Consider the following 116,543-nt stretch of genomic DNA (forward strand, 5'->3'; position numbering starts at 1 on the left):
AAAAAAAAAAAAAAAAAAAAAGTGCAACAGTAACTTGATGCTTCATCCAGAAATGTTACTGAAGCTAGATGGGTTTCCATTAAGAGAAAATGTATCTGTTAACTCCCCATTCTGCAAGCTTGGTGTTACTATGTATTTTTTCTCCTTTGAGTGAAAATCCTTAGGTACTAAAACTTTTACAGATTAATATTTAAAATCTGGTAATCTGGTATTTATTTATAATTATGCCTGTCACTTTTGTTGTCTATTCTCTTTAGTGTTTGTTTTTATATAGATATGACTTCATAAATGATTATTAGGTAATAAGCAGTTTCTGCTGCTGGTCTGCCATTGAATGCCTTGTTTTCACTAAATTGGGAGATTTTGTTGTTTTTTACTGCTCCTTACAGAGCAGGACTAACCCATGGACAGTGTGCCCAGAGTAGGCTGGGTGAATCTTTTTTGTAGTTTTGTTTTTGTTTTTGTTTTTGTTTTTTGTATGAGATGGAGTCTTGCTCTGTCGCCCAGGCTGGAGTGCAGTGGTGCGATCTCAGCTCACTGCAACCTCTGCCTCCCGGGTTCAAGTGATTCTCCTGCCTCAGCCTCCCGAGTAGCTGGGATTACAGGCATGTGCCACCACGTCCGACTAATTTTTGTAAACCTGGGTGAAGTTTTAAGGTACACATATATACTGAATATTAATGTCCATTTTTTAAAAGAAGTAAAAATAAAAATTATCTTGAAAACTAAAACAAACAAAAAAAGATGGGAAAAATAGACACTGGGAACCATTAGATGGGAGAGGGAGAGAGAAGGGCGTGGGCTGAAAAACCACTTGTTGGGTACTATGCTTACTGCCTGGGCGATATGATGATTGGGACCCCAAGCCTCAGTGTCATGCAATTTACCCATGTAACAAATCTGCGCATATATCCTTTGATCTATAATAAAAGTTGGAAAAAAATCCACACTTAAATATCAGGATTTTTTTTTTTTTTTTTTTTTTTTTTTGAGACAGAGTCTCACTGTGTCTCACTGCACACCTAGGCTGGAGTGCAGTGGTGTGATCTCAGCTCACTGCAACCTTCACCTCTTGGGCTCAAGCAATCCTCCCACCTCATCCTCCTGAGTAGCTGGGACTACAGGCGCATGCCACCACGCCTGGCTAATACTTTTTGTAGAATGGGGTTTCGACTTGTTGCCAAGGCTGGTCTCAAACTCCTGAGCTCAAGCAATCCACCTGCCTTGGTCTCCCAAAGTGCTGGGATTACAAGCATGAGCCACCACACCTGACCCTAAAATATCAGGATCTAATTGGGAAAAAAAGAAACAAATACTACATGTTCTCACTTATAAGTGGGAGCTAAACATTGGGTACACACAGACATAAAGATGGGAACAATAGACACTGGGGTCTCCAAAAGAAGAGAGTGAGGGAAGGGGGCAAAGGTTGAAAAACTACCTATTGTGGCTAGGTGCGGTGGCTCACGCCTGAAATCCCAGAACTTTGGGATGCCAAAGCGGGTGGATCACCTGAGGTCAGGAGTTCGAGACCAGCCTGGGCAACAGGTGAAACCCCGTCTCTACTGAAAATACAAAAATGAACCAGGGGTGGTGGCACATGCCTGTAGTCCCAGCTACTTGGGAGGCTAAGGCAGGAGAATCCCTTGAACCCAGGAGGTGGAGGTAACAGAGCTGAGATCACGCCACTGCACTCCAGCCTGGGCAACAGAGCAAGGCCCTGTCAAAATAAAAAAAAAAAAAAAAAGAAAGAAAAGAAAAAGGAAAAAAGAAAAACTACCTATTGGGTGCTATATTCATTATTCAGGTAACAGGTACAATAGAAGCCCAAACCTCAGCATCATGCAATATACATATGTAACAAACCTGTACATATACCCCCTGAATCTAAAAATTTTTTAAGTGCCAACATACTGTCATATGCTGCAGGTAGGAATGCAAAACAGTACATCTACAGAGGACAATTTGGCAACACCTATTTAAATTACAAATGCACATCTACCTACCCCTTAACCCAGCAATTTCATTTCTGGGAATATGCAAAATGGCACATAAACAAGATTATTCATTACAGCATTTTGATAGCCAGAAACTGAAACCAATCCAAGATGAAATCAAGTAGGGTACATGCACACAAAGAAATGCTAATAAGCTGTTAAAAAAATGGGGAAGCTCTCTATGTACTGATTTGTAATGATTTTCAGGATACATTGTTCATAAAAGCAAGGGACAGAAGGTGTAAAGAGTATGCTACCTTTTTAGCACATGCCTGTAATCTGAGGCAGAAGAATTGCTTGAACTCAGTGGGCAGAGGTTGCAGTGAGCCAAATCATGCCACTCCACTCCAGCCTGGGTGACAGAGTGAGACTCCATCTCAAAAAAAAAAAAAAGGAAGAAGAAGAGTATGCTACCTTTTGTGTAAGAAAGGGGGAAATGTGTATGGGTACTTGCTTTCAGATGCATAAAGAAAAATTCTGGATGAATACACATTGAACTAACAAAGGTGATTACAGAAGAAAAGCCAACATCTTGGCCTGGAATACAAGCCCTTCTAGGATATGCCTTGAAAGTCAGACTGCCACTTCGGCATATGACATTGCACAAATTATGTTTCCACAGCTCCAACACAAGGATGATGATAGTACCCATCCTCATAGAGTTGTGAGGATTAAATGGATTAATCTACACTAAGTGAATAGTACACAGTTAACATTCAATACGCCAGGCGAGGTGGCTCATGCCTATAATCCTAGCACTTTGGGAGGCTGAGGCAGGAGGATCATTTGAGCTCAGGAGTTCCAGACCAGCCTAGGCAACATAGTAAGACTCTATCTCTACAAAAAAATTTTTAAAAATTAGCTGGGCATGGTGGCACATGCCTATGGTCCCAGCTACTCAGGAGGCTGAGGTGGGAGGCTCACTTAAGCCCAGCAGGTCAAGGTTGCAGTGAGCTGTGATTGCACCAGTGCACTCTAGCCTGGGCAACAGAGACCAGATCTGAAGAAAAAAAAAATCAATAAACATTAGCTAATTTATAGTCACTGGTATCTGGCTCTAGTCAACCTTTCCATCCATGTCCTCAACAGCTCCCCTACAGCTGTGGCTCTCAAGCCCAGCTGCAGATTATGATTACCTGGGGGACTTTTAAAATATACTGATACCAGGATTCCACTACCAGACCATATAAATTAGAATCATCTTGGAGGATGGGAGGGGAGTAGAGGCCAGGGATTGATATTTAATCCTTTTTTCTTTTTAAAATGTATTTATTTATTTATTGAGACAGGGTCTCACCATATTGCCCAGGCTGGTCTTGAACTCCTGAGCTCAGGCAATCCTCCTGCCTCGGCCTCCACAAAGTGCTGGGATTACAGGCATAAGCCACCGTGCCAGGCTTTTTTTTTTTCCCTTAATTTAAAGTAAGTGTATTAAGAAAGTAAAGAAATAAAAAAAAGATATTTTGCCCAGGCACAGTGGCTCATGCTTGTAATCCCAGCACTCTGGGAGGTCGAGGCAGGTGGATCATTTGAGACCAGGAGTTCAAGACCAGCCTGGCCAATATGGCAAAACCTCATCTCTACTAAAAATACAAAAATTAGCCAGGTGTGGTGGCACATGCCTGTAGTCCCAGTTACTCGGGAGGCTGAGGCAGGAGAATCAATTCAACCCGGTAGGTGGAGGTTGCAGTGAGCTGAGATCACACCACTACACTTCAGCCCGGGTGACAGAGCCAGACTCTGTCTCAAAAAAAAAAAAAAAAAAGATTTTTTAAAAAAGTGCCCCAGATAGGCTGGGTATGGTGGCTCACGCCTGTAATCCCAGCACTTTGGGAGGCCAAGGCGGGTGGATCAGGAGGTCAGGAGATCGAGACCGTCTTGGTTAACACGGTGAAACCTTGTCTCCACTAAAAAATACAAAAAAATTAGCCGGGCGTGGTGGTCCCAGCTACTCAGGAGGCTAAAGCAGGAGAATGGCGTGAACCCGGGAGGCTGAGCTTGCAGTGAGCCGAGATGGTGCCACTGCACTCCAGCCTGGGCGACAGAGCAAGACTCAGTCTCAAAAAAAAAAAGTGCCCCAGATGACTGTGATCACTCCTACCAGAGGATCGATTCCTTCACTGTGTCTGACACATGTCAAACTTATCCTGCCTCCACATCTTTGCTCACACTTTTCTTTCTGCTCCTGCCCCTTCTTGGGAAGCCTTCTTCTCCATCCCACATCCCTGCCTGTTGAAATTCTACTCATCCTCCAAGACTCAGCTTAGATGCCTCCTCTCCATAAGGCTCTCCCTGCTCTCCCTATATTCCTCGCTTTGATGATGCCTGGCTGCCTACAGAGTCGAGCCAGGACTTCTGGGTATGGCACACAAGGCCCCCATCTTTCCAGCCTCATCACCAGCTTCTCCCCTGCCACATATGTGTTCCATGTGCTTCTACCACCCTAAACCTTTGCACATGTTCTTCCTAACTCCCAGCCTCAACCATGCCCTTAACCAACTCCTACTCAACCTTTGAGACTTGGTTCATTCATGCAGCCCTCCTGTGAAGCCTACCCGGAGCCCCTCTGCCAGTCTTTCCAAGGTAGAGTTAGGTGTTCTCTGCTTTCTGTTCCTTGGACTTATCTCTAGCATTTAGCCCATTGAGTTAATTGTCTGTACATATGTCCAGGTTGCCTGTTTGTCTGAGCTTCTTGAGGGCAAGGATTATGATTTTCTCATCTCTGTCTTCCTTCCCTATAGCACAGGCACAGCATAAGGAAGTACTTAGAGTGTTTGCTGAATTCCGTTACTCTGTAGGGGTTTACTGGTATTCATTGTGAAAATTGTTGGTCTCCCCTTCAAGTCAAAGCCCCAATGACTGAACACAATAGTGTAAGACTAGTATGAACAACACTAAGGAAAACGGATTATCACCTCCTTCATTTTAGCCCATTTCTTTTGATAGAATCTAGGCCTAAGATCTCAATACCTTATTTACATCGTATTATCAAGCCAGCCTTCAAGGTGTAAGATCTTATTAATGTTAACAAGCCAGCTTTTGAGTTCCGCCCCCTCAGCCAATTTACTGCCTGACAAATTGCTTTGCTTAGTCAATGACTTGCAACCCCACCTATATATTCAAACCAGCTGGGGAGCTTTTAAACATCCTCCTATTCAGTCCTCCCTCTAGGCCAATTATATTAGAATTTCTGGGGGTGGATGCCAGGCATCACGAGTTGGCAAAGCTCCCCAGGTGATCCCAATGAGTGGCCAAGGTTGAGCATGAGAATCACTGATAGATTTAAAGCTATACAGCTCCTTCAGCTGGTTCTGCCCCCTTTTCTTCCTTCCCTTGTCTACCCTTGCTTTCTACCCTCTTCTCCGTGCTCCTTTCCTCTCCCTCCCACTTGCCTGCCCTCTGGTTACTCACACTTCTTGTCTTAATGATGCAACTCATGGTATTATCCAGATGGCACCCAAGCAGAGGAAGCCACAGTGAGTGAGGAGTCAGAAGCCTGGGGCTCTGCCCCTTTGTGATCTTCACTTCACTCTCTGGGTCTCAGATTCTTCTTAAGTCCTGAGGGGGTCATGATGTTTGTTGTGAGGATCATAGAAAACAATGGACCCTGAAGTCCTTGAATGCTGGAGAGCACCATGTCAATTAAGAGATATATAGAGCTGTGTGTACAAATATAGACAACGTTGAATGATAAAAAGCAACCTGCAGGAGAGGCCCCACAGTGTCAATATGGGTCTAAGGTTTTAAGACACACAAAACAAACCATATCATGTTCTTCAAATTACTGGAAAACATTTATGAATACATTCATATAAAATTGAAGGACAAAACATGCATGGGAATGAAAAACTCCAAATTCAGCACAAGGGAAACTGAGGGCTCACTAGGGGATGCACCTTGGGGACCTGGGGAAGGGAACTGAGGGAGAGTCAACTGGATCTTTCATGCTTTATTTTTAAAAAATTAAATCTAGGCCAGGCGTGGTGGTTCACACCTATAATCCCAGCACTTTGGGAGGCCGAGGTGAGTACATCACCTGAGGTCAGGAGTTTGAGACTAACCTGGCCAACATGGTGAAACCCCGTCTCTACTAAAATTACAAAAATTAGCCAGGCGTGGTGGCAGGAACCTGTAATCCCAGCTACTTGGGAGGCTGAGGCAGGAGAATTGCTTGAACCCGGGAGGTGGAGGTTGCAGGGAGCCGAGATCATGCCATTGCACTCCCGCCTGGGCAACAAGAGTAAAACTCCGTGTCAAAAACAACAAAAAAATTAAATCCAAAGTAAACGTGGCAAAACGTGAAGATCTGAGATAACTGGGAGTGTTTTATTTTCTATCATTCCCTTCTGCACACTTGAAAAGAAGATAAAATAGATACAAAATAAATATAATAATATAAACTTTTTTTTTTTGAGATGGGGTCTTGCTCTGTCACCCAGGCTGGAGTGCGGTGGCACGATCTCAGCTCACTGCAACCTCTGCCTCCCGGGTTCAATTGATTCTCCTGCCTCAGTCTCCCAAGTAGGTGAGATTACAGGCATGCACCATCATGCCTGGCTAATTTTTGTATTTTTCGTAGAGACGATGTTTTGCCATGTTGTCCAGGCTGGTCTCAAACTTCTGAGCTCAAGCAATCCACCTACCTCAGCCTCCCAAAGTGCTGAGATTACGGGTGTGAGCCACCATGCCTGGCCTATAATATAAACATTTTTAAAGCAAAATAAATAAAAGGATTCTTATCATCTTGCCCTAGATTAGTTCTGCTGTCCATCCTGGTATAGTGGCAGGAAAAGATAAATCTTGGAATTGACAGCTGCTCCAAATCCTTTTTGTAAGATAGAGATGCATAAATTGATAACTCAATGAATTTTTTCAAAAACTTGTCTGTTTCCTCTACCTGATTTTGAAGACATCACTGAGGACATTTTTGCATGTGCTGCACATATTAGTGCTTAATAAATGCTCTGTTGAAGAAATAAAAGGAGGCCAGGCATGGCGGCTCACGCTTGTAATCCTAGCACTTTGAGAGTCTGAGGTGGGCGGATCACTTGAGCTCAGGAGTTCGAGACCAGCCTGGCCAACATGGTGAAACCCCATCTCTACTAAAAATACAAAATCTAGCTGGGCATGGTGTGCATGCCTGTAATCCCAGCTATTTGGGAGGCTGAGGCATGAGAATCGCTTGGACCCAGGAGGCAGAGGTTTGCAGTGAGCCGAGATCACACCATTGCACTCCAGCCTGGGTGACAGAGCAAGACTGTCTCAAAAAAAAAAGAAAAAGAAAAAGAAAAGAAAAAGGAATGTGAGAGAGACTGAGGAAGGACTTGAGTGGGGAGAGAGAAGGGAATGCAGGAGGAAGAGGGGAAATAGGGGTTCAATTATCTGGATGAAGTCACTCTCAAATATCAATGAGTACCTGAACATATCATTCTTTCCCTTGTACAGCTGTCACTGCAGTTTCTCCATGGAGGTGCTGAACATGCCCACTGAACAGCCACTATGGGCCATTGTAATAAGGTAAAATAAACTCATTTTTCATGGCTTTCTTTTCTTAAGACAGCTGCCTCAGCTTTTTCAATAACCTCATAACTGGTCTGCTACCCTGGCAACTGCTAGCTCAGCGCCTGGCCCACAAGCCACAGCTAACCCATAGAACACCTTCATGCTATTTATTATTATTATTGGGGTTTTTTTTGAGACAGAGTCTCACTCTGTCACCCAGGCTGAAGTGCAGTGGCAAGATCTTGGCTCACTGCAATTTCTGCCTCCCGAGTTCGAGCAATTCTCCTGCCTCAGCCCCCAGAGCAGCTGGGATTATAGGCGCACATACCACACCCGTCTAATTTTTGTATTTTTAGTAGAGGCAGGGTTTCACCATGTTGGCCAGGCTGGTCTTGAACCCTTGACCTCAGATGATCCTCCCTCCTCGGCCTCCCAAAGTGCTGGGATTACAGGCGTGAGCCACCGTGTCCAGCCCCTTTCATGCTATTTAGACAAAAATGCCTGTCTTAGTCTATTTGGGCTTCTATAACAACAACAACAACAGAAAAAAAACATAAGCTGGGTAGTTTATAAACAACCGAAATTCATTTCTCACAGCTCTGGAGGCTGTAAAGTCCAAGATCAAGGCACTGGCAGATTCAGTATCTGGTGAGGACCCACTTCCTAGTTCATAGATGAGACCTTCTTTCTGTGTCCTCTCCTGGTGGAAGGGGCAATTGAGCTCCTTTGGGCCTGTTTTATAAGAGCACTAATCCCACTCATGAAGGTGGAGCCCAGCTCCCAAGGGGTCCCATCTCCCAATAACATCACCTTGGGGGTTAGGATTTCAACTTATGAATTTGGTGGGGAGGGGGCACAAACATTCAGACCACAGCAGTGCCCCTCTGGGCAGATGCAGCCCCTCTGGCTCACAGTTGGCCTAGCTTGTGGTTATTGGGAAAAGGCACCCTTTTCTGCGGACTGACATAGCCCTGTACCGGGATGCACTGTACAACTTGGTGAACATAGTACAGGTGCAATTTTAGGTCCCTGTCCTCATCCCTTCAGCACAAGCTGCCCTTATACAGTGCAAATTTGCACGAGTTTATGGGGTGGGCCTGCTGGCACATAGTCCTTGTGATCTGGCCTCTGAGTATCTCTAAGATCTCAGACTTCAATTGTCTCACCATCCCCTGCCTTCGTCTCACCCTGTTCACTGCTTTCATTGAGTGCTACCCGTGCTCCAGGAAAACGGGCCTTCCCTCCTGCCCTGGCAAACGACAGGCCTACTCCTGCCTCAGGGCTTTTCACTTGTTCTTCCCAGGCCTTTGTATTTCTGGATTCTCAGTTCACCAAAATAATCAATTCCTTCTCCCAACCTCCCTTGTCTTCAAATATCACTACCTGAAAGTCATTTACATGTTTATTGTTGGTTCCACACTCCCCCTCAAACTGCGCAAACTCTATGCAGGAACACTGCATTCAAACCCCTGCACCAAGACACTCGACTAAACTTTGTCATAGCTTCTAGTAGCCTAAGGCTACCGCTTGGGGGCAGCCCAACTCCCTTTTGAGTTCCAGTCTGAAAAAGCTCAGGGCTGTCAAAAGAGTGTTATCATTTGTCCTAGCCAACACCTGACAAGGATGGGTCCTGGCCACCTTCTTCCTTAGCTCTAAGAAAAGTTTACCATTATGAGGCCGGGGCGGCTCACGCCTGTAATCCCAGCACTTTGGGAGGCCGAGGGGGGCGGATCACGAGGTCAGGAGATGAAGACCATCCTGGCTAATACAGTGAAATCCTGTCTCTACTAAAAATACAAAAAAAATTAGCTGGGCGTGTGGCGGGCACCTGTAATCCCAGCTACTCGGGAGGCTGAGGCAGGAGAATGGAGTGAGCCCGGAGGCGGAGTTTGCAGTGAGCCAAGATCGCGCCACGGCACTCCAGCCTGGGCGACAGAGCGAGATCTCAAAAAACAAAAATAAGAAATAAAACTCCTAGTCATGGACCGGGTGCAATGGCTCACACCTGTAATCCCAGCATTTTGGGAGGCCGAAGTGGGCAGATGACCTGAGGTCAGGAGTTCAAGACCAGCCTGGCCAACATGGTGAAACCCCATCTCTACTAAAAATACAAAAATGAGCCATGTGTGGTTGCGCATGCCTGTAATCCCAGCTACCTGGGAGGCTGATGCAGGAGAATCGCTTGAACCTGGGAGGATGCAGTGAGCCAATATCGTGTCACTGCACTGCAGCCTGGGCAACAGAGTGAGACTCCATCTCAAAAAACAAAACAAAACAAAACAAAACTCCTAGTCACCTCTGTGCAAATAAGAATGAAACTCAGCTCTTTCCTCTATTGTCAGTAGTTACTGAATAAAATCGGTTTTTACCACTAACTAATGTTGGCTGTGTTTCTTTACCTTCACTCTCCTTCCAAGAGTTGCAGAAAGGGACCACATCTGTTTTGTTCACTGCTGAGTCCTCAGTGCCTCCAAGAACACTCAGCATAATAAACATCTGAATTATCAAATAAATGTTTGTTAAAATGCATGTAGTGGGCCAGGCGCAGTGGCTCACGCCTCTAACCCCAGTACTTTGGGAGGCCGAGGCGGGTGGATCACCTGAGGTCAGGAGTTCAAGACCAGCTTGGCCAACATGGTGAAACCTCGTCTCTACTAAAAATAAAAAAAAAAAGTTAGCTGGGCGTGGTGACCCACGCCTGTAATCCCAGCTACTTGGGAGGCTGAGGCAGTAGAATTGCTGGAACCCGGGAGACAGAGGTTGCAGTGAGCTGAGATGGCGCCACTGCACTCCAATCTGGGCGACAGAGCGCAACTCCGTCTCAGAAAAAAAAAAAAAAAAAATGCATGTAGTGAAAGGCCCCAAGGCTGGAAGAGACCTTGGATCTTAGTCTCACCTTTTGTCTTGGTTAACTAATGTGTTGCCTGAGTCAGGCTGCTTCATCAACTTGGTCCAACTACTACTTGTGTGACCTAGGGCAAGATTTAAAAAAAAAAAAAAAAAAATTGTAGCCGGATGCAGTGGCTCACTCCTGTAATCCCAGCACTTTGGGAGGCCTAGGTGGGTGGATTGCTTGAGCCTAGGAGTTCAAGACTAGTCTGGAATACATGGTGAGACCCCTTCTTTACCAAAAAGAAAAAAAATTAGCCAGGCGTGGTGGCACACACCTGTGGTCCCAGCTCCTCTGGAAGCTGAGGCAGGAGGATCACTTGAACCTAGGAGGTCAAGGCTGCAAGTGAGGCAAAATTGTGCTACAGTACTCCAGCCTGGGCAACAGATCAAGACCCTGTCTCAAAAAAACCCAAAACATTTTTTGGGGTAGAGATGGGGTCTCGCTATGTCACCCAGGCTGGTCTTGAACTCCTGGTTTCAAGCGATCCTCCCACCTTGGCCTCCCTAAGTGTTGGGATTACAGGCATGTGCCACCTTGCCTGGCTGGGCAAGATATTTGACAAAGACTGTCTCCTTTGACCAAAACCTTAGTCAGGCTCCTTCATGTACTCTGCTTGACTAGGCCTGACCTGTCCCTGTAAGGGTCCTTACAAGGACTCTCTCTATCCTTATTGAATCTAGTTTGAGCAAGATTGCTAGGTCAATTTAGGGGAAATTTCCCACCCTTGGTGTCTGACTACCCTGGATTCTTATCATCCTGGCCTGCCTTCAACAATAATCCTATCAAGTCAGTTTAGCCAGAAACCCCTTGTCCTAGATGTTTCCTCTTAGTAATTTCTCATCCACTGACCCTACCCTGCTCCTTGGTTAGAAATCTCCACTTGTCATTGTTGGACTTACAGTTGAGTCCAATCTTTCTCCCACTGCAAGACCCCATTGCAGTGGTCTGCATACCTGTCACCATGGCCTTGAATAAAGCCTGGCTCTACCATCTTTAACAAGTGTCATGAATAACATATTTCTTTAAAAATATGTAACCTTTCTTTGCCTCAGATTCCTCCCTCACAGGGTCATTTGGAAGACTGAAATAGTGTGAGAGCAGGTGCTTAGGAAATGAGTTTCAATCTTGACCTCTACTGGGTCTCTCTTATCTATACTCTTCCTCAGAGCAGTTTCACTTGTGTTCAAAACAGTGCAGACTCTGGAGCCAGACTGCCTGAGTTTGAAGTCCTGCTTTGCTTCTGACTAGTTGTGAGACCTCGGGAAGTGGCTTAACTTTTCAGTACTCACTTTCTTCATCTGTAAAACGAGGAAGATGGTAAAGCCTACCTCATAGGGTTGTTGTGAGGATTAAGAGTAAATATGGCCGGGCGCGGCAGCTCAGCCCTCTAATCCCAGCACTTTCGGAGGCCAAGGTGGGAGGATCAGAAGGTCAGGAGATCGACTGGCCAACATGGTGAAACCCCGTCTCTACTAAAAATATAAAAACTAGCCGGGTGTAGTGGCACATGCCTGTAATCCCAGCTACTCGGGAGGCTGAGGCAGGAGAATCGCTTGAACCCGGGAGGCGGAGGTTGCAGTGAGCTGAGATCCTGCCACTACACTCCAGCCTGGCAACAGAGTGGGACTCCGTCTCAAAAAACAAAACAAAACAAAAAAGAGTTAATATGGGCCGGGTGCAGTGCCTCATGCCTGTAATCCCAGCACTTTGGGAGGCCGAGGCAGGTGAATCACCTGAGGTCAGGAGTTTGAGACCAGCCTGGCCAACATGATAAAACCCTGCCTCTACTAAAAATACAAAAATTGACTGGGCACAGTGGCTCACACCTGTAATCCCAGCACTTTGGGAGGCCGAGAGGGGTGGATCACCTGAGGTCAGGAGTCCGAGACCAGCTTGGTCAACATGGCGAAACCCCATCTCTACTAAAAAAAAAACAAAAAAAAAAAAAAAAAAATTAGCCAGGTTTGGTGGCACGCACCTGCAACTCCAGCTACTTGGGAGGCTGAGGCAGGAGAATTGCTTGAACCCAGGAAGCAGAGGTTGCAGTGAACTGAGATCATGCCACTGTGCTCCAGCCTGGGTGACAGAGTGAGACTCTGTCTCAAAAAAATAAAATAAAAGAAAAGAATAAATAAATAAATAAGTAAATAAGAGTTAATATGCTCACAACAGATCCTGAGACATGGTATGTGAGTTAAACAGTACCACTGGGTATGAATGTTTCTCATTCATAAGAACCATTAGGTTTTAAGGTCCTTGAAGCCTCTTCAACTTCACATCTGCAGAAGGAGCAGCCAGAGGCTCCCTTTCCTTTCCTTACATGGGTCTGGGGTCAAGGTCATTAACTCAATCTCCCACTGTCTTAACTTCCTGAATGGTGGTCTGGAGTTATTCTTCTGGGTGCTTGCCAAAGCCCATCTGCGGGTCTTCCTCGGTCTCAGTGGTAGATGAGGAAGCAGTGGTTTCCCCAGGCCAGAGACATCTCCACAGCAGGTCCCTCAACTCCACCCTGCCCAATGGGCCCTCCTTTTCGACTCAGAGGCCCCCAGAATGTGGGGTGGGCCTTTGGAGCTGACTGAAGGACTCCAAGGGGATGGGGTAGGGCGTGGTTACCGTCCAAATTTAGCCTTTAGTCAGGGAAGGGGGTGGTGGGGGAGTGGATGGTTTGGGGACGACTGGACCTCAGACTGGGTCCCTTGTAAGGATGTGAGGGCAGGCTCAAGAGGGGTTTCCTCCGAGCCAAACACATTCACTCCCCTCCGTCTTCTGGTTTTTAGTCCCCGCCAGGGGACCACACAGGTGAGTCCAGGCGAAAGGAGCAACCACAACTGCCAGGCCACCTCTACTCCGCGCCAAACGAAACCGCCCCAGGGGCGCCGCACGTTACCGCCCTCTGTGACCTGTCGCTGTCACACACCGAGTGAGTGTGAGAAGACGAGACCTCGAGACCTCGGGAGAAGGAGGGCGACAGCGGGCACCAACATACACAAGTCCTTCATCCACAGCTCCTAACAGCCACCCGCTATGGGCCGGGCCTCCGGCCTCCCAACTGCCAGCTCCACTGGAGACACTCCAGTCGCACTGGGAGCGCCGTGTGAGCAAGACACGCATGCGCGGGCAGTACCTCCACTGGCGAGCCGTCTGACCCCGCTGGGGACCTGGCAGGGGTGGGGAGCGCATGCGCAGATGCCGCGCACCGCTCCCAAAACACTGGGTATGGGTGGCAGCTAGACTCTGGACCTGTGGATCTCGGTGCCCGCTGTCGCCCTCCTTCTTCTCCCGGGTCTCATCTTCTTACGCTCACTCGGTCAGGTCTATAGTATAGCCTGGTACTGGAGTCTTAGTGTTAAGTCCTTCCGTTTAATCAGCAGTCCCTCTAATATAGAAAATGAATGAGTGAATAGCAAACATGGTAAATCTAAGGTGACTTTGCTTAAAGCGGGTGAGGCCAGTACATCGCCACCCTACCCTTGGTTCCGGAGCAGGCGTCTTCTCTTCCTCACCTGGAAGTGGCGGAAAAAAAAGAACTTGTCTTCTGCCCGTGCCCGATCAGGGGCTCCCCACTGCACCCCACACCCACGCCTTTGGGACAGTCTCACATGGCGAAAGTGGCCTAGGGTGGAGGGCACGGCACTAAGCACGACCGTGACTACTGACTGACCGCTTTTTATAGCCCAGGCACCTTGGAGACATGATTCGTTTCGGATAAGTCAAGTATTCATATTCCCACTTCACAGTGGAGGAAATTGAGGCTGACCCCAAAGCTGCCCCTTTAGTGGGTGCGCGATCAAGACTTATCACATAAACTGCCTTTAAGGGATGGCACCACCACCCCGCGGGTCCCCTACTTCTGGTTGTTGCCCAGGGGTTTCACTGGCAGCTGCAGCCCCGCCCGGCTGACTCATCTTCCCCAATGCCATTTAATTCTGTTCCAAGTCTTTCCTAACTCGACCTTGGCAGGCGCGGAGCGGAAGGGATTATTGTCCTCCCGATTTGGGGCTGGGGGAGTTGGAAAACTAGTCTAACTCCTGGGCTGGAGAGCTAGGAAGCCCAAGAGGGCCAAGCCCTGGGTGTCTGCCTCTGACGACAAGCAGGGTGGAGGCCCTCGGTTAGCAGGATGGATGGTGAGGAGTCTGGGAAGGAGAAGAATGGCTCAGCGCGGCTTGCCTGAGCCTCCCTCCTCCCAGTACCCAGCCCCTGCTGGCGGCGGCTGTCACTCCTCGCTGTGGTGCCAGCTGGCTCCCGCTTCCTCGCCTTCATTCCTACCTGCTTGCTCTCCTGCCTTCCTTCGGGCTTTTCACATCCTCTTCTTTTCCTCTCTTGCTCCCCTCCTGTTTGCCTTTCTCGACTTTCATATCGCCAGAAGATGGTCGTCTCCCTCCCGTTTCTCCCCACTCCGAATAAAAAACAGAAAACCCAACTGGTCCTATACTGGCTTCCCTAAGTCTACAGATGACTCCTGGCTTTCTAGCTCACCTGCCTGGGGGGATGTGTAAACCATGAGGTGATTTTTCCAAGACTGTGAAGGGAAGGTGGATACAAGCGGAACTGACACTGTATACTGATCACAACACTTACTGATTCCACCGGAAGATACAGGTTTATTGCTGTGTCACACATATGCATTCATTCACTCAGCAAACACTGCCATCTGTTCTATGCCAGCCTCTCTGTGTTGCATAGCAAGGATACAGAGATCAGAATAGATCCCCAGTCTCTCAGGTGGGTAAGTGTTGGTTCAGAGCTGTGGGACCCTCAGAAGGGGCATCTCACCATCCTGGGGGTTATCTGTGGGGTAGGATTGCCACATTTAGCAAATAAAAATACAGGGTGCCCACAAGTCTGAATTTCAGATAAATAACAAATAGTTTTACAATATAAGCATGTCCCAAAGATTGCATGGGATTACTTACACGAAAAAATTATTCGGCCGGGCGCAGTGGCTCATACCTGTAATCCCAGTACTTTGGGAGGCCGAGGTGGGTGGATCATCTGAGGTCAACAGTTCGAGACCAGCCTGACCAACATGATGAAACTCTGTTTCTACTAAAAATACAAAAATTAGCCGAGTGTGGTGGTGGGCACCTGTAGTCCCAGCTACTAGGAAGGCTGAGGCAGGAGAATTGCTTGAATCCAGGAGGAGAAGGTTGCAGTGAGCTGAGATCATGCCACTGCACTCCAGCCTGAGTGACAGAGCGGGATTCTGTCTCAAAAAAAAAAAAAAAAAAATTCATCGTTTATCTGAAATTCAAATTTAATTACTGAGCATCCTATACCTCATCTGGCAACACTACTGTGGGGGTATCAAGTAGTGTGTTGTTACTGGAAAGTATCATGTTATAGAGGCCAAAGTTAGCCAGCAGCCATTGGATTATGGAAAGCCTTAAAAGTGAGGAGGTGGGGGCCGGGCGTGGTGGCTCACGCCTGTAATTTCAGCACTTTGGGAGGCCGAGGTGGGCAGATCACTTGAGGTCAGGAGTTCGAAACCAGCCTGGCCAACATGGTGAAACCCTGTCTCTACTAAATTTACAAAAATTAGCCGGGTGTGGTCGTGGGCGCCTGTAGTCCCAGCTACTCCAGAGGCTGAGGTATGAGAATCGCTTGAACCCTGGAGGTGGAGGCTGCAGTGAGTGGAGATTTTGCCACTGCACTCCAGCCTGGATGACAGGGGAAGACTCCCCCCCCGCCAAAAAAAAAAAAAAAAAAAAAAAAAAAAGTGAAGAGGGGGCACTAAAGGAGTTTGAAAGCAAGCGATAACAATAAAAATTGGGTTTTAGGAAGAGGCTTCTGCTGGTTTCTTGGATGATCCTTTTAAGAGCAACAACAGTGGAGTCTGACCAGTTGCAATTGTACAGGCAAGAGATTTTGGATGGTGATAATAGGAAAGTAGGAGGGAGGTGCCAGATTCAAAAAGTATGTAGGAGTTAAATCAGCAGGACTTGGCAGTTGCTTAGATGGGGTGAAGAGGGTGTGAGTCCCAGGATCTGGCTTGGGTATCTAGGAAGTTAGTACGGCAACCAATTGAGATACAGCAGTTTTAGGGGGCAATGATTGAGTTTAATTTAGGACATCTGGTGTAGAAGGCCAGCAAATTATTTGCTATATGATTCTGAAGTTCAGTGGAGAAGATGAGCTCAAAGTAGAGACTGGGAAGTCCTCAGCAGAGAGGGAGTATTGAAACCAGGAGGTGGATAAGCTCCCCAGAGAGGGGGCAGAAGAAAAAGAACCCAGGGAGGAGACAAAAGACTTTGACACTAAGAGAGATCAGATTTTCATTATTATGGTTGTTGCATATCTCTCAAAATAACATCACTATTTCAAAAATCATGGTCATCACTAGACCTGTTGATAGAGCTTGCTATTTAATGTGTCAATAAAGAAGCACATATATTAACTACATTACAAATGCGTTTCTTATTATTTTGAAAATTGTACCCCAATATAATTGGTTTCTTTTGTAATCCTACTTATAAGACTCATGCATCAGGGGAGTATGAGAAACCAGGAGAGTCAGGCTTCCTGGAAGCCAAGTGGGAGTTTCTAGGAAGAGCGAGTGATGAATATGTCAAATGCAGCTAGAAAGGTCTGATTACACAAGGCCTGAAAAGTGGCAGTTGATTTAGGCAACAGTAAAGTCATCATAACCTGAGGCTGTCATCCTTCAGGCTCATTCAGACATCAGCCCCATTTATTCAAGTAGCAAACACTCAGCCAACATGCGTCCTCAGCATCCTCTCAAACGCTCGCCACAGTAATTTTCATGTCCCCTGCAGTCCTTCAGCGTTTAAACCAATCATTCAGATTGTGCCCCTGTTCACTCAGAAATGACAGGCTCTGTATAATCATCACTTGGGGTTCTTTTTTTCCCCTCACATAAATGACGATGTAATTGAGATTCTTTATATTTGTCAATGTCACCTCAGAGCCAGCTGGAACCAGTGCAGCTCTGTCTTTGCAGAGGTAACAGCAGGTGTCCACAAGAGTTAAATGGGTTATCTTGTGGTTTTCATCTCCCAGGAGTGAAGACCACCCAGGAGTAAAGACCACCTTTGTTTTTCTCTGTTCCCTGGAAGGGCTAATTTGACACAATGCTGCGTGTTGCTTGTTCTGGTGTCCTTGTTGGGCCCCTTTGCGCACCTCTGGCCCTCAGGTTCGCATGAGATATGCATCCAAACTGTTGAGTATGTGCATGTAAAGGTTGACATCACTTTATTCCCTATTTGTGTGTGTGTGTGTGTGTGTGTGTGTGTGTGTGTGTGTGTGTGGAGACAGGGTCTTGCTATTTGCCCAGGCTGGTCTCAAACTCCTGGGCTCAAGACATCCTCCTGCTTCAGCCTCCCAAAATGTTAGGATTACAGGTGTAAACCACTGCACTCAGCCCCTATTCCCTATTTTCTAATGGTTTTGAGACAGAGGTGCATGCAATCAAGAGAGAGGATGCTCAATGGCAGAAATCCCCAAGAAAGTGGGAGGGGCTGGGACACAAAACCCAGTGGAAGGGTGAGCCCTAAACAGGACTTCTCTGAGACCCGAGGAAAGGATGGTGTGGGTGGGAGACAATTTTGGAGGTGGCAAGAGAGAAGTATTCACTCATGGCTTCCATTTGCTCTAAAAACAGTTATTTTAATTGTGCAGCCCTCAGAACCAAAAGAAGTTCAGAGAGCTCTCTCTAAACACAGTTCTTAACCCACAATCCAAAGACCCCTGAGGAGTCAGTGAATAGAATTCAAAGAGCCCATGGACTTGGATAGAGGGGAAATTGCATCATTATTTTCACTATTGCTAACAGAAATATAGCATATCTTTCTAGGGGATGTGGGTAACAAACTGCAGTAATACTAGCATCTGTGACTTTGACACTAAGAGAGATCAGATTTTCATTATTATGGTTGTTGCATATCTCTCAAAATAACATCACTATTTCAAAAATCATGGTCGTCACTAGACCTGTTGATAGAGCTTGCTATTTAATGTGTTAATAAAGAAGCACGTATATTAACTACATTACAGATGTGTTTCTCATTATTTTGAAAACTGTACCCCAATATGATTGGTTTCTTTTGTAATCCTACTTATAAGACTCATGCATTATTCTGGGAAGGGTTTCCTCAGACTTCGCCTGCCACAGGTGTCCATAGCATAGAAAAGGATGAGAAACTCTGCTCTGAAGAGTAACCATAGCTAACATTTATATAGCTCTTGCTAAAGACCAAGCACTGTTCCAATACCTTTTTAAATATATAGTTGTTAACTCATTTATTCCTAACAACTCTACGAATAGTCATTTGATTATACTCAGTTTACAGAAGAGGAAACTGAGGCACATCTGTTAAGTAACTTATCCAGGGTCGTTCGGCTAGTAAATAATAGAGCTGAGGCTGGGTGCGATGGCTCATGCCTGTAATCCCAGCACTTTGGGAGGCCGAGGCAGGGCGGATCACCTGAGGTCAGGAGATCGAGACCAGACTGGCCAACATGGTAAAATACCGTCTCTATTAAAAATACAAAAATTAGCCGGGGGTGGTGGTCCATGCCTGTAATCTCAGCTACTCTGGAGGCTGAGGCAGGAGAATCGCTTGAACCCGGGAGGTGGAGGTTGCAGTGAGCCAAGATGCGCCACTGCACTCCAGCCTGGGCAGCAGAGTGAGACTACATCTCAAAAAAATAAATAAATAAATAAATAAATAAATAAATAAATAAATAAATAAAAGTGGTAGAGGGGAAGAGATCCAAGACAACTTGAGAACATGGTCAGAGAGAGAAAAGATGGTGTGTAGATGCTGGGGAGGGCAGGAGGTTATTCCAGGGAATGACAAGTGCAATAATGTGGCCTGGACGTGTGGTTAGAGAGGAGGTGAAGGCTTCCGGAGTTGGGCAGGTGAAAGAATCATGAAACTGGGCCTGGAAATTCTTCCAAGGTTAATTCATTAATTCATTTATTTAACACATTTGTTTTAAGTGTCTTCTACACGCCAAGCAGTGTTCTTGGCATTGGGTGAACCAGCTGAACAAGCCCCTGGTGCCATGGGGCTTACCTTCCAGCAGGGGGAGAACTACACAAACAAGGCCAGGTTAGAGGAGCGTGCAGGCTCACAAGCCTGTAGGCACAATCCTGCAATGCCAAAAGTTCTGAAAGCATAAGGTTGTTTTTTCATACTTTGGAGCCCAAACTCAATAGGTGACAAAACCTGACCTGCAGTAGTGTGAGGCTATTTATAGTCTTTATTCACACTTGGTGTGAATTTTCATATCTTTCACTTCAGAAATATTAATGTTTCATTACCATGCTCCAGGCCTTTCTCAATAAATATATAATATAGACTATATAAAGAGTTATGTTTGACTAGCTTTTTTAAAGAGTTATGTAATATCAGTTACATGTCTTCCTTTCTCAAACTGAAAAAAACTCTGAATTCCACAGCACATCTGGCCCTAAGGCTGGAAAATGGATTATGGATATGCAAGTGCTATGAAGAGAATTCAAATATGCAATGGGATAGTGTCTAGGTGGCTACAGTTTGAATATTTAGGGAGGACCCCTCTGGGAAGGTGATATTTAAGCTTAGTTCTGAATGAAAAAAAAAATAAAGGCAGTCATACAAAGATCAGGGGAGAGCATTCCAAGCAGAGGGAGCAGCTAATGCAAAGATGAACACAAAGGAGGCCACTGTGGCTACAGCATATTAGGCTGGATGAAGAGTGCTATAAATTGATGGAAGTACTTCATGTAGATAGGAAAATTGCGAGTCCGGTGTGCTAAACCCTTTGGTAAATACTGCATAGTGATTATGAGTGTGGTGGCTGTCAACAACTAGAAGGCCTGGAGGGGAATCTTCCTGGGTGAGAAAGCAGGTGGGGGGAGATATTTCAGATAGAGAAAACATAAAGCAGTTATGAGGCTGAAATGGTAGGCTAAGATTTATGGCCTCAAGACCTTGGTTTGAGGAAAAGTATAGAAGGAAGACAGATTAGATATCTGGGGCTCAAGACTCTAATGACATAGCTTCTGGTAGCTGGCTGAAAGATGTTCTAGGATGACCAAGACCTGGGTCTTAAATAATAGTCTCCGGTTGAAGTCCAATCTGCAGTGTGTGATCTGGGCTTTTGGACTTAAAATAAATTAGACAACGATAGAGGACAGTAGCAACGCCTGAACTGATGAAAGATGTTTTTGCCTCTTTAGGTTTGTGCTTCTCAGCAGCTGTCCTAGAATGTCTGTCTCCAAGCGTCTCTCTTAGCGGCTCTCCACATTCATCTCTCTGTGATCCTATCTGGCATCTCTCTTCCTATCTATCTCGGCCTCAACATATTTCTCTTTACATGGCTCTCTCTCTGTAACTCAGATTCCTCATCTTTGGATCTCCTTGTCTGAATGTCCCAGAATCTGGTTCCGTCCATTCGTCTGTGTCTGTACTGTAATTCTCTTTCTCCAACTGGACTGTGCCCTCCTGGAAGGCATGAATCTTTTATTATTCCTCTGGGTATCTCAGGTGCCCCGCACACAGTCTAGCATATAGGAGTCTCAAATACATTCATACTCGAAGGCAGGCTTTTTCAGAGGAGAAAGGCACCCGTTCTCAATATCCACCCCTCTTCCCCCACGCGGAGCGGGCCACTTGCCAAAAGGTCACCTAGAGAGTAGGGCGAGGGGTGTTGTGGTATTGTACTGCTGCTATTGGTCTCTTTCCCCAGCTGAAATAACTCTCTGGGGATACCTTAGCAGGAGGAATTCGCCCTCTGACCAAGGTACTAAGGTACCAGGCCACGCCCCCACGTCTCACGCGGCAGCGGCAGACGCTCCGCTCCATCGCAACCGCCCCTTCCGCCGCTTCGCCTCGGCCAATCAGCGAGCGCCTGCGCCCCCATCCGGTGGAGTGGCCGGCGACAAGATGGCAGCAGCGTGTCGGAGCGTGAAGGTAGGTTCTTTGCCTCTGTTGCTTGCCCTCCTTTACGGGCCGGGTCAGCGCGGCCGTGAAACTAGGAGAAAGAGATCGGTTTCGGGGGAAAGGGTCATGCTTATGTAGGCCTGGTATTGTGGTCGTTGGGCCCAGGAGGTGAAAGTAAACACTCCGCGGCTCATCTGTATGTCTGTCTGTCTATCTATCTATCTATCTATCTATCTATCTATCTATCTATCTATCTATTTAGGGTCACGGGACGGGCTGTCTGGGGATGAGATTCCCCCTGCCCCCGAGGTCCCAACGGTGAGGAGAAGCGGCACACCTGGTTTACCCGCAGGGGTGACCACTACCGCTCCCCTCCCCCCTTCTCCTCAGAAGGCTGGAGAACAGGCAGGTGACAGCGTGGGGATGGTCTGGTCAATGTAACAGCTGACCCTGACCGTGTCGCTTTTGACAGGGCCTGGTGGCGGTAATAACCGGAGGAGCCTCGGGCCTGGGCCTGGTCACGGCGGAGCGACTGGTGGGGCAGGGAGCCTCCGCTGTGCTTCTGGACCTGCCCAACTCGGGTGGGGAGGCCCAGGCCAAGAAGTTAGGAAACAACTGCGTTTTCGCCCCAGCCGACGTAAGTGGGGTCACCTCTCCTCTCCCAGGGTGTGCATGAGGTCACCAATACCGGCCTGGGAACCTGTGGGGGTCCCTCCCATAAGGGTCTCCTCTGTGGGGCCGGTGGACCCATCTCCTTGTCTCTTTTGGCCTGAGCCTTCAAGCACTGTGAGACCACCTGTGATAAGGATTCTCTAAAGCTGGGATTCACAACAATGGGGATGGGGATTGGACATAACAATCTCCTGGAGGAGTTATGTATGATTTGAAAATGCATATTGTGCCTTGTAATTTTATATTTACAAAGTCAAAAAACTTGTTTTCATGAAACAAACTACAGAAAGTAAAACTTGATGAAGCATCTTAGCAGGTAAGGATACAAAAAAGCTAGTTTATCTTCCTATCAATAATTCTCACAACAGGGTTATTTTTTATTTTTATTTTTGAGATGGAGTCTCGCTGTGTCGCCCAGGCTAGAATGCAGTGGCACAATCTCAGCTCCTTGCAACCTCCACCTTCTGAGTTCAAGCGATTTTCCTGCCTCAACCTCCCAAGTAGCTGGGATTACAGGCACCCGCCACCACGCCCAGCTAAGTTTTTTTTGTATTTTTAGAAGAGATGGGGTTTCACCATGTTGGCCAGGCTGGTCTTGAACTGCTGATCTCAGGTGATCTGCCTGCCTTGGCATCCCAAAGTACTGGGATTACAGGTGTGAGCCACTGCACACGGCCTCACAACAGGGTTGTATTAGTGCTCTGATCCACAGCAATTAAGAATCTTCAGGAGCATGTGAATTTATCAAGAGGGTATTGATTTGAAAAATGTTTTGCAACATTGCTCTACATTACCTAACATTTTCACCTTTGACCTACTCTCTCAATTTTTTTTTTTTTTTTTTTTTGAGACAGAGTCTCACTGTTGCCCAGGCTGGAGTGCAATGGCACGATCTCGGCTCACTGCAACCTCTGCCTCCTGGGTTCAAGCAATTCTTCTGCCTCAGCCTTCCAAGTAGCTGGGATTACAGGCATGTGTCACTATGCCGGCTAATTTTGTATTTTTAGTAGAGACGGGGTTTCACCACATTGGCCAGGCTGGTCTCAAACTCCTGATCTCAAGTGATCCACCCGCCTTGGCCTCCCAGTGCTGAGATTACAGGCATGAGCCACTGCACCCAGCCTATCTCTCAAGTTTTACAACCTTTTCTCTTGGCCTATCCCTTCTCACAAATCTCTTCTCACCCAAGTACTGGGCATGCCCTGCCCTCCCTCACGTTTAGTGGTGAGAGTGTGTGCTGGGAGATGAATACCTTCTCCACTTCTCCCTTTGAAGGTGACCTCTGAGAAGGATGTGCAAACAGCTCTGGCTCTAGCAAAAGAAAAGTTTGGCCGTGTGGATGTAGCTGTCAACTGTGCAGGCATCGCGGTGGCTATCAAGACATACAACTTAAAGAAGAACCAGGCCCATACCTTGGAAGACTTCCAGCGAGTTCTTAATGTAAGGCCTTGGAAGTTCTCCAGGGATAGTGGGAGTAAGAGGTGTCTGGCTGTGGAGGACCCCAAAGTTTTTAGGGGACAAAGGCTTCTTCTGCCTCAGGTCCTATACTATGTCTCTACCTGTCCTACAGGTGAATCTCATGGGCACCTTCAATGTGATCCGCCTGGTGGCTGGTGAGATGGGCCAGAATGAACCAGACCAGGGAGGCCAACGTGGGGTCATCATCAACACCGCCAGTGTGGCTGCCTTCGAGGGTCAGGTGTGTGGGCAGGGGCAAGACTTATGCCTCCTAAGTGACTTGTTGGGGCCCTCCCACCTATGACCTCTATTCTTTCTCCAGGTTGGACAAGCTGCGTACTCTGCTTCCAAGGGGGGAATAGTGGGCATGACACTGCCCATTGCTCGGGATCTGGCTCCCATAGGCATCCGGGTGATGACCATTGCTCCAGGTAGACATATCCCCTCTCTCCATCACACCTGGGATTGGGTGGGATCCATGGACAGTTGAGAGGAGAAGGTATTCACCACCTAAGCAACAGCAGCCTTTTATCTTTGGGCCCCAGGGAAGCACCAAGAAGTAGGGCTAAAGTGAGGAAGAACGAGGTAAATATGAAAGCAAGGGTGAGTCTCTGAATTTGGCTATGTTGTTTAGGTCTGTTTGGGACCCCACTGCTGACCAGCCTCCCAGAGAAAGTGCGCAACTTCTTGGCCAGCCAAGTGCCCTTCCCTAGCCGACTGGGTGACCCTGCTGAGTATGCTCACCTGGTACAGGCCATCATCGAGAACCCATTCCTCAATGGAGAGGTCATCCGGCTGGATGGGGCCATTCGTATGCAGCCTTGAAGGGAGAAGGCAGAGAAAACACACGCTCCTCTGCCCTTCCTTCCCCTGGGGTACTACTCTCCAGCTTGGGAGGAAGCCTAGTAGCCATTTTGTAACTGCCTACCAGTTGTCCTCTGTGCCTAATAAAGTCTCTTTTTCTTATAGAGTGTAGGCAGTGTTGTGTGCTAGGGGGCCTGGCATGGGGAAGAAATGTGAAGGCTGTGACAAGGTTGGATGCTCAGAGCTCCAGGGTGGGGTGGGAAAGGCAATACCTTCATAATACTTTTTGTGTCCTGTTACAACACGTGGACTTGATTTTGAGTGAAGAACTTTATTACCTAGGTTAGAAGGTGGGAGTATGCAGCATTTTTCTCTTTGACTCCTAACCGCCTGTGAGCTTGATGGAGGAGAAGGAAGAGATAAACATCTTGAACTTAGCGGCTGCTGGTGTTAAACTGCCGGTGATACTGGGCTGTAGGTTGATTGGTATAGATTACTGAATTCAGGTAATCCTGCCTGTGAAAGAAGTCCAGAGATCTCAGCTGACATGCTTTCCCTCTCTCCCTGGTTCCTCACCATCCCTCTTCTCCCTCCCTTGGCATTTATCTCCACCACCACCACCTAGAACTCACTGGGCTTTTTGCTCATTAGCCAGCTGCTGGTTGAAGGAGCCTAGACCCCTTTGAAATACAGCACACAATTCCCTCTCCTGCTCTTCTAGCTCCAGCAATGCCTGGGCTGAACTCATGGTCTGGCGTTTCCATTCAGTATCCAGTGTTTTCTCAGCCTGACGGTGAGCTTCCTTCTTAGAGCGTTGTACTTCCTGCTCTTTCCTGATGGCAGCTCGCTGCTCTGGAGTCATGCCCTTCCAACAATAGGGCAGGACCCGGTGGGGAGCCGTACGGTGTTGGGCGACCTGGGGGTTTTCAGTCAGTAGGTCACTTGTGCTCTGGTGCCGGATCTCCGCAAGGTTGGCCTTCTGTTCACGCTGACGCTCACAGCGCTGACGCCCAGCCTGCACAGCTGCCTGGTGGAGCCCCCAAATGCAAACATTTGGGTGCCCAACCTCAGGGAACTCTGTCACAGGGGAGGGGAGAACATGGCCCTACTCCTCCATCTCAAGGAAAGAAAGAACACATACTACATGGCCTTTCAATGCCCCTAACGTATGTGTTGGGGATAATGGGCAGGGAACTTCTCTGCCTTCAGGAAACCTTTAGACTGAGAAGCGGAGGATGAGAGGGCAATGTTCTGTTCTCAAGTCATCCTGCTTCTGGAGGTGGGGAGAGGTGACTTGTACCCTAAGAGGGGCCTTTGGTGAAAGGGGAGTACTCAGATGAGAGGGCTGATGCTGATTCAAGAGGGGATGTAAGAGGAAGAATGTGGCTAAGGTTCGCCAGGACTTTGTTCAGCAGTTGGGGAGAGCCCAGGGTACTGGATGGCTCAGGCCATACCTGCGCTTTGTTGGCGTTGGCCATGGCACACATCATGGCCGCACGACAGGACTCCTCCAGCCTGGCCAGATGGGTGGCCTGCGCGTCCATGGCGAGGCGCAGCTGGTTACTGAGCGCATCTACACAGAGAAATATGGCTGGGGTACTGTACTGGCTTGCTCCATTCCTGTTTCACTCATCCAGCCATTTGTTCAGCAAGTTTTGTGTTTGTGTGTGTACGAATGTTTAGGAGGGGGGTAGTGTCTGAGTTGTAGGGATGTGGAAGGAACTACTTCCACATCCCTTGGCTAGGAACAGCCAAGGTGCAGCAACAAGGATTTCTCAAGTGCATAACTAAAAGATGCCTCCAATGGACCTGGGTCCCAATGTCAGCTCTGTTGCTTCTGAGCTGTGTGATTTTGGGTAAATCATTTCATATCTCTGAATCTCAGTCTAAGGGCCATGTGTTGGGTTCTAATGATACCATTGAATTAAATCCTATCCTCAGATAACTCCCTGATCAAACTAGATAGACCACAATCTGGCAAGAGCAATGGCAGGGATGTACACAGGGTATTAAGAGGATTTTGGGTGGTGGAAAAGAGGAAGGTTTCCAGGAAGAGGTGATCCTTGAAATACATTTTGTATACAGGCTAAAAGAGCAAAGGGCATTCCAGGCTGAGGGCATGGCATGAGCAAAGGTACTGACAATTTGTTTCTGCTTCAGCCACACTGAGCTCCTTGCTGTTCCTAAGACCTGTCAGACACTGTATGGGAGATGGGTAGACATGAAAGAGATGGTTCATCTTCAGTAGTCTGACATTTTAGGGAGAAGACAGATATTAAACAAATACTTTAACAATTAGCTACAACTAAAATAAATAGTCCAACAGAACAGAGTGCTGTAACAGGGTTGATGTGAAGGGTGAACAGTGCAAGCAGATTAAGACATGGTCCTTGCCCTTGAAGGGCTTCTTCTAATGGAAGAAAAGGATGTGGCCACAGATAATATCATAATAGTAGCTACTCTAGGTGTTATAGATTATTCTCATTTTAAAGATGAAGAAACTGAAGCACAGAAGGGAAAATTCATTTGCCCAAACCAGCTAGTAAGCGGCAGAGCCATTAGATCTGTCTGCAGTGCGCTGCCTCCAGGTAATAGAGTGCCAAACTAATCAAGAACAATGCTACACTGTCAGTTACTGAAGGAAGTCAGGGAGGTTGGGGTCTGCACAACCTAACATTTCAGCACCAACCCTATGGATAATTGGACCTCCCCACACAGTTCTGGTCCCCTGGGTGCTGTACTCAGCTTAGGACAGATCCCCACTAGGCCTCAGGTCTCGGAGTCTGGAGGGTCGGGCTGCTTACCTGCACAATTCTCATCAACCTTGGCTTGCTGTTGCTCCTGCTGCTGCCTTTCCAAGTTGTACCTGAACTGCCCCTGCTGCATTCTCAGCCGTGTGGCCCTGTCTAGGTCTTCCCCAGAGAAGTACTGCAGGCTGGCTGGACCAGGATAGGTATTACTGTAACTAAGATAGGTTGGAAGCCCCTTCCAGACTTGGTCTGGATCCCAAAGACTAAATTCACGCCCGTTCTTGAGCTGCTGCTTCTGCTCCCGAAACTCCTGGACTTTCTTGGCCAGCCGACGTGTTCGATCTGCCTCTTCCTTCTCTAACATCTGGACTACCACATCATACTGCACCTGGCTGGTACCTGGGGGTGGTGAGCAAGGATATGGAGAAGATACCCCAGGAGGGACAGAGTCCACTTAGCATGGCCTCTACTCTCAAGGTCCATCCGGTTTGTCCCACCACCCCAGGGCCTCAGGCCACACTCAGAGGCAGAACTGCCCTACCTCAGCCCAGTCGAGCTCTTTCTTTACACCCTCGTCTGGCCCCTGGCTTTGGGCTTTTACCATAAGCTGCCTCCTTGCTTCTTTCTGCTGCTTCCCGACGCTTTCGGTCTCCCACCTGGTTGTTCAGGGCCTGGACATCCACCTGATCCCAAAGAAAGGAGCACAGAGTAGGGGCCCAGCAGGGGGCCTTCAATGTCCTACCACAAACTTCTTAGAACTTACCTGTTTCAGAATCCGCCTGTAGCTCCCCAGTACCTACTGGATAAAGTTCTAGCTCCTGAGCATGGTTTGCAAGCCTCTCCATGGTCTAGCCTCTGCTTCCTTCTCTGGCCTCGTCTCTTAGTACCCTCTTCCCCTGTCCCACCTTACCCTTCTGAGCTGTGCTTACAGTTCCCTGAATATCTTAGGCTGTTTTGAACCAATAGCCTTTGCTCAAGCTGCTCCCTCCACTTGAAACATTTTCCTCCCCTCTTTACACAAATCCCAATTCGTCCTTCAAGACCAGCTCAGCCTTCACCTTCCTGACCCCTCAGGCAGGTTCTACTCCCATAGAATCTAGAACCCACTGTCTACATTATATTGAAGTTCGCCTCTCTGTATTCTCTCCTCCACCAGACTGTGAGCCCTTTCAGGGCCTTAGCCATTTCTGTATCCCCACTGCCCAACACAGTGCTAGGCACAGAACAGGCCCCGAGGAAATGCTTGTCAGCTTGTCAGCTGGATCTCAATCAGACCGCTAATACTGTAGCCAACTTCTTAAGGCAGGCACTATGAACTGGTTTTCAAAGCTGCCACTGTGTGTTAATACCCACCTGACTTCCTTCAGCCTCATTTTACAGAAAAGGAGCCTGGGGCTCAGAGAAGATAGGTGATTTATCCAAAGCTACACACACAACAGTCAGCAGACCTGGCCTTAAATAGTTACGGGGTCTTTTCCAGAATACCATGCTGCATCCCCCCTCTATCCACTCACCTAACAATCTTTTGTTTCTTAAACTATCAATATTTTCTCTTTATTTTGATTATAATTCATTTATCACATTTCAAAATCATACAAAAAGGAATACAGTTTAGTGAGGAGTAAGTGTCCCTTCCATCTCTGTCTCTCAGCCTGGTTAACAGTTTCTTAACATAGCCTTGCAGAGATAGTTTAGGTATATGCAGTAATTTTGAGACAGGGTCTCACTCTGCTGCTCAGGCTGGAGTGCAACGTTGTGATCTCGGCTCACTGCAACCTCCTCCTCCTGGATTCAAGTGATTCTTGTGCCTCAGCCTCCCAAGTAGCTGGGATTACAGGCATGCACCACCACGCCCAGCTAATTTTTGTATTTTCAGTAGATACAGGGTTTCACCATGTTGGCCAGGCTGGTCTCAAACTCCTGACCTCATGTGATCTGCTTGCCTCAGCCTCCCAAAGTGCTGGGATTACAGGTGTGAGCCACTGCACCCGGACTCCAAATATTCTTTTTTTTTTTTTTGAGACGGAGTCTCGCTCTGTCGCCCAGGCTGGAGTGCAGTGGCGCGATCTCGGCTCACTGCAAGCTCCACCTCCCGGGTTCACGCCATTCTCCCGCCTCAGCCTCCGAGTAGCTGGGACTACAGGCGCCCGCCACCACGCCCGGCTAGTTTTTTTTTTGTATTTTTTAGTAGAGACGGGGTTTCACCATGTTAGTCAGGATGGTCTCGATCTCCTGACCTCGTGATCCACCCGCCTCGGCCTCCCAAAGTGCTGGGATTACAGGCTTGAGCCACCGCGCCCGGCCTAGGACTCCAAATATTCTTTAGGCCTCTTTTAGCTCCATGTTGCCTGTCCCAAGAACCAGGTCACATGGCCCAGAGCTGACTGGAGAAGGGTCAGCCGTCTCCCCTAGTCTCTTCCCCTGCACTGACCCATCCTTCTTCCCAAGCTCTTTCCAGGCCTGTAGGGGTGGGTGCCTTCTCTCCCTTTCCTTCCTTTCCCACCTTAGGGGCCTGCTTGAATCAGGGGAAGGGCTATCATGGGCACTGCCACACATTCCTCTCCAGGTGTAAGAGTGAGGTGGCCCTGATCCCGAGCAACAGTCCCTACTACCCACTCACCCCTATGACTCGGTTCCGCACATTGAAGAATCGGTTTTGTCGCTCTTTTTCTCGATTTCTTCTGGCCTCGATGGCTGCTGCTTCCTTGGTATCTGTTGACTGGTTTATGTTATACATCTGGAGCAAAAGGGAGGTGGAATGGCCCATCAGTGCCAACCACCATCTTTGACTACACGCCACCCCCATTCCTTTCTCCCTATAATATTTCAGCAGTTATTGATTCCTACTGATTTTACTTCCTGATATATTTCATATCTGTGCCCCCCATCTCTGCTGTCACCAGCTTAATTCAGGCCTCACAATCTGGTGTCAGGAAATATCTCAGGAGCCTCACTGGGCTCTCTTGCTCCAACGTTACCCTCTCTGCACTGGATTTCTCTACACTGGCTACCAGAGTGATCTTTGGGAAGCAAATCTGACCATGGCACTCCTCAGCATAAAGCTTTTGAAAGCACCTTTAAAGCAAATGGCTCCCCAGTGCTTATAAGGCCCAACCCCTTTGCCAGATTTATAAGGTTCTTCATGATCTGACCCCTGCTCACCTTTCTAAGCCTCAAACACATCTACAACACTCCTTTTTCATTATACTGTACTCAGTTTTCCTTATTTCAGTTAAGTGGCACCACCATTCACCAAGTTGCTCAGGCCAAATCTAGGAGAGATCCTTTAATCCTTCATTTCCCTCACTTCCTCTTCTTTCAAAATAACCCTGGTCCAAGCCACCATCGCCACCTTCCTGAATAACCACAACTGTCTCCATGTTGGTATTCCAGCTTCCTCTACTGACTCCTATAGCCCAATCACAGAAACCAGAAGCAGCTTTCTTTTCTGAAATATATGTCCCCCTCTTTTTTTTTTTATTTATTACTTTTGTTACTTATTTTCTGGTCAAATGAACGGCTAGAAAGCTTAAATTTGCCTGTGTTCTTTCATATTTTGGGAAGCTCACTTTTGGCATGTAACCCAGCCAAAGCTGCAGTCAAAAAAACTTTAGCAAACATGAATCTGATCATGTCTCTCACCTGCTTAAATCCTCTACTAGCTTCCCACTGTACTTAGAATCAGATCCAAACTCCTTACGGTGGGCTTTCAAGATCTAGTTCCTGCACACCTCTCCAATTTGTCTCAAACCACCGTCCCCCTTGCTTACAGTGCTCCAGGCACACTGATCAAGTCCTCCAACACAGTAACTGTTCCCACCCCAGGGCCTTTGTATGTGCTGTTCCTTTGTTTGGAGCATGATTCTTTAATTCCTCCTATAGCTATTTGGATCTTTTTGGGGTGTGGGTGTGTGTGTGTGTGTGTGTGTGTTCCATTTTGTAACTGAAGTAGTTGATACATACAGGAGAACATATATAACCCATATATGTAAGTTAGGATGCATGATAACATAGAAATCCATGAACTAACTCCCCAGCTAAGAAACAGAACATTATTGATACCACTGAAGTGTCCTGAGTCTCTTCCCCCTCATCCTTACTCCAAGAGCATTCCACATACTATCCAAAACGTGTTACCATTCCCTCTCTCTCTCACTGTGTTGCCCAGGCTGGTCTTGAACTCCTGGGCTCAAGTGTTCCTCCTGCTTCAGCATCCTAAAGGGCTGAGATTACAGGTGTGAGCCACCTGTAATGCCCGGCCTGACAAGAACATTTTTGATGGAGTTCTGGGGATGAAACTCTGATTGAGGTGGGCTCAAGAGAGACTAGGACTGCAGGACAAACAACTCAGCTAATTTTTTTTTTCCAAGAGAAAAAGACAGAAGGACCTATAAATTTTAAGATTTATATATACAGGGTGGAAGTTTCTCTAGTATATACCTAGGAGTGGAAGTGCTGGATCATAGGGTATATGCATATTTAACTTTACAAGATACTGCTAAAGTTGTTTTTCAAGGAGATTGTAATTTACACTTTCACAATAGTGTATAAAAATTCTAGTCATTACACATTGTCACCAACACTTGGTATACCAGACTTTTACATTTTTGCCAATTTGTGGGTACAAAATTATAATTACTTGTTTTAATTGGAATTTTCCTTAATAAAGTTCTTTTCATGTGGTTTTTTTTTTTTTTTTGACCATTTTTATTTACTTCTCTTTGGAGTGCCCATTCATATCTGTTCATTTAAAAAAAAATCAGGTTGTCCTTTTTTTTTTTTGAGAGTGTCTCACTCTGTTGCCCAGGCTGGAATGCAGTGGCATGATCTTAGCTTGCTGCAATCTCCGCCTCCTGGGCTCAAGTGATCCTCCCACCTCACCCTCCCGAGTAGCTGGGACTACAGGTGTGACTAATTTTTGTATTTTTTGTAGAGACAGGGTTTCTCTATATTACCCAGGCTGGTCTTGAACTCCTGGGCTCAAACAATCCTCCCATCTCAGCCTCCCCAGTTGTTGAGATTACAGGTGTGACCACCATGCCCAGCCAGGTTTTCCTTTTAAAATTAATTGTAGGAGTTCCTTTAATATTCTACACATTAATAATTTCTTTGTTTAAAAGTGGGAAATATCTTCTCCAAATTTGTGACTTGTTTTTTCAATTGATTTTTTTTTTTTTTTTGAGACAGAGTCTTGCTCTGTTGTCCAGGTCGCAGTGGTGCAATTTCGGCTCACTGCAGCCTCTGCCTCTTGGGTTCAAGTGATTCTCCTGCCTCAGCCTCCTGAGTAGCTGGGACTACAGGCGCACACCACCACACCCAGCTAATTTTTGTATTTTTAGTAGAGATGGAGTTTCACCATGTTGGTCAGGCTGGTTTCGAACTCCTGACCTCAAGTGATCTGCCTGCCTCAGCCTCCCAAAGTGTGGGATTATAGGTGTGAGCCACCGCCCTGGCTTTCACTTGATTTTTAAGGTAATAATTGATACATACAAAGCAATGTGGTTAATATACATGTAGGTTCTGAAGCACATTAACAAAATGAACACCTGTGGACTCTACACAAATCTTGGAAAATAGAACATTATCAATATTTTAGAAGCTTTCTGTATGCACTTACCACATCTTTTCACTTTCTTTATGGTGAATTCGAATGTAGTCATACTTACCCATCTTTCCTTTGAGCTTAGTAGTATTAAGAAATCCCTCCCTATCCGGAGGTCATAAAGATATTCTCCTATATTTCTAAAGTTTTGCCTTTCTCATTTAATTTTTTTTTTTTTTTTTTGAGATGGAGTCTCACTCTGTCGCCCAGGGTGGAGTGCAGTGGCGCAATTTCAGCTCACTGCAACCTCCGCCTCCCAGGTTCAAGCGATTCTCCTGCCTCAGCCTCCCAAGTAGCTGGGACTACAGGCACCCACCACCACGCCCGGCTAATTTTTGTACTTTTAGTAGAGACAGGGTTTCACCATGTTGGCCAGGCTGGTCTCAAACTCCTGACCCGCCCGCCTTGGCCTCCCAAAGTGCTGGGATTATAGGCATGAGCCACCACGCCCAGCCTTATTTAATTTTTTATTTTTTAGGCAGAGTCTCGCTCTGTCACCCAGGCTGGAGTGCAATGGTGTGATCTCCGCTCACTGCAAGCTCCACCTCCCAGGTTCACACCATTCTCCTGCCTCAGCCTCCCGAGTAGCTGGGACTACAGGCGCCCGCCACTACGCCCAGCTAATTTTTTGTATTTTTAGTAGAGACGGGGTTTCACCATGTTAGCCAGGATAATCTCCGTCTCCTGATATAGTGATCCGCCCGCCTCGGCCTCCCAAAGTGCTGGGATTACAGGCGTGAGCCACCGTGCCAGGTCCCATTTAATTTTAATATAGATGGGGTCTCACTATATTGCCCAAGCTATTCTTGAACTCAAGAAATTCTCCTGCCTCGACCTCCCAAAGTGCTGGTATTACAGGCATGAGCCACTGTGCCCGGCCTCATTTAGGTTTTTAATCCACTTGGAATAGCATTTTGTGTATGGTGTGAGATAAGAATCCAATTTAATTTTCCCAAGTGCCATCTCATCTTTTTTAATTCAAAAATGTATTTTATTTTTGGCCGGGCACGGTGGCTCACGCCTCAGCACTTTGGGAGGCCAAGGCAGGTGGATCATGAGGTCAGGAGTTCAAGACCAGCCTGGCCAACATGGTGAAACCCTGTCTATACTAAAAATACAAAAAAATTAGCCGGCGTGGTGGCAGGCGCCTGTAATCTTAGCTACCTGGGAGGTTGAGGCAGAGAATAAAATGTTATTTTGGTTTTAGATGGGGTCTCTCTCTGTTGCCCAGGATGGAGTGTAGTGGTGCAATCATGGCTCACTGCAGCCTCGAACTCCTGGGCTCAAAGGATCTTCCTGCCCCAGCCTCCTGAGTAGCTGGACTACAGGTGTGTGCCACCATGCCTGGCTAATTTTTAAAATTTTTTTGTAGAGATGGGGTTTTGCTATGTTACCCAGGGCTCACCATCTCATCTTTTAAAAGGGAACAGTATTTCCCCATGGATTACATGAGATTGCTTTCCTTTAGCCATTTTATCCCCTCAGCCTGATTGTTTCTCCCAACTGAACTTCATTTATGGCTCCCCTACTAGATTCCATCTACCAAGCTTCCTCCCTTTATTTATTTTTGAGACAGGGTATTGCTCTGTCACCTAGGCTGGAGTGAAGTGGTGCAGACACCACTCACTACAGCCTCAGCCTTCCAGGCTCAAGTGATCCTCCTGCTTCGGCCTCCTGGGTAACCACAGGTGAGAGCTGCCACACCCAGCTAATTTTTAAATTTTTAGTAGAGATAGGGTCTCACTATGTTGCCCAGGCTGGTCTTGAACTGCTGGTCTCAAGTGATCCTCCTGCCTTGGCCTGCCTCCCTCACGATGGGATTACAGGTGTCAGCCACCATACCCAGCCACTTCCTCACTTTCCTGGACTTGTCCTAAGTCTTTAGGACTCTTTCTAGCCTTCGGACATAATTTAATAGTTAAAGGAATAATTATGGCAACCACCAGATCCTTTCCGTGTTTAAGTCTGAGAATGGCACCAACTTACCTACTGTTTCCACCTGCCACCACAGTATAAGGTCACTGAAGGGGAAGATTCAGCAGACATTTTAAGCTTCTTGGATTGCTAAGGCCCCTGCCTTATTAATGATAGAGAGCAGAGAGGGAAGAGAGGTAAGGTGGCATAGTGGTATAGAGCTGTGGCAATGGGATGGGGGAGAGGCATGGAGGGAGAGGTAGGTGGAGGTGGAGAGCACCGGCTTAGGGACCCTGACTCCTGGGGGTTCACACAAAATACCTTTCTTAGTAAGGAATCCCGATTTTGAAGCTCTTATGTTGGCTCTGCATGCAACTTTGTTCTTGGCTTACGGCGGCAGTTTCTGAACTCTGCTTGGTAGAACAGGAGGGAGGTAGCGGATAGGGGTAGTATCTCAGGCCATAGCCTTCCCCAGCCTGTATCCCTGTTGCCTGGGAATAGCCTCAGCCCCATTCACACCCCATCCGCCTTGGCATCCTGTCCCGCCTCCAATCCCACCCCACCATTAGCAAAGTCTGAGCTCACCTAACACTGAATCCTCCCGTTGGCCCCTCCTTCTCGTCCAGCCCTCCGCTCCCCCCGGGTCCTTCCAATTCCCGCCCCTGTCCTTGTCCTAGCCGTGAAGGCTGGCCAGGCTAAACCCACAGCCGAGCTCCCACCTTCCTCTTGCCCTGAGGGGCATAATCCTGCTGTGACTTCTGTCTCAGCAAGCGTGAGCTCAGGTCTCCCCCGCCTCCTTGAACCTCAAGGGCTGCTCTGACTCCGCCCAGCACCAACTCCTCCGAGGACCTGGTCCACAGGAGCAAGTGTTTGTTGTTGCCATGCAACAAGAAAGGGGGGCGGAGGCACCACGCCAGTCGTCAGCTCGCTCCTCGTATACGCAACATCAATCCCCGCCCCTGGTCCCACTCCTGCCGGAAGCCGAAAATCCCGTTAGGCCTGGAGGTATTCTCGCGACATTTGCCGGCCGCCCGGCTTGCACTGCGGTGTTTCCCGCGCGGGCTACCTCGGTTCCCGGGCGTACGGCGCGGCCTGTCCTACCGCCGCCGGCGCCGCGGCCGTCATGGGGTTCCTGAAACTGATTGAGATCGAGAACTTTAAGTCGTACAAGGGTCGACAGATTATCGGACCATTTCAGAGGTTCACCGCCATCATTGGACCCAATGGCTCTGGTGAGATAAACCTGGCTGCGGCCCTGCGCACGTCCCGGCCTGGACCCCTTATCCGGTTCCGGAGTAGTACAACCCAGCCCATGTAACCTGAAACGTCGCGGACCCTTACGGGTTCCTTGCCCCTCCAGAGGGGGTTCTGCTCGAACCCACTCTCCCCACGCGGCTGCTCTAACTGGAACCCCTTCCAGGTGTCACTTGCCTCTTCCTGCGCGGCCCCCGCCCCGGCCGAGTGGTACGGGCCGAGCTGCCAGTTACCCCGCCTACTTCCCCCTCCCGCCAAAGTAGGCGCGTCTGGAGCCAGCTTCCCGCCAGCTGCCAGTCCCCCGCCTCGCGGCTCCCCGCCGCGCCGCCCGGAGCCGGCTTCCCAGACTTATTTGACCCCCTCCGGAAAATGTGGGGACGCTGGTAGCTCTCCCGTAGCCTTCGGTCCCAAACGGTGCACTTCTGTTTCAGCCCAGCGTCTCCTCTCGCCTCGCATTGGTACACTCCAACTCTTTCCTTTCTACTCTTCTCCGGAGGCGGCAGTTTTGTATTTCAGACCCAGCCCTCCAGACTTTAGAGTGCTTGAGGTCTCGATCCCCACCCCCAACCGCTATGTCAGAGGTAGTTGCCTCGAACTCGCCCCTTTCTTACCACCGAAACCGTCAAAAGCCGAAATTGATTTACCAAATTTGTTGAATGCTTTTTGTTTATCAGGAGTTATTCCATTGCAAGTTGTGGAAACAGCGGAAGATAGAATAAACCAACTCCATGCTCACAGGGAACTTATATTCCAGAGGGGAAAGAAGATAAGGAGAAAATAAGATGGTTTTAGGCTGTCATAAGTGCTATACAGGAAATGAGACCGGTGGATGTGATAAAGTGACTTGGGTGGTGTCTTTAGAAAGGGTGGTCAGGTAAAGCCTCTAGTTTATATCTTAACTTCCCAACTCTAAACGATATACCGTGGATTCCTCTCACCTCAGATGTGGTTCTTTTGGAATCCTGCTGTATTCTTCCACCCCAGAGATGTTCTAACTGAATCATATCCTAGCCTAAGAGGCTGCCCTTGCTGAAGTAGCACATACGGAGTGCCTTTCCTGGAGACCGAGTGTCTCAACAATGGCACTATTGACGTTTCCAGTGAGATAATCCTTTGCTGTGGGATGTGCCCTGTGCATTCATTGTAGGATGTTTAACATCATCCTTGGCGTCTACCTGCTAGATGACAGTAGCACCCCTACTCCCCAGGCATGACAATCAAAACTGTCTCCAGACATTGCCAGACGTCACAGGGGGTGGGTGTGACTCCCCCAAACACCCAACTTGTTGTGAGAACCACTGGCCTGGAGGGCTAATGCTTGGTGTCCACCCGGTTTCCTAGGGTTTTAGTGTAGTGGCCCCTGTTGAAAGAGCTAGGATGTACCTCTTGGCATTCAGTCCCCTCAGCATTAGTAGATTTGTATTCCCAGCTGTTCTGAAAAGGGCCATGGCACTCCCCCACTTGCCCTCGTTCTTCAAGGCCCACCTCTACAAGCCATTCTTTTAGTCCCTTTGGTGAATTACTCTTCCTCTGTGGCATACTGTAGACACTTGGTACACATTAATGTTTATTAAATCTTATATTGATGGTGCATGTTTTTGTATCTTCATTGGCCTGTGAGTACCCTAAAGCAGACATTCCTTGAAACGTACTGGTGTTCAGTCCATAATATATATTACAAAGATGTTTACCATATTGATTGTGATTAGAGAGGCCTGTGGTTGTGAGATGTTGTTGTCATCCCTGGAAATGATGGGAGAAGCCCAAAGGTTGGATATTGGTTCTTCCTAAAAGGCTGACTCCTGGTCTGCATGATGTGCTAGTCCTGCTGTGATGAGGGAGACAAGAGTTGAGTCCAGACTTAAGATAGGACTAATTAATTGAGTACCTACTCTGTATGTCAAGTACTTTATTTATTGGGACCCTATTTTTTCTTTTTCTTTTTTCTTTTTTTTTGAGACAGTCTTGCTCTGTTGTCCAGGCTGGAGTGCAGTGGCGTGATCTTGGCTCACTGCAACCTCTGCCTCTTGGGTTCAAGTGATTCTTGTGCCTCAGCCTCCCAAGTAGCTGAGACTACAGGCATGCGCCACCCCATCTGGCTAGTTTTTGTATTTTTAGTAGAGATGGTGTTTTGCCCTGTTGGCCAGGCTGGTCTCAAACTCCTGGACTCAAGTGATCTGCCTGCCTCAGCCTCCCAAAGTGCTGGGATTACAGGCATGAGCCACTGCACCCAGCCAAGGGACCCTTTACATTTAAATTCTCAAAATGACCCTAGGAAGGAAATGCCAATAGCTTCTTTTTTTTTTTTTTTTTTTGAGACGGAGTCTGGCTCTGTCGCCCAGGCTGGAGTGCAGTGGCCGGATCTCAGCTCACTGCAAGCTCCGCCTCCCGGGTTTACACCATTCTCCTGCCTCAGCCTCCCGAGTAGCTGGGACTACAGGCGCCCACCACCTCGCCCGGCTAGTTTTTTTGTGTTTTTCAGTAGAAACAGGATTTCATCGTGTTAGCCAGGATGGTCTCGACCTCCTGACCTCATGATCCGCCTGTCTTGGCCTCCCAAAGTGCTGAGATTACAGGCTTGAGCCACCGCGCCTGGCCAATAGCTTCTTTTTATACATGAGACTAAGGCACAGAGGTGTGATGACTTGTCCGTGGTTCTCAGAACCCATGCCTGTGCTCCTGCCACTCCGATAGAGAAGTATGTGCCACACATATTTTTAGACCTGTGAGTTGTGATTTTTTCATCTTTTTCCAGGTGAGGAAATGGAAGGTCACCTAAGAAGTAGTGAAAGAGTAGTGAAAGTAAGATTAGATCCTGGTCTGTTGGTTCTAAGCCGAAGCTTTCAAGCTTTTTTTTTTGAGACTGAGTCTCACTCTGTCACCCACGCTAGAGTGCGGTGGCGTGACTTCGGCTCACTGTAACCTCTGCCTGCTGGGTTCAAGTGATTCCTTTTTTTTTTTTTGAGATGGAGTCTCGCTCTGTCACCCAGGCTGGAGTGCAGTGGTACCATCTCAGCTCACTGCAACCTCTGTCTCCTGGGTTCAAGCGATTCTCCTGCCTCAGCCTCCTGAGGAGCTGGGATTACAGGCTTGCACCACCATGCCTGGCCAATTTTTGTATTGTTAGTAGAGATGGGGTTTCACCACGTTGGTCAGGCTGGTCTCAAACTCCTGACCCTGTGATCTGCCCACCTGGGCCTCCCAAAGTGCTGCAATTACAGGTGTGAGCCACCACTCCTGGCCTTTTTTTTTTTTTTTCCCGCGGAGTCAAGGTCTTGCTCTGTCACTAAGGCTGGCATACAGTGGCACAGTCATGGCTCACTGCAGCCTCAACTTTCTGGGCTCAAGCAACCCTCCCATCTCAGCCTCCCCAGTAGCCAGGACACCTGGAGTGTGCCACCATGCCCAGCTAATTTTTGTATTTTTTGTAGAGATGGGATTTTGCCATGTTGTCCAGGCTGGTCTCAGACTCCTGAGGTCAAGTGATCCACCCACGTCTGCTTCCCAAAGTGCTGGGATTACAGGCGTGAGACGCCATGCCCAACCTAATCATAGTCTTATACCGTCTCCATGGAAGGACTTGGGCTGCTATTTTTATGGCTGAGTAGAAAGGTGTTGGAAATCAGATCTTCAGTTCAAAGTCATATATAAGTTGTTTAGGGACAGTCTTGAGATAGAAATTATAGAGACTAAACTGTTCCTCCTTATGCACCAGCCCGACTAAACTTTTCTTTTTTTTTTTTTGAGACAGAGTCTCTCTCTGTCGCCCAGGTTGGAGTGCAGTGGTGCCATCTCGGCTCACTGTAACCTCCATCTCCTGGGTTTAAGCAATTCTCGTGCCTCAGCCTCCTGAGTAGCTGGGATTACAGGCACACAACCATGCCTGGCTAATTTTTGTATTTTTAGTAGAGACGAGGTTTCACCATGTTGGCCAGGCTGGTCTCAAACTCCTGACCTCAGGTGATCCACCTACCTCGGCCTTTCAAAGTGCTGGGATTACAGGCATGAGCCACTGTACCCGGCCTCAACTTTTAAAACAATATCTATTGTTTTGGCCTGGAATGGTGGCTCATACCTGTAACCCCAGCATTTTGGGAGTCCAAGGTGGAGGATCTCTGGAGCTCAGGAGTTTGAGACCAGCCTAGGCAACATAGGGAGACCCTGCTTCTACAAAAATCCAAAAACTAGCTGGGCATGGTGGCTCATGCCCATGGTTCCAGCTACTTGGGAGGCTGAGACAGGAGGATCACTTGAGCCAAGGAGGTCCAGACTGCAGTGAGCTGTGATACTGCTACTGCACTCCAGCCTGGGCGACAGTCAGACCCTGTCTCAATAAATAAATAAATAACGTCTGGGCGTGGTAGCTTACGTCTGTAATCCCAGCACTTTAAGAGACCGAGGTGGGTGGATCACTTGAGGTCAGGAATTCGAGACCAGCCTGGCTAACATGATGAAACCCCATCTCTACTAAAAATACAAAAATTAACTAGGTGTGGTGGCACACGCTTGTAGTCCCAGCTATTCAGGAGGTTGAGGCAGGAGAATCACTTGAACTTGGTAGATGCGATCTCGGCTCACTGCAAGTGAGCCCAGATTGCACCACTGCACTCTAGCATGGGCAATAGAGCAAGACTCCATCTCAAAAAATAAATAAAATAAAACTTTTTTTGTTTTCAGATTCAAAATAAATAAAATCTTTTTTGTTTTCAGATTCTAAAATGAAGAAAATAAAAGCTGTAACTCCACTACTGAAAAGATAGCCACTGTTAATGTTGAAAACCTTATTTATTTGAATAGCTGATACATGCACATGGTATACAATTTTAAAAATCCTTAAGGATATACAGTAGTAAAAAGAAGACTCCCTTGACCCTAGCTGCTTAGTTTCCTTTTCAGAGGCAATCACTACTGTACTGTTTACATTTTCATATATTTGTTTCCTATGCCTTCTCTTCTCCCAAGTTTTATTAAGAAAATTTGCAAGCATATATGTGCATTACTTAGTCATTTGGAAGTAAATTACAGACTCAATTACATTTCACCCCTAAGTGCTTCAGCATTCACCTCTTAAAATCATCATTCTCGGCCGGGCGCGGTGGCTCAAGCCTGTAATATCAGCACTTTGGGAGGCCGAGGCGGGTGGATCACGAGGTCAGGAGATCAAGACCATCCTGGCTAACATGGTGAAACCCCGTCTCTACTAAAAATACAAAAAACTAGCCGGGCGTGGTGGCGGGCGCCTGTAGTCCCAGCTACTCGGAGGCTGAGGCAGGAGAATGGCGTGAACCTGGGAGGCGGAGCTTGCAGTGAGCCGAGATCGCGCCACTGCACTCCAGCCTGGGTGACACAGCGCGAGACTCCGTCTCAAAAAAAAAAAAAAAAAAAAATCATCATTCTCCTGTACTACCACTATTCAGTGATCACAACTAAGAAAATTTCCTCACGTCATCAATTATCCAGTTTATATTTAAGCTTCCTTGACTTGCTCCCCAAATGTCTTTTTGTTATTTTGGAACCAGAGTCCAGTCAAAGTTTGTGCACTGTTTGCCTATGTCTCAGAAATCTCTCATGTTTTGGAATGGTTTTCTCAACCTTTTTTTGGGGGGCGGGGGTGGGACAGAGTTTTGCTCTTGTTGCCCAGGCTGGAGTGCAATGGCACGATCTTGGCTCACTGCAGCCTCCCGGGTTCAAGTGAGCCTCCTGCCTCAGCCTCCTGAGTAGCTGGGATTACAGGCATGTGCCACCATGCCCAGCTAATTTTGTATTTTTAGTAGAGACGGGGTTTCTCCATGTTAGACTGGTCTGGAACTCCCAACCTCAGGTGATCCGCCTGCCTCAGCCAAGCCACTGTGCCCAGCTCAACCTTTCTTTTTAGACACTGATTTTTTGAAAAGACCAGGCCATTTGTCTTTGAGAACATCCCACATTCTGTGTTTGTGTTAAGATTTCCTCATGGAAACCTTACTGTGTTCCTCTATATTGTATTGCTGTATTTCCTAGAAACTGGAAGATAAGTCTAAAGGCTTGTTTAGATTCAAATTAGGCTGGTTATGGTGGCTCATGCCTGTAATCCCAGCTCTTTGGGAGGCCACAGCAGGAGGATCACTTGAGGCCAGGAGTTAGAGACTAACCTGGGTAACATAGCAAGACCATGTCCTTATTATAACAAAAAATTAAAAAAGAAAAAATAGATTCAGGTTAAATATTTTTGGCAAGATACATCATAAATGATGCTGTGTGCTTCATATTGTATCAAAACAGGAATATGCTCTTTTTTTAGATGGTGGTAAAATACACATAAAATTTCCTAAATTAACCATTTTTTTTTTTTTTTTTTTTTTTTTGAGACGGAGTCTCGCTCTGTCGCCCAGGCTGGAGTGCAGTGACCGGATCTCAGCTCACTGCAAGCTCCGCCTCCCGGGTTTACGCCATTCTCCTGCCTCAGCCTCCCGAGTAGCTGGGACTACAGGCGCCCACCACCTCGCCCGGCTAGTTTTTTGTATTTTTTAGTAGAGACGGGGTTTCACCGGGTTAGCCAGGATGGTCTCGATCTCCTGACCTCGTGATCCGCCCGTCTCGGCCTCCCAAAGTGCTGGGATTACAGGCTTGAGCCACCGCGCCCGGCCAAATTAACCATTTTTAAGTGTACAGTTCAGTAGTGTTAAATATATTCACGTTTTTGTGCAATACAATCTCTAGAACTTTTTCATCTTGCAAAACTGAAAATCTATACCCATTAAAAACCCCCAGGCCAGGCGTGATGGCTCATGCCTGTAATCCCAGCACTTTGGGAGGCCGAGGTGGGCGAATCGCAAGGTCAGAAGATTGAGACCCTCCTGGCCAACATGGTGAAACCCCGTCTCTACTAAAAACACAAAAAATTAGCTGGGCGTGGTGGCGTGTGCCTGTAATCCCAGCTATTTGGGAGGCTGAGGCGGGAGAATCCCTTGAACCGGGGAGTTGGAGGTTGCAGTGAGCTGAGATCATGCCCCTGCACTCCAGCCTGGCGACAGAGCAAGACTCTATCTCAAAAGAAAAAAAAAGACTCCCATTTTCCCCTCCTCCCAGCCTATTTTTAAATTTTACTTTATATTACTATTATTATTATTTTGAGATTGAGTCTCACTCTGTTGCCCTGGCTGGAATGCAATGGCACGATCTTGGCTCACTGCAACCTCCACCTCCCAGGTTCAAGCAATTCTCCTGCCTCAGCCTTCCAAAGTAGCTGGGATTACAGGCGCCCACCACCACGCCCAGCTAAGTTTTGTATTTTTTTTAGTAGAGACAGGGTTTCACCATATTGGTCAGGCTGGTCTCGAACTCCTGACCTCAGGTGATCCACCCACCTCAGCCTCCCAAAGTGCTGGGATTACAGGCATGAGCCACTGTGCCTGGCCCACTTTATATTATTTTAACATCATTGAGTTTTGTGTCTTGTTTGTTTCACCTATTGTAGGCTTTTGTCCATGTCATTAAAGGTTGTAGAACTGTCCATTCTGTGAATATACCATTTCTTTAGATTGGGTTCTAGCTTCTTTTTTTAAATTATTCTTTCCTCTTTTTTTTTTTTCACTTTTTTTTTTAAAGAGAGTCTTGCTATGTCACCCAGGCTGGAGTGCAGTGGTATCATCATAGCTCACTGCAGCCCTGAACTCCTGAGCTCAAGCGATCTTCCCTCCTCAGCTGAGTAGCTGGGACTACAGGCGCATGCCACCATGCCCAGCTAATTTTTAAAGTTTTTGTAGAGACTGGGTTTTGCCTTGTTGTCCAAGCTGGTTTCAAACTCCTGGCCTCAAGCGATCTTCCTGCCTCAGCCTCCCAAAGTGCTGGGATTACAGGTGTGAGTCACTACGCTTGTCCTGGGTTCTAGCTTCTGGCTGCTACATAGTAACTGCAAGAGGACTGTTTTTCCTAAGCCTTTGACCCAGAGCTTTGGTTGTGCTCAGTGTTTGTGGGGACAGAGGAGTAGTCTCTCTTCCCATTAGTCTGAGTACTGAGTGATTAGGGGACATTCTTGTTTGTCTCAATATCTTTATTCCTTTTCCTCTCCTCTTCATCCTGACTTTCCCTCTACTGCCTTGTCCCTCTTCCCTTAGGTAAGTCAAATCTCATGGATGCCATCAGCTTTGTGCTAGGTGAAAAAACCAGCAACCTGCGGGTAAAGACCCTGCGGGACCTGATCCATGGAGCTCCTGTGGGCAAGCCAGCTGCCAACCGGGCCTTTGTCAGCATGGTTTACTCTGAGGAGGGTGCTGAGGACCGTACCTTTGCCCGTGTCATTGTAGGTGGGTGAGGCCAGCCAGAAGGCTCTCCTTGGGTCCTGGGAGGTGGCTAGACTAGTGGACTGGAACAGGAAGGGGGCCTGACCCTTGCCAACTCATGCATTGTCTTGTAGGGGGTTCCTCTGAGTACAAGATCAACAACAAAGTGGTCCAACTACATGAGTACAGTGAGGAATTAGAGAAGTTGGGCATTCTCATCAAAGCTCGTAACTTCCTCGTTTTCCAGGTGGGCGTTTTTAACAGTTATTGGCTATCCCGTTTTTGCCAGACCATGTCCCATCCCCACTGTGCCTGCTCCATCTCAGGCTTTATCATCTCTCCCTTGAACTAATGTAGCACCTTGTTCACTGAGCTTCCCGACTTAAGTCTGGCCCCTAAGCCAGGTTCATCTTATGAGGACACACATTTGTTTTGTTTCCCCTCCCTTTTTTCCTTAAAGCATTTCAGTGATTCCTTATTGCCTTAAAATGGTGGTTCTTAAACTGTAGTCTCCAGACCAGCAGTATCAACATTACCTGGTAACATGTTAGAAAATGCACGTTCTCAGGCCCTATCCTAGACTTCCCGACTTGGAAGAAACTGTGGGGTGGGGCACAGCAATTTGTGTTTTATCAAGCTATCCAGGTTATTATGATGCTGGCTGAAATTTGAGAACTATTGCCTTAGGATGAGATCCAAACGCCTAAGCCTGTCATTTGGGAAACACCATCATCAAAATCCAAATACCATCTGCATGTTCTTCTCCTCCAGCCTGGCACTCCAGCCTACTTAAACCATTTATGGTTCTGCAAATTCACCTGCTTGCTTTGGCCTACAGGTCTTTGCATATTAATTTTCCTCTACATAGAATAACTTTTTCTCTTTATTTTTTTTTTTTCTTTTTGAGACGGAGTTTGGCTTGTCGCCCAGGCTGGAGTGCAGTGGCACGATCTCGGCTCACTGCAACCTCCACCTCCAGGGTTCAAGCGATTCTCCTGCCTCAGCCTCCCAAATAGCTGGGACTACAGGCGCCCGCCACCACGCCTGGCTGATTTTTATATTTTTGGTAGAGATGGGGGTTTTACCCTTTTGGCTAGGCTGGTCTTGAACTCCTGATCTCAGGTGATCTGCCTGCCTCAACCTCCCAAAGTGCTGGGATTACAGGTGTGAGCCACTGCACCCGGCCACCTTTTCTCTTTTATTTTCTTGGTTAGTTTCCCTCCATCTTCCAAACTCAGCACAGATGTCATCTTTGGGAAGCCTTCTGAGATAGATATCCCTATCAGTCTCCTACCCCCAAGCTTCATTTTATCCTTTTCCTGTGCTGCTTCTGTTACTGCACGTAACACTTTCTTGTCTTTGTCCCTTTGGCTCCCTGTGCTCCTCAGAGGGCAAGGAATTTGTCCTTAAAGCCCAGTGTGAAATGTGGCACCAGGGGCGTGGGAGAGAAAGTTGGTAACTTTTTCTGGATGAAGGAGTGGAAATGGGTAAGGTGAACTGGGCTGGCTGGGGTCTGAAGTGGAAGAGTGTTTCAACCTTTACTAGGGTGCTGTGGAATCTATTGCCATGAAGAACCCCAAAGAGAGGACAGCTCTGTTTGAAGAGATTAGTCGTTCTGGGGAGCTGGCACAGGAGTATGACAAGCGAAAGAAGGAAATGGTGAAGGCTGAAGAGGACACACAGTTTAATTACCATCGCAAGAAAAATATTGCGGCTGAACGCAAGGAAGCAAAGCAGGAGAAAGAAGAGGTAGGTGGCCAAGCTACCTCTTGGCTCTGAGGGACCAGGATAGAGCCAGTGCCTTATCGATGCACCCCTGCCACCATTCCCCTGTTTGCACAGGCTGACCGCTACCAGCGCCTGAAGGATGAGGTAGTACGAGCTCAGGTACAGCTGCAGCTCTTTAAGCTTTACCATAATGAAGTGGAAATTGAGAAGCTCAACAAGGAACTGGCCTCTAAGAACAAGGAGATCGAGAAGGACAAGAAGCGTATGGACAAGGTGGAGGATGAGCTGAAGGAGAAGAAGAAGGAGCTGGGCAAAATGATGCGGGAGCAGCAGCAGATTGAGAAGGAGATCAAGTAAGAGGCAGACCTGGGCCTGCGACTTACGGGAAACCAAGAGGCCGTGCTGTTTATTAGGGTTCCTCCGAGCCCAGAGTTCAGTACCCATACTCATTTCTCTGTTATTCTCCTGACTTGCTTTTGTAAGAACCAGACACATTTCTTGACTTGCAGTTTAGACAAATAGAATATTTAAGCACTCAGGCCCTGGGTAGACAGGTGCTTAGATGAGGGAGAACTCAAAAGGGGTGGTGGCCTTGCCAAGAAGGAGGAACCAGTGTGAGGTCTAGCCAGTGGAGTGGCTGAGAAGGCCTTCCTAGAAGAGGAAAACTGAAGCTAGAAGTTTAAAGGATAGGAATTTGAGGGGCCAACTAAGTAAATACAGGATGTTCTTGGGAGTTGTTAATGAGCGTCCTGGCCAGGGTTGAGGCAGAGTTGGTAGCTTTGCCTGATGGAGTGGCTGGCTCATAGATCCTGAAAGTCATACCTTTCAGGGAGTAGTCAGACTGCCCCTTTTTTTCGGGATCTGTGGGGCATCACGCCCTTGTTCTTTTAGGTAATTCCCTGAGGTTGGCTCAGGGGCTCAAGCTCCCCTTTGGGTGAAAAGCTTGGGAACCCTCCCTTCTTCCATAGTGCTCACTGGTTTCCCCCACCCCTCTGGCAAAAGGGAGAAGGACTCAGAATTGAACCAGAAGCGGCCTCAGTACATCAAAGCCAAGGAGAACACCTCCCACAAAATCAAGAAGCTGGAAGCAGCCAAGAAGTCTCTGCAGAATGCTCAGAAGCACTATAAGAAGCGTAAAGGTGACATGGATGAGCTGGAGAAGGAGATGCTGTCAGTGGAGAAGGCCCGGCAGGAGTTTGAAGAACGGATGGAAGAAGAGAGTCAGAGTCAGGGCAGAGATCTGACCTTGGAGGAGAATCAGGTAAGCTCTGGAAGGGGTTGGCAGGGAGGAGATCCCTGGGCTGACATCTGCTGACTTGGTCATCCCTGTTCTCCTTCTCTGTTCCTAATACAGGTGAAGAAATACCACCGGTTGAAAGAAGAAGCCAGCAAGAGAGCAGCTACCCTGGCCCAGGAGCTAGAGAAATTCAATCGAGACCAGAAAGCTGACCAGGACCGTCTGGATCTGGAAGAACGGAAGAAAGTAGAGACAGAGGTGGGCTATAGTTATAAGATTAGGGATGATACACAGAAAAGGATACAGGTTGAGCATCCCCAATCCAAAATAATCCAAAATCTGAAACGTTTCTGGTCTCAAGCATGTTGGATTAGAGTTACCCAAGCTGTAATGATAGTCTTTTTTTTTTTTTTTTTTTTTGAGACAGAGTCTCGCTCCTGCCCAGGCTGGAATGCAGTGGTGCGATCTTGGCTCACCACAACTTTCGCCTCTCGGGTTTAAGCAATTCTCCTGCCTCAGCCTCCCGAGTAGCTGGGACTACAGGCGTGTGCCACCGTATCCGGCTAATTTTTGTATTTTTAGTAGAGATGGGGTTTCACTATGTTGGCCAGGCTGGTCTTGAAATCCTGACCTTGTGATCCGCCCACCTTGGCCTCCCAAAGTGTTGAGATTACAGGCGTGAGCCACTGCACCTAGCCATGATAATCTTAATGATAATGACAATAGCTCACATCTGTTGAGCACTTACTGTATGATAGGCAGTGTTCTTTGCATGTATTCAGTCATTTAATTCTTCATTTATGATTACCTTTATGGAATGGCTACTGTTACCCTATTTTACAAATGAGGAAATTACAACACAGAGTAATTTGCCTAAGGTCACAAGATTATTGTTATTTTTGAGACAGGGTCTCTCTCCGTCACGCAGGCTGAGGTGCAATAGTGCAACCATGGCTCACTGCAGCCTTGACTTCCCAGGCTTAAGCAATCTTCCAACCAGAGCCTCCCGAGTATCCAGCACTACTGGTGCTTGCCACCATGCCTGGCTGCTTTTTTTTTCTTTTTTTTTTTTTTTTTGAGAGACAAAGTCTCATTCTGTTGCCCAGGCTGGAGTACAGTGGCATGATCTCAGCTCACTGCAGCCTCTGCCTGTCGGGTTCAAGTGATTCTTTTTTTTTATTTTTATTGTTTTTTGAGATGCAGTTTCTCTCTTGTTGCCCAGGCTGGAGTGCGGTGGCACCATCTCGGCTCACTGCAACCTCTGCCTCCTGGGTTCAAGCAATTCTCCTGCCTCAGCCTCCCGAGTAGCTGAAATTACAGGCACCAGCCACCATGCCCAGCTAATTGTTTTTTTTTTTTTTTTTTTTGAGACGGAGTCTGGCTCTGTCGCCCAGGCTGGAGTGCAGTGGCGTGATCTCAGCTCACTGCAAGCTCTGCCTCCCGGGTTTACGCCATTCTCCTGCCTCAGCCTCCCGAGTAGCTGGGACTACAGGCGCCCGCCACCTTGCCCGGCTAATTTTTTGTATTTTTTAGTAGAGACGGGGTTTCACCTTGTTAGCCAGGATGGTCTCGATCTCCTGACCTAGTGATCCGCCCGTCTCGGCCTCCCAAAGTGCTGGGATTACAGGCTTGAGCCACCGCGCCTGGCCAATTTTTATATTTTTAGTAGAGACGGGGTTTCACCTTGTTGGTCAGGCTGGTCTCGAACTCCTGACCTCAGGTGATCCACCCGCCTTGGCCTCCCAAAGTGCTGGGATTACAGGTGTGAGCCAACGCACCTGGCCCGGTTCAAGTGATTCTTGTGTCTCAGCCACCCGAGTAGATGGGATGACAGGTGGGTGCCACCACACCTAGCTAAATTTTTTGTATGTTTAGTATAGATGGGATTTCGCCATGTTGACCAGGCTCATCTTGAACTCCTGAACTCAAGTGATCCGCCCGCCTCGGCCTCCTAATTTTTTTATTTTTGTAGAGTCAGGGTTTCTGCTGGTTGCCCAGGCTGGTCTTGAACTCCTGCCTGCCTCTGTGATCAGCCTGCCTCGGCCTCCCAAAGTGTTGGGATTACAGGCGTGAGCCACTGTGCCCGGCCACTCACATAACTGTTAAGTGTCAGAACCAGACCCTGGGCAGTGTAGCTCTAAAGCCCACACTCTTACCAAATATACTTCACTTACTGCCTACCTGGTATCAATATTGTAATAACAACAATGATAGATAGTTGTCATAGTGTCCTAGGAGTGTACAGTGTTCCAGGCATTCTGCTAAGCACTTTTAAATATTTAAAAGAATGTTGGCCAGGCCTGGTGGATCACTTGAGGCCAGGAGTTTGAGATCAGCCTGAGTAACACAGTGAGACCCTGTCTCAAACTTTAAAAAATAATAAACTTTTTAAAAAGAGGAATGTGATAGTCATTAATATTAGTAGCAACCCTATTATTAAGCACTTAATGTGTATTCTATGCAGTGGAGATTACCCACATTTTGCAGATGAGGAAACAGGTACAGAAAGGCCTGTGAAGCTTTTATCTTGATTTGAGCCTCCATGGTTGGTGAAGAAGATGCCTTGGCTGAGTAGAACACCTGTGAGAGGTTCTGGAGATCTGGAAGGCCCCCATCATCAGTTAGTAGATCCAACCGAACACCATCTATGTCTGCTTTTTAGTAGGCCTCCTATATTAGTGACAGATTATCCTGGACTGTTGGGCTCTTGGATGAGTGGGCACATAAGGGGTGTTATCTAGGGCTCCCGTGGTCTTTGCGTAAACTTGTGCAGGCCCTGGTGATAGAATACGTTTGTTTCCCAGGCCAAGATCAAGCAAAAGCTGCGGGAAATTGAAGAGAATCAGAAGCGGATTGAGAAACTGGAGGAATACATCACCACTAGCAAGTATGTAGCTCTGCAACTGTCCCCCTTACTTCCAGGCCTGTTCTTGTGACCCTACCTACCTGCCCATCTTCATGCAGGACCCCCAGAGCCTCTCTGAGCCAGGAGTATTTTTCTCACCAGCAGGAGTAACTCCTGTGTGCCCTCACTTTGTAGGCAGTCCCTAGAAGAGCAGAAGAAGCTAGAGGGGGAGCTGACAGAGGAGGTGGAGATGGCCAAGCGGCGTATTGATGAAATCAATAAGGAGCTGAATCAGGTGATGGAGCAGCTAGGGGATGCCCGCATTGACCGTCAGGAGAGCAGCCGCCAGCAGCGAAAGGCAGAGATAATGGAAAGCATCAAGCGCCTTTACCCTGGCTCTGTGGTAAGAGCAGAGGGGGAACTCATTTCCTGAGTACTTACACTCACTGTCACACGATTTTCCCAGTGCCCTGTGAGGACCGGGTTGCCAATCCCATTTTTATTGTCAGGGGAAATGAGGCTCCGAGAGGTTTAAAAAAGCACCGCTTCTAAGTGGAAGAACTGCAGTTCAAACCCAACTTGTTCTCCTAAGCTCATGTTCTTTTTTTTTTTTTTTTTTTTTTTTTTTTAATTTTTCAACCTGTCATACTAGGCAATCATGTTCTTTTCATCATAACAATTACGTTTTTCTGAAGGGTTTGTCTTGCTGTGTCCATGCCTCTGGGAGGGGAATTGGAAAACCAGGAAAGATTTTGGAGGCAGGTGGGACCATGGGGCTGGAATTACTCTCCCAGGAAGTAGCTCTGTGCAGTCTTCTATATGGGCTCTCTTGGCATGTATTAACTGGCCCAGTAGCTTTTAGGGACACCCTGAGCTTTATCAGACCTCTTGATCTTTTGACCTCTTTCACCCAATCCTGAGTTCCCAGGTTCCTTGAATATTATCCCATACCTGGGTTCAACTTAGTTTGGTTCCACTAATATTTCCCTGTCACTTCTCTAGAGGCTCTGCTGGGGAGGTAGGTATGATTAGAGTCAGTCCCTGCTCTCTTAATCTGATAGTTCTTAGGGAACCAGGCTTGGTTTTGGAGACTGCGGGAAGGGAACTGGTAAAAGAGATTGATTGATTGATTGATTGATTGATTTTGAGATAGAGTCTTGCTCTTTCGCCCAGGCTGGAGTGCAGTGGCACAACCTTGGCTCACTGCAATCTCTGCCTCCTAGGCTCAAGCGATTCTCCTGCCTTAGCCTCCCAAGTAGCTGGGATTACAGGTGCCCACCACCATGCCCAGCTAATTTTTTTGTATTTTTAGTAGAGACAGGGTTTCACCATGTTGGCCAGGCTGGTTTTAAACTCCTGACCTCAAGTGATCTGCCCGCCTCAGCCTCCCAAAGTGGTAGGATTACAGGCGTGAGCCACCACGCCCAGCCAGATTTATTTCACTAAGTACTTGTGAAAATTTGAAATAATATATGTAAGATATTTGGCATAGTGCCTGGGTGGCGGTGGTCTGTAAAATGGTAAATGAGGTTTAGAAAGATGATCCTGGATTCAGACACGACTGCTTGAAGTCATTGCTTGGGAGCCATAATAGTCTTTTTCTTTATAGCATGGGGTCTGTGTTCTTCTGTGAGATAGGAAAAAACCGAAGTGTTTTTTCTACTCTCACACAACCAGCACAACACTTCACTTCTGACACCAGAAGTGTGGGGGTTTTTCCTCACACACCAAGCAATTCTCCAGCAGACACCAGCTGGGTGACCTATAATTCACTTCAACTCTGACACTATTTATCTGGAGATAGCATCAGATCCCATGGGTTAGGGGCTCAGTCCAAGACTTCAGATGCCAATTGCAAGTCTCAGGTTGTGACTTGTGGTTCTGACTGACCTGCTGTAAATTACAGTTCCTGAGAATCCCTCCCTGGGTTCGATTAATTTACTAGTGCAGCTCACAGAACTCAGGAAAATGTTTTACTTATGTTTACCCATTTATTATGAAGGATATTACAAAGGATGCAGAGAACAGCCAGATGGATGCATAAGGCAGGGTATGGGGGAAGAGGTGTGAAGCTTCCATGCCCAATCTGGGCAAGCCACCCTCCAGGTACCCCCACACAGGGGCTTCATTACGTAGGCCTGATTGATCAAATCATCAGCCATCGGTGATCAGTTCAAACTTCAGCCCCTCTCCCCTTCTGAAGGTTGTGGGGGTGGAGCTAGGAGTCACAAATCTCATCCTGCCTTGGTCTTTCTGATAACCAGCCCCTATCCAGAAGCTATCTATGGGCCTCTAGCCATAATCATCTCATTAACATACAAAATGCTCATTCCTGAGATTCTAAGGGTTTTAGGGGTTGTGTGTCGGGAACTCCCGCATAGAAGACTAAATATATATTTCATAAAACACCACAGTCCACTTTGATCTTCAAACACAGATCCCTTACATCAGAACAATCATGTAATAGAAAGAGGCTGGGGGCCAGCAGATCACTGGAGGTCAGGAGTTCGGGACCAGCCTGGCCAACATGGTGAAACCCCATCTACTAAAAGTACAAAAATTAGCTGGGCATGATGGCGGGCACCTGTAATCCCAGCTACTCAGGAGGCTAAGGCAGGAGAATCACTTGAACCTGGGAGGTGGAGGTTGCAGTGAGCCAGTATTACGCCCCTGCACTCCAGCGTGGGCTGCAGAGTGAGACTTCGTCTCCAAAAAAAAGTAGAAAAATAACTGGTACATTACTAGAATCCCATTTAGTCATTAATTAATAATTAGTCTAGTCCATGATCATGTCATGAAAATGTTTCCTAGGGTGAGACCATTCAGGTTTGCAGGCTTTTATTCAATCTTGTTAGGTTCCAAAATGAGGAGTGTTCTCAGCAAACATAGCTTCACACTTTCAGGCATCTGGGATAATTGTGCTAAGAGACAATATCTCATGCTCTGAACCTGTTTTGAGGTGTTAATATAATACTGAGTTTCCCTCATTACATAACTCATTTATTCATTTCTTTACCTCCCTTCTGTTGCCCAAACTTTTCCACCTTTGGAAGGGACATTAGGATTGGCCACCGTGCTGATCTAGAGTGCACACAGCAAGCTAGTCTACAATTGCCTCCTCCTCAGTCCATACAGTTCCATTCAGTTAAGGTAGGGTTACTTGGGTACAGAACTAGTGGGCTGTCTTTTTTGTTTGTTTTGAGACAGGGTCTTATGTTACCCAGGCTGGTCTTGAACTCCTGGACTTAAGCGATCCTCCCACTGCAACCTCCCAAGTAGCTAGGATTACAAGCACACACCACCATGCTTGGTATTGGGTTATCTTAACCACTAGGCAATACAGTTGCGTTCACTTCCTGATATAGATTCTAGTCTGTCCCCCTTTCCACACTGGGAATTAGGATTCCTGAGCCAGCTCCCAAAAGCTTCATACTTCAGTTTTCCCTTCCTACTTTACTCAGTATGGCCGCCTCATTGACCTGTGCCAGCCCACACAAAAGAAGTATCAGATTGCTGTAACCAAGGTTTTGGGCAAGAACATGGATGCCATTATTGTGGACTCGGAGAAGACAGGCCGGGACTGTATTCAGTATATCAAGGAACAGCGTGGGGAGCCTGAGACCTTCTTGCCTCTTGACTACCTGGAGGTGAGGCTTCTTGGGGATTGGGTCAGGCCAGTGTTCAAGGGCCCCTCTTCTAGTACTCCCTGTTTGTGTTCTGCCACTGACTGAGCTTCTCCCCACAGGTGAAGCCTACAGATGAAAAACTCCGGGAGCTGAAGGGGGCCAAGCTAGTGATTGATGTGATTCGCTATGAGCCACCTCACATCAAAAAGGCCCTGCAGTATGCTTGTGGCAATGCCCTTGTCTGTGACAACGTGGAGGATGCCCGCCGCATTGCCTTTGGAGGCCACCAGCGCCACAAGGTGTGGATTCTCTTGCCCAGGTTGAAGCTGGACAGGCTCAGTACTGGAGATTCATTTGTTCAGCTTCTCCCCCTCTTCTCTTTTCCCCCTGCTGTGTGTAGACAGTGGCACTGGATGGAACCCTATTCCAGAAGTCAGGAGTGATCTCTGGTGGGGCCAGTGACCTGAAGGCCAAGGCGCGGCGCTGGGATGAGAAAGCAGTAGACAAGTTGAAAGAGAAGAAGGAGCGCTTGACAGAGGAGCTGAAAGTAAGCCACAGGCAGTGCTGTTTCTAGCAGTGGGAGTCCTAAGCCTAGGTCAACCACCACCTTACCACCTAGCCCTTCTTTCTTGTTCCCTTCAGGAGCAGATGAAGGCAAAACGGAAAGAGGCAGAGTTGCGTCAGGTGCAGTCTCAGGCCCATGGACTGCAGATGCGGCTCAAGTACTCCCAGAGTGACCTAGAACAGACCAAGACACGACATCTAGCCCTGAATCTGCAGGTGGGGCCTGGCCTTCAGCCCTGTTCTCCAAAGGCCATCCACACATTCCTGGCCTAGGTTTCTCTGAGGATGGGGAACTTGTTTCACTTCCCTGTCTCCTCCCAGCCTGCCGCAGGAAGCCAAGTATAGCATAGAGTCAGACAGCCAGGGATTCAGAGCTTGGCTCTGCGTTGAGTATGACATTAGGCAAGTAATTTCACCTCTCAGTGTCAACCTTCACATCTTAATCTGTGAAATGCAAGTTAAGATAATACCTACTCGGCCGGACACGGTGGATCACCTGAGATCAGGAGTTGGAGACCAGCCTGGCCAACATGATGAAACCCTGTCTCTACTACAAATATAAAAAATTAGCCGGGCATGGTGGCAGGCGCCTGTAATCCCAGCTACTTGGGATGCTGAGGGCAGGAGAATTGCTTTAACCTGGGAGGTGGAGGTTGCAGTGAGCCAAGATCGCGCCATTTTACTCCAGCCTGGGTGACAGAGAGAGACTCTGTCTCAAAATAAATAAATAAATGATACCTACTTTATGGGGTCATTATTGAATGAGTTAACATGTAAAGTGCCTAAGACTGCTATGTGTTCAGTTTATGTTAGGTGCTATTGTTAGCATAATTTGTTCATTCAGCAATTTGAATTTTTGAAAGTGAGCTGTGGGCATTTCAGTCCCTGCTTGTGGTAGTAGTGGGGTGGGGGGCAGTACTGTTCTAGGTATATTAATTTTTTTTTTATTATTATTATCGAGTACTTCCCCAGACCACCCTGGAGGTCTTATGTGTAGTGTGTGTATTTATATATCTTTTTCTAAACTCAAAAACCCTAAACTGAATTCTGAAACAACTCTGCCCCCAGGGGTTATAGATCAAAGATTGGGACCTATACCTAATGATGTTTACTGTATGCCCAGCCCTATGGATTGAAGCTGGCTGAACTGGATGCCAGGGAAGAAGCCATGTGATGGCTTCTGTGCAACATCATGGAGACTTGACTAGGGCAGTAGTGCTAAGCCAGGTTCTCTCAGATGTGGAGAGCTAGCCCTTCCTGACTGTGCGACCAATGCAGTCAAGGTAGCTTTTCCTCCAAGGACTCTCGTCTGTTTTGTCCTCTCAACCCATTGCCTGTAGGAAAAATCCAAGCTGGAGAGTGAGCTAGCCAACTTTGGGCCTCGCATTAATGATATCAAGAGGATCATTCAGAGCCGAGAGAGGGAGATGAAAGACTTGAAGGAGAAGATGAACCAGGTTGGTAGGGTGTGGGCCATGCCAGCGTGTGCATCAGGGCAGGACTGGGACTGGAAGCAGGACAGACTAAAAGGGCCGATGCCCTCCCTGGCTTCTCTTCTCAGGTAGAGGATGAGGTGTTTGAAGAGTTTTGTCGGGAGATCGGCGTGCGCAACATCCGGGAGTTTGAGGAAGAGAAGGTGAAACGGCAGAATGAAATCGCCAAGAAGCGGTAGGTGGGAGGATTGGTAGAAGATATTGGGATGCCCTTGAGGCTCTAACCTGACATCCTTGGAAAACCAGATGCTGTCATAGGCAAGGGTCAGCTCTTAGAACTGTGTGAGTTTATGTAGGTAGGCCTTAAAGAACAGAAATCAGGAGGGCAGTATGGCATAGTTATAGTGGTTAAGAGTGCTAACTCTAAACTTGATTTCCTGGATTCCTGGATTACAGCCCCAGCTCCACAACTCGTTATCTTTGGCAGTGACTTGACTTCTGTAAGCTGCAGTATCTGCATAATGGTATAATGATACCTATCTCATGGCATTGTTGGGAGGATCAGGTGAAATAATTTCTTTTTTTAAGATTACCTGTTTTCCTTTTTTTTTTTTTTTTTCCTGAGACAGGGTCTCACCCTGTTGCTGAGACTGGAGTGCAGTGGCAACCTTGACCTTCCCAGGCTCAGGTGGTCCTCCCACCTCAGCCTCCTGAGTAGCTGGGACTACAGATGTTTGCCACCACACCTGGCTAATTTTTGTTTTTCTGGGTTTTTTGTTGTTGTTGTTGTAGAGATGGGGTTTTGCCATGTTGCCCAGACTGGTCTGGAACTCGGGCTCAAGTGATCCTCCTGCCTCAGCCTCCCAAAGTGCTTGGATTACAGGTGTGAGCCATAGTGCCAGCCTTTTTTTTTTCCTCAAGATGGAGTCTTGCTCTGTCGCCCAGGTTGGAGTGCAGTGGCATGATCTCGGTTCACTGCAATCTCCGCCTCCCAGATTCACGCAATTCTCCTGCCTCAGCCTCCCGAGTAGCTGGGACTACAGGTGTACTCCACCATGCCCGGCTAATTTTTTGTATTTTTAGTAGAGATGGGGTTTCACCATGCTGGCCAGACTGGTCTCGAACTCCTGACGTTGTGATCCGCCCACCTTGGCCTCCCAAAGTGCTGGGATTACAGGCATGAGCCACCACACCTGGCCCCAACCCCCACCTGGCCTTTTTTTTTTTTTTTTAACCTTTTTAAAAGGTATTTAGCAGCTCACATAGCATCTACTAAGAGCAAGAAATACTAGCTTCTGTTGTTATTATCATAATGGGCAATGTGAGGTGGAGGGAGGCGGGAGATTAAATTCTTGGTTGAAACAATAGCCAGAAGAAAATAATCTTCTCGTTTTTCCTCACTTTAGTTGATTCATTCATTCAACAAACCTTTGTTGAGTACCTGCCTTGTGCCAGGTTGTCTTGTGCTAGGTATTGGAAGGGAGACGAGGGAGATGGAGGTAAGACAGATGAACACAACACAGTCTTTGCTGAAGGACGTCATCCCTTGTAACCTGGGCTTCAGTTAGCAGTTTAGCGCTTTGCCCATACAGTAAATATTCATTGCTGTCCTACCTTAAGCCAGTCTCAGGGGATACAGAATTGAATCAGACTCTTGTTTCTTTCCTCAGGAAACTATAGAGTACTGGGGGAAACATCAATTTGAGGACAGTGTGATCAATGGTGTAATTATGGTAGATAGAAAATACTGAAGGAATTTTCAAGGAACTGCAAATCAACAACAGGAAAAATAAAATCAATGACAAGAAACCCAGTAGAAATGTGGCAAAGTACTTATGATATCTAATGCAATGAAAAAAGTTAAAAAAACAAAAGTGGCAAAGAATATAGATAGGCTTTCATGGAAAGAGAAGTTCAAGTGGCTAATGACCATAGGAATTGAGGTCTAACCTCTTAATCAGAAATGCAAATTAAAAAGTCTAACAGTATTTGGTGGAAATCTATAGATGTCCTGTGTAGTATGTGGAAAAAAAAAAAAAAAATATATATATATATATAAATCTATGGGTATATATCCCAGAGAGAGTCTTGCCATAGGGTCCCAAAGAGACACACATTCAGTGTTATTCATCTTGGCATAACTTGTAGTAGTGGGACATTGGTGGCAATGTAGACGGCCATTACTGGGGGAAGCATAAGTCAAATGAATATATAGACTGGAGTACCATGTAGGAGTTCACAGCAAGAACTAGATTTGTGGGCAGTAGTGGATAACTTATAAACCGGATATTGACCAGAAAAAAGAATAAAGTTTGTAACACAGTAGATTTGTGTAAATTTTAGGTCTAAGATATTTTACAAGGATATGCATTTTTAAGGAATGCATGTGTGTATGTCACTTGTGGTGTATGTTCACAGTAGGGAAGGTAATGGGAATGGAAATTGGGGATTGAAACAAAGAGGACAAGGGAAGAGTCTTGCCCAGGCAGTGATGATAAGTGTGTTATGAACTGTGGGATATGATTAACTCGCTTCTGCACCTGAAGTCTAAAAACGGAGGAACCCAACAAAGTGTAATAGAAACTAGGAACCTGCTCAGAACCGTCAGGAAAGGTTTTACAAAACAAGGAGTGATGACTGGAGACTGAAGAGTCAGTAGGATTTAGCCAGCCAGGCAGCAACAGAAAAAGGGAATTCCAGGCAGAGAGAACAGCATGCTTGGAGGTATGAGAGAGCATGCCTTGTTCTGGATACTAAGTAGTTTTTAATGTCTGGACCATAAAAGCAGGGTCAGGAAGAAGGCAGGGAGTGGTGGAGAGGTCAGCAGGGGCCGGAACACAGAGGCCTTTATGAGTCATACTTAGGAGATTGGACATAAAATTGCATAGCTCAAAATTATAGTTAGTTACATTTCATTTGGATTATAGTGGTTAATAGGTTTAAGCTGCTAGCATGACATCTGGCAGCATCTGTCACACCATATTGGGAGCTGGAGAGGGCAATTGGAAGTTAGTCCTGCCTGGCCTGCCAGTGCCTGTGTATGCTGGTTGCATACTCTGAGTTTCTGAAGAGATGGAGGGGAGGACAATAGCAGGAATCCAGTATTTTCTCCATGTTTTTGTACTACCCAAGTTCTGCCCTTTAAGAGGTTTTGGGGGCAGAAGTTGGGATGCTGTAATTGAAGCCCTTGGACAAAAGTAAGCTGAGTACAGTCAATATACCTGGTGATAATAGCAACTAAAATTAATTGAGTAGTTATCGTGGACCCGGTGTGGTTCTAAGGACTTAATACGTATTAACTCATTTAAAAATCTCCCAATAACCCTAAGGTAAGTACTATTATTATGTCCATTTTGCAGATGGGGAAACAGGCCTGGAGAGTATAACCAACTTGCCTGAATCACACTACTAGTAAGTGGCAGAGTTGAGATGCCAATCTTATTAATCCACTACATTATATTGCAGTGGTGGTATACTAGAAAGAGCCCGAGTTTTGGTGTTAAATCTGGGTTTCAGTCTTACATGTGCCATTTACTAGCTGTGTGGCCTTAGGCAAGGTCTTTTACCTCTTGGCCTAAGTTTTCCTCATTTGTAAAATTAGGATAATAATGCCTACTTGCAGAGCTGTTGATTAGAGGATTAGAGATAATATATGTAAAGTACATAGAAGCTTAATAAATAGGAATTACCATAGCTGGTGGATTCAGATGGACTCTTATGCCTCCTTGTAGGAACTTGGAGGGCGCTAGGGTCTCCAGTGTTTAAAGGGGAATAAATAAGGTTTGGCCGAATCTTCCCTGCCTTATACCATGTCTACAGGGCTAGGCTGAGGAACTTATTTCTTCAGCTTCAGGGGACCGTTTTATGTGCATATGGATGGATGAAGCAGGTTGTGACTGAAAATCAGTAACTCTTGGTCCCTGAGCCCTGGGTCTAGTTTCCCTTTCTTCCCATAGCCGGATTTTGTGCATTGGTTATCTCTGATGAGATTATGAGTGATTCTCCCCCCACTTTTATACACAGTTTGGAGTTTGAGAATCAGAAGACTCGCTTGGGCATTCAGTTGGATTTTGAAAAGAACCAACTGAAGGAGGACCAGGATAAAGTACACATGTGGGAGCAGACAGTGAAAAAAGATGAAAATGAGATAGAAAAGCTCAAAAAGGTAAGGAAGGAAAGAATTAAAAGACTAACAACTGGGAGGAAAAATGGGAAGAAATATGACAGAAAGATAATGTCCACAACTTAGAAATTTCTCATCTAAACCAATAAGAAAAATATCAAGACCTAAACAGGAAAAATGGATAAGTGTCACAGACAGTTCAAGAAGACTTTCAAATAGTCCCTAAACCCATACAAATAATTTAGTCTTACTAAAGAAATGCAAATTAAAGCAACAGTCAGATGCAATGTATTTTCTAGTACATCATGGAAAATGTAAAAACAAAGGACACAATGCTTAAATACCAGCCATAGTATAGGAGACCAGTATTCTTTTTTTTTTTTTTTTTGAGATGGGGTCTTGCTATGTTGCCCAGGCTGGAGTGCAGTGGCACCATCTCAGCTACTGCAACCTCCGCCTCCCGGGTTCAACCGATTCTCCTGCCTCAGCCTCCCGAGCATTTGGGACTACAGGTGCGTGCCACCAAGCCCAGTTAATTTTTGTATTTTTAGTAGAGATGGGGTTTCACCATATTGGCCAGGCTGGTCTCGAACTCCTGACCTCGTGATCCACCCGCCTCGGCCTCTCAAAGTGCTGGGATTACAAGCATGAGCCACCGTGCCTGGCCAGGAGACCAGTATTCTTAATGTAATGTGGCACCATCCTTCAAGAAGCTTCACAATGCATTTATACCCTGTAACTCAGTAATACCTGAGGAGATCATCCAAAATGCTGGCAAGGCTTTATGCGAACACTTTGATGTTTTTAACAAGCATTATTTATAGTTCCAAATTGGAAACTACTCAGTGCCCCTTGGAAAGTGGGAATTTAGCAAATCATGCAACATTTGTAAAATTATTTATGTAGTGTCTTCAAACTTTAGTAATACACAGACCCTTTTTAAAGGAAAAGTAGTCCCTAAGATTGCCATTGTTGCCTTAAATCCGTGATGTTACTTACGTATATACAAATATATATACTTGGAACACTTAACCAAATGCTAAGACTAAGTTAAAAATTAAATACTAGCAAAATGAGCAAAATTTAGATTGACCATGTAAATTCAGTGCAACAAATGATGGTGTTTTGCTGAAACCTAGTCACTTCACAGTGTGACTGTGCTACTGACTGGTACAGCTCAGTTCTTTTGAGCTTAGCATGCCTGTGCCACCATGTATTGTGTGATGACTCAATTTTCTCACACTCTTTCTCTTTATACTACTATGAAGCCTTTGTTCCTTACATCATTCCCTCCTGAGGTGATTTGGCCTTCACTTGGTTTGAACTTACTGTTTGACTTTCGTCTGCCTATGTTTGTTGCTTGTTTGTGTGTTTTCTTCATTAACCCCTGATGATTAAAGTAGTACTCTTTGGTGTCTGAAATTTTTTTTTTTTTTGAGACGCAGTTTCGATCTTGTTGCCTAGGCTGGAGTGCAATAGCATTTGGCTCACTGCAACCTCTGCTTTCCGGGTTCAAGCAAGACTCCTGCCTCTGCCTCCCGAGTAGCTGGGATTACAGGCGCCCGCCACCACGCCCGGCTAATTTTTTGTAATTTTAATAGAGATGGGGTTTCACGATGTTTGCCAGGCTGGTCCCGAACTCCTGGCCTCAAGTGATCCACTCGCCTCGGCCTCCCAAAGTGCTGAGATTACAGGTGTGAGCCACCGCGCCCAACCTGGTGTCTGAAATCTTAAATGCAGTTGTAGCTTGGGCAGTAAAATCCTGAGGCAAGACAAGTTAGATACCTAGATGATTTGGGATATTACATATACGCAATTTTTTTACTTTTTATTTTGAAATAATTTTCAACTTTGCAAAAAATTGCAAGGAATAGTACAAAGAACTCCTATCTACCCATCACCAAGATTCATTGATCATCAACATGTTGCCACATTATCTTTTGCATTCTCTCGCTCTATATATATGCTTATTATTTTTTATGAGCCATTTGGGAGTAAGTTGCAGATATATCTCCTTTATGTGATTATTATTATTATTATTATTTTTTTGAGACAGGGTCTCACCCTGTCGTCCAGTTTGGAATGCAGTGGCACAATCTCAGCTCACTGCAACCTCCGCCTCCCGGGCTCAAGTGATCCTCCCACCTCAGCCTCTCAAGTAGCTGGGACCACAGGCGTGCACCACCACACCCAGCTAATTTTTTTTTTTTTTGTAGAGATGGGGTTTTGCCTTGTTGTCCAGGCTGGTCTCGAACTCCTGGGCTCAAGCAGTCTGCCTACCTTGGCTTCCCAAAGTGCTGGAATCACAAGTGTAAGCCACTCCACCAGGCCCCCTTTATGTGACTTAAGATCAAAATGAAAACAAAAATTTTCCTTTTTAAAAATCAGAACATTATACATAAGGCTACGATCCCCTTTGGCTGATCCTAGTCCCCTTCCTCTTACCAGAGGTGATTCTTCGAGACCCTTTAAGGATTTACTTAAATACTTGTACATTTACATATGTGTATTCATAGAAAATGCACAGTATTGTTTGTGTGGGTTTTTTTTTTTTAAAAAAAAAAACATGTTACTATACTGCACATGACAGAAAGTTTTGATGTAGAAAAAAATGCTCAAATATAACATTTAGTCAGAATACAGAGTTTTAATTACAATCTAGTCCCAACTATGTAAAGCTGTCTGTAAATAATGCTGAGAGAAAATGTGCTAGAATGTTAATTGATTATCTAACTGATGAGATTGTGAGTGATTCCCCCCTTAATACTTTCTCTATACTTTTAACTTTCGTACATACACTAGATCACTTGTAAAATTGGGGTGTGTGGGAGAGGACAACCAAATTTCAAAAAGATAGGAGGCTGAGGGGTGATGGGGGTGTGAAAGCAAAGCTCATTGATGAGTGACTCCAATAAACTGCCTAGTAGGAAGGGTGGGAGCAGGAGAATATCCCAGGGTAAGATGGGGAAAGTCTTCACCTATTGTCCTGTTCCCACTGCTGGGACCAGGAGGAACAAAGACACATGAAGATCATAGATGAGACCATGGCTCAGCTACAAGACCTGAAGAATCAGCATCTGGCCAAGAAGTCGGAAGTGAATGACAAGAATCACGAGATGGAGGAGATTCGTAAGAAACTGGGGGGCGCCAACAAGTGAGTGGGTTCAGGCCTGGGGTGGGAGGACATAGATAGAGCAGGCAGCCTGCCAGATTTGGGTCTCACCTAGCCCCTGGACCTTTTTTAGGGAAATGACCCATTTACAGAAGGAGGTGACAGCCATTGAGACTAAGCTTGAACAGAAGCGCAGTGACCGTCACAACTTGCTACAGGCCTGTAAGATGCAGGACATTAAGTTGCCACTGTCAAAAGGCACCATGGATGATATTAGTCAGGAAGAGGTGAGTATTGTGGCTGGTGGTGGGAGTGGGCTATGAACATCATTAACCAGGGATGGGGAGTGAAAGTGATCAGGAAGGGCAATGAGAGAGAAACGTGGGCAGATGGTGAAGGGACATGAAAAGGGATGCAGGAGAGATGAGGCAAGGTGCAGTGGTGAACGCAGGTGAGGCGGAAGGTAATAATAGCTTTGATGTGAGAGAGAAGTTGAATTGGGAGTAGAGCTGCAAGCCAGTGAGTGGGTGGTGAAAGAGTTGAGCCAGGAAAGAATGAAGTAATTCATTAACCTTAGGGACCTGAGCTATATTAGCTCCAGCAGGTGACATAAATTGGTAGGAGTGGGAATTGAGGGACATTAGCCAAGAGCAAAGGAAGACAGAAAGCTGGGGGACCTGAGGATGATAGCTTAGCTGCAGTGAGGGAGATTGGCCAGGAGAGGGTTGGGTAAGGGACATCAGCAATGCAGAGGTGAGGAAGTTTAGTTACAGGAAAACCAGAGATACTAGTCAAAGAGGAGCAGTGGAAGCAAACATTTGTAGCAAGGGGATGGGAAATGTTAACTGAGAGGGGATTTGCATATATTAATATCTTGTCTTAGACCTAGTCATATATCTCAGTCCCATGTGTCTTTCTCCCTCCTCACTTTCCAAATGGCATTTCAGTTTAATTCAGTAAAATATTCTGAATACCAGAAATGTTCTGGGCATCATGGTAGCATGTGACATAATTACCCCAATCCTAACCACAGGCCTGCCAGACAGGCATTATCCCCACATTACAGGTGAAGAAACTGAGGATCTGAGAATGTGACTTGCCCAAAATCACAATGTTAGTAAGTGGTAGACCTCAATTTTTTTTTCTTTTTGAGATAGAGTCTTGCTTTGTCACCCAGCCTGAAGTGCAGTGCCGTGATCTTGGCTCACTGCAGCCTCCGCCTCCCAGGTTCAGGTGATTCTTGTGCCTCAGTCTCCCACGTAGCTGCGATTACAGGCATGCACCACCACTCCTGGCTAATTTTTGTATTTTTAGTACAGACAGGGTTTCACCATGTTGGCCAGGCTGGTCTCAAACTCCTGACCTCAAGTGATTCACCTGCCTTGGCCTCCCAAAGTGCTGGGATTATAGGTGCAACCCACTGCGCCTGGCCATAGAGCTCAATTTTGAACTTGAGTCATTCTGCCTGCAAAGCCTCTGTTCCTTCTGCCATGGTGCTTTCTAGCAAGGTGCTTTCTCAAAGATTGAAGGCTGCAAAGGAGCTCCCTATAGAGGTGCACTCTCATGGCCAGTCTGCTCCACTTGACTCTCTGTTGCCATTGCAGGGTAGCTCCCAGGGGGAGGACTCAGTGAGTGGTTCACAGAGAATTTCCAGTATCTATGCACGAGAGGCCCTCATTGAGATTGACTACGGTGATCTGTGTGAGGATCTGAAGGTGAGGATCAGCCACAGGGGTATGTGGAGGTGGGAGTTGGGTGGGAGTGGGACCATCTTCCTAGCTGTCCAGAGAGGGGGTTAGCCCATCGGGGAAAGCTGGCAAGGGAGGGAGTATTGAGTTGTGAGGCAGGATCTCCCCCTCATATATACACAGACATATGCACATTCCCTACCCCACACCCCGAGTTACTCCTGCCCTTTCCTGCTATCAGTCTTCCCCTTACCTGTGTGTATATAACTAAGCTAAGCCTAGGTACACACAGAGAAGAGACTTCAGTACAGTGAACAGATTGACCTCAGGTGTTCCTTAGGGCTCTTTCCTCCTCACTTGGCATTCTTTCATCCTGGGTATCACTTCACTTCCATGGCTTCCACTGCAATCTCTATGCTAGGTCTCACAGGTACCTCAAACCCTAGCCTTCCTCCCCGTATTTACCCATCTCAGTCCCATTCACATGCTCAGCCAGAAATCTGAGCCTCATCCTTGACTTCTCCTTCTTTCACTTTACATAATCAATAAATTACCAAGCCCTGTGGATTCTGCTTCTTAAATAGATTTCTTTCTTTTTCTTTTTTTTTTTTTTTGAGACGGAGTTTCACTCTTGTCGCCCAGGCTGGAGTGCAGTGGCGTGATCTCGGCTTACTGCTACAACCTCTGCCTCCCAGGTTCAAGCGATTCTCCTGCCTCAGCCTCCCGAGTAGCCGAGATTACAGGCACCCACCACCATGCCCTGCTAATTGTTAGTAGAGACGGGGTTTCACCATGTTGGTCAGGCTGGTCTTGGACTCCTGACCTCAGGTGATCCGCCCACCTTGGCCTCCCAAAGTGCTGAGATTACAGGCGTGAGCCAGTGTGCCCGGCCCTAAACATCTATTGAATTCTGGTTTTTGTTTCCACTGTCTCTAATGCAGGCCACTTTCATCTCACATAGCCACCTACAGGAGCCTCCTAAATAGTTTATGATGTGTTTCAATCATTATATTCAGGAGAATTTGATTTTTTTAACTTACGGAAAATTTCAAGCATATGGAAGTAAAGAGAATGGTGATAATGAACCTCAGGCACTCAGCTTCAACAGTTAAGCAATCTTGTTTTTTATACCCCCCATTGGACTATTTTAAAGAAAACTCTAAACATTACTCCATTCATAATTATCCCAGCATGTATCTCTAGAATATGAGAACTTTTAAGAAAAACAACCACAATGTTATACCTGAAAATATTTAACAATAACTCCACAATATCGTCTAATCAGTAAATGTTTAGATTTCCATGAAAGTCCCGTAACTTTTTTTTTTTTTTTTGCAGTTTATGTGTTTAGATCAATATTCCAGTAAGGTCCCTATGTTAAAATTGGTCTCTGCTAGTCTATAACATTTTCTTCTTTGTTTTTATTTTATTTTTTCCTTCCTGTTTATCTGTGGAAGGAACTGGGTCATTGGTAGTATAGAATTGTCTGCATTCTGGATTTGGCTGATTATGTCCTCGTGATGTTACTGAACATGTTTTTCCATTCCTTGTATTTCCTATAAACTGGTAGGTAAATCTAGGGTTTGATTGGATTCAAGTTCTTTTTTTGGCAAGAATATATCATAGGTAGTACTATGTACTTGTGAACTTCCTTCTGCATCACATCAGTAGACGCCTGATGTCGGTTCTCACTTTCTTTGTAATGTTAAAATTGACCAGTGTTCAACATTAGCTATGGTATTCTTGCCAAAAAACAAACGTGAATCTGATCAAGCTTCCGTATCCATCAACTATCAGAAACACTGATGCCAGGGGAATGTTAAAAAAGCACATGAGGGATGGGCGTGGTGGCTCACGCCTGTAATCCCAGCACTTTGAGAGGCCAAGGCACGTGGATCACCTGAGGTCAGGAGTTCGAGACTAGCCTGGCCAACATGGTGAAATCCCATCTCTACTAAAAATACAAAAATTAGCCAGGCATGGTGGTGCACACCTGTAATCCCAGCTACTTGGGAGGCTGAGGCAGAATTGCCTGAACCCTGGAGGTGGAGGTTGCAGTGAGCTGAGATTGTGCCATTGCACTCCAACCTGGGTGACAAGAGCGAAACTCTGTCTCAAAGAAATGCACAGGGGTGTGGTTAGCCAAATCCAGATTGGGAAAATCTTTTTTTTTTTTTTTTTTTTTTTTTTGAGACAGTCTTGCCCTGTCACGCTGGAGTGCAGTGGCGTGGTCTCGGCTCACTGCAAGCTCCACCTCCCGGGTTCACGTGTTTCTCCTGCCTCAGCCTCCCCAAGTAGCTGGGACTACAGGCGCCCACCACCACACCCGGCTAATTTTTTTTGTATTTTTAGTAGAGATGGGGTTTCACTGTGTTAGTCAGGATGGTCTCGATCTTCTGACCTCATGATCCACCCGCCTTGGCCTCCCAAAGTGCTGGGATTACAGGCGGGAGCCACCGCGTCCGGCCTGAGACTGGGAAATTCTAAAGGACAGAAGACCTGATGTCTTTTGTAAATAAATGGGGAGAGTAAAATAGAGAGGGGGGAGCTGTTGCAGACTAAAAGAGACAAATCAACCAAATGAAATGCGTGGGACCTCACTTGAATACATTACATAGAAAAGAAAGGGAGAGGGACCTTATAAAAGTAAATGAGACTTAAGAGACATATCAGCTCATTGCAATGTGTGCACCTTATTTGGAACCTACTTTGAAAAACCCGTAAGAAAAAAAAGGTATAAAACAGAGGAATTTGAACACTAACCAGGTATTTGAATTTTTATTTTTATTTATTTTTTTATTTTTTGAGACGGAGTCTTGCTCTGTCACCCAGGCTGGAGTGCAGTGGCATGATCTCGACTCACTGCAACCTCCCTCTAACTCCTGGGTTCAAGCGATTCTTCTGCCTCAGCCTCCTGAGTAGCTGGGACCACAGGCACGTGCCACCATGCCTGGCTAGTTTTTTGTATTTTTAGTAGAGACGGGGTTTCAATGCATTAGCCAAGATGGTCTCGATCTCCTAACTTCGTGATCCTCCCACCTTGGCCTCCCAAAGTGCTGGGATTACAGGCGTGAGCCACTGTGCCCGGCCGCGGGAATTGTTAAAATTTTTAAGTGTAATAGTGGTATTACTATATTTTTTAAGTCCTTATCTTTTATAGGAGTGATTCTCATTGAGAGGGTAGATATTTTGTTCCCCCAGGGAACATATGACAATGTCTGGAGATACTCTTGTCATGCCTACTTGTCATAACTGGAGTAGAGGGGTTACTACTGGCATCTAATGGGTAGACACCAGGGATGCTGCTAAACATCCTACTGTGCACAGGACAATCCCTACAGCAACAAACTACCTGACCCAAAATGTCAATAGTTCAAGACCCTCTCTCAAAAAATAAAAAATAAATAAATGTCGGCCAGGTGTGGTGACTCATGCCTGTAATCCCAGCACTTTGGGAGTCCGAGGCAGGAGGATTGCTTGAGCCCAAGAGCTAATTTTTAAAAATTAGCTGGGCATGATGGCATGTACCTGTAGTCTCAGCTACTCAGGAGGCTGAGGCAGGAAGATCACTTGATCCTGGGAGGTTGAGGCTGCACTGAACTTAGATCACACCAGTGTGCTATAGCCTGGGTGACAGGGAGACACTGTCTCAAAAAAGAAACTTCAATGTTTAGATGTCTTTTATGTTTCAATTTGTTGGAGTCATTTTTCTTCTTCTTCTTCTTCTCTCTCTCTCTCTTTTTTTTTTTTAATGTAGAGACAGGGTCTCACTATGTTGCCTAGGCTGGTCTCAAACTTCTGGCCTCAAGTGATCCTCCTGTTTCAGCCTCTTGAAGTGTTGAGATTACAGGTGTGAGCCTCTGCACCTGGCCCATTTTTCTTTGTTTTTATTTGAGACAGAGTCTCACTCTGTCACCCAGGCTGGAGTGTAGTGGCACGATCTCAGCTCACTGCAGCCTCTGCCTCCTGGGTTCAAGTGATTCTCCTATCTCAGCATCCTGAGTAGCTGGGATTACAGGCATGCACCACCATGCCCAGAACATTTTTTAAATTTTTAGTAGAGATGGGGTTCTGCCACATTGGGCAGGCTGGTCTTGAACTCCTGACCTCAGGTGATCCCCCTGCCTTGGCCTCCTAAAATGCTAGGCTTACAGGCATGAGACGCCACACCCAGCCCCATTTTTCTTCTTCTTTTTTTTTTTTTTTTTTTTTGAGACAGAGTCTGGCTCTGTTGCCCAGGCTGGAGTGCAGTGACGTGATCTTGGCTCACTGCAAGCTCCGCCTCCCGGGTTTCCGCCATTCTCCCGCCTCAGCCTTCCGAGTAGCTGGGAGTACAGGCGCCCACCATCTCTCCTGGCTAATTTTTTTGTGTTTTTAGTAGAGACAGTATTTCACTGTGTTGGCCAAGCTGGTTTCGAACTCCTGACCTCGTGATCTGCCCGCCTTGGCCTCCCAAAGTGCTGGGATTACAGGTGTAAGCCCCTGGGCTCGGCCCCCCACACACTTTATTATCCCTCCCTACCCCTAGGTTATTTTAAAATTAAATTCTGGGCCGGGCACGGTGGCTCAAGCCTGTAATCCCAGCACTTTGGGAGGCCGAGGCAGGCGGATCATGAGGTCAGGAGATTGATCCTGGCTAACACAGTGAAACCCTGTCTCTACTAAAAATACAAAAAATTAGCCGAGCGTGGTGGCACCTGCCTGTAGTCCCAGCTCCTCGAGAGACTGAGGCAGGAGAATCACTTGAACTCGGGAGTCAGAGGTTGCAGCGAGCAAAGATCATGCCATTGTACTCCAGCCTGGGCGACAGAGCAAGACTCCGTCTCAAAAAAAAAAAAAAAAAGAAATTGTGGACATCATTTCATTTGCAAATATTGCAGGATACATCTCTGAAAGAGATAGGAATTCTTAAAAATAATTAGAACCATTACATACCTAAAAATAATTTTTCTTTTTTTTAGCCAGAGTCTTGAACTATCACAGGGGCTGGTGTACAGTAGCACAATCTCGGCTTTCTGCAACCTCTGCCTCCCGGGTTCAAGAGATTCTCCTGCCTCAGCCTCCTGAGTGGCTAGGATTACAGGCGCCTGCCACCACGCCCAGCTAATTTTTTGTACTTTTAGTAGAGATGGGGTTTCACTATGTTGGCCAGGCTGGTCTTGAACTCCTGACTTCGTGATCCGCCCGCCTTGGCCTCCCAAAGTGTTGGGATTACAGGCGTGAGCCACTGCACCTGGCAGTAATTTCTTAATACAATAATTAGTGTTACACATCCATGATGGTCACACGCAAACACACACTCTACCTGCTTGAATTGGAAGTCAAATAAGATGATTGATCGTTATTGGATGATTGATAAAGCCATTAGTTGATATGTCACTTGAATCTCATTTAATTTATAGGATCTCCCTCCACCTGTTTTTATTTTTCTTTGCACAATTTTTTTGTTGTTGTAGAAATTGACTCATTTCTTCTGAAGGATTGTTCACATTCTATACTTTGCTATTATGTCCTGTGGTGTTTAAAATATTCCCTTCACCCCACCCCCCCTCCAAAAAAAAACCCAAAAATGGTTCTGCTATCCTCTGTAGTTCTTGTAAGTGAGTAGTTAGATGTAGATCAGTGCTGTTCAATAGAGATAAAATGTGATCTACATGTGTAATTTTCGATTTTCTTTCTTTTTTTTTTTTTGGGACGGAGTCTGGCTCTGTCGCCCCGGCTGGAGTGCAGTGGCCGGATCTCAGCTCACTGCAAGCTCCGCCTCCCGGGTTTACGCCATTCTCCTGCCTCAGCCTCCCGAGTAGCTGGGACTAGTGACGGAATCTTGCTTTGTTGCCCAGGCTGGAGTGCAGTGGCATGATCTCGGCTCACTGCAACCTCCGCCTCCCGGGTTCACGCCATTCTCTTGCCTCAGCCTCCCGAGTAGCTGGGACTACAGGCTCCCACCACCACACCCGTCCAATTTTTTTTTTTTGTATTTTTAGTAGAGACAGGGGTTTCATCTTGTTAGCCAGGATGGTCTCGACCTCTTGAACTTGTGATCCACCCACCTTGGTCTCCCAAAGTGCTGGGATTACAGGCATGAGTCACTGCGCCCAACCAATTATCGATTTTCTAGTAGCCACATTTTAAAAATAAAAAGACAAAGGTGAAATTAATTTTAATACTATATTATGTTTAGCCTGGTATCCTCAGGAGTATCATTTCAATGTGTGAACTATATAAAAATTATTGATGAGATATTTGATGATCCTTTTTTTGTACTGTCTGCAAAATCTACTATGTATTTTACACTTACAGCACGTCTCAATTCAGATGCTAAAATTTCCTCAGAAATACTTGATCTGTATTTAGATTTCCTAAAATTTACAATTGAAAAAGGAGACCCACATACTCAAGTTGTTCCAAATATACATCAAAGTTTTCCAGTAACTGAATTGAATATCAGGTTTTCAGTTTAAATGAACTAAAGTTTCATAACATTAAGATTTTATCTCCTCAGTTGTACTAGCCAAATATCACATGCTAAGTAGCCACATGTGACTACTGGCAACCAGATTGGACAGCACAGAGGCTTGGTTAGATTCAAATTTTGGGGTTCGCTTGTTTGTTGTAGCTACAACTCCACAGGTGGTGGTGGTACTTCCATCAGAAGGTACATAATGTCCATTAGTGGCTCTTTTAGTATGGTTTGCAGCCATGCTTCTTATTGCATAGATCCATTAATTACTCAGGGGTTGCAAAATGGTGACCTTACTCAATCATTTCTGTGTTTACTAGCTGTAGTATTATAGATATTTCCTCTCATCATTTATTTGGTTATTCTGAGATACAGTTTGTATAGGAAAGGCAGGATATATATGCTTGATTTCCCCCCCCCCCATCAGTTTATAAAATAAGGAATTGCTTCCTTGGCTTTCTCAAGATTTGTCCACTGAGTTCTCATATCATTATGAATTTAAATATATTTCGTGTCTTTCAGTCTGTTTTGGTTATTATCCTTCTTGGTGCTCAGGTTGTCCCATCTTTGGCCAATGGTAACTCATTCAGTTTGGCTTCTGAATTATTTCAACACAACCCTGGTAGTCTTTGATATCTCCCTTGCTTTCCAATATGTCCAGGCTCATCCTCCCTATTTTCCACCCAGACCTGGAATCAGCTATTTCTCCAGGAAGCTCTGACTTCCTTTAGTGGGAAATACTATTATTTAGCAACTACCATCTGGATATTGGAGTATTCATGATTGCTGGGTTTGTTAGTGCTTCCAGAACTTCTCAATAGATTGGGCTATTAAATGTGTTGTTTTTTTATTATTATTTTGAAGGAAAAATGCATCATGAATTCATATTGATACTTTGAATTGAAATTGTAATTTTTAGTTTAACATCATTGATTTTATTTTTGAGTCTCCCAGTTGTTGTTGCTGAAAATCTCAGTTCCTAGCAACACTAACATAATAACACATTTACTTTATCCTACTATGTATATAATAGTTTGAAAAATCACAATAAGATATTATTAGTAAAAGGGCCGGGTGCAGTGGCTCACGCCTGTAATCCCAGCACTTTGGGAGGCCAAGGCGGGCGGATCACAAGGTCAGGAGATCGAGACCATCCTGGCTAATATGGTGAAACGCCATCTCTACTAAAAATACAAAAAATTAGCTGGGCGTGGTGGCGGGCGCCTGTAGTCCTAGCTACTCAGGAGGCTGAGGCAGGAGAATGGTGTGAACCTGGGAGGTGGAGGTTGCAGTGAGCTGAGATCATGCCGCTGCACTCCAACCTTGGCCACAGAACAAGACTCCGTCTCAAAAAAACAAACAAAAAAGATTTTATTAGTAACAATTTGATTATTGAATGTAATTTTAAATAGTTTAAGATTTTCCGAGATTCTTTTTATTATTAAGCTAAGGAAAGCCTCATTGGGCATGTATAGTCATGTTCCTATGTTTTAAAGTAATTTGAAAGGATTATCTGAGTGTTTAACCAGCTTAATATATAGTTAAGTTTCTTTGCTTTAGTTTGTTTTTCATTTTTAGGGGTTACTCTTTTTAGCATTTTGATTTTTTTTTTCCAGCTTTAATTTCGAAATGTTTCAAACCTATGAAAAACTTGAAAGACTAGAACAGTGAACACTCATATGCCTTTCACCTTAGATTCACCAGTGAATATTTTACCACATTTGCTTTTTCTCTCATCTTTCCCCTCCTTCCCTTTTGCCTCCCATTACATGCAGTTGTTTTGTTTTTGCTGAACCTTTTGAAGGAAGTGTGGCCATGATACTTCAGCCCTAAATACTTCGGCATGCTAAGAGCAAGGAATTGTCCTACCTAACCATAATTTCATATTATACCTAAGAAAATGAAAAATTAGGTTTCTTAATATTTAATCTTCAACCCATATTTGAATTTCCCTAGATGTTCTAAAAGTGTCTTTTGTAGTTGTTTTTTTTTTCTTTTTGGAACTAGTATCCAATCAAAATTTGTGAATTTCTTTTATTTATTATGTCTTTTCAGTTTCTTTTAATATGACCTTTTATTCATGGCATTGATCTTTTTTTTTTTTTTTTTATTTTTTTTTGAGACTGAGTCTGGCTCTGTCGCCCAGGCTGGAGTGCAGTGGCCGGATCTCAGCTCACTGCAAGCTCCGCCTCCCGGGTTTACGCCATTCTCCTGCCTCAGCCTCCCGAGTAGCTGGCACCACAGGCGCCCGCTACTTCGCCCGGCTAGTTTTTTGTATTTTTTAGTAGAGACGGGGTTTCACCGTGTTAGCCAGGATGGTCTCGATATCCTGAACTCGTGATCCGCCCGTCTCGGCCTCCCAAAGTGCTGGGATTACAGGCTTGAGCCACCGCGCCCGGCCTGATCTTTTTTTTTTTTTAATTTTTTTTATTTTTATTTTTATTTTTTTTTGAGATGGAGTCTCGCTCTGTCGCCCAGGCTGGAGTGCAGTGGCCGGATCTCAGCTCACTGCAAGCTCCGCCTCCCGGGTTTACGCCATTCTCCTGCCTCAGCCTCCCGAGTAGCTGGCACCACAGGCGCCCGCTACTTCGCCCGGCTAGTTTTTTGTATTTTTTAGTAGAGACGGGGTTTCACCGTGTTAGCCAGGATGGTCTCAATCTCCTGACCTCGTGATCCACCCGTCTCGGCCTCCCAAAGTGCTGGGATTACAGGCTTGAGCCACCGCGCCCGGCCTGATCTTTTTTTTTTTTTTAATTTTTTTTATTTTTATTTTTATTTTTTTTTGAGATGGAGTCTCGCTCTGTCGCCCAGGCTGGAGTGCAGTGGCATGATCGCGGCTCGCTGCATGCTCCGCCTCCCGGGTTCACGCCATTCTCCTGCCTCAGCCTCCCAAGTAGCTGGGACCAGGCGCCCGCCACCACGCCTGGCTAATTTTTTTGTATTTTTAGTAGAGATGGGGTTTCACAGTGTTAGCCAGGATGGTCTCGATCTCCAGACCTTGTGATCTGCCCGCCTCAGCCTCCCAAAGTGCTGGGATTACAGGCGTGAGCCACCACGCCCAGCCGGCATTGATCTTTTAAAGAGTCTATGAGAGTTTTTGTGGAAAATGTCCCACATTATGAATATGTTCTTTTTTTTTTTTTTTTTTTTTACAATATTATTTAACCTGTTCTTCCAACCCTTGTATCTCCTGTAAATTGGAAATTTCATCCAGTCTGGAGGCTCAATGGATTCATGTTAAGTACTTTTTGGCAAGAACATTTCATTAGTGAACTTTATGTGGCATCCCTCCAGGAGGTACATCATGTCAGGATGTGCCCACTATTAGTGATACTGAGTTTGATCCCTCAGTTAAAGTGTCAGTTGCTAGGTTTTTCAACGCTAAATGTACACTTTTGCCTTTGTCATTAATTAGTAATCTTTAGAGTGATGCTTTGGCATTTTGTGAATATCTTGTTCCCCAAAAATTTTTTACCCAGTGGTTTTCACATTTTGATTAAATTTGTTTTAATAGTTATATATAACATCTTTATGTGTTTCTAAAACCAAAAGTATAAAACAAGGTACATGAAGAGAATTCTTGCTTCCATTCCTGTCCCTTTCACCTCTCTTTCTCGATAGGTAGCCCTTTAATTAGTTTTTGGATTATTCTTTTTGTTGTTGTTATATGTTTAAAATACAAACATATTTGTATTCCCTCTACCTTCACTTAAATAAAAGATAGCGTACACTATTGTGTAGCTTTCATATTTGACTTAAAAACCTATCCTGGGGCGGGGCATGGTGGCCCGTGCCGGTAATCCCAAGCACTTTGGGAGGCCGAGGCGGGCAGATCACGAGGTCAGGAGGTTGAGACCATCCTGGCTAACATGGTGAAACCCTGTCTCTACTAAAAATACAAAAAAAAATTAGCCAGGCTAATTTTTTTAAAATAATTAAAAAAAAAAAATTAGCCTCCCAAAAAAATTGGGAGGCTGAGGCAGGAGAGTGGCGTGAACCTGGGAGGCGGAGCTTGCAATGAGCCGAGATCGCGCCACTGCACTCCAGCCTGGGCGACAGAGTGAGACTCTGTCTCAAAAAAAAAAAAAAAACCTATCCTGGAGACCACTCCAAAGTAGTGTATAGAGTTCTTCATAAGGACTTTTTAAAATGTACCTATGTTTATGTCCTTTTTATTCTTGAAATCATTCACTGGTACCTCACCTTTCTCAGGATAAAGTCTAAACCTTATAAGGCCCTTCGTAATCTGGCTTTTACTTGTCTATCTAGCATCTTTTCTTTCTGTGCCCTCCCCCAACACACTTGTACACATGCATCAATGCACACGCATGTACATACACACACAATTGCTACTACTGCCATATTGTTTTTTGTTTTTGTTTTTGTTTTTGTTTTTAAGACAAGGTCTCACACTGTTATCCAGGTTGGAGTGCAGTGGCACCATCATGGTTCACTGTAGTCTCAATCTCCTGGGCCCAAGCAGTCCTCTCACCTTAGCCTCCCAAGGAGCTGGGACCACAGGCATGTGCCACCATGTCTGGCTAATTTTTTTTATTTTTGTAGAGACAGAGTCTCCCTGTTTTGCCCAGGCTGGTCTCAAATTCCTATTCTCAAGTGATTTTCCTGACAGCTTCCCAAAATGCTGGGATTAAAGACGTGAGCCACCATTCCTGGCTTGATTTCTCTTTTGAATTCTTTTCAATTCGATGAATGGACCATGAGCAACCTCCCCTGGCTACTTTTTGTGATGCTCCCAACTGCATAGAAGTCTGTTCCTGGCCGGGCATGGTGGCTCACACCTGTAATCCCAGCACTTAGGGAGGCTGAGATGGGTGGATCAGTTGAGCCCAGGAATTTGAGACCAACCTGGGCAACATGGCGAAACTCTGTCTCTACAAAAAATACAAAAGTTAGCCAGGCATGGTGGTGTGTGTCCGTAGTCCCAGCTACTTGGGAGGATCACTTGAGCCTGGGAGGTAGAACTTGCAATGACCAGTGATCATGCCATTGCACTCCAGCCTGGGTAATAGAGCGAGACTCTGTCTCCAAAAAAAAAAAAAAAAGTGTATTCCTTTTCTCTGTCTTCACTTGTTCATCCTGTAGTCCTTAGCTTAAACATATTCCTGGAAGCCTACCTTAATTTTTATCACCCGATGAGGTAACCAACCAGAACGCCTCAATGCAGGTCACATATTTCTTATTCTATATACTAGTGGGATCCTTCCCTCTACTTATTATACTTATTTATACCTAAAATACCCTAGGCTCACTAAACATAATAGTACTAACATTCACCACTCAAGAACTATCAATCTCCTGATCTCTGAGTTAGGTGTCTTTCTTGTGAGCTGATTCAACATTGCCTGCTTATCATTGTTTTCACATTCATCCTACAGTATTCTGGTTGTTTACTTATCTGCATTCCTCTGTTAGACCCCTGAGCTCTGTGAGCACAGAAACCAGGACTCACAGGACAGGATGGCCCCAGTGCCTGGCACTTGGTAGGCAATCAGTAAATATTTATTGACTGAAAGTGGCAGAAAGGCACAAGCCCAGACATGCATTGCAATATCCATAAGAACTAAAACTAAACTCAAATGGAATTTGCTCAAATGTAGTGATCTAAGCAGAAAACGTGAATTGCCTTACTTATTGTGGAGCTGTAAGTGGAGTCCAGAGCAGCCAACGTGGGAGCCTCCAGGTCACCCTGGGGTGGTACTGGCTCATGACTTGGGCTGAGAGCCAGAGAGGGGCACCACCAACTGCTCCTCCTGAGAGACAAAGAGGTCGGCAGGGCCTGGGGGAAGGGCTAGAGATTAGAAAGCAGCCTCAGCCTATAATTTCCAGAGATGGTGGGAATGGTTACTATGGGTAGGATCTGATGGAAGGAACCAAGCTGGAGAAGAAGAACCTGCCCTCCATATAGGAGCAGGCACCCAGGCCACACTCAGTCATCTCTCGGTGGGGGCCTGGGCACAGGGGCCAGGCCCTTCTTGATGTTGCTGGGCCTGGGGCTTACAGGATGCCCAGGCTGAGGAAGAGATCAAGCAAGAGATGAACACACTGCAGCAGAAGCTGAATGAGCAGCAGAGTGTGCTTCAGCGTATTGCCGCCCCCAACATGAAGGCCATGGAAAAGCTGGAAAGTGTCCGAGACAAGTTCCAGGAGACCTCAGATGGTAAGATTTACCCTTCTACTTGGGCCTATGATAAGGACAAGAGGCTAAAGGTATGCCACGGGCCTGCTGTACATCACAGCAGTTCCTGTTCTGACATGCTTTCTTACTTAAAACTCCCAGGAGCCCTAAACAGTAGGGGTTATTACACCTGCTTTATAGAACAGAAAATTGCTGAGGTTCCCAGAGGGTAAATGACCTGTTCAAGGTCACGTAGCTGGTTGCTGGTAGAACACAGGGAGGAATCCATATTTGTATGGCTGCAGGCCCCTGTTTCTTCCTCTGCATTGTATCCAGTGGCCAGTCCACTGGATACAGATCCTTCTGGGACCCTCCTCAGGCATTCCTCTCTCTCTTGGTGGGATGTCCCTGCTCTGGATTGTCATTTGCAGGTCCTTCTTGCTAGGGCACTGAGGGGTCACCTGTCTTTCTTTCTGGCAGAGTTTGAAGCAGCCCGAAAGCGAGCAAAGAAGGCCAAGCAGGCATTCGAACAGATCAAGAAGGAGCGCTTTGACCGCTTCAATGCTTGTTTTGAATCTGTGGCCACCAACATTGATGAGATCTATAAAGCCCTGTCCCGCAATAGCAGTGCCCAGGTAGGCTGGAGCCCCTTACCCAACCAGCTGCTACCATCCTCAGTTATCTTTCCCTCTAGGCTTCCTGTCCCTATCTCCATCCAGACTCAGATACAGATCCTGACCCATCTGCCTTCCCCTAGGCATTCCTGGGCCCTGAGAACCCTGAAGAGCCCTACTTGGATGGCATCAACTACAACTGTGTGGCTCCTGGGAAACGCTTCCGGCCTATGGACAACTTATCAGGCGGGGAGAAGACAGTGGCAGCTCTGGCCCTGCTCTTTGCCATCCACAGGTAAGGCTGATCCCCTAGGTCAGTTGACGAAGACTGAACTGAGGCCACCAGAGGCTCTGGGGCCCAAGGATACACAGAGATCTGCAAAGGTGAAGATAGTTTGGTGGAATCTGGATTGCATCCCTGTTTCACTATCTACTGCAGCGTATCTGGCTTTGGTTTTTCTGGACCTGTCTTCCCCATCCACCCTCATCCGCTCAGCATGCCCTCACCGGCCTCTGCATGTATTCAGTCCCACCTCCAGGCTTTTGCTCACAAGGTTGCTGGCTAATAATCCCTTTCCATGTAAATCTAGGTTGATCATCACCTTTCACCCCTTCACCCTTTCTCATTCTCCTCCCCTTCCTTTAGGAAGCCCTCCTTGATCACTGTGTCATACCCTGACCTTCCCCTCCTGAATGCCAGTACTTGAGTCTGACTCCTGCAGCTTATATTGCTTGATTGTACAGCATCAATTTCTTGAGTGCTGCTCTGTACCAGACCCTGCGGAGGGATTAGGGACACAGATGTATCAGACAGGGTCTCCGGCCTCGAGGAGCTCACAGTCTAGCAGAAGCCAGACGCATAAACAGACATGTGCTAAGTGTTGTAACTGGGTGAGCATGGGTGCGATGGATACACAGAGGAGGTACACTTAACCCAGTCTGTGGGGAGGGTGTGGGTAAGCCAGGGAAGACTTTTAAGGACAGGTGCCACTTGAGCAGGAGATGTAAAGGATGAGTAGAAGTTTGCCAGGGAGACCAGCAGGCATTCTAGGCTGAGAATGCAGCATGTGCAGAGGCAAGGAGGCATGACAGAGCATGCTGTGATGGCGTGTGTTTGGAATGGGGTGGACCTCTAGGTAGCTCGATCATTACGACTAAAACCTTGGACAGCTTTAGCTCCCCAGCCAGCCTGGAAGCTCCTGAGGGAACCATGTCTTCTTGTGATTCTGTAGGAACCTGGAACACAGGGCTGAGTGCAGAGGGGAGGGCTTTGTTGATGTGTTGGCTTGTAGGGGCTCAGGCAGCTTTGAGACCTGGGTTTTTTAGTCTCTGAAGAAGTGGAGTGGGAAGCTGGCCTGTTTGATGGGTCCTGGGGCTGTCCCACCCCGCCTTGCCACCCCCTCCCCACCTCAGTGTCAGCTCACCTACTGGTTCCCTCCCAGCTACAAGCCAGCCCCCTTCTTCGTCCTGGATGAGATCGATGCTGCCTTGGATAACACCAACATTGGCAAGGTGGGTGCAAAGAAAGTGGGGCCTGGGAGGGATGCCCCCAGGTCGGGGCTGGGTTTCAGGGAACAACTCCTGAGTGTGCCCTAGCCGTTCCTGCTGCCTGCTCTCTGTGCCTGGGAGGCTGGGCTTAGAGTCATCCATGCTGTCGTAGTCAGTAGTCTCCTTCTCTCAACCTCTCTTTTCCCCACCTTCCTCTCCCTACCCTACCTCTTCTGCCTTCTGGTTGTGGCTGGAAAATACAGGGGACTGTTAAGGTTTGAGCCTTGCTAAGTGCCTGGCGGCCTTTCCCACAGGTGGCAAATTACATCAAGGAGCAGTCGACTTGCAACTTCCAGGCCATCGTCATCTCTCTCAAGGAGGAGTTCTACACCAAGGCCGAGAGCCTTATTGGAGTCTATCCTGAGGTAGGGTGGGCCTGGCTCAGGAGCCAGCCCTACTCCCTGCCTGATTTCCCAGGGCAGGAAAGGAAGGCTGCAGAGGAGGGGAAAGGAGGTGGGGGAGCATAGGGAATCAGGTCCTGAATGGCCAGTTGGGCTTGTTGGAGCCCTGCCTCTGGAGGCTTACCCAGCCCAGCCAGGCAGGGCCATTGCATCTGGGGACAGGTGGAAAGGTAGGCAGAGGCAGCCAGACTGGAGAAAGGAGGAGAGTACAGAAGTAGGCAGGGAGAGAAGGCACATGGGACTGAGCATATCCTCTCACACCCAGAGAGAACCATTGACTGGGTTTTGGGCAGGTATGTAGGGAGGAGGGTTTGAGGCCCCTGATCCTGGGGCACTAGACCCCTCTTAATTCTCTCCTTACAATTTTATTTTTCTTTTTCTCCCTCCTCCTTCAGCAAGGGGACTGTGTGATCAGCAAAGTCCTGACCTTCGACCTCACCAAGTACCCAGATGCCAACCCCAACCCCAATGAGCAGTAGCAGTAGTTCTGCCCTCCCACCCTGTCTGGATCCCTAAGCTGTCCCTCTCCCAATCTCTGGATATTTGACTCCCAACCTTCCCCCTACATCCTGGCCCTTTTTGGTGTAGTCATGGGATTTAGGCACAGCTAATCAAGCATGAAGAGGAACAGAGGTGATGTTAGGTCTGGAGCAAAAATTCCTGAACGACAGGGAGTATTCTGGCCTCTGGAAGGAGGTGCTGAGCTGAACAGGGCCATCTGTTCATCACACACACCCCCTTCCTCCCCCTCATCACCCATAATTGTGGGCCCCTTGAGCCTCTTGCCCACTGTGTGTGTGGGTATGTATGTGTGTATGTATGTATCCGCATGTGTGCATGTGAGTATGTTTGCAAAATAAAGGATATTGGAGACTTGTTTTAGAAGGAGCCTAGGCTGAATTTGATTCCAAGAGAGCTTAGGATGACAGCACCCCTGAGCTGGGCAAAGGTACTCAGGACCTCATAGGAGTCTTAGGCAGTTACCTGAAACTGCCTTCATTCACTCATTTGTGTATTCATTCATTTATGTATTCATCAGACACATACCGAACACCCTCTATTTGCCAGGCTCTGTGCTTATAATACAGAGTTGAATCAGACATGATCTCTACCCTCCTAGTTAAGGAGATACAATGGGTTCATGAATGACTATGGTTAGTTGAATGTCATATGTACTTTGAATTTGAGAAGAGGGTGATCCCCTCTAGGCTTCCTGGAGGTCACATTTAAGCTAGACCTTGACAAATTGGTAGGATTTGGTCAGGCACTAGGAGCAGAGCATGAGTTCTGGGGACAGACAGTTATGGGTTCTGGTCCCACTTTTTATTGCTTACTAGTTGTTTGACCTTGGGCAAGTCATTTGACCTTCTGTGCCTCAGTTTCCTCAACTGTAAAATGGGGCTAACAATATTACCTACCTCATAGGATTTAATGATGTCAAGCTCCTCACTGGAGGCCTTATCCCTTCGTGGAGCCCACTAGGTGCCGACCCCTCAGAATATAACCCTCATGCCTGGACCCCTGAGAGCTTCTGATCCCAGCTATTAGGGACAGAAGAAGCCTTCAAATCTGGAAGGTGCTGAATGCCCTGCTGACTGGGAAAGTTTCAGGGCACTGATGGGGTCTACCTGGTAAGTGGAGGGCCTGAGGAAACCTGTAGCTTCAATCATGTATGGTAACCGGGTGCCTGAGCCCCAATCTGGGTTGTGAGGAAATAGGGGAGAGGTAGCCTGGGCCACATCCCAGCCTAACATGTGTGAGGTTCATTTTAGGAACTAACTTCATTAGCTATAAGGATCATGCAGAGGCAGCAAAGCCGGGTGCGATGAGCTCAGCCTTTACTCATTCACGTACACCATCACACTTCACTTCTAATCTGTGTATTGCTTTTTTGCTTTTTAAAAGTTAAGTCCATTTTAATTACCCAAATAATGCATGAATTCATTCTCCTTTTGAGAAATTAGATTGTTAAAGATAGTCTCATTCAGCTATCAACCACTCCCCCTCTTGATCTTTTCCCTCTTAGTGGCTGTTGTTTGTTGTACTTCCATTTAGACTTTGTTTTAATGCTTGTACGTACATAATATGAACTCATTGGAAATATTGTGTGTTTAATACAAGTGGTATATTGAATTGTTTAGCAATTTGTTTTCTTTGCTTAACGATGTTTTTGAGATCTGTGCATGTTACTTAATGTAGCTCAATACATCTTCTGTAATTGCTGTATAGATTGCCATCATATGATTACCACATTTTACTTACGCATTTCTCTTGTTATGGACATTAAGACTGTTTTCAGGTTTTGCTATTACAAAATGCTACACAGGAGCATCCCTATGCCTGTGTGAAAGTGTATGTGTGAAAGTTTACCTAGGGTTGATTCCTAGAAGTGGAATTGCAAAGTCATAGGATATTTATATATTGGTTTTTAATAATACTTCCAAATTGCCCTCCTGTACTATTTACTTAGTATTTTTCTTGAGGTTGATCTGAGGTCTAACATTGTTATCCTATATCATTTTCATCCCAAGTAGTGATATCTGTGAAATCACAGGTTTGATGTGTGCTAATTATGTATTTTTCTAATACATATTAAAAGACATAACTATCAAAACAAAATAAATTTGTCTGTTTTCAACCAAAGAAGTCACGTACCACTGGTGGTACTGTGTGCCATAATTTGGCAAATGATGGCCTTTATGGAAGAGCCACAATTCGGGGGTCAGACCTGGTTCAAATTCTAGCTGTAGAAACTTGGGCAAGTTACTTCACCTCTGAGCCTAAGTTTCCACATCTGTAAAAGGAGATAATAAACACCTACCTTGCAGTAGTGAAGCAAAGAGAAAATTAAATATATATGAAGCAATTTGACTGGTATCTAGATCATTCACAGCCCTTTAAACGTCACCTTTGCTATTCTCCCCACTTTACAGATAAGGAAACTGAGGCCCAAAAAGATTTGAACCCAGGTCTTCCGAGTCATTCAAGTGCTTTCTCCACTGTACAGGTGGTTATCAACCTTGGCTGCACATCAGAATCGTTTGTAAAGCTTTTTCTTTTTCCTTTTTAAAAAGTAAAGCAATATATACACAGGTAAAAAATAAAATAGTACAGAAGGGCTTATAATGAGAAGCAGCAGTTCCCTGCTTGCACCCCCACATCCAAAGGATGTGGAACTTTTTAAAAATAAATGCTCTGGGCCGGGCGTGGTGGCTCAAGCCTGTAATCCCAGCACTTTGGGAGGCCGAGACGGGCGGATCACGAGGTCAGCAGATCGAGACCATCCTGGCTAACACGGTGAAACCCCGTCTCTACTAAAAAATACAAAAAACTAGCCGGGCGAGGTGGCGGGCGCCTGTAGTCCCAGCTACCTGGGAGGCTGAGCCAGGAGAATGGCGTGAACCCGGGAGGCGGAGCTTGCAGTGAGCTGAGATCTGGCCACTGCACTCCAGCCTGGGCGACAGAGCGAGACTCCACCTCAAAAAATAAATAAATAAATAAAAATAAATGCTCTGGTCCCGCCTCTGGACATCTGATTCAGTAGGCGTGGATAATAACCCAGATAACCCCTACCTCACAGGATAAAAAGTATTACATGAGCTGCCTTAGGCTAAGGCCCTGGCACACACGTGCTGCAAAGGAGCTTTGGGGACTTAAGTCCTGAGGATCCAGGAGGTGAGGTGACTTGTCCGAGATTCCACTGGTTTAGTGGCAGAGCCTAGACTTCCACTTGGATCTATTTAGTGCTTGCCCCCTGCTCTCTCCTGTCGTGCCCCACCACCTCCTGGCATCACAGTGCAACCCTTGTCAGTGAAGGCTGTGCTCGCGGGAGGCCAGGCACCACAGTGTTTCCAAGAGCAGGCTGGATCCGAGTAGATTCCCTAGGGCTTGTTGGAGGAACTAGTTTGACTCCCTTATACTGTGGACGCAGTAGCCTTGCTATAGGGAGTTGAGTACTCCACAACAGTGTCTAAGTTTAATTGGGCACTTCCCTCTGGAAATCACAGTGTTGTGCACCAGGAACACAAAGATGAGTCAAATCTTGATCCTGCCTTTGAGGAGCTCACTGTCTAGTTGGGGAAACAATTTGTAAAACAGCCATTAACCATACAGTGTGATCAACACTGTGACAGGAGCACAGGAGAAACATCTAGCTTATGTGATGATTCAGAGAAGGCATCCTCTAGTCTAGGTGGTGACACCTGAACTGAGTCTTAGGGGCTGGTAGGAATTAGCCAGTTGAGGAAGTATAAAGAATTTCCAGATATTGGAAACAGTACGCATGAAGACATGAAGGCAAGAAACAGCAAAACAAATACTGAAGCATGAAGATTCCTGGGGTGGGGGAAAAGGTAGAGAGGAACCAGATTGGAAGAGGGTCGTAAATGCATGGCTACAGAATTCAGATTTGTCTTGTAGGACTGTGTGGTTCCCAAACTGGCTATATACCACAAACAGGTGGGGCATTCTGAGCCCCAACCTCTAAAAGTTCAGTAAGTCTGGGGTGAGGATTTGGAATCCTGAATGCTTATAAAGGTTACCACATGACTAGGGTACAGCCAGATTTGGAAAGCATAGCTTGAAGGCAGTGAGGGAGCCATGAAATGGTTTTTAATAGGGGGACTCCAGATCAGATGTGAACTTAACCTGTTTCTGGCTGGCTAGCCAAGCAGCATGGAAAACAGATTAGGTTAGATGTTCATGCTATATGTGCCCGTGCTGTAGTTTCCCTGTTAATAAGCTTCTTACACTACTATATTTGCTCATTTTGTCTCTGAATAAGCTTTAGGCACCACAAGGGTGGGCCTGGAGATATTTTGCTTACCAGTATAGCCCCTGCAAAAAGCACAGTGCCTGACACAAAACAGGCACCCAGTAAAGTTTTTGAATGAATGAATGCATGAGTGAATCCATTTGTGAGAGAGCGAATGGAGACAGGGCGATTAGTTAGGAACCTGGAAAAAGACCAGGAGGCCTGCACTAGGGCAAAGGCCAGTGGGAATAGATTGGAGGTGTTAAGGTGTGAACTATTAAGGGAAGATGATAAACTGAACTTAATGACTGATTATTGGATGTGGAGGGTGACTGAGAGGATAGAATGAGTACCCATGAATAGCCAGGATTCCTACCCTATCCCAGTCATCTCTTTCCTTTTCCATCTCTGAAACAGAATCTCCTTACACCCTCCTCAGCAATTGGAATTCCTCAAGTTAGACAGACATTCTGTGTGCTGTGTGGTCTCTCACTGCCCTCCCCACCCCCCCCGCACCCCCCCGCACCCACAAACCATTGATTCATTCATCCAGTTCAATAAATCTTGGCTAAGCACCTCCAGTGTGCAGTAAGGCTCTTCCAAGCCAGGACTCTGACTCCCTCTTTCCTACCTCAAGAGATGTTTTTGAGGGCTTTCCCAGGTAAGAGTCACATCCCTTATACAATAACTTACAGTAAAATACCCAGAATGTCAGACCTGTAAGGGAAGACTGCCCAAACCCCTTCTGAGGTCCTCAGAGGGGAATTAACCTCCTAAGGTCCCACTGCTAGGAAGTGTCAGAGCCAGAAATGGAACCTAGGTTTCCTTTCTATGTCATCTCTAGAGTCTTGATCTCGATATACCCCATTGTAGATCAGGACAGGCAGAGGTGGTCAGGGAGAAGGTGGGACTTAGGTTGAACCTTGAAGGTCGATATATTGGACAGGTCAAACAAGATGCTTGCCAATTACACTGCCCCCTTGTGGAAACGCTTAGCAAACCTGCCATGCTTGCAGTCCCTTCTAAGGGGTTTCTTTAGCATAAGTTGCCATGCTCTGTACCATGTGACCTCACAATCCTGGCCACAGATAGCTAGATGTGGATAGTGTCTGATTCAAGGGCAACCAATCTCTATGTTGGCCAGCGGCCTATTAGCTGGACTGGCATAAGGACTCCACCTTACAGGGATGGCATGTATCAAATGGCAAACGCATGAAACAACCAGATCTTTCAGGGAGGCAGAATGTGAGATAGTCAGAAGAAGTGAACAGTTAATTAGAATTTAATGAGGCATTAGTGGTGGATGAGGGGTGGCCAGAAACTAAACAGCAAAAGCAAAGAGAAAGCTGCAGAAACCATAAGTAAGCAGAGGTCATGAGACATCTGTATAATGAGATCACGGGGCCACAGGGTGGCAGAAGCCATGAAACAGCAAGGCAACAATGGGCTAAAAGGACGCAGAAGCCATGAAGCAATAGGAGCCACGAGGAACAGAAACCATGAGACAAAACTGACTATGAGATCCACAAAGCAGCAGAAGGCTTGAAGAGATAAGATCATGAGACAGTAGAAGCAATGAGACTGCAAGAACCATAAGGTAGCCAGAACCATGTGGCAACATGACAATAGGAATGGAAGAGGCAGCAGGAGCTACAATGCAGAAAAGCCATGGATTAATAGGAACCGAAGCCCCGGGAGCCGTGAAGCTTCAGGACCCATGAGGCAGGAAAAGCCATGGGCTAGCATCGAGGGGGGCAGAAAGAAGTTAGTCAGTAGCAGTAGGAGGAGTATAAATACAGCCAGAAAGGAGTTGAGTCACCAATTTGGGAAGCACTAGAGAAGGGAGCAACAGATGCCTGCAGCTGAGGGGGTGACAAGATAAGCCAGGCTCTAGAGCTGCTTTGGATCATGAACCATTTTCAAGTTTCTGTTCTTCCATGAGGCTGCCTGTGTAGCTGTCGTCTTCCTTATTTCCCTGTGAATGCTTTAATAAATCCCCATCACTAACCTGAATGTGTCTTTGTTCCTTGGAATCTAAAAGAGGTTAACACTGTGGTGTGCAGTTTAGATGGGTGGAAAGCAGGGCAGGAGGTCTTCCTGGTGGGTTTGAAGCAAGACACAGAGGTGGGAATTCACTCATCCTTTCCTGCCTCACTGGCACGGGCACGGGCACCTTTCATTCACTTACTTGGCTTATTTTTATCATTCATTCATCCACTCATTTATTCATTCACTTATATATGCACTAGCTCACAACTTGACTCACTTATTCATTCATGCATTAATGTAAGCGTTTACCAGTTCATTTGCTTTTTCCTGTATTCACTCATGCATCATTTTTCCATCCATTTGTTCAGCAGGATATGTCGAATTCCTGTCATGTGTCAGGCCCTGTGCTAGGTTCTGGGAATAAGATATACATGCCCTCCAGGAATTCTTGGATTAACTGGGAACTCAGATAAGTAAGCAGTTAAGTGCACTAAGTGTGGAAGATGATATAATGGAAGTCTAGGTGAGGCAAAGTGAGCATATAGGAAGTATTAGATGGTTCTCCCCAGAGTGGGAAAGCCTTTATAGAGGGTGGGACACTTGAACTGAGTCTTGAAAGAGGAATTAGTGCTTACCACATGGAAAGGGAGTAAAAAACATTCCAAGCAGAGGAGCTACCTAAGCACAGTTAAAGAGTGTGAAAGTGCATGGATTTCAGGGGGGAACGGGGCATCACCCCATGCAGTGGGAGAAGTGGTGGAATCCAAGCAGTCAAGCTTAGCTTTGAGCAATGGGAAGCTGTAGAAGGGTTTGAAGCAAGGGAGTAACTGGGCCAGATTGGTATTTAGGAGGACCACTCTAGTAGCTGGAGTGAAAGAAGGTTGGGGGCATGAAACACTGACCTAAAGAATGTACTTCAGGCTGGGCGCGGTGGCTCACGCCTGTAATCCCAACACTTTGGAAGGCCACGGTGGGAGGATCACCTGAGGTCAGGAGTTTGAGACCAGTCTGGCCAACATACCGAAACCCCATCTCTACTAAAAATACAAAAATTAGGCCAGGCGCAGTGGCTCATGCCTGTAATCCCAGCACTTTGGGAGGCTGAGGCGGGCGGATCATCTAACGTCTGGAGTTCGAGACCAGCCTGGCCAACATGGTGAAACCCCATCTCTACTAAAAATACAAAAATTAGCGAGGCATGGTGGCAGGTGCCTGTAATCCCAGCTACTTGGGAGGCTGAGGCAGGAGAATCGCTTGAACCCGAGAGGCAGAGCTTGCAGTGAGCCGAGATTGCGCCATTGCACTCCAGCCTGAGGGACAAGAGTGAGACTTCGTCTCAAAAAAAAAAAAAAAAAAAAGTCGGGTGTGGTGGCATGTGCCTGTAATCCTAGCTACTCAGGAGGCTGAGGTGGGAGAATTGCTTGAACCCAGCACTCCAGCCTGGGCAACAGAGTAAGTCTAAAAAAAAAAAAAAAGGTACTTGCAAAAAGTACATTTGCCAGGCGCGGTGGCGGCTCACCCCTATAATCCCAGCACTTTGGGAGGCCAGGGCGGGTGGATCACCTGAGGTCAGGAGTTCGAGACCAGCCTGGCCAACATGGTGAAACTCTGTCTCTACTAAAAATACAAAAATTAGCCAGGCGTGGTACCACATGCCTGTAATTCCAGCTACTAGGGAGGCTGAGGCAGGAGACTTGCTTGAGCTCAGGGTGCAGAGGTTGCCGTGAGCCAAGATCGCGCCACTGCACTCCAGCCTAGGCGACAGAGCAAGGCTCCGTCTCAGAAAAAAAAAAAAAAGAAAAAAGTACATTTAAGTGTCATAATCAGAGGCATAAATGAAGACTCATAGGAACCCCCAAGGGGAGAGAGAGAGTTCTACCAGGGGACAAGGAAGACTTTTGGAGGAGGTGGAATTTGAGCTGAGCCTTAAAAGGGAGGATTCCAACTGGTGGAGATAAGGAAGAAAGGCTTTCCAGGCCTGGGAGACATAAAAATAAGAAGGTGGGAATAAATATTCCCTGTTTGGGCTAACAAATACTCCATTTTGACTAAAGCAAAGAGGCTTCACCTAAGGGAGAAGCAGGAAGAGAGACTGCAAGGTTTCCCAAACTTTATTATATTCTGCTACAGTAGGTCTGGAGAGATAAGGGAATTTGGGGGGAGGAGGGTTGTGGGCAGGAGTATCCTTTTTAAAATTTTTTTCTCGTTTTAAAATAGAAGTAATCCATGTACCTTATTTAGAAAACTCAAATCAGTAAAGTCAAATCACTACAGACGGACTCGTGAAAAGCAAAAGTCTACTGCCCCACACATCCCCACCCCCACCCTCACTTTTCGCAACCACTTTTAGTTATTTATTCTGATTTTTATCTCCATACCTCCATAATATGTGGGCACTTAAAAAATCATTACTTTCAGACATTACCCGTTGATGTCCTGCTATGAGAGATGAGGATTTCTTTCTTTCTTTCTTTTTTTTTTTTAATTTGTGTGTGTGTGTGTGTTTTTGAGACAAGAGTTCCACTCTTGTTGCCCAGGCTGGAGTGCAATGGCTCGATCTCGGCTCACTGCAATCTCTGCCTCCTGGGTTCAAGCGATTCTCCTGCCTCAGCCTCCCCAGTAGCTGGGACTAATGGTGTGCGATACCAAGCCTGGCTAATTTTTGAATCTTTAGTAGAGACGGGGTTTGATGATGTTGGCCAGGCTGGTCTCAAACTCCTGACCTCGTGATCCACCTGCCTCGGCCTCCCAAAGTGCTGGGATTACAAGCGTGAGCCACTGCGCTCGGGCTGAGAGATGAGGATTTAGATAATTTATATCAAGTTCAACTCCTTCCTGCTTCTAGTATAGTTTAGTTTTTCTGTGGGTTATTGAATAATGCCTTTATTTCCTGTTCCATGAACTACAGACAATACTTCTAAACTAGAACTTTGTTAGATGAGAGAATATCCTTTCCTATAGCCCCCTTTCTCACCATTAACCTCCCAGCTTCTGTCATCTGGTCTTTTATATTGTCAAAACATAACGTTAAATTCTGTTCCATAATCATAATTGAGTTTTTTTATGTTTGTCTATAGTTGGGTTCTAAAAGTTGAAAAGCAATAAACAGCTGTTAATATGACTATGTATTCTTCATTGCAGAGCAAAGCAATGTACTTTTTTATACTTTTTCCTTGTAGCAGCTTTCTATTTTTTCTGAAGTTTCTAATTCTGTTTTTCCTCTTTATCATATATTCCTTTTTTTTTTTTCCCTCAAAATCTCCATTAGGAATTCAATCAAGTCTACTTTTTGCCCCTCAGGAGACCTTCCCAGAGCCCTCAATCTCCTTTTCAAATCTTAACTAGTTGCTTTCTAAGGTCTGATGCATAGCTGTCATCTTGTGGCTTCTCTTCACTGCTTTCTGTGGTTATATCCACTGTTTGCTCATTCCCAAGGTTTTTGTTTTGTTTGTTTGCTTGTTCCATTGTTTCGATGGAGCACATCATCAAGTAAGTTTCTCAGAAAGGTTGTATAGGAAGTAGACTTCCTGAGTCTTTGCATGTCTGAAAATATTTTTTGTTTGTTTGTTTGAGACAAAGACTCGCTCTGTCACCCAGGCTGGAGTGCAGTGGCGCGATCTCTGCTCACTGCAATCTCCGACTCCCGGGTTCAAGCGATTCTCCTGCCTCAGCCTCCTGAGTAGCTGGGACTACAGGCGTGTACCACCACGCCTGGCTAATTTTTTGTATTTTTAGTAGAGACAGGGTTTCACTGTGTTAGCCAGGATGGTGAAAATATTTTTATTCCATCCTCACACTTGGCTATAAAGTTTGAAGAGCAATGTCATTTTCCCTCAGAACTTTGAAGGTATTGTTTCACTTTCTTCTAGCATTCAGTTTTGATGATAAGATGCGTGATAGCAGTCTGAGTCTCATTGCTTTATAATTAACTTTCCCCATCACTTTTTCTCTTCTTTTTGGGACCTCAGTGACACAAATGTTAGATCTTTTATAGTAGGCTCACAGGTCCCTGAGGCTCTGTTCATTCCCACCCCCCAACCCCCGGTTTGTTTTCTAGATTGAGTAATTCGTATTGTTCTATCTTCAAGATCGTTGATTTTTTTCCTCTGTCCTCTCCATTTTGCTGTTAGCCTATCTGTTGAGGTTTTTGATTTTTTTGTATTTGTCAGTTCTAAAATTCCCTTTTGGTTCTTCTTCATGTCGTCTATTTTTTTGCTGACAGTTCCTACTTGTTTTAAGCATGTTTAAGCAAATTGTTGAGGCATTTTTATGATAGTTCCTTAAAAGCTCTTGTCAGATAATTTTAACATTTCTGTCATCTCAATGTTGGTGTTTATTGAGCATCTTTTCTCATTCAAGTTGAGATTTTCCTGGTTCTTGGTTTGATGAGTGATTTTTGATTGAAACGGGGCATTTTTGGTATTGCGTTGTGAGACGTTGGAGCTATTTAAATACTCGATTTTAGCTTGCTTCCTCCGATACCACTCTGGCAATGGAGAGGGCACATTGCCTCATTACTGCCAGGTGGGAGTAGAGGTCCAGATTCCCCACTCACTCTCTATTGATACCTCACGGGGAGGGTTTCCTAGTTACTGCTAGGTGGGAGTGGGAGTTCCAGCTGCCTGTGCAACCTTCTCTGACACCACCCCAGCAGAAAGGGAGGGGACAACCAGTTACAGCTAGCAAGGGTGGAAGTCTAAGCTTCCCTCTTGGCCTTTGCTGGTGGATAGGAGTGGGACTACAGCTTTCTTCTGTGGTGTTAGAGCAGTTATTATCTAATTGTTGGCTTCTCTAGCCCTAAGTCTGGGATATATGAGACAAAAAACAAACTCAGGGAACTCACCAGTATGTCACTTCTCTGCTACCAAGTTCCCTACCCGGTTTGTTGCCTTCTGTCCACCTTTCAGATTTTTGTGTTTATACATAATGTCCAAGTTCAATTTTAGCTGTATTTGGTGGGAAGCATAGGGAAAAGTACTTCTACTCCATCCATCCCTTCTCCTGTTTTATTGTTTTTGTTTTTGTTTGTTTGTTTGTTTGTTTTCAGACGAAGTCTCGCTCTTGTTCCCCAGGCTGGAGTGTAATGGTGTGATCTCGGCTCACTGCAACCTCCACCTCCCGGGTTCAAGCGATTCTCCTGCCTCAGCCTCCCGAGTAGCTGGGATTACAGGCGCCTGCCACCACATCCAGCTAATTTTTGTATTTTTAGTAGAGATGAGGTTTCACCATGTAGGCCAGGCTGGTCTTGCACTCCTGACCTGAGGTGATCCACCCGCCTCGGCCTCCCAAAGTGCTGGGATTACAGGCGTGAGCCACCGCGACTGGCCTCCTGTTATTTTTTCAGAATTGTATTCTTGGTATTCTGAAACTTAATAATTATGTGTTTAGGTTTCAGATCTTTTGTCATTCATTGTGCTGGTCATTTGTTACATCCCTTCATTTAGAAGTCTTTTAACTCTGGGAAATTCTCACATAGTATGTCTTTGTAATTAAAGACATATTCCTTTTCTCCATTTCCTTTATTCTCTCTTTCTGGAAATCCTTAATGTTCGATGTTAGATCTCCTGAATTTATCTTTTGTAATTTTTTATCCACTCTCCTATTTTCCATCTCTCGCTCCCTTCCTCTTTCCCTCCCTCCCTCCCTAGCTTTGTCCCTCTCTTCCTTTCGTTTTTGTTTACTTTTTGAGAGAAGACTTAACTGTATCTTTCAACCCTTCTATTGCATGTCTTTTCATGTGGCAATCACATTTTAAATTTCTTAGCATTCACTCTTGTTCTCTTTTCCTTTCTTATTGCATGCTGTTCTTGTTTTATGTTCTTGTTTATGTTTTATCATCTTGAATCTGAAAATGATAGAGAGGGTATTTTTATATTTCTTTCTGTTCTTTGAGATATCTATTTCATTTGGATTATTTTTTCCGTTGTTTACTTATTTTGGTCTCTTTCAAGTTGCAGTCTTTTCTCAAATGCCTAGTGATCCATAGTTGTTTGCTGATATTTAAGAATGTAGCAATAAAAATCTGATCAGAAGCTCTGTGTATGGGGGCAGGATTAGGCAACTGGTGGCCTTCCTTTAGGATGACTAGAGAGCTAACTTGCTATGCTGCAGAGTCCCTGAATGCCAGAATGCTAACGTCTTTTCTCTGAGGTTGTTCAATTGCCTTAGCGAAGAACCCTTTGGTTTTTGCCTAATGGGTAGATACCTGGCTGCTGTGAATTGTGCACAAGGGAGGGGAAGGAGGATTCATGGTTTGATATGCAGCCTTCCCATTAAACTCCCTATTTTCAGCCCCACATTTGACTCCCATCCTTCATCATACCTGGCATTGTCAAGACCAAGACACTCCAGGCTTCTGCAGAGAAAGAGCAACTCCTTCCTCTGAAGCATCACCTCCGTGCATACTCCAGGCTGTGGCTTCCTCCACCATGCTCCATCAGTCACCATTCCTCCATTTACTTCCTATCTTCCAGAAATTTGTTGAAATCTCTCTTTTGCTGATGGACCTGTTCCCACTCTCTTCATCATTGTGTATTTATACCCTTTTTAATCCTTTACAATGATTTTAGCAGGGTCTCAGGAGGAAGTGGAGAAAAACACATGGTAAGTCTATCATCTTGACCTGGAAATCTACTAGTCTACTTTTAACTGTTTGGGGTTTTTTTGGTTTTGTTTTGTTTTGTTTTGTTTTTTCCAGTAATTATCTTTTTATCTCTGAATAATATACAGATTTTTCTTCTTTTTTATTTTTGAAACGGAGTGTTGCTCTGTCACCCAGGCTGGAGTTCAGTGGCATGATCTTGGCTTACTACAACCTCTGCCTCCTGGATTCAAGTGATTCTCCTGCCTCAGCCTCCCGAGTAGCTGGGATTACAGGCATGCACCACCACACTCAGCTAATTTTTGTATTTTTAGTAGAGATGGGGTTTTGCCATGTTGGCCAGGCTGGTCTTGAACTCTTGACCTCTGGTGATCCGTCCGTCTTGGCCTCCCAAAGTGCTGGGATTACAGGCGTGAGCTACCGTGCTCAGCCAATGTACAGATTTTTCTATTTATCAACTTTTATTGTTCAATTTTAGTCATTCTCTATTAACTTCCTGCTATTTATACCACCCAAATGCCTTTCCCATGCCTCCAATATAGCCATGTCACTAATTATATATCCTCTATTCCTTATCTTTCTACCTTTAACTAATAGACTTACTCTCCCTTTTCTCTCTTGTAACTTGTCATCTGCACTTTTATATTAACAAGGTTAATAATATTTACACTCTGTTCTATAACCATAATTAAGTCATCCATACTTTGCCAGTAGGTCATTCTAAAAGTTTAAGGGCAATAAAGTGTTTACATTATGATGATGATGTAAATATTGTTCCAGAAAGATCCAATTAGTATATTAGGATTACATTGCTTTTCTTATACAGCTTTTTTTCATTAGAGTTTCTAATTGTCTTTCTTTTTTTCCTTGCATTGTCTGACTTTATCACCTTCTTAAGTTATTCCAAATTCTCAAGGAAAGTATAAAATCATTTGAATCCCCTTTTTTCCCAGATACCTTCTTCCTGGAGTCCTCCGTCTTCCTGTTCCAATTTGGACTGATTGCTCTGTAGGCCTGCGGTGCAGCTGTCATCCTGGGACGTCCCTTCATTATTCTGGGTTGGACCCAATCTTTCTTGGACCCCATATCTTCCTCTTTCTTAGTTTACTCCCTTGTAGTGGACATTGTAGTTGTTCTGCAGCATCCGTTCCACTCCTCTCCCGCTGTGTAACAACTATGGGATGTGAGTGGGATTCACCCCACCACCAGCTCTAGGTGTAGGCCTTTATTGGTATAAACTGATCTGAGTAATTTCACCCTCCTAGCCACAGTGATGACTGGTTCAGGGATGACCCAATCACAATGAGGCTTAGGACTGTTATTCAGCTTTTGAGGGAGGAGATGACCTATCTTCCCTTGGATAAGAACAAAGAAGCATGTAGCCTGGTTGCTGCTGTTAGCCATCTTGTGAACATGTGGAAGGCCTACCTGAGGATGGAGCTGAAAAATGGAGGAGGCGGAGCCAAGAGAATCACAGAAATGGAACCATATTCCGGATCATGCCATGCCTGAAGTCTCCCTGCCCGTGGACTCTTCAGTTAAGTGAGCCAATGAATTGCATTTACTATTCAAGACGGCTTGAGTTGGGTTTTCTATTGCTTGCCCCTGAAAGCATTCTAATTTATGTTTTCAGTTTTTTCACTCTGGAAAGGGGATGGGTGCATGTTTGGTTTATATGAGGTATATTTGCACTGTATTAGGTGGAAGCTTTTTTTAAAAGCATAAGTACGGGAGGAAGGCTATGTGTGGATGTTGGATGACCAAAGGAGTGAACTTTACTGTTCTCTAGCATCTAATTTCCCATTCTGTTTTTTGGGGGAATCCCTCCCAAATTGGGAGGCATGGCCCTATTTCCCACTATGGAAACTGATGGTGGTCAGGTATTTTCTTTCCCAGCCCGCCAGGCAACAAGGGCTGAATACTCTGTTCATGGCCTTGAATCTGCAACCAGCAACAAAAAGAAGGCAGGAATATACAAAATTAACAAAAGGATGATAGATTAGGAGAATATATAAGGAAGATAGTAAACCCAATAGGAAAATGGGCATAGGATATGAAGAGTAATTTATAGAAGGGGAAACTTGAGTTTATACAAGGGGAAACTTGAATATATTAAGAGCTTTTTCAACTCTGCCAATAATTAGAGAAATGAAATTAAAATAATAATGAGAAGTCACTACAGCAATGGTAACATGTAGAAAGCCAGATATTATCAAGGGCTGATGAGGATGTGAGGAAAAGGGCAATTGTGAGTTGGAATGTAAACTGGTACGGGAATTCCAGAGAGAGTTTGGCAGCACCCATGAAATTAAGTATGTGAATACCCTACAACCCAGCAGTCCTGCTTCTGGGCATATATTCCAGAGAAATTCTCACACAGGTCTTAAGGAAATATAGTTGAGGTTGTTCATGGCAGCACTGTTTGTGGTAGTGAGGAATCAGAAGCAATCAGGTGTTCACCACCATAGGACAGGATAAACAAACTGAATATTCATAGGATGGAAAACTATAAAACAAAAGTAATAAACTAGATTTACATATAGCCACATGGATAGATCTCTAAAATCCCCAGCATTGAGAGAAAAAAGTAAGAAACAGAATAGTATTTATAGCACAATTCCATTTACACAAATGTAAAACAACACTGTGTATTTTCATGGATATGCATATAAATAAACATAAGGAAGATGGATTGAAAGTATACATACATTAATTACACTGGAGAGGCTCACTAAGTTGGGCAGGAGAATGAGAGTGAGGATAGGGACTGATGGGGAAGAAGAAGAATAGAACAAATAAAGTAAAAGAGCAGCCTTCAGTGAACTGGTGATAATGTACCATGAATTGCAGATTATGATTAACTAAACTCTGAAGTCCACAACAAATAAACCAAAACAACACATGTGAGGATGGCTGGAGCTCCTTTGCAGGGGCATGTGCCAGTAGGATAAGGTCCACTGGTAGGAGCGGTGTGGGGAGCAGTGCCAACAGCAGCTTTCTAACCAGGCTGTTTCTACAGTGGACCCTTAGCTGTGGTTCCTGCTGCCTGCCTTCCTTGCTCCCACTCCATGTTCTCAGCCTGATTCTCCAGACTTCTATGAGCTACCTGATAACTTCACAATAAATCTCTTTTCTAGGCTGGGCGCAGTGGCTCACACCTGTAATCCCAGCACTTTGGGAGGCCCAGGCGGGCAGATCACCTGAGGTCGGGAGTTCGAGACCAGCCTGACCAACATTGAGAAACCCTGTCTGTACTAAAAATACAAAAAATTAGCCAGGCGTGGTGGCACATGCCTATAATCCCAGGTACTCGGGAGGCTCAGGCAGGAGAATCGTTTGAACCCAGGAGGCAGAGGTTGCGGTGAGCTGAGATCACACCATTTTGAGATGGAGTCTCACTCTGTCGCCCAGGCTGGAGTACAGTGATGTGATCTCGGCTCACTGCAACCTCCGCCTCCAGGGTTCAAGCGATTGTCCTGCTTCAGCCTCCTGAGTAGCTGGGACTACAGGTGCCCACCACCACGCCTGGCTAATTTTTGTATTTTTAGTAGAGATGGGGTTTCACCATGTTGTCCAGGATGGTCTCCATCTCTTGACCTCCTGATCCGCCTGCCTCAGCCTCCCAAAGTGCTGGGATTACAGGCGTGAGCCACTGCACCTGGCCACATCGTACATTTTGTTGGAGAACATCCTCGAGTAACTTCTTAAGAAAGGTAAATTTTGGGGTCTTTACATATCTGAATATGTAGTCATTATTTTACCTTCATATTTCAATGATAGTTTGGCTTTAGAATGCTATGTTAGAAACAGTTTTTCCTCTGAATTTTGAAGATACTGCTTTAGACTGTAGTGTCGCTGATTAAAAGTCACATGCTAATATTATTGTCATTCCTTTGCTGGCAACCTGTTTTCTCTACATCTGGAAGCTTAATTTTTTTTCTTCATACTTAGTGTTTTGAAATGTCACAATGATGTGCCCAGCAGTGGGGTTTTCCCTCATCTACTTTGCTGGGCACCTGGTGGGTGGGCCCTTTCAATCTGAAGACTCGTGTCCCCCTGCTCTGAGAAGTTGCTGTTTTATTTCTTTGCTTACTTTCTCCGTTCTTTTTAGAACTCCTGTCAGTTGGATATTGGATCTCCTGGATGATTATCTTCTCACATATGTATTTTCCATGTCTTTTGTTTTTTTAAATTCTATATTATGGGATCTTGTTTTGACTTTATCTTCTGCTGGACACCTTTATTTTGGCAGTCATTTTTCATTTCTCAGCATTCTTATTCTCCAAAGATGCCTTTTCATAGCATCCTTTTCTTCTTATTTTTAATGGATGAAGTATCGTCTATGTATGTGTACTTAATAGAACTTTGCTGGCCTCTTACAGATAACAGAAGATAATTATCAGGCCAGACAGGAAACATTTCAAAGGATACCAGATATAACCTCTCCAGGAGAAGGTCACTTATGCCTTTCTGAGGAACACTGCCTACTGGCTGTCCCTCTCCATAACCTCCCAGTTTCATACCATGTGTGGGCAAGATTGTCTTCCACCACCATATGGCTCTCGCCATGTGCTCCCTGCCTGCAATCCAGGTCTCCAGCTCTCACCGTGGCATCAAAGAGAGGAGGCCATTTTCGCATTCTCTACTCCCAGGCCAACTGCATTTCCTGCTCCCAGGTAACACTCGCCATATCAATTTTCTTTCTGGGATTCTAACACACCTGCCTCACAGTGGTGATCTGGGCTCCGTAGCCCATAAGAGGCCATCACAGTACTCAGCAGCACATGTCACAGAGTAGGTTGTTTTAAAGTTAAATAACCATGTATGTAGTAGGGCCAACAATCCAGCCTCATTCCTTTTTACAGTGCTTCCTCCAACAGGAGTCAATAGCAATTCAAATCTGCATGTCTCCTGATGTGGTCCCAATGGGGTATCTTCTGTGAGCAAAGGCCTGAGAAAAAATATGCACACATATCTCTCAAAAACAAACAATTTTCAGTTGGGCATTTTAGTCCCAACATGAATTGGGACTAAACATGAATCTAGTCCCAATTCATGTTTAGGATAAAAAATTAACTCAGTAGAAGCATAGTACTATAAAGGACACCCAGATAATATCAGTACACAGAACATTTAACATTCTAATCATAGTGGATATCTGCTGAGTGCTTACTCTGTGGCAGGCACTTGAGTTACTTTCATTTCATAAACAAGGAAAATGAAGCTCCCGGGTGTCATTTGCCCAGGGTCACAGAGCTAATAAATGGCAGACAGGAAATTGCACCAGGACTGTCTAACCACAGTCAACCAGTGTTAACTGCTACACAGAGCTGTCCTGGTTTCCATCGGCCACATTCAAGTTAATAGTGATAGCACAATTTTCTCTAAGATCAGTAGGTGTATACCTGAGATACCTCAGTCTAAGTAAAGAGCATATTCTGGTAAGTTTGCTTCCAAGGTGAATTGCTATCCTTTGCTCTGGAAATAGAAAACTATTACCAGCATTTATTTTTAAGATTTCTTTTTTCATAGAAACCATAACACTTTATTTTTAAATTTTAATTTAATTTTATTTATTATTTTTGAGACAAGTCTTGTTCTGTCGCCCAGCTAGAGTGCAGTGGCGCAATCTTGGCTCACTGCAACCTTGGCCTCCTGGGTTCAAGCGATTCTCCTGCCTCAGTCTTTGGAGTAGCTGGGATTACAGGCGTGTGTCACCATGCCTGGCTAATTTTTGTATTTTTAATACAGACAGGGTTTCACCATGTTAGCCAGGCTGGTCTCAAACTCCTGACCTCAGGTGATCCGCTCGCCTCGGCCTCCCAAAGTGCTGGGATTACAGGTGTGAGCCACCATACCCAGCCTAATTTTTAATTTTTATCAAAGGAATACATATACATACTTAAAAAAATAAAACAGTGCTAAGATATACCTAATAAAACCCAGCAATATCCTGTCCTACTCCTTCCCACTGCCGGTCCTGCTCCCTAGAGGCAACTACTTCCAAATCCCTTGTTCCTTGCCACCTCCCACTCAGAGGCTGAAGAGCCAGATACTTTCTTAGCCTCCCTTGCAGCTAAGGATGACTACGTGACCTGGCTTTGGCCAGTGAGATGTTTGGCTGAGGGCCTTCTGAAAAAGTATTTGCTTTCCTGAGCAGAGGCACACATAGCTGATGTTGTCTGCTTCTTTCTTTCTGCTTTGAATATAGTCATGCCGTCTGGAGCTGTGATAGCCATCTTGTGACCACGTGGGGATGAGCACGAGGAAGAAGACAACATGTGAAGGGAGCAAGTCAGAAAGAGCCCAATTTCTTGATGGTATCATTGAGCAGCTGAACCCGTGCCACAGTTCCTGTTAACTGAAAAAATAAATAAAGCCGTATGTGTTTAAGCCACTATCAGTTGAGTTTTTTGTTACTTGTAGCTGAAAGGATTTTTAACTGATGGACCACCATGGTTCCTCATCATATCCTCCCTCACTCCCTCCCTCCCTTTCTTCCTTCCTTCCTTCCTTCCTTGTCTCACTGCGACACCCAGGCTGGAGTGCAATGGCGCGATCTCGGCTCACTGCAACCTCCGCCTCCCAGGTTCAAGCATTTCTCCCGCCTCAGCCTCCCAAGCAGCTGGGATTACAGGTGCCTGCCACCACACCCAACTAATTTTTGTATTTTTAGTAGACACAGGGTTTCACCATGTTGGCCAAGCTAGTCTCAAACTCCTGACCTCAAGTGATCCACCCACCTCAGCCTCCCAAAGTTCTGGGATTACAGGCATGAGCCACCGAGCCTGGCCACCATTATTTCCTAATTTAGCAATTTGAGACATTATCTCTTGACATCTTATGGTAGAACAGGATTTACCTCTTTTCTATCTCTTCCACACACACACCTACTTTCCCTCCCTTCATTCTTCCAATATGTTTATATCCCAACTTCTAGTAAATCAGTAGTCACTACAGAGCCAAGAAGTATACTATAATTACCTTTTTTTTCATTTTTTTATATTCCTGATTTTAATAATTGCTTGGTCTTTTCCCACACTTGAAATGTGCCTAGTCTTAGTTTTTCCCATTTGTTTCATCAGTTTGTTCATAAATCTTTTTTCTTCACAAATGTTCAAACCTATCAATCCATTGATTTTTCTTTTTTTTTTAAGACAGAGTCTTGCTCTATCCCCCAGACTGGAGTGTAGTGGCGCACTCTTGGCTCACTGCAACCTCCACCTCCTGGGTTCAAGCGATTCTCATGCCCTAGCCTCCCCCAAGTAGCTGGGATTACAGGTGCCTGCCACCATGCCCAGCTAATTTTTGTATTTTTGGTAGAGACATGGTTTCACAATGTTGGCCAGGCTGCTCTCAAACTCCTGACCTCAGGTGATTCACCTGTCTCGCCCTCCCAAAGTGCTGGTATTATAGGCGTGAGCCACCGCGCCCAGCCTGGCCCATTGATTTAAGAAGAACACAATAAAAAGTTGAGCCGGACATGGTGGCTCACACCTGTAATCATTGCACTTTTGGAGGCCAAGGTGGGAGAATCGCTTGAGCCCAGGAGTCTGAGACCAGCCTGGGCAATACGGAGAAACCTGGTCTCTATTTTAAAAATAAAAAGTTGATTAATTTGGAGCCCTGTGTAAGGGCAGGTGTTTGTCAAGTCCCTTTAAAGTGACTGAGTAAGGACCTGTACAATCTGCTGGAGGACCCCTAAGTATGGAAAATAGAGGCCTTTGCTTTGGGACTGTTTGGTTTCTTTGGAGAACCCGCTGATATTTTGCTGGAGTGTAGATACTTGTTGGCTGGTGTGATTTCTACCCATGAGCATGGGGGAGATAAGGGGGAAATTAACTGTTCCAACATGAGTTGGGGGAGATTAACTGTTCCAACAGACACTTTTGCACACTTTCAATTATGTTTGAGGCTTTATGTCTTGCTCCCACCATCAGGATACCTTTACTGCACCTCTCCAGGATTTGGCAGGGTAGATGAGCTCTCTCCCAGTGGATCTCTTCCCACATGTGAACTCTGCTCATGCCTTTCCCTGCCCTGCTTTCTCAGTTACCATCCCTCCCACCCCCTTTCTGCTTGCCAGAAAGTTGTTGAAATCTCTCTCCCATTGATAGGAGCTCCTCCAGTTTTCTTTGGAGTTGTGAGTTTATACCCTTGATCCTTTTATTTTGTGGAGTCTTAGGAATTAGAGGAGACAAATGCATTCCACCTTCTTGAATGGCAGTACTATCTGAATTTCAACTGCTCCAGATTTTCTGGAAACACCAAGTCTGTAGACCAACATTTGCGAACCACTGGCAATAGAAAAAGCCTGGGTTTGGAAATCTGACGGGTTTGGGTTTGAATTCCGACTCCTTTTTTTTTTTTTTTTTTTTTGAGATGGAGTTTTGCTCTTGTCGCCCAGGCTAGAGTGCGATGGCGTGATCTCGGCTCACTGCAACCTCCGCCTCCCAGGTTCATGCGATTCTCCTGCCTCAGCCTCCCAAGTAACTGGGATTACAGGCAACCACCACTGCGCCCAACTAATATTTTTTGTATCTTTAGTAGAGATGGGGTTTCACCATGTTGGCCAGGCTGGTCTCAAACTCCTGACCTCAGGTGATCCACCTGCCTCGGCCTCCCAAAGTGCTGGGATTACAGGTGTGAACCACTGCACCCGTTCGAATTCTGACTCTTTGGACCTCCTTGCTCAATTCATATCCATGGGCCTCAATTTTCTTCTCTATAAAATAATGTTCCAGGTAAAATATAGTCCCAGGTAGAATAGTCAGGTCTACCTGATAGGGTTCTGGGAAGATTTCCTTAGATACTGTATGTAAAGCATCCAACACAGGGCTTGGTATACAGTAGGTGTCAAAAAAAATAGGAGTGATCATTTTTTTTTTGAGATGGAGTCTCACTCTGTTACCCAGGCTGTAGTGCAGTGGCACGATCTCAGCTCCCTGTACCTCTGCCTCCCGGGTTCAAGCGATTCTCCTGCCTCAGCCTCCTGAGTAGCTGGGACTACAGGCGCGTGCCACCATGCCTGGCTAATTTTTTTGGAGTGATCGCTTTTTAATGGAAGCAAGCGGCAAATGTGATTGGAAAGATTTGAATCAGGGTTTTGGAGGGCCTGGAATGCCAGGACTTCTTCTTGTGACACTGAGAAACCTTGACCATCTTGTGAGAATCTATGAGATTGTTCCCTCAGTCTGGTCTGAGGAGGGAGCAAGAAGCCCTTGGCCCAGCAGCTCTTGGGTTAAAATCTTCGTCTGCATCTGAGTTATTTGTAACCCGTTGTCATGGCAACAAGTTTGGCAAGCAAGCCAGTGCTGCAAGCTCCTGACAGTGCGGAGGGGAGGGCGGTGGGAGAAGACAGAAGATTTGGAAGGGGGGTGGTCTGTGACCAGCGCCTCACTTTCCTCTGATTTGTCTGAAGCTTTCAGCTGGAGATGAGAGTGACCGTCCTCTAGGGAGAATCATTGGACGTTGGAGACTCTCCTCCCCAATCTCCTGATATTTCAGATATGAAAAGAGGGCCAGAGAGGTCCAGCAGCTGGCTCAACACCACACAGCAAGTCAGAGACAGGACTAGACTTTTCTAAAAAGGACTTAGGGCCATGGAACTGAAGCATAACAAACCAGGAGGGGACCTTTGGAAATGTTTCGTCCACCTCCCCACCAACACACACATGCCTTTTTGTGTTGTTCATATGACGAACCTGGACCCAGAGTAGTTCAGAACAGACTCAGCTTCACACAGCAATTCTGGTGGTGACTTGGGATCAAAACCCAGAGGACTCGGGCCTCACAGACCTGGGTATTTCCTGAGGAAGTGGCAGTCTAGGAGTCACGGTCCAGAGAAGCCCCTCTCTGCTGACTGCCAAGACAGGGCCTCCCAGGGTAACATTGATTTGACTGCCTTGGCCTTTGAGTTCCTCAAATCCAACACGCATGTGTCCAGGTCACATTTCCCCTCCCCTGCGCCCTCTTTTTTCTGCATGTATGTGTGTCCTCCTGCCTGTGGCATTGCTGTTGCCCAAATGGCAACCCAGCGCCACCCCACCCTGGACCAAACACACCTGTCACATGCTTCCCATCCATATTGCCTACAGGGCTAGGCATTTCTTGAACATTCTCTTATGTAATTCATTCCTCCCAATTATCATTCTCCATCTCCCAGTTTAGCAGGTGGAAACCTAAAGGACCAGAGAAAAATAGTGACTGGCCCAAAGTCACACAGTGAGTCTTAGCCCGAATCCCTCCTCCTCATTTTACATGTTTCTGCCCATTCTATCCCACACTGATTTCTCAGCGCTCAGAGTTCCTCTGGCACTTATCTTTGTCTTAATCACCCCCTTAAACTTGTGCAATTTCCTCTGTGTTCTCTGCCTTATGTGCAGCCTAAAATTCTCCTGTCTCCTCATAGCTGATTCCTCACCAAGTCCAGTTGAGTCTCTCCTTTTTGTATGTCAAATCTACCTTCTTTCCTCATCTTCTGCCACTATCCTGTTCCAGTCTCAACATCCCTCACATGAATGACCCCAAATCTACTCCCTAGCTTCCAGACTGGCCATTTTCAACCTAATATTCGGCACACCACCAGTGAGAGGGCATTGATGCGAGTCAACACAACCTTTCCTTCTATGACACTCCATACCCCACAGGGTAAAGTCTAGCTGCTTGATTGATAATTAAGGTCACATAAGTTCTGGCCCCTGCCAGACCTCTTGAGTCTCATCACCTGCCACTCTCGGCCTCACACCCTGTGCTCTGACCACTGAGCACATAACTATAAGTGCAACTAACTACAAGTGTTTCCTAGACTGCACGAGTTTTGTTTTGTTTTGTTTTGTTTTTCCCTAGGTGTCTTTGCAATGTCTTCTGCACGGAAGGCCTTTCACACTGATACCCAAGCCCCATTAACTCAGCTGTTCAAGTGTCACTTTATTCATGCAGCCTATGTTTGTTCCCAAGTTGGATGGCATCCCGTCATCTGGGCTCCCACAGCGCCCCTCTGCTCCTGTACCGTGCAGAATTGTTGTCTGGGGCTCTCTCCTTTCAGACAGGAAGCTCCCTGAGGGCAGGAATTCTGTCTCCAGCAAAGCCCAGCACCTGGATGGTCCCAAAAGGAAGGGTCGGCGAATATTCATTGAAGGAATCCAGGAGCATGAATGGCTGGATGACGAATGAAATTTCTTTTCTGCTCTGTGATTGCGCACTCTAGCCCGAGGGCCTGCGTGACGTCACTTCTTGCCTAGCAACAGTTTTCCCTGCGCGCCGGGTCTTGGCTTATGGGGGCGTGGCTTGTGTCAGCTGACGCAGGGTAAGGTGGCCGAGCAGCCCAAACCAGATAGGTCTTCAGCAGGGAGGCGTGGTAGAAGTGCGGATAGAAAGTGAGAGCCTTATGAAGTATGTGATATTATTTCCCCTCCCCCTGATAGGTAAGAAAACTCAGGCACAGGGAGACTTAGGTGACTCGCCAAAGCTACACAGCTAAGTACCGATGTGGTGGGCGCCCAACTCTGATCAACTCCGTCACTTTTCACATTGTCCCGTCCTCTCAGCATTCCCTTTGGACAACAGGGTAGTTAATGGCGAAGTCGTGCCTGGAACCTGGGTCTTACAGAAATAACTGTCAAGGTAGAAGAGAGAGAAGAAATTATATTTTGAACACCTACTGTGACATATTGCAGTGGATGGCCCAGAGCTAGAATGCCAGGCCAGACAGGGCACTTTTTACATATTTAAAAAAAAAAAAAAAAAAAAAAAAGAGCCTGGGCCCGGTGGCTCACACCTGTAATCCCAGTGCTTTGGGAGGCCTAGGCGGGTGGATTACTTGAAGACAAGAGCTTGAGACCAGCCTGGACAATATATTGTGACCCCGTCTGTATAGTAACAACAAAAATTATCCAGGTGTGGTGGCACACGCCTGTAGTCCCAACTACTTGGGAGGCCAAGGTGGGAGGACCACTTGAGCCTGGGAGGTGGAGGCTGCAGTGAGCCGAGATCACACTATTGCACTCCAGCCTGGGTGACAGAGCAAGACCCTGTCTCAAAAAATTCTTAGGAACTCCTTAAAATATATACACATGTGCAAATGTTTCTGATGTTAGAAGTAAAATTCATTAAATACATTGAAATGTTTGTCTTTGGGTGTAAAGGGAGTAGAAATACAGGAGAAAAAATAGAATTAACAAGCGAAAGGAATCAAGAGAGGAGCCTTGAACAAACTAATGATGACTTCTGTCCCACCGGAAGTAATGTGTTCATTGATGAAAATTTAGGGAAAGAAAAACTTCCTACCGTCTAAATACAACCAGTGTTAGCATCTTGGTGTATTTAGGCTTTTATCTAGGCCTAGAAAAACCATATTTGGGATCATGCTGTATGTTCAATTACATACTGCCATTTTCACATAAACATTTCCCATTAAAATTTTTATAAACATCATTTAAATGGCCACAAAATATTCCATTGAGTGGATATACTTACGGAATTCCTTTCTGTGTGGGTTTTGGCATTTATTTTATTTTTTTCTTGCTTTCTTTAGATTTGTTTGGCCAGGTTTTAGGTTTGATTTTCTCTGTGTCTTATTTTGGGAGATAGCATAGAGAGATTGTTGTTTGAGAGAAGTAAGGGACAGCAGGGTAGGCTTTTGGGAAGTGATAGTATTTGAGCAGAATTTTGAAGTATGTAATGCATGCATAGGATAAAACCTTCAAGTGACACAAGAGGTTATACAGTGAAAACTGTCTCTTTCTCACTGCTTATCCTCAGTTCCCCAGATCTCCACTGGGGCTCTCCACTGTTACCAGTTTTTTGTAGGACCTTTGTGTGAACATTCTAAGGCTACACAAGTGTGTGTATGGGGGAGGTGTCTATTTTTTTTTGTCATTTTAAACAGCTTTATTGAGATATAATTCATTTACCATACAATTCACCCCTTTAGAGTATAGAATTCAATGGCTTTTAGTATACCCATAGTGTTCAATCATCACCACAATCAATTTTAGAATATTTTTCATTGCTCCTGTCCGTTTTCACACTGCTATAAAGAACTGCCAGAATCTGGGTAATTTATAAAGAAAATAAGTTTAATTGACTCACAGTTTTGCATAGCTGTAGGGGCCTCAGGAAACTTACATGGTGGCAGGGGAAGCCGGCACGTCTTACATGATGGCAGGAGAGAGAGAGTGCGTGTGAAGAAGAAACTGTCAAACACTTATAAAACCATCAGACCTCGTGAGGATTCTCTCACTATCATGAAAACAGCATGGGATAAACTGCCCCCATGATCCAATCACCTTCCACTAGGTCCCTCCCTCGACATGTGGGGATTACAATTCAAGATGAGATTTGGGTGGGGACACAGAGCCAAATCATATCAACTCCAAAAAGAAACCCTATACCCCTTAGCCATAACCCCCCAGTGTCCCCATTCCCCATCACCAAACAACCACTAATCTACTTTCTGTCTCTGTAGATTTTCCTGTTCTGAACATTTCATATAAAAGGAATCATACAAAATGTTGCCTTCTGTGATTGACTTCTCACTAGCATGATGTTTTCAAGGTTCATACATGATGTAGCATATATCGGTATTTCCATTTCTTTAATAAAAACATAGAGACTTTATTTTTATTTTTTGTCTGTTTATTTTATGAGACAGGATCTCTCCCTGTTGCCCACGTTGGAGTGCAGTGGTGTGATCATGGCTCACTACAGCCTTGACCTCCCACCTCAGCTCCCTGAGTAGCTGGGACCACAGCCATGCACCACCACACGCAGCTAATTTTTAAATTCTCTGTAGAGATGGGATCTCCCTATGTTGCCTAGACTGGTCTCAAACTCCTAGGCTCAAGTGATCCTCCCATCTTGGCCTCCCAAAGTGATGGGATTACAGGCATGAGCCACCATGTCCAACCCTAGACTTTATTTTTTTGAACTGTTTTAGGTTTACACAAAAATTGGGTGGAAAGTGCACAGAGTTTCCATAAACACCCTCACCCTACTACAGTTTCCTCTATTATTAACATGTGATACATTTGCTAAAACTGATGAGCCAATATTGGTACGTTATTATTATTATTATTATTTGAGACAGAGTCTCACTCTGTCGCCCAGGCTGGAGTGCAGTGGTGCGATCTTGGCTCACTGCAACCTCCGCCTCCTGGGTTCAAGTGATTCTCCTGCCTCAGCCGCCTGACTAGCTGGGATTACAGGTGCGCACCACCACACCAGGCTAATTTTTGTATATTTAGCAGAGATGGGGTTTCACCATGTTGGCCAGACTGGTTTTGAACTCCTGACCTTGTGATCCACCTGCCTTGGCCTCCCAAAGTGCTGGGATTACAGGCGTGAGCCACCGTGCCCAGCCTTGTACATTATTATTAACAAAAGTTCATAGTTTGCTTTAGGGTTCACTCTTGGGGTTGTACATTCTGTGGGTTTTGACAAATGTCTAATGTCATGTATCCACCATTACAATATCATACAGAGTAGTTCCATTGCCCTAAAAAATCCTCTGTGCTTGACTGAGCGTGGTGGCTCCTGCCTATAATCCCAGTACTTTGGGAGGCCAAGGCTGGTGGATCATGAGGTCAAGAGATTGAGACCATCCTGGCCAATATGGTGAAACCCTGTCTCTACTAAAAATACAAAAAATAGCTGGGTGTGGGAGGCTGAGGCAGGAGAATTGCTTGAACTGGGAGGTGGAGGTTGCAGTAAGCCGAGATCGCGCCACTGCACTTCAACATGGCGACAGAGCAAGACTCTGTCTCAAAAAAAAAAAAAAATCCTCTGTGCTGTCTACCTATTCACCTTTCTCCTTCCCTCAAACCCCTGGCAACTATTGACTGACCTTTTACTTTTCCATAGTTGGCTTTTCCCGAATGTCATATAGTTGGAATCATATAGTATGTAGCCTACAGTATGAAGGAAGGATTGGTGTCCTCCACTTAGCAATATGCATTTAAGTTTCCTCCATGTCTTTTCATGGCTTGATAGCTCATTTTTTATTGCCAAATAGTATTCCATTGAATGGATGTACCACAGTGTGTTTTCTCAGTCACCTTGGTTGCTTCCAAGTTTTAGCCCAAGTTTTAGTAACTTTGAAAACAACTACTATAAACATTCATGTGCAGATTTTTATGTGGACATAAATTTTCAGGTCATTTTGGGTTAATATCAAGAAGCACGATTGCTGGATTATATGGTAAGAGTATGTTTATCTTTGTAAGGAACTATTCCAACGTGGCTGTACTATTTTACATTCCCACTTTGCAATGAGGATTCCTATTGCTCTATATTCCTTGTCAGCATTTGATGCTGCCAGTGTTTTGGATTTTAACCATTCTAATAGGGGTGTGGTGATATCTTATTGTTATTTTAATTCTCAATTCCCTAGTGATACATGATGTTGAGCATCTTTTCATATGCTTCTTTGCCATCTGTATATCTTCTTTGCTGAGGTGTCTGTTCAGATCTTTTGCCCACTTTTAAATTGGATTGTTTACATTCTTATCGTTGAGGGTTTTTTTCTTTTTAAAAAAGAAGTACTGGCCGGGCGTGGTGGCTCACGTGTGTAATCCCAGCACTTTGGGGGGCTGAGGTGGGTGAATCACGAGGTCAGGAGTTCAAGACCAGCCTGGCCAACATGGTGAAACCTTGTCTCTACTAAAAATACAAAAAATTAGCTGGGCGTAGTGGTGGGCGCCTGTAACCCCAGCTACTTGGGAGGCTGAGGCAGTAGAATCACTCGAACCTAGGAGGCGGAGGTTGCAGTGAGCCAAGATCACGCCACTACACTCCAGCCCAGGAGAGAGTGCAAGACTTCATCTCAAAAAAAAAAAAAAAAAAGTTATTATTGTTTTTTCTTATAGGGATGGCATTTTGCCATGTTGCCCAGGCTGGTCTTGCACTCCTGGACTCAAGCAATCTACTCACCTTGGCCTCCCAACGTGCTGGGATTACAGGCATTAGCCACCGTGTCTAGCCTTATTGTTGAATTTTAAGAGGTAATTGTATCTTTTAGATACCAGTTCTTTATTAGATATGTGTTTTGCAGATATTTTCCCCATTCTGTGGCTTGTCTTTTCATTCTCTTAAACGTATCTTCAGTAGAGCACAGGTTTTTAATTTTAATGAAACCAAATTTATCAGTTTTTTCTTTTATGCATTAGGCATTTGGTGTTGTATCTAAAAAGTTATTGCCAGCCTGGGCAACATGGCGAGACCCCATCTCTACTAAAAATACAGAAAATTATTTGGGCATGGTGCTGTGCACCTGTGATCCCAGATACTTGGGAGGCTGAGGTGGGAGGCTCACTTGAACCTGGGGGGCAGAGGTTGCAGTGAGCCTGGATTGTGCCATGCACTCCAGCCTGGGTGACAGAGTGAGACCCTGTGTCAAAAAAAAAAAAAAAAAAAAAAAAATTAAAAGTCATTGCTAAAGCCAAAGTCACCTGGATTTTCTCTTATGTCACCTTCTAGGAATTTTGTATTTTTGCATATTATACTTAGGCCTATGATCCATTTTGAGTTAATATTTGCGAAAGGTGTATGGTCTGTGTCTAGATGAATGTTTTTGCGTGTAGATGTCCAGTTGTTCCAGCACCATTTTGTCGAAAAGGTTATCCTTCTTCCATTGAATTGCCTTCGCTCCTTTGTCAAAAGTTGGTTATATTTGTGTGTGTCTGTTTCTGGGCTGTCTATTCTGTTCCATTGATCTATTTGTCTATTCTTTTATCAATACCACACTATCTTGATAACTGTAGCTTTATATAGTAAGTCTTGAAGTCAGGTAGTGTCAGTCTTCTGACTTTGTTTTTCTCCTTCAATATTGTGTTGGTTATTCTGGCTCCTTTGCCTTTCCAGATAAAATTTAGAATTAGTGGCCGGGCGCGGTGGCTTATGCCTGTAATCCCAGCACTTTGGGGGGATGAGGCGGGTGGATTGCTAGGTCAGGAGTTCGAGAGCAGCCTGGCCAACATGGTGAAACCCCATCTCTACTAAAAATACAAAAATTAGCTGGGCTCAGTGGTGGGAGCCTGTAATCCCAGCTACTGGGGAGGCTGAGGCAGGAAAATTGCTTGAACCCGGGAAGTGGAGGTTGCAGTGAGCCGAGATCGCATTACTGCACTCCCAGCCTGGGTGACAGAGCAAGACTCCATCTCGGAAAAAAAAAAAATAGAATTAATTTGTTGATACCCAACAAATAACTTAGTGGGATTTTGTTTGGAATTGTGCTGAATCTATAGATCAAGTTGGCAAGAGCTAATGTCTTGATAATATTGAGTCCTCCTATCTATATACAATAAATAGCTCTCCATTTATTTATATTTTCTTTGATTTCTTTCAGAGTTTTATAGTTTTCCTCATGTAGATCTTGTATATATTTTGTTAGATTTATTCCTAAATATTTCGTTTTCTTGGTGCTAATGTGATACTGTGTTTTTTATTTTAAATTCCAACTATTCATTGCTGGTATATAAGAAAGCACTTGAGGCTGGATACACCTGTAATCTTAGCACTTTGGGAGGCCAAGGCAGGAGGATCACTTGAGCCCAGGAGTTCAAGACCAGCCTGGGTAACATAGTGAGACCCTGTCTCTATTTAAAAAAAAAAAAAGAAGAAGAAGAAGGCACTTGACTTTTATATATTAACCTTGTATCCTGCAACCTTGCTATAATTGCTTATTAGTTCCAGGAGGTTTTTTTTTTGGTTGTTGATTCCTTGGGATTTTAAACATAACAGTCATGTCATCTGCAAAGAGAGATTATTTTATTTATTCCATCCTAATCTGTGTACTTTTTCTTGTCATATTGCATTAGCTAGGACTTCTAGTATGATATTAAATAGGAGGAATGAGAGCAGACATCCATTGCTTGTTCCTGACCTTGGGGAGAAAGCTTCTAGTTTCTCACCAGTAAATATGGCACTAGCTATAGGTTTTTTGTAGATTTTTTTTTTTTTTTTTTTTTTTTTTGAGACAGAGTTGCACTCTTGTTGCATAGGCTGGAGTGCAATGGCACAATCTCAGCTCACTGCAGCCTCTGCTTCCTGGGTTTAAGAGATTCTCCTGCCTCAGCCTCCCAAGCAACTGGGATTACAGGCATGTGCCACCACACCCAGCTAATTTTGTGTTTTTAGTAGAGACAGGGTTTCACCATATTGGTCAGGCTGGTCTTGAACTCCTGACCTCAGGTGATCCACCCAACTTGGCCTCCCAAAGTACTGGGATTACAGGCATGAGCCATCACACCTGGCCTTTTTTTGTTTGTTTGTTTATTTTGAGGTAGTCTCGCTCTGTTGCCCAAGCTAGAGTGCAGTGGTGCAATTATGGCTTACTGCAGCCTCAACCTGCCAGGCTCAAGCACTGCTCCCACTTCAGCCTCCTGAGTAGCTGGGACCACAGGTGCATGCCAACACCCTGGCTAATTTTTGTAGAGACTAGGTTTTGCCACATTGCCCAGGCTGGTCTCAAACTCCTGGGCTCAAGCAATTAGTCCACCTTGGCCTTCTAAAGTGCTGGGATTTTTGTTTTTTTGAGATGGATTCTTGCTCTGTCGCCAAGGCTGGAGTGCAGTGGTGTATTGTGGCTCACTGCAATCTCCGCCTCCCTGGTTCAAGTGATTCTCCTGTCTCAACCTCCTGAGTAGCTGGAATTACAGGTGCCCACCACCACGCCTGGCTAATTTTTGTATTTTTAGTAGAGACAGGGTTTCACCATGTTGGCCAGGCTGGTCTCAAACTCCTGACCTCAAGAGATCCACCCGCCTTGGTCTCCCAAAGTGTTGGGATTACAGGCATGAGCCACCGTGCCCAGCTGTAGATGTTTTTTAGCTATGTTTTTTTCCATTAGGATTTTTTTGAATTTTTATTTTGACAATTTCAGACTTACAGAAAAGTTTCAAGAATAGTACAAAGAATTGCTGTATACTCTTCACCTAGATTTGTTAAATGTTCACATTTTACCACATTTGTTTAGCCTACTCTGTTTCTTCCTCTGTCTCACAGATGTATTCTGTTCCATTGATCTATTGATCTGTTTATGTATCTATCTATATATTTATATGTGTATTCTTTATGTATATTCTTTATATATATTTGTATTTTCCCCTGAACCAATTGATAGTCAGTTGCAGACATGATGCCTTTTTATTCCTAAATACTTCAATGAGTATTTCCTAAAATAAGGAATTGTGTTATATAAACACTGAATAATTATTAAAAATCAGGAAATTCACATCGATAACAATACTATTATATATGGAATCTACAGACCTTATTTAGAACTCACAAATTTCCTCAACAATAGTCTTTGTAGCAAAAAAAAAAAAAAAAAAAAAAAAAAAATCCTCTGAATAATGTGCATTTGGTTGTTATAGCTCTGTAGTCTCCTTCCATATGGAAGAGTCCCTCAGTCTTTCTCTGTGTTTCATGACACTGACATTTTTGGAGAGTGCAGGCTAGTTATTTTTGGACAGTCCCTCAATTCGAGTTTGTCTGATGCTTCCTCATAATAAGACTCAGGTTATGCATTTTGGTAGGAATCTCACAGAAGTGATGCTGTATCTCTTTCAGTGCATCATATCAGGATGCACATGGTGTCTGATTGTCCCATTAATGGCAATGCAAACTTGCATCACTTGGTTAAGGTAGTGTCCATTGGGTTTCTCTGCTGTAAAGTTACTGTAGTATCTTGTGGGGAGATGCACTGGGCTTACGTAAATATACTGTTACTCAAACTTTCACCCACTAGTTTTACCGTTCACTGACGATTCTCACCTGGAACAATTATTATGGCCGAGGTCAACAAATGTTGATTTTCAAATGCCATCTTTCTTTTGACGTGTCTTGGTTGGCTTTCCAGTATAAGGGAGCACTTTTCTTTCTCCTACGTTTATTTATTTATATCCTCATGGACTATGGTCGTCTCCTTTACTCAGTGGGTTATAACACATTAAACTATTCTTTATTTTGATGTTTAAATGTCCCATATTTGACCAGTAGGACATCTCTAATCTCCTGTGTCCTTGGACACATCTTCATCTCTCTTTGAACAATTCTTTGTTTTCTGGCACCACAAGATGCTGCAGGCCCATCTTATACTTTCCCTGCCGCAGCCCTGGAACCAGCCATTTTCCCAAGGAGCCCTGTCTCTTTTTACTAGAGAATGGCATTTAGTAACCTAGATTTGGGCACTAGGTGTTATAACTATATTTTAAGAGTTTTCTTTCTTGTTTGGAAAAAAAAAAAAAAGCTGAAGCCACGTTACTGACAATCAAATGCTCTTTGTTGGAGGTGTTGGGAAATAGGCCTGTAAAAGTTGTTGGGTGTTGGTGTCTTCTGAAAGCAAGTTGTACCTTGGGATGTGGTACCACAGAGATTCGGGGGAAGGAGCAGAAGTAGAGGTGACTAGCAATGAGGGTGGGCTGGAACAGTTGAAAGGATAATAATAGCTTATAATTTGCATTTAGTGAGCACTTACTGTGTGCCAGGCAGTGTGCTGGGAGTTTCACAAATATTTTATCTGATCCCTACAATTAATTCTAGGAGGTGAAGTAAGGTTGACTTACTGGCTAGTAATAACTGAGCCAGGATAAGAACCCAGAGAGGGGCCGGGCACGGTGGCTCACGCCTGTAATCCCAGCACTTTGGGAGGCCGAGGCGTGCGGATCACGAGGTCAGGAGTTCAAGACCAGCCTGACCAACATGGTGAAACCCCATCTCTACTAAAAATACAAAAATTAGCCAGGTGTGGTGGCTCGCGCCTGTAATCCCAGCTACTCAGGAGGCTGAGGCAGGAGAATCACTTGAACCCGGGAGTTGGAGGTTGCAGTGAGCCAAGATTGCGCTACTGTACTCCAGCCTGGGTGACAGAGCAACACTCCATCTCAAAAACAAACAAACAAACAAAAAGAACCCAGAGGGGGAAGAAAATGGTGGGAGAAGCCATTGAAGGGGGAAAATGGCATATCTCTGGATTTTGGATAAATCACTCCAGTGTAATAGGTTAGGAATTTGAAGACTGAGGCTCTAGTCCCAGCTCTGCTACCCACTGATTGTGAGATCAGGGGTAGCCACATAGCCTCTTTGAACTTTTGTTCTCTTGCCTGGCTACCTCACAGAGTTGTTAAGAGAATCAAATTAAATAATGACTCCAAAAGCAGATTTGTAAACCATAAAGTGCTACACAAATGGAGGTGGTTACTATTTATTTATTTATTTATTTATTTAGTTTTTTAGAGACAGGGTCTCACTCTGTCCCCCAGGCTGGAGTGCAGTAGTGTGATCACAGCTCACTGCAGCCTTGAATTCCTGGGCTCAAGCAATCCTCCACTTTCACCTCCCAAGTAGCTGGGGCTACAGGTGCATGCCACCATGCCGAGATAATTTTTTTTTTTTTTTGTAGGGACAGGATCTTGCTTTGTTGCCCAGGCTGGTCTCAAACTCCTGGGCTCAAGCCATCCTCCTGCCTCAGCCTCCCAAAGTACTAGGATTATAAGCATGAGCCACCTCACCCAGCTGGAAATGGTTATGATCTACTTAGCCTTATGAGCCTAGGGGTTTCCTCTTCCATCAGAGACCATAATTCTCTTGAAAATATAATTGATCACCGGGCATGGTGGCTCACGCCTGTAATCCCAGCACTTTGGGAGGCTGAGGCGGGCAGATCATTTGAGGTCAGAAGTTCGAGACCAGCCTGGCCAACATGGTGAAACCCTGTCTCTACTAAAAATACAAAAATTAGCTGGGCATAGTGGCGGGTGCTTGTAGTCCCAGCTACTTGGGAGGCTGAGGCAGGAGAATCGCTTGAACCTGGGAGGTGGAGGATGCAGTGAGCCGAGATCGTACCACTACACTCCACCTTGGGTGACAGAGTGAGACTCCGTCTCAAAAAAAAAAAAAAAGGCCGGGCGCGGTGGCTCAAGCCTGTAATCCCAGCACTTGGGGAGGCCAAGACGGGCGGATCACAAGGTCAGGAGATCGAGACCATCCTGGCTAACACGGTGAAACCCCGTCTCTACTAAAAAAATGCAAAAAACTAGGTGGCGGGCACCTGTAGTCCCAGCTACTCAGGAGGCTGAGGCAGGAGAGTGGCATAAACCCAGAAGGCGGAGCTTGCAGTGAGCTGAGATCCAGCCACTGCACTCCAGCCTGGGTGACAGAGCGAGACTCCGTCTAAAAAAAAAAAAAAAAAAAAAAAAAAAGAAGAAACAGAAAGAAAAGAAAATATAATTGATCTAGGTTACAGGAGAACCCCAGTGATCTGTGTCCCTTCTTTACCTCATGTGCCAGTGAATTTCAGGGACACTCCTTCAGCAAATTTTGAGTTAGTTAATGCTACCAAACCTACCATCACTTATACTTCTTAGTAACTGTGGCAGGTAACCTCTAAGATGACCCCCAATGATCCAGACTCTTGGTATTCACCCCTTTGTTATTTTTTGTTTGTTTGTTTTGTTTTGTTTTGTTTTTTGAGACAAAGTTTCGCTGTTGTTGCTCAGGCTGGAGCACAATGGCGCGATCTCGGCTCACAGCAACCTCTGCCTCCTGGGTGAATGGTGTGAACCAAGTGAGCCAAGATCGTGTCATTTCTCTCCAGCCTGGGTGACAGAGCAAGACTCTGTCTCAAAAAAAAAAAAAAAAAAAAAAAAAAAAGACTGTGACTTCTGACCAGGTGTGGTGGCTCACACCTGTAATCCCAGCACTTTGGGAGGCTGAGGCAGGATGATCGCTTGAGCACAGGAGTTTGAAACCAGGCTGGGCAACTTAGTGAGATCCTATCTCTACAACAACAACCAAAAAAAAAAAAAAAAGAAGAAGAGAAGAAAAGAAAAGAAAATTAGCAAGGCGTGGTGGCATACACCTGTAGTCCCAGCTACCCAAGAGGTTGAGGTGGGAGAATCACTTGAGCCCAGAAGGTTGAGGCTGCAGTGAGCTGTGATCACATCACTGCACTATAGCCTGGGCGACAGAACAAGGTCCTGTCTCAAAAAACAAAAACAATAACAACAAAAAACTATAAAACTATGCTTTGTAGCTTGCTAGACTATGATTATCTCTTTTGTTGGCTTTGATGAAGCAAGCTGCCATGTTGGGGAGGTCCATGTGGCAAGGAACTGAAGAGCAGCATCCAGCCAGAAACTGAGGCTGTCAGTCTAACAGTCTTTGACGAATTGAAAATCTGCCAATAACCAGGTGATCTTGGAGGTGGCTCCTTCCTCTGTCAAGCCTTCAGATGAGACTCCAGCCCTGGATGACACCCTGATTACAGTCTTGTGAGGGACCCTGAAGCAGAGGACCTAGTTAAGCTATGTGTAGATTCCTAATCTGCAGAAACTATTAGATGAATAAATGTTGTGGCTTTCTTTTTTTCTTTTTTCTATTTTCTTTTCTTTTTTTGAGACGGGCTTTCACTCTTGTTGCCCAAACTGGTGTGCAGTGGTGTGATCTTGGCTCACTGCAACCTCCGCCTCCAGAGTTCAAGTGACTCTTCTGCCTCAGCCTCCCAAATAGCTGGGATTACAGGCATGCACCATCACACTGGCTAATTCTTTTTTGTATTTAGTAGAGATGGGGTTTCATCATGTTAGTCAGACTGGTCTCGAGCTCCTGACCTCAGATGATTCACCTGCCTCAGCCTCCCAAAGTGCTGGGATTACAGGCATGTGCCACTGCGCCCGGCCGAAATGTTGTTTTA

The 116,543-nt window shown here is 45.7% G+C and overlaps 3 protein-coding genes across 8 annotated transcripts; 2 read left to right on the forward strand and 1 right to left on the reverse strand.

Moving 5' to 3' along the window:
* Nucleotides 1–21,245: 21,245 nt before the first annotated feature.
* Nucleotides 21,246–24,378, forward strand: HSD17B10 (hydroxysteroid 17-beta dehydrogenase 10). 2 transcript variants are annotated; one of them, XM_025373369.1, is made up of 6 exons: nt 21,246–21,308; nt 21,751–21,915; nt 23,226–23,390; nt 23,521–23,649; nt 23,731–23,839; nt 24,043–24,378. In XM_025373369.1, the coding sequence occupies exons 1-6, from the start codon at nt 21,282–21,284 to the stop codon at nt 24,231–24,233; spliced, it is 786 nt and encodes a 261-aa protein (XP_025229154.1). In that variant the 5' UTR covers nt 21,246–21,281; the 3' UTR covers nt 24,234–24,378. The 2 variants fall into 2 exon arrangements, with proteins under 2 accessions (XP_025229154.1, XP_025229155.1); XM_025373370.1 differs by having other exon boundaries at nt 23,731–23,812; nt 24,043–24,376.
* A 140-nt stretch (nt 24,379–24,518) lies between these two features.
* On the reverse strand, nt 24,519–35,346 carry RIBC1 (RIB43A domain with coiled-coils 1). Of its 4 annotated transcripts, XM_025372611.1 has the most exons (9): nt 35,198–35,316; nt 34,800–34,888; nt 34,551–34,641; nt 29,583–29,699; nt 27,564–27,645; nt 27,017–27,361; nt 25,667–25,785; nt 24,845–25,239; nt 24,524–24,728 (listed from the first exon to the last, which is right to left on the reverse strand). In XM_025372611.1, the coding sequence occupies exons 4-9, from the start codon at nt 29,697–29,699 to the stop codon at nt 24,647–24,649; spliced, it is 1,140 nt and encodes a 379-aa protein (XP_025228396.1). In that variant the 5' UTR covers nt 34,551–34,641; nt 34,800–34,888; nt 35,198–35,316; the 3' UTR covers nt 24,524–24,646. The 4 variants fall into 4 exon arrangements, with proteins under 4 accessions (XP_025228397.1, XP_025228396.1, XP_025228395.1 ...); XM_025372610.1 differs by lacking the exon at nt 34,551–34,641 and having other exon boundaries at nt 35,198–35,346; XM_025372612.1 differs by lacking the exons at nt 27,017–27,361; nt 34,551–34,641 and having other exon boundaries at nt 24,519–25,239; nt 35,198–35,346.
* A 132-nt stretch (nt 35,347–35,478) lies between these two features.
* SMC1A (structural maintenance of chromosomes 1A) lies at nt 35,479–81,760 on the forward strand. 2 transcript variants are annotated; one of them, XM_025372608.1, is made up of 26 exons: nt 35,514–35,710; nt 36,164–36,313; nt 43,829–44,017; nt 44,128–44,240; nt 45,539–45,742; nt 45,836–46,074; nt 46,724–46,982; nt 47,076–47,216; nt 49,763–49,845; nt 49,999–50,206; nt 53,265–53,450; nt 53,549–53,728; nt 53,830–53,976; nt 54,072–54,209; nt 55,334–55,450; nt 55,555–55,661; nt 59,450–59,591; nt 62,558–62,703; nt 62,795–62,948; nt 64,266–64,376; nt 76,831–76,987; nt 77,426–77,580; nt 77,703–77,854; nt 79,002–79,071; nt 79,362–79,472; nt 79,904–81,760. In XM_025372608.1, exons 1-26 carry the CDS (start codon nt 35,602–35,604, stop codon nt 79,985–79,987), a joined length of 3,852 nt encoding a protein of 1,283 aa, XP_025228393.1. In that variant the 5' UTR covers nt 35,514–35,601; the 3' UTR covers nt 79,988–81,760. The 2 variants fall into 2 exon arrangements, with proteins under 2 accessions (XP_025228394.1, XP_025228393.1); XM_025372609.1 differs by lacking the exon at nt 36,164–36,313 and having other exon boundaries at nt 35,479–35,710.
* Nucleotides 81,761–116,543: the final 34,783 nt, after the last annotated feature.

Source organism: Theropithecus gelada, chromosome X (genome assembly GCF_003255815.1).
Source record: "Theropithecus gelada isolate Dixy chromosome X, Tgel_1.0, whole genome shotgun sequence".
Lineage (NCBI taxonomy): Eukaryota > Metazoa > Chordata > Mammalia > Primates > Cercopithecidae > Theropithecus > Theropithecus gelada.

Coding starts and splice junctions, on each gene's coding strand:
- HSD17B10 (XM_025373369.1), top strand. CDS start 21,282: ATGGCAGCAGCGTGTCGGAGCGTGAAG. Junction 21,309..21,750: donor CAGCGTGTCGGAGCGTGAAG/GTAGGTTCTTTG, acceptor CGCTTTTGACAG/GGCCTGGTGGCGGTAATAAC. Junction 23,391..23,520: donor ACTTCCAGCGAGTTCTTAAT/GTAAGGCCTTGG, acceptor CCTGTCCTACAG/GTGAATCTCATGGGCACCTT.
- RIBC1 (XM_025372610.1), bottom strand. CDS start 29,699: ATGTATAACATAAACCAGTCAACAGATACCAAGGAAGCAGCAGCCATC. Junction 27,362..27,563: donor AAGCAAGGAGGCAGCTTATG/GTAAAAGCCCAA, acceptor CACCACCCCCAG/GTACCAGCCAGGTGCAGTAT. Junction 25,786..27,016: donor GGTTGATGAGAATTGTGCAG/GTAAGCAGCCCG, acceptor TTCTCTGTGTAG/ATGCGCTCAGTAACCAGCTG.
- SMC1A (XM_025372608.1), top strand. CDS start 35,602: ATGGGGTTCCTGAAACTGATTGAGATCGAGAACTTTAAGTCGTACAAG. Junction 59,592..62,557: donor AGATAGAAAAGCTCAAAAAG/GTAAGGAAGGAA, acceptor TGCTGGGACCAG/GAGGAACAAAGACACATGAA. Junction 76,988..77,425: donor GTTCCAGGAGACCTCAGATG/GTAAGATTTACC, acceptor TCTTTCTGGCAG/AGTTTGAAGCAGCCCGAAAG.